Source organism: Mirounga angustirostris, unplaced genomic scaffold (assembly GCF_029215605.1).
Source record: "Mirounga angustirostris isolate CCGP_5_RB_7025 unplaced genomic scaffold, mMirAng1.0.hap1 SCAF_4, whole genome shotgun sequence".
NCBI lineage: Eukaryota > Metazoa > Chordata > Mammalia > Carnivora > Phocidae > Mirounga > Mirounga angustirostris.
Genome location: NW_026991712.1, coordinates 143,343,267 through 143,487,445, shown reverse-complemented (window position 1 = coordinate 143,487,445; position 144,179 = coordinate 143,343,267). Strand labels below are relative to the sequence as shown.

Here is a 144,179-nt window from a genome sequence, read left to right as displayed (position 1 = left end):
GAAATCTTACCATTTATAACAACCTGGATGGATCTAGAGAGTATAATGCTAAGCACAATAAGTCCAAGAAAGACAAATACCATATGATCTCACTCATATGTGGAATTAAAGAAACAAAACAAACCAGCAAAGGAAAAAGAAAAAAGAGAGAGAGAGAGAAACCAAGAAACAGACTCTTTTTTCAAAAAGGTTTTATTTATTCATTTGAGAGAGACAGAGAGAGCACAAGTAGGGAGAGAGGCAGAGGGAGAGGGAGAAGTAGACTCCCGGCTGAGCTGGGAGCCCAAAATAGGGCTCAATCCCAGGACCTGGAGATCATGACCTGAGCCAAAGGCAGACGCTTAACCAACTGAGCCTCCCAGGCACCCCAAGAAACAGACTCTTAACTATAGAGAATAAACCAATGGTTACCGGAGGGGAGGTGGGTAGGGGGATGGGGAAATAGGGGATGGGGATTAAAGAGTACACTTAGCATGAAAAGAAAAGAAATAAATAAAACGAAAAAAGGTCTAGAAGCATTTGGTTTATATTGAGATGGAAGTTGATATAATAATGATTATATGATTATATAAAAACAATAATTATATTAATAGTTGTTGCTATAATTTTTAACTGTTTTAACAATCCTCTTCCTGAAATATCTACAAGTTCCATCACTTATTAATTATGTGACTAACATGACAACCATTCCAAGTTGCCAAGGACTGAGAGTTTCCAAAGACAGGGGACTTGGCATGCTGAAATCAGAAAAGTCCAGGGCAAACCAGGACACTTGGTCCTCTTACCTTTGACAAGTCTCTTAACCTCTCTCAGCCCATTTTTTACATTTGTAATATGGTAGATAATAAGTCTGTATATGTAAAGACATACTCCCTGCATATTCCTTATACATAGTAAATTCATTACATTCTGGTGATATTCTTTTTGTTGTTGTTGTTGTTAAACTCCCAACCCCTGGTTGAAATAAACGTCATTCTTTCTGCTTTATAGATGAAGACACTGAACCCTCAGCAGGAAATGAGTCACTCATGGTGCACAAGTGCACGTGCACGCTTGTTCTTTGGGCTGTAGGGCCAGGCACTGCCCTCTGGCCTGCCCTGCCAGGGTCCTGCCAGCAAGAAGATGCTCTTGGGTTCAAGCCCCTCCCAGATCCCAGGGGGAAGTGTTTTCTTGTGGCATCCTGATGGTTTCCCGCTCTGTGATTCACACCTCCCAAGGGAAGCTAGCACATGTGCTCTTGTTCTCGCATCTATGGGAAATGACTCTTGCTATTGGATTTAGAAACCTGGGTGTGCGGGTAGTGACTTCTCTGAAAAACTTCTCCCAGAGAAATGGGCACTTTCCTTCAGGTAGTGATGAATTACATTTCCCCTGGAAGGAAGAGTCACCACCGGAGCTTAGAAAGCCCAAGTGCCTGGCAAAGGCCTTCCATCACAATCATTCCATTGCTCTCCCCAACAACCCACGAGGAGGCAGAACAGCCACCACCTCCTTCATTCCAGATAGGGAAGGTCAGGCCCAGGGGGTGAAGTGACTCCCCAAAACACCCCACCAGAGTTCTCTCAAAGTCAGATCCTCAGATGGCACCTCAGAAGTCACCTTCTGCTAGGGGGACCAGCCATCCTGATTTGCCTGAGATTGTCCCAGGTTGGGCAGTTAAAGTCACCAATTAAAAGGACACCCCCAGGCCTGGGCAAACCAGGATGGCTGGTCCACAGCTTCCCTGAGTGCCCCAAACGACCTCCCTTATCCTGTTAAGTAAATTTATATGCATCCTGTGCTTCCCTTTTGTAGCACTCATCGCAGCTGTAATTAAGCAATCAATTGGGAAATTTGTGATTTAATTTTGTCTTGTCCACTAGACTATAGCTTTAGGCAGGCATCGATCAAATCTGTACCCCTTGCTCCTAGTCCATTACATTATGCAGAATAGTCTCTCAATAGATCTTTCTCAAATAAATGAATGACTACCTGAATAAATGAATTAATTAATTAATTGCTCGGTAAATATTATGTAAGAATAACTAGTAACCACCCTTGCTCAGATTGGCATTTCCCAAAATGTCTTCCTTCCAGGAGTTGTTAAGAATAGTTACAAAAAATAATGGTTTCCTGGGTGAAATAAGCATCAGAATTCTAGGTTAAACCAAATTAATCAGGTTTTGTTATTTTTCAGTGACCTTTGCATTTACTGAGTGAAGTACATACTATGTTTTCCAAATAGTTTAACCATGAACCCTTTTAGCAAAGAGCATTCAGGGGACTTAGGCTCTACAGAGCCTCTTTTTAGAAATGCTGGACTAGATAACTAAGCATGAATACTTGCTGCCAACTCCAGTTCTAGTCTCCTCTGACGCTGCAGTTATTACTGTTGTCATTGACGACATTGTTGTTCCTTGCTCACCGTTAAGAGAAAGCAGAGGATAAGCCCCGCCTCTCTCACTAGGAGCTCTGACTCTCCAAACGCCCATACCTTCACCTACAAGGCAAACTAATACTTCATAAAAATAAATCACTATACCATGCTAGCTTGTTTCCCCAAAATACTGGTTAGGGTTACAAAGCTATTCCAGCTTTCTTTTCCCAAAGCTCCCATATCCACCCCCCACCCCCCCCCCACCCCCGCCAGTCACAAGCCCATGATCCCTACTGGATAATGGAAGGCAACTCTTTGGATATCCTGTTAGGATGCTGTTGAAAACATTTCTCTAGCTAAGAGCTGAGGGCTCAGTGCAAGGTAGCCAGATTCCTACGTGGTTTAGCAGTGTCCCTGGTCATTATCCACAAGTAATGACTGATCAGTCTCCTAGAGGCTGCTGAAGGAGAAAAATCAAAGAAGGGGTTTGCTTAGCTGTCATGAATACTAAAAAAAACAGTAGCAAGAGGGGAGATGGGGAGGAATACCACCTGCTCCTGAGGGGATGAAATAATGGTGCATTTCAAAGTACATTTAAAACTGTTTTGAGGGCACCTGGGTGGCTCAGTTGGTTGAGCGACTGCCTTCAGCTCAGGTCATGATCCTGGAGTCCTGGGATCGAGTCCCGCATCGGGCTCCCTGCTCGGCAGGGAGTCTGCTTCTCCCTCTGACCCTCCCCCCTCTCATATGCTCTCTCTCTCATTCTCTCTGTCTCAAATAAATAAATAAATAATAAAATCTTTAAATCTGTTTTGAAAAACATCAGCCAAAGACTGGGTACAAAGTTATTTGTTAAAATGAAAAATAAGTAGAGAGTTAATCTTTTCAATCTCAGAACAGGCATAAAGGTAGACTTTCCTGCTACATGCCAGTTCTATTCTTCATATATTCATGTATTAATTTATTCTTTCATTCAACAAATATTTATTGAAGACTGATTAGATGTTAGGCACTATGCTAGCCACGGGAGACACAATGGTCAAAAAAGGAACACCACCTCTGCCTTCACAGATCCCAGAGATTAGTGAAGGAGAGTGTAAATAATCAAATAAACAAACTGAGACAAGGGCCATAAAGAAAAAGAAAGATACGTGGTGCTAGTGACTAATGTATGACAGGGTGATATGACCTACTACAAGCAATCAGGGAAGGCTTTCTTGGGGAGGTGACATTTGGGCTGGGATCTAAAGAGTGAGCAAAAAGTTTCTCATTTAAACCTTGCAAGGTTTGGAAGATAGGAATTCTAATACCACATATCAGGATGATTTTGGCTGTGAGTAGCAGAAAACTCAACTGAAAAATGACAAGCAAAAGGAAATTTATCTTGAACAATATGTAAAGTGAAGGAAGCACACTTTCTGGGTTGCTCCATGAAGTGGCTTAACAACGTCATCCAGAACTAGGTTTTCCTATCTTTCTGCCCTGCCATCTTCCTCAGGGTTTGGGTTTGTCCTTTTGTACACCGTGCAGCCTCCTACAATGGCTATCCCAGCTCCAGGCATCACATGAGAGACATTTTGAGGCAGATTTGTGAGTGTTTCTTTCTCTGAGGCTCCTTTTCCATTGAAGAAATCCATTCCCAAAGCCCCCAGCAGACATCCCCCTCATGCTTCATGGGCCAGAATTTCATCCCATGCCCTTTCCTAAAACAGTTGCCGGCAAGAGGAAAGGAATTACCCCCATCAGCTCGACCAACATGAACCCACTGGACGCTTCAACTCCCTCCCTAGAAGTTTGTGCTTGCTTAACATCTGAACAAAAACGGGATTCTATTAGCAAAGTGGAAGACAGGAATTTTGCCCATAGTCAATTTTACAATTAGAAAATTGATATTGAAGAGTTAAACAACTTGTCTCACAATATTTTATATTGGAGCACAGGTAAACCTGATCCCAAATTCATGTTTTATTTTGTTTTTTTCCATCTTGAAGGACGCAGTGAGGACTAGACCAGATCCAGAGCAGGGGGAATAGGAGGTTTGATGCTGTGCCTAAGATGTGGGGCTGGTCCTGGTGTTGAGTCTGCAGGTGAAGGAGCCCCAATTATGGGAAGGGACGAGGCTGGGAACAGGAGGTCCATGCACATTTTAATGGGAGAAACTTGGGGACAAGAAACATGAACAGAAGAAACTACTATAATAGGGTCTCAGAAATGAGGCCAAGTCACAGCTATTAGAATGGAGGCACTAGCAGCCAAGCTAAGTGCCTGAGTAGAACCCTGTGTAATTGCCCCCTCTCAGTGCTGGACTGCACAGCTGCCTCAGCTGTGAGGACAAGAGGGTTAAAGGAGGAGGGAGCAGGGCAGGTCATGAGAACAGTTCAAAGGTAAACCATCCACACTTATACTAAAGTAAAAAGAAAGAGAATCCATCAAAAGAAATAGAAAGGAATGGTTAGGTGAAAAGAGAATAGGAATTATGTAGAAGGCAAAGCAAGACTTTCATAGGAAAGCAATAGTTAAATCAAGGTCTGGCATAAAGTACGAGTAAGAATACACTTGGATGTATCCATGCATGCATGAGTGAATAAATGACTGATTGAATGAATGATCAAATATAGGAAAAAGGCCAGACAAAATGAAAGATATATATATATATATATCTCAGAGGATGAATACGGGGGCTCTGAGTCTCCAGGGGTTGGGATCCAAAGAAGGAGATGGAAGGTCATTGAAGATGAATGGTAAATCTCAGCACTTGGCTCCTCTCGAACATAAACATCAGTGAGAATCAGGTTACTCCCCCACCCCTACTCCCATTTTCCAGATACAGCTGCAGAGGCAGGCTCTGCTGCCTTCCTGCCCTTTACAGAATGCAGATGAGCCCTGTGACAGACTGGCCAGGCTCCTTGGAGCAAAGCCTACATTTTTTCAAATGATACAACACCAAGCAGATGGAACCCACCGGGATGAGTTAGAATCAGGTAGAAGAGACCATCAAATACCAATTTCCTAAACTAAGGGATTATCTTGGAGGAGTCCTTGTGTTCCATCCTCGGATGGTTTTCGGTCACATGCCTGTCCTGAAATCGTAGGGATGCTAAGGTCAAAGACAAGGGACTTCACTTCTTCAAACATGCCCCCTTCATCTCTCAATCTCACGCTTTAGTTCATGCTGTCCTTTCCAAGTGAAATGTCTTCAGACCTCAAATTCATCTGTCTCCAAAAAAAGACAACTTCCTGAAGCCAGGCTGCCTTCTTACAGATCCCCTCACTTAAGGCAGTTGGTTTGTCCCACAACTGATCCCACTATATTTATATTTATTTGCTAATCTGCTTTCTCTCTAGCCCAAGATTATTTTCAGACAGAAATTATATCTATTTCTTATTTGTATCTGCAGTGACTTGCATAGCACTTGAATAAACTAAGTGCTCAAAGTAGGTGTATTGATTGAAATATATATGACTTATGAGCAGTAAGTAACAATGAATGACAGAATTAACAAATGAGGGATACGCAAACGAGTAAATGAGAGTGAGTGAAGGAATTAGTGAATAAAAAGTAAATGAGTGATTTCTGGTTCTAGTCAAGATGGAGAGTGCGCACCCTCTACTCTGCCCCACTCCTGGTGAAAGCAACTGAAACCCTAGACAGCAAGCATGGGGCAGCTGAGGACTCTGAAAAGTAAATGGTAGTAGGCAAATCTGCAAAGGAATGCCAAACTGGTGCTAAATTTCCTGTTGATTTTTCCACCAGTCTTGCCCTGCCCAGACTAAAAGGCAGTCCAAAATCTAGAACCATGCACTGGATGAACATAAAAGAAGCTCCTTCTAATTCTGGTTCAAAGAGTGGTTTCCCACAGAGGGTGCTAGAGCTTAATTCCTCTCCCCTCAAGGGTGGGCTGGCTTTAGTGACTCATTTCCAAAGAACAGACTATAGGAAGGGGAAAAAAAAAGTAATTTGACAGTGGAGGACTTTGGCAGACAGTACTGTAAGCAAGTGATCCAGGTTAACATAGGCAGTGATAAGTCAGGTAGGAGCCCTGTACCCCTGATATAATACCATGAGAAGGACCTTCACCTGTGCAACCCCAGTCTACCACCAGAAAACATCAGGCAAAGACAAACTGAGAGATATTTTACAAAGGACCTAGACTAGCACTCATTGAGGTCAGGAAAAACAAGGAAAGCCTGGGAAACTGTACAAATCAGAGAAGACCAAAGAGGCATGATCACTAAATGTAATGTGGGATCCTGAATTCGATCCCAGAACAGAAAACAGACACTAGTGGAGAAACCAGTAGATCCAAATAAAGTCTGTTAATTTGGTTAATAGTATTTACCAGTGTTAATTTCTTAGTTTTGACAAATGTACCATGGTACTGTATGAAGTTAATATGAAGGAAAGCTGAGTGAAGGATATATGAGTAATCTCTGAAAATCTAAAATTATCCCAAAATAAAAAGTACTTTTTTAATTAAAAACAAAGAAAAAAAAAAGACACCATACAAATACTAATCATAAGAAAGCTGGAGGGGATAGATTCCTATCAAAGTAGAAACATGGATAAGAAAAACTATCAGAGATAGAGATCATGATGATAAAAGGGGGAAATAAAAAACAAAAGATAGGGCACCTGGGTGGCTCAGATGGTTAAGCGTCTGCCTTCGGCTCAGGTCATGATCCCAGGGTCCTGGGATCGAGTCCTGCATCGGGCTCCCTGCTCCTTGGGAGCCTGCTTCTCCCTCTGCCTCTCTCTCTCTCTCTCTGTCTCTCATGAATAAATAAATAAAATCTTAAAAAAAAAAAGATAAACTAAAGTCTGGAAGAAAATATGTGCAACTCACATATCCAAAAAGGATTTCTACTCAGAACATATAAAGAAGTCTTAAACCTCAACAGCAAGGAAACAAATGCCCAATTAAAAAGTGAACAAAACATTGGGTCAGAGAAATGACTTTCTACCCCAAGGTTGAACCGTAAGGTAGACTATCAACTTTGGATGATTGTGATGTGTCAGTCTCGCTTCATTCATTGTAACAGACACACCTCTTTGGTGGGGGATGGTGATAAAAGGGCAGGCTGTGCATGTGTGGGGGCAGGGAGTATATGGGAAATCTCTAACTTCCTCTCAATTTTATTTTAAACCTAAAACTGCTCTAAAAAAATTTGAATCCATATATGGATTTGTATATATGTGTGTGTGTGTGTATGTATATATATATTTGAACATACACTTCACCAAAGAAGCTATGCATATGGCAAATAAGCACATGAAACATCATCAGCCTTTAGGAAAATGCAAATTAAAACCACAATGAGATACCACTACACCCCCATGAGCATGATATCCTAGTCTATTTGGACTGCTATAACAAAATTTATATATACTGAACAGCTCATAAACAACAAAAATTCACTTCTGACAGCTCTGGAGGCTGGAAGTTCAAGATCAGGGTACCATCATAGTTTGGATGAGGGCCCGCTTCCTAGTTGATAGCTGGCAACTTCCCTCTGTGTCCTTACATGATGGACAGAGACAAGGGGAGCTTTCTGGGGTCACTTTTATAAGGGCATTAATCTCATTCATGAGAACTGTGCTCTCATGACCTAACCATCTCTCAGAGATCCCACCTACTAATATCACATCAGGCATTAGGATTTCAACATATGAATTTGGAGGGACATAAACATACAGACCATAGCAGATGGCTCCATTTTTCTTAAAAATAAATGACAAAACCAGGTGTTGACAAGGACATAGAGCAACTGGAATTTTCACTGATTGCTGGTGGAAATGCAGAATAGTCTGGCTGCTCTGCAAAGCAGTCCACGGGTTTCTTACAAAGTGAAGCCTACAATTACCACATGATCCATGAGTGCTGCCCCCAGGTATTTGCAATGGAGAAATAAAAACATGCTCATCCAAAAACGTGCACATACATGTTATCACAACTCTATTCATCATTACCTAAGCCAGGAAAGGACGTGGAAAGGATACACAATCAGTGGTACAGCCATACAAGGGGATACTGCTCAGCAGCTAAAAACACACGACAGGGATGAATGTCAAAAACATTATGCCAAGTGCAAGAAAACAGTCTCTAAAGGCTACCTGCTGTATGATTCCCTGTATATGACATTCTGAAAAAGGCAAAACTGCAGTGATGGAAAACCCTGGGGTTAGAGGTGGGAGGAAGGCTTGACCACAAAGGGGCACGAGGGAGTTTCTGGAGGGAACTGCTCTGTGTTTGGATTGTGAAGTGTGGTTACATAAATCTATACATGTATTAAAACTCCTAGAACTGTAAACCCAGAAAAAGAAAGCCAGTTTGACTGTATGTAAACTTATATAATAGTAACAATAACAATAATAATAATAATAATAATAATAAATGTATTCATCTTTCCAAGTGTTTGCTCCCACTATCCCCTCTCGGAAAGGATTTTTTCCCCTCCTCTCAGCATATCTGAATCTACAGCCATTTCCACTAATCACCTAGAATCCCACCTCTCAAGATTCTTGTCTGTGTGCATCTCAGCTGTCCCTCGTGACCTGAGGCATGCTGCAGAAACTTTAGGAAGACCTGGTGCAGTAAGCCAGCCTGCAGCCAGCTCTTCTCACCTCCCCCCAGGTGGTTCTCCAGGATGACTGCATGTCAGTGTGGCAGCTTCCCTCATGTTCTGTTTCCATCAAGAAAGAGAAACCCACCAGAGCCTTACCAGGGTAAAAGGGTCTGGAGGATTGTGCTCAGAGGTCTCAGGGAACTTGAGGAAATCAAGCACAGCTAGTCCCCAGGGAAACTGAGGTGTGGCCGCCAGCCCACAGGACCTGCAGGTTTCTGCTTTCTTCCCTCTTTTTTCTGCCTGCACATCTGCTGGTACGGGTCCCCTCAATCCTCCAGCTGCGGGTCCACAGGACTGTTCCTGCTCTGGGGCCTACCACATACTGGCAGCAGTCTCTCTAAGTTTCCAACTCCAAACTTGGGGGAAATAAATCAGTTGGCTCTGCTCAACTTTTTAAGTCTGCCACACAATTCTGGGCTGGGGTGATGTGCCCACCTCTGGCTCAGGAAGCAGTCTGGTGAAATAGAACGGACCATGAGCTCCTCCTTCCAGAGCTGGTGGTGAGGGTAGGCACTTTGAAAAGTGCTCCTTGGGGGCGCCTGGGTGGCTCCGTCGTTAAACGTCTGCCTTCGGCTCAGGTCATGATCCCAGGGTCCTGGGATCGAGCCCGGCATCGGGCTCCCTGCTCGGCCTGAAGCCTGCTTCTCCCTCTCCCACTTGCCCTGCTTGTATTCCCTCTCACGCTGTCTCTCTCTCTCTCTCTGTCAATTAAATAAATAAATAAATAAAATCTTAAAAAAAAAAAGAAAAGAAAAGTGCCCCTTGAAGTCATTCACCATAATGTTGAAATATTGATAGACAACAGCCCGGTGGGCACAAGGTCAAAACCATGCATCCAGCTGCAGGGACAACTGCAGTGGTGGGGCAGCCAAGGAAGCCTCCGTATTAAGACACGGTGACCAGAAGCACCTTTCAGAAGAGCCAGAGCCAGAGGATTCAGGGAGGGTGAGCCCAGGAAGCCTGGGCAGGAGTCTTGGACCCAGACTCCGAGTTCACCTTGAGCAAAGGTGGCCACAGCAACACTGAGCAGCTTTGCTGACAGCTGAAGGGGCCAGCTAGGGGAGGGAGCAGGAGGGTGGATCTGTGAGGGGCAAGCAGGCGCCAGGGCCGGAAAGGAGAGGAAGCCAGAGTTTAAGGGGCACACCCCCCGCTTTCAGAGTGACAGCCTCCTCCTCCCCACGACCTCAGGACCCTCTGTTCTCACCCACATCTTGATGGAGAGGCTGCCGCCTTGTCACCTTGGGCACAGACCTTCCTGAGACTTCATGCTGCCTGCTCCCAGACACCACGATCTTCCAGACCCAGTCTGTGACTGTAAAGTGCCGTCCCCCTTTCTGGGGAAAGGAGATATCTTGTCACCCACTCTTCCTACCTTCAAATATTCGTTTGTTCTGTAAAACTCCAATTCCTCTCCTTCCCTACCACCTCACGATCTCTACAACATGATATCCAAAACTGATACAAAAAAAGAAGGATGAATGCTATTCTGTTTAATTCTTCATGAGTTTGCTAGGAAATCTCAGGTTGGTTATTCAAACATTCTATTCCCTCTTACCTGTCCTTCCTCAAAAAAAAAAAAAAAAAAGCCACATTATATCCCCTAATTTGATATCTGTCACCCAACAGAGAGCTGATTCCGAAGCTGCAAACAGGAGGGTGGGTGTGGGTGCCTCCTTCCTCCCTGCTCCACACCAGGAGTTGTGAGGTCAATCAAAGCAGAGGAATGTCCCCAAAGGGATGGCCCTTCTTTTTATATCAGAAGCCTACAGCATGGATTCTGGAGTCAAACAGTCTTGGGTAGGAGGACCCTGGCTCGGCCTCTGTTCGCTGCATTACTTTGGGAAGGTTAAATAACTTTTCTGTGCCTCGCATTTGTCTTCTGCAAAACAGGTATATGTATCTTTCTTGCTTCTGGGGAGATGAAATGACATAGGGCTGGAAAATATTCCACATTATGCTTAATACCTCTATTGTTCAATTTTCTTTCCTTCTCCTAATAAGGGCAACACTGTGAGAGGGTCGTATAGAGGAGAAAAACTGATTTCAAACAAAGATTGGGATCCTTGGGTCCCTAGTAATCAGATTAGGGAACTGAGCACAGAAAGGTTTAAAAAAGGCCACACAACTAGTAAACAGATCAGCTGGGATTAGAACCCAGTGTGGCTCTACAGTCTATGTTCATATCATAGTTTCTTCCTGATCCATCTGAGAATGAATGCTGGAAGTGGGAAGATAATTTAATAGGCTAGTAAAGAATCCAGAAGTACATTAATGATGGTCCAGAGCACTGCAGGCATGGCTGGGGATGGAGGAGTCTGAGGATGAGGAAAGAGGATGGGAGAAGGAGGGATCGATGGGGATTTATATTTCACAAGCCTGGGGCTGGTTTTTGGCATGTGTAATTTAGGGCCAGACAGCTAGGTTTGGAGAAAGATGTGATGCAAATGATCTTAAAAATATCCACTGAATCACCAAATGCTAAGTTCCTGCTATATATGAGCACCCCCCCCACACTCCTATTAGGCCATAAGTATGATTCAGAAGCACCTGAGCAGCTGATTTTTTCAATCCCAGCACTTAGACCTCACCACAGACAATTAAGTCACTATCTCTTGGGGTGAGGTTGTAGGCACTGTTATTTTTTTAAAAGCACCCCAGGTGATTCTGATATGCAGCCAGGATTGAGGCCACTGAAATTCATTACCTCATCTAATCCTCACGGCATCCCTCTGAGGTTCTATTATCATTGTCCCAGAGAGGCTCAGTAACAGCTAAGAAGGAGCAGAGCCAGGGTTCAAACTTTATGTAACTTCAAAGTCCATAGTTTTAGCTGCCATGTAAGCTCAGAGCTTAAGGAGGTTTGCAGGATTGCCACGTCCAATCCCCTCCCATTTTACAGAGGAGAAAACTGAGGTTCAGGGATGGAAAGTGAATTGCCAGAGGTCAGCCACACCCATGGCGTCGGAGTCCAGACTACCTGTGTCTCCGGACCCCTGGCCCAGAGCTCACTGTGCTCCCAGCCAGGACTCCTTCTGTTTTACACTGGGATATTGATCTAGAGAAGAGTAGCAAAGAGGGGGAAAAAAAACAAAAAACAAAAATGACCCGGTGCTGGGTCAGAGTGTCAGACGGCGCTCTCTCGCTCCCAGGACTGGAAAGACAGACGCTGCGTAATAGGCAGGTAACCAGGAAGGGAGCCCCACCAGGCCACCCTCACCCCACCACCTCTTCATGCCTGCACAACAGCTCCTGCTCAGTGACAGCCAAACCCCTTATTAAGCGGCCTGTGCCATCTTGTCTCCTGCCCTAGCTGAACTTACACCACTCAGGTTGTAGGGATTAGGGAAAAAAATCCCTCCACCCTGAGGCAGAACAGCAACAACACAGAAGCTGACTGGGAAGGCAGTTCATCGTGCTGGGTTGAAAAATAACGAAGGTGACATTTAGGGGGCTGCTCTGGCCTCCCTGTCACTGAGCCTCATCATTAATTTAACCATCTCTGTTACAGACAAACTTTCTAGTCAGCCTTGGAGGGATGAGGAAGAGGGCTTCTTGTCCTCTGTGGCCCATTAGAGATGTAGGGGGCTTCTCTCCCTCGGTCCCCTCAGTCACCTGAAATCTAGTCTCTGTCCAATTCCTGGCTCCAATGACATTTCTGCAGGAGAGCATAATTGGCTGCCGTTGATGAGGGGAGAAAAGACAAGATGTGCACAGGAAGGAGGGGTCTGCTAAACATCGATGTTCTGCCCAGCGGATAGATACCATTTATCAAATGCCCACAATGGACTGCTCACTCATTTGTACATCCATTCTTTCATTCAACAATTAACACAGGGGCCTCTTTTGTGCCAGGCACTGTGATAAGTGCTGAATACGCCGTGGTGAGCCGAACTGGGATGGTCCCTGCCTTCCTTACAGTTTGGTACTATGCCACCCAGTATGGTGGCCACTCGCCATGGGTGGCTACTTAAATTTAAACTGATCTTAATTAAATACAATGAAAAATTCAATTCCTCATTTCTATGAGCCACATTTCAAGTGCTCAATAGATACATGTGGCTAGCGGCTACCATAATGGAGAGACAGGAAACACTTCCACCATCACAGAAAGTTCTATTGGACAGCACTGGTTTAGTGGGACAGGGGGACACTTTGCATATCTTCCTGAATCTAGCCCTCATAGAACCTTTTGAGGTGGATGTTGGTTCCCTTATTTTAGAGAGGAGCGAACAGTGATCACCTGGTGAGCCGTCGAGCCAGGGATTGTTCTACTCTAAAACCTGTAAGTAAATGAGAGGAACCAGGATCAAAGCCGCAGGTAGAAAGGCAAAGTAGTTTAGAGCTATGCTTGCAGTGTGACCTATCAATGTTTAAATACTAATGTGGGCCAGTTGTTTCTTTAACGTCTCTGAGCCTTGGTTTATTCATCATGTGGGGATAATCATATGGTCTTCACTTCATATGCTGGTAGAGATAAGTGGGAGGATAGCGTAGGTGCACACATCCTTAGAATGGGATGACTGCTAAATATTCGGTAGCCACTGTTGTTTTGGATGAGGAAACTGAGCTCTAAACAAGAGAGGTAGCAACAGTGGTTTGGCATCAGAAACAGGCAATAAAATCAGAAATCATTTGTTTTAGAAAACTCAAGAAAGCAAAAATTAAAATCAGTGAGGAACAAAGAAAGTGGACCTAGGATTTTGAACATTTTATTATATATCTTTTTCTGTGTAACGAATTACCCAAAAACTCAGTGCCTTAAAACAACAAATATTATTATCTCCTAGTTTCTGAGGGTCATGAATTTGGAAGCACTTGAGCTGGGTGGTTCTGGCTCAGGATCTCTCTTTTTTTTTTTTTTAATATTTTATTTATTTGTTTGACAGAGAGAGACACAGCAAGAGAGGGAACACAAGCAGGGGGAGTGGGAGAGGGAGAAGCGGGCTTCCTGTGGAGCAGGGAGCCCAGTGTGGGGCTCGATCCCAAGACCCTGGGATCATGACCTGAGCCGAAGGCAGTCGCTTAACCGACTGAGCCACCCAGGTGCCCTGGCTCAGGATCTCTTATCAAGGTTACAGCCAAGCTATTGGCTGGGCTGCATTATCTGAAGGCTTGACTCAGGCGGGAGAATCAACTTGTAAAAAGACTTAATCACAAGGCTGTTGGCAGAAGGCCTTGGTTTCTCTCTGGCTATTGGCTGGTCATGTTGGATATTCGCCATATGGGCCTCTACACAAGCTTCCCTCAGTGTTCTTAAGACATGGAAGCTGTCTTTCTCCATGGCAATTACCCAAGGGGGAAAGATAGCAAATGAGAAAGAATCACAGTTTTGTTTTTTGTTTTTTTTTATAATACAATCTCACAAATGACATACCATCACTTCTCCCATATTCTAGCTTATTAAAATCAAGTCACTAGATCCAGCCCACACTGGACCAAGAGCTCCACATCTTAAAAAGTGAAATATCAGGGATGCCTGGGTGGCTCAGTCCTTAAGCATCTGCCTTCAGCTCAGGTCATGATCCCTGGGTCCTGGGATCGAACCCCGCATCGGGCTCCCTGCTCAGCCAGGAGCCTGCTTCTCCCTCTTCCACTCCCCCTGCTTGTGTTCCCTCTCTAGCTGTCTCTCTCTCTGTGTCAAATAAATAAATCTTAAAAAAAAGAGAGAGAGAAATATCAAAGAATTTGTGGACATACGTTAAAACTACCACAAGTATGAACTGGGCTGAGTGCCCAGAGCTCTCTTCAAGCAGAATGCATAGACGGATCAACCAGAGTTAAAGACACAAAATCTAGGAGAGGAAAAGATGGTGGAGGAGTAGGGGACCCTATTCCAACCAGTCCCCAGAATTGAGCTGGATATCTATCAGACCACTCTGAACACCCACAAAATCAGCCTGAGATGTAAGAAGATATATCTGGGGGTGCCTGGGTGGCTCAGTTGGTTAAGCAACTGCCTTCGGCTCAGGTCATGATCCTGGAGTCCCGGGATCGAGTCCCGCATCGGGCTCCCTGTTCAGCAGGGAGTCTGCTTCTCCCTCTGACCCTCCCCCATCTCAAGCTCTCTCTCTCTCTCTCATTCTCTCTCTCAAATAAATAAATAAATAAAAATCTTAAAAAAAAAAAAAAAGAAGATATATCTGGCTCTCTACAACAGAATATCGCAGGTGGTTGGTTTCGAGGTACGAAGCGGGGAGCCGTGATTCCACAGGCACATATCTGAAGATAAACGAAGGGAGAGGGAGTCATGGCGATCCTACACCACTGGTAAGCGATAGCCTCCTGCACTGGGGATGGGGCACAGACTCGCAGCAGACCGGTGGCAGTGGGAAAAGGACTTTAGGGCAGCCCCCCAGACTGAAACCCGGAGTGGCCAGCTGTTTGAGCGAACTAGGGGCAGCTGGCAGTTTTAGAAGCACAAAGGGCAGAGACGTGCCCCAACCTGGAGGCAAGGACTTGGAGCACTGCTAAGGGGCACACAACTGAGGACACTGCAGTTTTTAGCAGCATAGACAGAAATGGAGATAGTGTAGCCTGGAGAGCTCACTGAAGAACAAACTGTGATCTCTCTGTTCTGAGGTAGAGGGTTGGAAACGGTCTCTTTTGCTCTGACTCTTGGAAGAGACATGGAAAGCCACCAGGGAAAGTCACCAGAGAACAAAAGGCCCAAAAAACTGGTTTTCACTGAGTCCATCCTCCCCCACAGGGGACAGGGCAACTATGCCCAAAGAGGACTGCCTGAGTAACAGTGCAGCAGGCCCCTCCCCCAGAAGACAGGCTGGGAGAACAAGAGGCCGGCAACCCTAAGGTCCCTAGAAAACAGGTGCATCTTGCTTGGGTTGTGGTCAATAATTTGGACTCTGTACATTCCCTCAACCACTCTTCAACAGAATGACTAGGAGGAGGAACCCCCAAAATAGGAAAGACTCAGAGACTGTGACTTCTGCCACAGATTTACAAATGGATACAGATATAACCAAGATGTCGGAAACAGAATTCAGGGTAGCAGTTGTAAAGACAATAGCTAGAATAGAGAAATCGATTAATGGCAACATAGAGTCTCTAAGGGCAGAAATGAAAGCTGAACTGGCAGAACTTAAAAATGCTATCAATGAGATCCATTCTAATCTAGATAATCTAACAGCTAGGGTAAGCGAGGCAGAAGAAGGAATTAGTGATCTAGAAGGCCAATTGATAGAAAAGAAGGAAAAAGAGGAGGCCAGGGAGAAAAAAACTCAAAATACATGAAAATAGAATCAGAGAAATAAGTGACACCATGAAACATTCCAATGTCAGAATTATTGGGATCCTTGAGGGAGCAGAGAGAGAGAGAGGACTAGAAGACATATTTGAGCAAATCGGAGCTGAGAACTTCCCTAATCTGGGGAATGAAACAAACATTCATGTCCTAGAGGCAGAGAGGACCACTCCCAAGATCAAGGAAAACAGGCCAACACCCCGGCATGTAATAGTAAAACTCGCAAATCTTAGAACCAAGGAAACCATCTTAAGGGCAGTTAGGGGGAAGAGATTCCTTACATACAGAGGGAGGAACATCAGAATAACGTCAGACCTATCCACAGAGACCTGGCAAGCCAGAAAGGCCTGGCAAGACATATTCAGGGTACTAAACAAGAAGAACATACAGCCAAGAATACTTTTTACATCAAGGCTGTCATTTAGAATGGATAGAGAGATACAGAGCTTCCAGGACCGGCAGAAACTGAAAGAATATGTGACCACTAAGCCGGCCCTGCAAGAAATATTAAGGGGGGTTCTATAAAAGGAGAAAGTCCTCAAGAGTAATATAGAACAGAAATTACAGAGACAATCTATAGAAACAAGGACTTCACAGGCAACATGATGACAATTAATTCATATCTTTCAATAATCACTCTCAACGTAAACAGCCTAAATGCTCCCATAAAATGGCACAAGGTTGCAGATTGGATAAAAAGACAGGACCCATCCATATGCTGTCTACAAGAGACTCATTTTGAACCTGAAGATACATCCAGACTGAAAGTGAAGGGATGGAGATCCATCTTCCATGCCAACGGACCTCACAAGAAAGCTGGGGTAGCAATTCTTATATCAGACAAATTAGATTTTAAGCTAAAGGCTGTAGTTAGAGACACAGAAGGACACTATATCATTCTTAAAGGGTCTATCCAACAAGAAGATCTAACAATTGTAAATATCTATGCCCCCAACATGAGAGCAGCCATCTACATAAGCCAACTGTTAGCCAAAATAAAGAGTCATATTGATATTAATACGTTACTTGTAGGAGACCTCAATACTCCACTCTCAGCAACAGAAAGATCATCTAAGCAGAACATCAACAAAGAAACAAGAGCTTTGAATGACACACTCATTCAAAGGGACCAGATGGACCTCATAGATACATACAGAACATTCTACCCTAAAACAACAGAATACTCATTCTTCTCGAGCGCACATGGAACTTTCTCCAGAATAGACCACGTACTGGATCACAAATCAGGTCTCAACTGATACCAAAAGATTGAGATTATTCCCTGCATATTCTCAGAGCATAATGCTTTAAAACTGGAACTCAATCACAACAAAAAATTTGGCAGAAATTCAAACACTTGGAAGCTAAAGGCCACTCTGCTCAAGAATGTTTGAGTCAACCAGGAAATCAAAGAAGAACTTAAACAATTCATGGAAACCAGTGAGAATGAAAACACATTGGTCCACAACCTATGGGATACAGCAAAGGTGGTCCTAAGGGGGAAATACATAGCCATCCAAGCCTCACTCAACAAAACAGAAAAATCCCGAATTCACCAACTAACTTTACACCTTAAAGAACTAGAGAAAAAGCAACAAACGATGCCTAAGCCATGCATTAGAAGAGAAATAATTAAGATTAGAGCAGAGATCAATGCATTAGAAACTAGAAACACAGTAGATCAGATCAATGAAACTAGAAGCTGGTTCTTTGAAAGAATTAATAAAATCGATAAACCACTGGCCAGACTTATCCAAAAGAGAAAGGACCCAAATTAATAAAATTATGAATGAAAGGGAAGAGATCACAACTAACACCAAGGAAACAGAAACAATTATCAGAAATTATTATCAGCAACTATATGCCAATAAATTAAGCAACCTGGAAGAAATGGATGCCTTCCTGGAAACCTATAAACTACCAAGACTGAGACAGGAAGAAATTGACAACCTCAATAGACCAATAGCCAGTAACAAGATTGAAGCAGTGATCAAAAACCTCCCAAAAAACCAGAGTCCATGACCTGATGGATTCCCTGAGGAATTCTACCAAACATTCAAAGAAGAAATAATATCTATTCTCCTGAAGCTGTTCCAAAAAATAGAAAAAGAAGGAAAGCTTCCAGACTCATTCTATGAGGCCAGCATTACCTTAATCCCCAAACTGGGCAAAGACCCCATCAAAAAGGAGAATTTCAGACCGATATCCCTGATGAATATGGATTCCAAAATTCTCAACAAAATCCTAGCTAATAGGATCCAACAATACATTAAAAGGATTACCCACCACGACCAAGTGGGATTTATCCTCGGGATGCAAGGGTGGCTCAACATTTGCAAATCAATCAGTGTGATACAACACATTACTAAGAGGAGAGAGAAGAACCATATGGTCTTCTTAATTGATACAAAAAAAGCATTTGACAAAATACAGCATCCTTTCCTGATTAAAACTCTCCAGAGTATAGGGATAGAGGGAACATTCCTCAAATTCATAAAATCTACCTACAAAAAACCCACAGCAAATATCATCCTCAATGGGGAAAAGCTGAGAGCCTTTCCCTTGAGATCAGGAACGCGACAAGGATGCTCACTCTCACCATTATTATTCAACATAGTACTAGAAGTCTTAGCAACAGCAATCAGACAACAACAACAAAAAAGGTATTCAAATTGGCAAAGAAGTCAAACTCTCTTTTCGCAGACGACATGATACTTTATGTGGAAAACCCAAAAGACTCCACCCCCAAATTACTAGAACTCATACAGCAATTCAGTAATGTGGCAGGATACAAAATTAATGCACAGAAATCAGCTGCTTTCTTATACACTAACAATGCAACTGTAGAAAGAGAAATTAGAGAATCGACTCCATTTACAATAGCACCAAAAACCATAAGATACCTCGGAATAAACCTAACCAAAGAGGTAAAGGATCTATACTCTAGAAACTACAAAACACTCATGAACGAAATTGAAGAAGACACAAAAAGATGGAAAAACATACCATGCTCATGGATTGGAAGAATAAACATTGTTAAAATGTCTATGCTACCCAGAGCAACCTATACCTTCAATGCCATCCTGATCAAAATTCCAATGACATTTTTCAAAGTGCTGGAACAAACAATCCTAAAATTTGTATGGAATCAGAAAAGACCCCGAATCGCCAAGGAAATGTTGAAAAAGAAAAACAAAGCTGGAGGCATCACGTTGCCTGATTTCAAGCTATATTACAAAGCAGTGATCACCAAGATAGCATGGTACTAGCACAAAAACAGACACATAGACCATTGGAACAGAATAGAGAGCCCAGATATGGACCCTCAACTCTATGGTCAAATAATCTTTGACAAAGCAGGAAAAAATATGCAATGGAAAAACGACAGTCTCTTCAATAAATGGTGCTGGGAAAATTGGACAGCTATATACAGAAGAATGAAACTCGACCATTCTCTAATACCATACACAAAGATGAACTCAAAATGGATGAAAGACCTCAGTGTGAGACAGGAATCCATCAAAATCCTAGAGGAGAACATAGGCAGTAACCTCTTCGACATCAGCCACAGCAACTTCTTTCAAGGCATGTCTCCAAAGGCTAGTGAAGCAAAAGCCAAAATGAACTTTTGGGACTTCATCAAAATAAAAAGCTTCTGCACAGCAAAGGAAACAGTCAACAAAACAAAGAGGCAACCCACGGAATGGGAGAAGATTTTTGCAAATGACACTACAGACAAAGCGCTGATTTCCAAGATGTATAAAGAACTTCTCAAACTCAACACCCACAAAACAAACAATCAAGTAAAAAAAGGGGCAGAAGACATGAACAGACACTTCTCCAAAGAAGACATACAAATGGCTAACAGACACATGAAAAAAGTTTCATCATCATTAGCCATCAGGGAAATTTAAATCAAAACCACATTTAGATACCACCTTACACCAGTTAGAATGGCAAAAATTGACAAGGCAAGAAACAACAAATGTTGGAGAGGTTGTGGAGAAAGGGGAACCCTCTTACACTGTTGGTGGGAATGCAAGTTGGTACAGCCACTTTGGAAAACAGTGTGGAGGTTCCTCAAAAAATTAAAAATAGGGCTATCCTATGACCCAGCAATTGCACTACTGGGTATTTACCCCAAAGACACAGATGTAGTGAAAAGAAGGGCCATATGCACCCCAATGTTCATAGCAGCAATGTCCGCAATAGCCAAACTGTGGAAAGAGCCGAGATGCCCTTCAACAGATGAATGGATAAAGATGTGGTCCATATATACAATGGAATATTACTCAGCCATCAGAAAAGATGAATACCCAACTTTTACATCAACATGGATGGGACTGGAGGAGATTATGCTAAATGAAATAAGTCAAGCAGAGAGAGTCAATTATCATATGGTTTCACTTATTTGTGGAACATAAGGAATAGCATGGAGGACATTAGGAGAAGGAAGGGAAAAATGAAGGAGGGGAAATCGGAGGGGGAGACAAACCATGAGAGACTATGGACTCTGAGAAACAAACTGAGGGTTTTAGAGGGGAGGGTGGTGGGGAGATGGGTTAGCCCGGTCATGGGTATTAAGGAGGGCACATCCTGCATGGAGCACTGGGTGTTATATGAAAACAATTAATCATGGATCACTGCATCAAAAACTAATGATGTATTGTATGGTGACTAACATAACATAATAAAATAAAATGAAATGAAATAAAATAAAATAAAATAAGAAAAATTTTAAAAAAGGAAAAAAATTAAAAGTTCTAGTCATAAAAAAAAAAAAAGACAAAATCTACATACATAACCATCACTTTACCATCCAGGCGCCTGAGTCAGGTCTAGGAGGGTAGCAAAAGGCCTGACCTTATCAGATGAAGAAACTGGCATCAGTGGGAAATACCAGCAGTATATGTTTATGTGGGGCAGGGTAGGAAGGGCACATCATCTGTATTGTAATAGGATATGAACTTATTGTGCAGGCCTTTCTCCTAATTGAGGCATTGTGTTCATGGAAGAACCACCAGAAAGACCAACAAAGAAACACTTCCAAAATTGCACTGTTTTATTTCTGGCCAGAATATCTTCCCTGAATCCATCTCCTTTCTTTCACTTGGCCTCAGGTTGAGTAGCAGAGAAGGGGAAGGAAGGAATCAATATTCATTGAACATTTACCATACCTTTTTATTTATTTCTCATAATTATCCTATCAGATAAGTGTCAAAGATAGATTATTAAAATATGGTGCCCTCCCACTGGAGTATGTAGCTGTCCGTAGTTCTGAATCTCATTGTTCTCTAGCACAGTGGTCTCCAAAATGAGGTTGACCAACCCAGACAGCATACACAATGATTCATGGAAGCTTTAGGGGAAAAAATATATTAGCCCTCTATTTATATATTTAAATATAAAATAAGTAAAATATAAGGTTTACTAAGGTGTAATGTACAGATGGACACTGATGCTGTGATATCCTATTTGTTACCTATTCTCTGTGAGGGATCCTGAGGAAACTGTAAGTGTCTTACAATGCAGAAGGGCTACCTATGGAGTCCTCATTCAATTCTTGGTTTTCAGTATTTCATGGTTTATTTTAGTTGGCATATGCACATTTAAGTGGATTTATAGATTATGTTATCTGAAATACTAGAGCTAGGTGAAGATAATGAAAATCTTCTATACCAAATAGAGGTTCACTAGTTATCCCAAAGCTAAGTAGTTGAGGGAGTTGTCTAAAGTAAAGATGACATATGCAATTGTTTTTCAAAACGTCAAGAGTTTGCAACATTTTTGCAAACATTTTCTGTGATGAAACCAGCTATCAGTAGTCTCTTACAGCTTAGACAATGATTAAATTCAACCTCTGGTATAAATTAAACATTGGACTAGATCTTTGAATAACTATCTCAGAAAGTGTTAAACCAAGATTTTCAAAAGCATAATATTTTAGGGTGAGCAAACATTTTTGTCTCATTAATAAATTATTTTTAATTATTGTTTATTTTTATCTCATGCTTTTTTTTAAAAGCACCATCTTAGAAATCTCCATTTGTGTATGTCTCATGCATAAAGTACTAGTAGAGAAGTAACAATATAATTTGTGAACAAAGAGATATGCATACACTGGTATGATGCTCAAAATTTCCAAGGCCAATAGAGGCTCATGATCAAAAAAGATTAACCTAGAAACCAGTTGTTTCTCCTAAAGTGGCTGAGACCTGCACTCATTCTCTTGAAAGAATTCTAAATAAGAAAAAGACAAGGTGGGTGAGAAAGGAGAGACCAAGGATGGAAATACATCACAGATGGAGGCTTTGGAAGGCCAGGGCTCCTCAGGGATTGACAAAGAGAAAGCAAGATTTGTTCTTAAGTTGTTTTCACATAAGCACAATAACTAAGGACAAAACCACAAACAACTCTTGTTGAACTACTAAATAGCTAAAGAGTGACACAGAGGCAGGCAAGCATCGAGATGAGCAATGGTGGTCCTGTGGGAGCCCCAATAGAGTGCCCATGAAGAGAATGAAGTCTCTCTGCAGCTGAGTTATTCCAAAGAGCTCCTGGTTTTTCTGTTCTTATTTTCTATCCTGATGAGAAATGTACTGATTTCCATCCTGTCTCAGGGCAAATAGAACTTTGACATATAGTTCACAATTTACATAACTGATATCATATACTTCTACCGGCTGTATCATGTTTCTGACAATTATAAATACTGCTTTCCTCACTCGAAGGTGTTGTGGGGGCATCTGTGATCACTCTCCTGTGCCTTGATGCTCCAGTTACAGGTGCTATAGTTTCCACTGCAGTGGAAGTGAACTGCAGGGAAGTGCAGGGAAGTGAACCAAGACTCAGACAGGTATGTTACTTGCCCAAGGACACAAAAGGGGTAAATGGCAGAGGCAGGATTTGAACCCAGGTCAATCTTAGGAAGTACCTTAACTAAATTCTCTTCCATATCTTAGGTGTCTCCAGCCTGGATCCCCTCGATCCCAAGGCATCTCAATCAGTAGCAATGTTTGGGAGGTTCAGGGTACCCCAAACTATTTTCAAAACTTCAAAAGTCTCATAGAAATGGCATAAGGCAAGCTATTTCTTTTTTAAAAAAAAGATTTATTTATTTACTTATTTGAGGGGGGGAGAGGCAGAGGGAGAGAGAAGGTCAAGTAGACTCCATGCTGAACACAGAGACTGATGTGGGGCTCAATCCCATGACCCTGAGATCATGACCTGAGCCGCAACCAAGAGTCAGAGGCTTAACCAACTGAGCCACCCAGGCGCCCCGAGACAAGCTATTTCTTAATGACTATACTGAATAAAATCTTTTAAGGGTGGAGTCAGCAATGTATGAAAATCCTATATGTGGTCATTGGTGGTCAGAGCATGGGGAGTCATTGCTTTAGATTTTTTCCCAAAAGACAAATACCCTGTGCCAAGTCCCTTTAACTGCATACAGCACCTGACAGAGCCAGACTGCTTACCAAGTAGGTGACTTCAGTCTGTTCATATGACCTTACTGTGCTTCAGTTTCCTCCCTGTAAAATAGGAATGATGACAGACCTACCTCTTAGTATTACCATAAGAATTTTTAAAAATTGAAACACGCAAAGTACTTAGAACAAGGGCCTGACACACAGTAGGAAGTCAGTGACAGCTATTTTTGCTGTTTTGGCCTTGCTGTCCTCGTCTGTAGAATGGATTTATACCACCTTTCCCATAAGCTTATTGTGAAACTCAGATAAAATGGTACTCAAGTGCCTTACAAGCAAGAGCAGGCTCTGAAGATGGGAGCGTGTGCTGTAATTTTTACTCCTACGACTCACACATGAAACAAGTCTAAGAACAGCATATTCCAGCCAGGAAATTAAAAGCTTTGTTCCTTCGGAGTCAGAGTGTGCCCCTGTATAGATCAATGTTGCTGAAGTGAAGAGAAAGATTTAATTACCTCAAGCCTTAGTGCCTTCCCTGCTGAGAGCAAAGAGTGCCTGGTGAGAGGAGTGGCTGAATGTGGAGGTGACAGGCCAGCGTGTGGCACCCGGGGAACCCCGGACCACAACTTCTGGCTCTGTTCCTAGGGCCAGACAACCTGGAAAAGGCAGAGCTGGCCCCAAGGAGAAGGTGGGAGCCTGTGTCTTCTATGCTGTGATGGAATCTTCCTTGGGAGGAGTAGGCTACAGCTCCCTTCCTTGCCCTTCCACACATGTGTGTGTCTCCAAGTAAGTGCATGTGGAGCTGTGTTTGCACACACTGGTATCCACATGTGGAGGGGGATGTGCACCACAGACCCAGGCTCAGTGGCACATGGTGAACACTTGAGAGTCTTGTGCGTACCTGCACCTGTGCATCTGGGTATGCCTGTTGTGTATAAAACATGAGTGGGTTTGCACGTGGGCCCTTTGTCCCCAAGGGCACAAGTGCGTGTCTCTGTCTCTGCTCTTGGCCCACTGGACCCATCTGTGTAAGTCCCCAACTTCATAGGTATAAATGAGTCTGTACCTGCACTTGACATGTGTCTCAGGAGTGCCCAAGAATGTGAGACAGGGCAGACTGTGGAGCTGCCCATGGGACATCTGTGGAGCGCGCTCTGGGAGATTCTGGGTGGATGTCCCAAAGCTAGGAAGAAGCAAGTTTAGAAGAGAGAAACTGAGCTCACACCTGGAGGGGTCAAGGAAGTGTGGATACTAACTGAGAGGAGATGCAGAGCCTGGGCTGTGGGGAGGAGAGAACAGGGAAGAACACAATGCAGAAATAGGGAAGCAAAGCATCTGGCTAACAAAGCCATAGCCGCTGGTGGCAAAGACAGGAGAGCTGGTTTTTGTTTTTTGAAACAGAGTTGTCCTTAAAAATGGTGTCATCCCAGCTGCACCAGGCACATGCATAGAAGGTGTCAGCTTGAGTGATGTCATACATGCATGGAGTCTGTATTTGCACAGGGCTTTTCTAGAGCTTGACATATGATGGGATTGCATCTCAAGAATGTTGGCACTTAGTACCTACTGTGTACATGAGGTGTTTGGGAGGAATTAGAATGAAGTGGAATCGTGTTCTTATATTCTAAATGGAGGAATGAAACATGCAATGCAAAGAAAAAATGTAAGCAACATAAAAAAGGTGGGTAAGAATTCTAATTTCGAGATTTGTGTTCAAGTCTGAACTCTGCCTTTTACTAACTGTGTGGTCTTGAGAAAGTTATTTAACCTCTCTGAGTTCCATTTCCCTCATCAATAAGATGAGATGGTAACACCAACATCACTAGGTTGTTGTGAGAATTACAGGAAGTAATGTATATAAAGTCAACTAATGAACTATAAAGTATGAAGCAAATGTGGTAGATGTGGGCTTGGTCAGACAGGCTCCCTGGAGGAGGAAGGAGCTGACCAGGGGGATGAGCAAGGCTCACCCCTTCCCCAAGAGAGGATGTGGGCAATCCTAAATTCCCACACATTAGTAGGCTCCAAATACCTGCTCTTGCAAAACCTTAAATGTCAGGGCAGAAGAGTTCCTTAGAACACAGATAGAACCCCTCATGTTACACAGGCAGAAACAGACTCATAAGGGTTTATCCAGAAGTTTCTAAGAGAGCTAACATGCTGTGAGGCACTGTGCCATACTCCTGCACATGTTCTGAGCCCTGCTGATTGGCAGAGCTTCTGTTTGCTGACACAGCACCTTTTACAAATAAGAAAAGAGCCCTTCTCTGGGTAGGTGCAGCTCAATGATGCCCAGCTTAGCGAGCTGTCAGAAACTTTGTATGAATGCAAATTAGAACACTGTGCCTCCTTCAGGCAGACACAGTGACCCTGAGCACACTGCACGGCATCCAGAGCATGAGCAAGATGGCAGCCTCGCTCCCCTCTCAGGTAGACGCCCTGTGAGACCATGCAGGATGACCCTGTGTCTGAGCCTTGCGAGGGTTGGGACGAGGCAGCATGCCAAGCTCTGAAGATGCATCAGTGAACAGGACACTGCCCCCACCCCACAGGAACTCTCAGTTTAGTGGAGGAAATGACAGCAGTGAGGAAATTGCAACCAGTCATTGTGAAAAGCTCCACGGGAGAGGAGACTGCAGGATTAAAGGACCCCAAACCAAGCCTCAGGGTCAGGAGAAGCTTTGCAGAGACATGGACAAGGGGTTAAGGATAGAGTGAAGCTCCAGTGAGTCTGGCATTTGTAGGGGTACATAAAGGGTTTTTACATTTTGATGCATTGAAACAGCCTCTGAATCAAAATGGCTCCATTAAAATAATAATGGATAATGCTTATTAAGCATTCACCATGTATTTTAATTCATTCACTCCTATAACAATCCTACGAGGTAGGAAGTGCTATCATCCACATTTTCAGATGAGGAAACTGGGGGGTCAGGTACCCAGCCGGTAAGTGGCAGAGCTGGGGGCATGGCTCCAAGCTCCCTTCCTTACTACCTTACACCACCTCTGCTCAGATGTGTTTCCCCTGTTGCAACTCAGGAATAGGGACCAAAGGAGAGCCGGACTTTGGGATGAAAGACCTGGGGCGGCATGGTGGCCTCAAGGACGTGTCTCTTGGATGTCCAACTTCAGACAGTATAACTGACCAATGGTCCCACCAACTGCTCTCGGAAACTAGGCACCGCCTTTGCACCATGCTTGCCCCTGACCTCTCCCAGCCAGTGGCCGAGCCAGGGAGGGCCACTCATGCAGGGCCACTCCCGGAAGACTCAGCTCTCTCATGGGCAACTTTATCTCAAGGACTTCCAGGCAGCCTTGCCAAACCTAGCACTGTCTAAGACATTTCCTCCCAACCTTCCTTCCCCCTCTCCCTCACTCGGGGTCAGATCAGCATCACAGACTACAGCTCACACGGCCTTTCCTGGCCTCTCCCTCATTTTCTCTCACAGGTGGTTACCCTTCTGGACGTCTGCACATGTGATCCTGTCTCAGTTTCTGCTCTCTGCTTTTTCAGAGGACGTGGCCTCACACAGCTAGGGGTCTAAGTAGAAGCAAAGTGGGTGCCCAGGAAAGGTCCCTAAAGCCTAGGATCCTGAACCTGGAGGGCAGATGAGAGGGATACTCGGGGAGGATGCCCAAAGGGTTGTCACATAAAGCCCTGACACTTTATTTTCCCATCTTCAGACCTCAGAGAGGCTATTCTTTCCTAAAGGAACCATTTCCCTCCCCTGCCACACACCCTCTCTTGCCTTCACCTGGCTTTACCTGGGTCTCATCTGGAGGTCATTTTTTTCTATAAAGACTTGACACCTTCTCTGGGTGATGCACCACATCTTTGTTCTGCCACTGCCACCTGACCTTCCCTTATTATGCAACTCACCCCACAGCACTGGCAACCTGCTTATGGCAACCCGGACAACCTCTGTCTGCCCTGCTAGGTGGGGAGCTCTTTGAGGGCTGAGTCTGTGCTGTTTATCACTGTATTCTGGTGTCTGTCACAGCAGGACCTGCAAGGTAGGAGTGTTGGATGGAAGAGTGGCCTCCCAGCGGATAAACACGTCCTGCCTCCTGCAAAACAGACACCTGACCTGGATGCAGAGCCCCGCGGTGGACAACTGAGACCACCAAGACTTTTGTGTGAACCTGGCCCTGCTCACTGGCTGCTGGGTGGTTCTGGTTGCTCTCCACTTTGCCAAGCTTCCCAGTGTCTTTCTCTGTAGAGAGGGGTGATGATGCCCAACTCTCTGAGTGGGGAAGACCGAGAGTAAAACCCATTGCGCTGTTAATAAAGTGGCTGGTAGAGTAACAGGAAGTCAAGTATGTCAGCCCCTCCAGCCTGGCCCCAGAGGCACGTCACTGCAGATCCCATGCCACGTGCAGTGGGGCTCAGACCAGGGCTCAGTGCCTTCCCGGCCACGCGGAAGCCCTTGGTTATGTGTGCTCTGCCATCTCCTCCACCTGCCTGCCTTCTCTCTGGACAATCCTGTTTTCTCATCTCCCGATTATTAAACACACAATAATATACATACTGCTCCCCTGCTACTGTCACAGCCACTGGGGATTCCGAAATAAGGAGCTGAGCGTCTTCCTTCTTGGAGCTCGTGGTCCAGCAAGGGCTGGGAGAGGGAGAGAGTAGAATCAACACAAAAATAAGTAATTGCTGCTCAGGGCAGCACCAGCCACGAGAGATGAATCCCCAGCTGCTGGCAGGTGACAACACGGATCCCCAATTTTCCACAAAAGCCAGTTCCAAATCATTTTAATATTTTTTTTCAAAAGAGACCCTGGGTTGGGTGTGATTTAACATGTATTAATTTTTTATGGAATACTTCAAGCATATAAAAGGCATAAGTACAATGCACCACCATTTACCCACGATCCAGCTTAAAACAGGAAACCTGATTGCCTTCTCCTTTCTTTATCCCCAGTGGTCACCTCTCTCCTGAATTTGGTGCTTATCATTCCTTGTTGTGTCTTTTATACTTTTATTGCATGTGTGTGTATCTACAAACAAGGTATTACCTTGTTTCACACATTCACTTTTTTGCCTTCCAGTTATTTATTTCCATCCTTCTGCCTTTTTTCAAATGAAGTCCTCCTACACATTTTTAAAACTTTATATAAACATTACATACCGCATGTATCACTCTGCACCATTTTTTGGGTTTTGCTCAACATTATATTTTTGAGATGTTTCGGTGTTGATACCTGTATCTCTGAGACCTTGGTTTTCATTGATCTATAGTATTCCATTCCATGACAATATCGCCCCATTGATCCTGGCAGTAGACGGTGGGTTGAGGAAATAGAATTACTAAGTCTGTCCCTTAGAGTTCTCCAAGGAGCAGACACTGAGATGGGATCAGATGTGCAAGAGAGTCATTGGGGAAACATGTGAGTGATGAGGGGTGGGGTAGGTGGGAGTAGGGAGGGAGAGCCTTCAGACCACAGTGCAGGGGAGTAGGGAGGAAGGAGGATGGAATCAGAAGAGCTTCTGACTGTAGCACAGTTCTAAGAGGCTCAGCAAGGCCAACAGGAAATCCCTGAGCAAAAGTCTCCCATTCCAGGTACCTCACGGGAGGCAGGAGTGGCCCAGCTCAGCCCTAGCACCCCCGCTGTGCTCAGTCACCTGCTAGAGGCAGTCCAGGTTAAGCATCAGTGGTGGATCTGGAGGAGTGGCAGCAGGAGCATTGGTCTCCCATGATCCCCACAATGGGTTCTCTTAAAGAGGGGAGGGGTCTGAGTGGTGTCACACCTTCCATGACTGCCATACTGTAAACGAGCAGAGAGGAGGTAGATTCTTACTCTGTCTGGCAGACTTTCATTCATTCATTCATTCACTCATCCGCTACCTTTGGAAAAAAAGTGAGATGTTCGAGAAGGTCATCATAGAAGGGTCATTAATGATGGGTCCTGAGGGACAGTTTCAAACATCACTGCTGGAACTAGCAATCTTAGTAAGCACTTCCATGGATTTCTTGGTAATTACATGGAGCTCGGCTGCCAGGGATCTACAGTTAAGGTTACAAGAGGCTCTGTGCTAAGGTTCTAGAGTCAAACAGACCTGCATTTCATTCTCCTCTCTGCCACCTGGTCATTTATACAAGTCATTTCACTGCTATAGGTCTCACTCTTCTCATCCGTAAAATGAGGATAACCAGATCTACCTCACAGAATTGTTATGGGGACTAAAAGAGATGATATAAGCAAAGTGTTTGATACACATAGTAGGTGCTTTCAAAATCCTTAGTTCCTTCTCCTGTCCCTCTCGTCATTGTCAGAGATAATTTTTGGATGCAATATATTTTCTCAAACTGAGAAATGTTTAAAAACTTAGAACCCTAGCTCTGCAAACTCCAGATATCTATAGCAATCGGGGTGAATCGAAATGATGTCCACTGAACCTTCTTATTCATACCCATCACTCTTTCTAAAGCAGCATTTGTGATTAATCTCACTATAGGGCTAAATCGGTCCCAAGCGTTTCCAAGGCACTTGATAAAGAAGCTCTCTGATTTATAGCAAACACCATTATTGAGCGGTGGCAGAGAGAGGCCATTGGGGGATTTGTCTTGCTGGAAACTCTGTCCGTTGGAGCCATTTCTTCTATTTTCCTGGATAAGAGCTCAATTTATTTCAAAATAGATGAATGGGATCCTTTTTTTGCTCCCTTGGTGGGGTAGGAAGGAGAGAGAAGTTGCACAAATTTTAAAAATAAAGAATAATACTTAATATTTTAAATTTGGAAAGCTCTTTACAGCTTACACAGACATCAGGATTCAACAGAAGGCTAGGCACATAGTAGGTCCTCAATAAATGTTTGTGGAAGTTTATCATCATCTCCTTTAATCCGCACAGTGGCCCTGTGAAGTACACCGAGTCCATTCTTCCCATCTGGCAAAGAAGGAAGCTGAAGTTCCCAGCTAAGGAACGGCCCAGCTAGGACTCTGACACAGACCTAGACCTGAGCTTTACCAGCCACCACACCACGGCCCCCAGCAGTCCAGGAGCAGAGCTATTATGCCCATTCTCTATGCACAAATGCCTGAGACACTTGCTCAGAGTGAAAACCTGGTCAGCCACGGCTGCAACTTCTTTTTCACCTGGTCTTTGGGGGTTCATTTGGTTCTATTCCAGAACACATTTATGGAACATTTGCCTCTTAGAGTCCATCTTCCTTACTTTGTCTGCTCAGAGCCTGACTCTCTTCCCCAACGACGCTTATAGTCATCTTCACTTGCACATTTCCAGTGACACAGAACTCCCTACCCAGTGGAGCTGTCCACTATTGAGAGCTCTTCTTACTTGACTGGGCTAGTATATTGCCCTGGAATGTAATTCCCTGGACCTTAGTTGGACTTGGCTCCGGCAGAATAGTAGCAGTGAAAAGCTTAGGCTCAGGCAGACCTGGCTTAAAGCATAGCCATTCCACTTACTAACTCTGTGACATTGTTATTTAACTTGTAAAATGTATTATTTAACTCATAAAACGGAAAATGGAACCAGTAATGTTTTATCAGCTGGAATTCATTTGGGTGCAAGTAAGAAAATAATTAATAGTGGCATAAACAATAAAGACATTTAATTATCTCACTTCACAAAAAGTTTCAAGGGAGGCAGTGCCGGTGTTGGCTCAGCAACAAGGTGATATTAGGGTTCTTGGCTGGGATCTTCATGAGTCTCAGGTTCGTGAGAAGGCCACAGCAGCAACAAACATCATATCTTAACACAGTACTTGCAAAGCAGAAATGGAAGACACCAGTTACAAAAAAAAAAAGAGACTTCATGTGGCCTCTCTTACCAGGGAGGGAAATATTTGCCATCTCCAGAAAATATTACATGTTCCTTTGTTCCTCATTGACCAGATCTGGTCACATGCCTAACTCCTAGATCAATCACTGTCTTTGGGGGATAATGTTGCATTGATTGACTTAAATGATCATGATTTATCCCCTTGGGCAGGGCACAGCCACCTAAACAGAACAAAGTTTTGCTAGAAAGGTAGAGGAAGAACAGCTGTTGGCTGGGCAGCAACAGTATTGGAGTTGAGGGTAAAAGGGAAGAACATATGCAAAGTGTTTAGTAGAGTCTCTGACACGTTTTACTCTGTGTTAACTATAATTGCCTATTATTGTTATAAACATTAATAAAAGTATCCAACTTCTCTCTGACCATCTCCTTTCCCAGCTAGAACTTGAGTTCACTGTAAATTATGTTCTACCTTGATGGTCATGCTCCCTGGCAGAAAGGATAAAGGGATCATAATAGATAGAGCTGCCTTGTTGCACAACTATACTGGGTGTTATCGACATTGTTCTGTGGGTGGATGGCGCCCCCTGGAGGTGTGCGGTTTATATCTTGTGTGACTATTTGATTCAGTCCTAATAGGAGTAAAATAATTATTTCTGTGTCATTTGTCTTCACATACCATCTTCTCCCAGAAGTGGTCCCCCCTGTCCTTGGTATATTTGATCCCAACATAACCTTTAGTTTTATTAGTATTTTATTTAGTTTTTTTTTTTTAGTTTTAATTTTTAGCTTTTTTAGTTGCTTTATTTTTATCATAATTACTTTTTCTAAGTTTCACTTCGAAAATTAGCCTGATTCAACATCTTGTCAACATCTTGGGTAAAAGAGGCAGTTCCCTTCAAGGGAGAAAGTCAATGATCAGTCATAGTCATTGAACTTGACCCTGGGAGCTCTATCTGCCCTTCATATGTCAGTGGGGTCTAGGGTGAGGAGGGCTCTCTGGCTCTACTAGGACATTTGAAACAGTTCAAGGAGAGAGATCTCGCCAGCAGAGGGCCAAGAAACCACAGCAGGTAATGCTTCATTAATACCTAATGTTACCTTGAGTAGAAAACAAATGACTTTGTTGAAAAATACTCTTATATTTGACTCTTGACATTCTCTGCCTTACAGAAGAATCTCTTAATTTGAGGCCTGGCCTCAAAGAAATGAATTTCCTCTCAGATTTTGGCCCCAAACTTTCCTTTGTAAACCATCTTCAGAAGTAAGTGGACCATAAGCCACGAAGTTGAGAGGGAAAGAGAAATAGCAAGGAGGGATCAGTTACCAAGTGCCAAGCACCAACATGCCAAAATCCATTGCCTTCTCACACGTGTTCTGGGAGGCAAATACTATCAAATATTTGGTAGGAGTGAAATTAGTCCTGGGAGAGTGAAATAATTAATCTAACGACTATCTGGTTCGAAAGACATTTCTCTATATCACACTGTATTTTTGTGCACTGTATACCAACCAACCAGCCAAAGAGCCAATGTACCACCACCTAACACCTCCAGATGGCATCAATCTGGGGCCCAAAAGCTTGGAAGGGCTAGGTGGTCCAAACCGTCGTGTCTACATGAGGTCACTGAGGCTCCCTGGGCTCTGATTTCTTCATTCCTGTATACAGTGGGACAATCATAGCTACCTCACAGAATTGTTACAGGAATCAAATATGTCAAGTGCTTTGGGGGCCTGGTTTGTACAAGGCTTCAGCAATGAATGGTCACTCTTATTATTGCTCTGGCTACTGATCTTATTGTCTGTAACTTGATCTTGGTAAGCCCTAATGACCACATCTCCAGAACAATCCAACCCCAATGTCCTCTGCAGAGTAAGTTTGAGTGCTGCTAAGCAGGCCTCCCCAAGACTGGCTTGTCTTTGCAGCCTGCCTTTCCTTCACATTTGGACTCCTGACAGATTTCTGTGCTCTGGACGAGGCCGTTGAGTGGTAACTCTGCAATCTGTTCTGGCTGTTAAATAAACTTCTCCTGCTCCCAGACAAGCTGTCACATGTGTGTAAATACCACTTTATGCCTGGACTATGATTTCCAAGTCAAAGCTCCCACTGTATGGGTGGCTATTAGGGTCACTCCAGATCCAGAGCCCATGAATCACAGATAATAGGTTCAAACTGAGAGGTTGCTCTGGGAATTGACTGTGTGGCCTGAAGTAGGGATGATTAGCTATTGTACTTAGGCATGTTTATGACTACTCTGGGCATCTGAGGATCACCGTCTACATCACCATCATTAGAAGAGGTAACACTATGAAGGGACAATATGCAACTCATGCCCAGTACAACCGTTTACAGGGCCCATTTATAGCTGATAGTTGACTTAAGACTTTCTCAAAATGATCCCCAGAGATAGGGATTATTAGAATCATTTGCGAAGCAAACATGGGCCAGTTACTTTACCTCTCTGACTTCAGTTTCTTCATCTGTTAAGCGGGGTTGTTATGGGGAGTCAATAATAACAAGTTTGACAGTGAACTTCACAGTTTGGTTTCCCCTCAAAGCAGGCCCCGAGGCAGACACTAAGGTAGGGTAGGTGGGCACCAGGTCATTTGGCAGCGATCTCAGGGAAGCACATGCGAAGAAGTGGATGAAGAGAGAGGGAAGGGAGAGAAGCCTATAGAGTCTGCGTTAATGGGTGGGTTAAAGTTCTGGGCGATGGGGGAGCCCAGTCCCACCCACTGACAAACTGGACCACACCCTAGAATCATCCCAAAAGAATGAGACATTTACCCACTGACCCTGATCCCCTGGATGTGGGACACCCCAAAGGAGTTAAACCCCCTGTTCTTCTGGGGTACCCCTGCTGGTGACAGAAAAAAATCATGTGGTGCCACAGAAACCCCTGAGCAGATAAGGAAGCAGCCAGGTGAAAACGACACTGGAAAATACCCCTGCCCCCGCAGGTGAGCTCGGGTGGGCTGAGGGGACGGGGGTGGGGCCTCCCAGGTGGTCCTGACACACACTCTTGATGCACATACCTCCTACATGGTGGTAAATGGCTGAGCCCCAGGCATATATTTGGACCTCCCACCCACCCCCTGTGAATCCCCAACTGTTACTACCTCCATTTACCAGAGGAAGAAAATTGAGCCTTACAGAGTAAAGTGACTTACTCAGAATGAGCCAGCCCCAAATCCAGCTCTGTCTCACTGCAGATGCTGAGCTCTTAAGGGCAAGCCTAAGAAGAACATTAGCCTGCTCGATAGACCGGTAGACTGGAAGACTCGCACCGTGAGGAGTTTGCCTGACAACTTTGAGAGGCGATGCTAGTCACTATTCTATTCTTACACTGATCGAAGAGACCCATCTGGAGCAGTGCTTTGGATCAAGAGTAAGAAAGATGACTGCCACAGAGCTCTGGCCCCAGGTCACTCCCGGGCCAAGGGAGGGCTTGCCGTGCAATGCGGCTGGCGCATGATTTGTCTCCACGGCATTCCAGGGGCTTGCTCCATCACACAGCCAGTGAGGAAGGCAGGATCTGAAGCCCGTTCTTCAGACCTCAAATGGGGTTTCCTAAACTAGTTCCCTTGACAAGGAAGAGTTGGGTCTTTGTGATCAGCTCCGGTCAAAGCTAGTGACCCAAATGACTTTGGGTAGTCCTGGAGTCAAATAAGTCCATGATTTTGGAGGGGATAAGTGCTATGAAGATAAATAAAGCAGAGAATAGGGTCAGTGAGTGAGTGAAGGGTACAGAACTGGCAGGACTTTTCTGCACCTGCCATGGAGTGTTTGTGGGTGGCACTGCGGTTTATGGGACACTGGGAACTGTGAGGAGGTGATATAAACATACCGCCGGTACATGGGTGAGGCTTTCCCTTCAATAACTCCTATTGCTCACTTGTTTCTATTCATTCATATGTATTCATTTGTTCGTTCTTTCAGTCTTTGGACTTGAAGTCAGTGAGTACTTACTTTGTGCTGATTTGTGTTCCTGAGGACTGCTGGGCCCTTGTTATGAACCCCTTTCATTTAGCTGGCTGGCTCACTGCAGGTGTTGAGAGATGGTGTTGAGTTGGGGAGACCATGGAAAGTGTCAGGGATCATGGAACAGGAGAAAAGGTTTGGGCCCTAGAACAAAGGAAGACCCCAAATAAATGTTTCCCGCATTGCCCTGACAGTTGCTCTCATTTGCCGTGTGCCAGACAAAGCAAGTGAATGTCAGTAAAAGCTTGAGTATCACAAACCTAGTTGAATTCCTAGGCTATCTGTGTGACTTTGGCCAAGTTACATAGTCCTGTGAGCCTCCATTTCCCTGTCAATCGGGAAAATAACCCGTGCCTTGAGGAGGTGCTGTGAAGATTAAACAGAGAGACAGAGGATGTGGTATCTTGCCTTTATCAGGGCTCACCAAACATGAATTTCCATTCTCTCAGTCCATAATCTGGAGGATGGGCTGGCCGGGAAGAGGCTGATGTAAGCATCAGAAAGTAGAAATTGATGGAAACCAGATACACTCTCTAGACCAAGGTCATCATAGGATTAATAGAATAACTGGGATAAACACACACACACACACACACACTCATAAACCAGACTAAAACAAAACATGGAACAAATAGGCTTCCCTTCGTCTCACACATTTTCAATTCTGTATTGTACTAGATCAGGCAAATGGCCATCCTTTTGGAAATGACCTCTCCTAACTAATAATCTTACAGCCCAGACTAAGACAATGCTAGAATATAAGATCAGCAGGGGTATAGCAGTTTGGGTGCTGTACAAAGCATACACACATTACTATATTCAAAACCCATAATAATCCTGGGAAGTAATCAGGGCAGACGTTACTATCCCATGTCCCCCCCCACCCCAAAATAACACTAGTCATATTGCCCTTGATTCTCTCAAGATTACTATAGCATTAGAGGCATAGTTGTAGAAAAAAACAAATTCAACTTGTTTGTTTCTGTACAAAAACAATAATTACTTTAAAGAAATATATCCTTAAATATAGAACAACAGAACCTTTAAGTGGATCATTCATCATCCCTAGCCCACAAAAATATGGTTCTACTTTGATATATTGGTCAAAATTAATACATGTCAATTTTACTTTCTTTTATAGTCCAAAGAGAAAAACAAAGCAATCTGACTTTAGACCCATGTTGCCCAGGATGAGGTCCCAGGCTCCTCGTGGTCCACAAAGATGGTATTGGGCATCTGCCAGCTATGCTTAGTATTTGAAAGAGCCTAACTAAAAATTTTATATTTTCTCTCACATAATTAGGCCACCCCGACTAATTAAAATCACAAATTTTTCTTTTGGCTGGAATTTTGATAATATCAGAGATCACATGATGATCAGAGGTCCTGATTAGTCTTTGATGATATCACAGAAATTCTGAGACATGGAAGCAGGACCACACTGTGACTTCCGCCCCATGCCCAATGAACTCAACTTCTAAACAGCTAGCACAGCAAGAAGCCCTGGTCATGAGCCTGGACTCTCCACCTCTTCAAGACAGAACTCTGCTGTCAAAGTCCATGCACACAGTCAGGCCAAGTAAAAGGAGTCCTTGATGACTAAAAGGCTAGGAGTTACTGGCCTACCTTTGGAGGCTATTGGTTTCCTGACAGAAATTTGGGGGGTAACTGTGAAGGGGTATACACTGATAGGGCTCTTTCTAGTAATGGAAGTGTGAGATATTTCTCACCACAGATTAAGGAATTCTTGAGGCTCTAATAAAACACAATGTAAGATGATTAACAGGAATTTTATCCCTCATGTATATGAATATACTTAAAATATTTTTACCACCTGGCATCTTGCTTGGGTTCTGGTCAATAATTCCGACTCTTTACATTCCCTCAAAAACCTATCAACAGAATGACTAGGAAGAGGAGCGCCCAGAACAGAAAAGACTGAGATTATGACTTATGCTGCAGATTTACAAATGGATGCAGATATAACCAAGATGTCGGAGATGAAATTCAGGCTAGCAATTGTGAAGACAATGGCTAGAATGGAGAAATCAATTAATGGCAACATAGAGTCTCTAAGGGCAGAAATAAAAGGTGAATTGGCAGAACTTAAAAATGCTATCAATGAGATTCAATCCAATCTAGATAATCTAACAGCTAGGGTAACTGAGACAGAAGAGAGAATAAGCGATCTGGAAGACAGTATAATAGATAAAAAGGGAAAAGAGGAGGCCAGGGAAAAACAACTCAGAATCCATGAAAATAGAATCAGAGAAATAAGTGACACCATGAGGCGTTCCAATGTCAGAATCATTGGAATCCCGGAGGGAGTGGAGAGAGAGAGAGGGCTAGAAGATGTATTTGAGCAAATCGTAGCTGAGAACTTCCCTAATCTGGGGAATGAAACAAACATTCAAGTCCTAGAGGCAGAGAGGACCCCTCCTAAGATCAAGGAAAACAGGCCAACACCCCGGCATATAATAGTAAAACTTGCAAATCTTAGAACCAAGGAAACCATCTTAAGGGCAGTTAGGGGGAAGAGATTCCTTACGTACAGAGGGAGGAACATCAGAATAACGTCAGACCTATCCACAGAGACCTGGCAAGCCAGAAAGGCCTGGCAAGACATATTCAGGGTACTAAATGAGAAGAACATGCAGCCAAGAATACTTTATCCGGCAAGGCTTTCATTTAGAATGGATGGAGAGATGCAGAGCTTCCACGACCGGCAGAAGTTGAAAGAGTATGTGACCACTAAGCCGGCCCTGCAAGAAATATTAAGGGGGGTTCTATAAAAGGAGAAAGACCCCAAGAGTGATCTACAACAGAAATTTACAGGGACAATCTATAAAAACAACGTCTTCACAGGCAACATGATGACAATGAATTCATATCTTTCAATAATCACTCTCAACATGAATGGCCTAAACACTCCCATAAAACGGCACAGGGTTGCAGATTGGATAAAAAGACAGGACCCATCCATATGCTGTCTACAAGAGACTCATTTTGAACCTAAAGATACATCCAGACTGAAAGTGAAGGGATGGAGATCTATCTTCCATGCCAGCGGACCTCAAAAGAAAGCTGGGGTAGCAATTCTTATATCAGACAAATTAGATTTTAAACTAAAGTCTGTAATAAGAGACACAGAAGGACACTATATCATTCTTAAAGGGTCTATCCAACAAGAAGATCTAACAACTGTAAATATCTATGCTCCCAACATGGGAGCAGCCATACATATAAGCCAACTGTTAACCAAAATAAAGAGTCATATTGATAACAATACGTTAATTGTAGGAGACCTCAATACTCCACTCTCAGCAATGGACAGATCATCTAAGCAGAAAATCAACAAGGAAACAAGAGCTTTGAATGATACATTGGACCAGATGGACTTCATAGATATTTATAGAACATTCCACCCTAAAACAACAGAATTACTCATTCTTCTCGAGCGCACATGGAACTTTCTCCAGAATAGACCATATACTGGGTCACAAATCAGGTCTCAACCGATACCAGAAGATTGAGATTATTCCCTGCATATTCTCAGACCACAATGCTCTAAAACTGGAACTCAATCACAACAAAACATTTGGCAGAAATTCAAATACTTGGAAGCTAAAGACCACTCTGTTCAAGAATGTTTGAGTCAACCAAGAAATCAAAGAAGAACTTAAACAATTCATGGAAATCAATGAGAACGAAAACACATCGGTCCAAAACCTATGGGATTCTGCAAAGGCGGTCCTAAGGGGGAAATACCTAGCCATCCAAGCCTCACTCAAAAAAATAGAAAAATCCCGAATTCACCAACTAACTCTACACCTTAAAGAACTAGAGAAAAAGCAACAAATGACACCTAAGCCACACATTAGAAGAGAAATAATTAAAATTAGAGCAGAAATCAATGAATTAGAAACCAGAAACACAGTAGATCAGATCAACAAAACTAGAAGTTGTTCTTTGAAAGAATTAATAAGATTAATAAACCACTGGCCAGACTTATCCAAAAGAAGAAGAGAGAAATTAATAAAATTATGAATGAAAGGGGAGAGATCATACAACACCAAGGAAACAGAAACAATTATTAGAAATTATTATCAACAACTATATGCCAATAAACTGAGCAATCTGGATGAAATGGAGGCTTCCTTGAAACCTATAAGCTGCCAAGACTGAAACAGGAAGAAATTGACAACCTGAATAGGCCAATAACCAGTAACGAGATTGAAGCAGTGATCAAAAACCTCCCAAAAAACCAGACTCCAGGGCCTGATGGATTCCCTGGGGAATTCTGCCAAACATTCAAAGAAGAAATAATACCTATTCTACTGGAGCTGTTTCAAAAATAGAAACAGAAGGAAAACTTCCAAACTCATTCTATGAGGCCAGCATTACCTTAATCCCCAAACCGGGCAAAGACCCCATCAAAAAGGAGAATTTCAGACTGATATCCCTGATGAATATGGATTCTAAAATCCTCAACAAAATCCTAGCTAATAGGATCCAACAATACATTAAAAGGATCATCCACCACGACCAAGTGGGATTTATCCTCAGGATGCAAGGGTGGTTCAACATTCTCAAATCAATCAATGTGATAGAACACATTACTAAGAGGAGAGAGAAGAACCATATGGTCCTCTCAATTGATGCAGAAAAAGCATTTGACAAAATACATCCTTTCCTGATTAAAACTCTCCAGAGTATAGGGATAGAGGGAACATTCCTCAAGTTCATAAAATCCATCTATGAAAAACCCACAGCGAATATCATCCTCAATGCAGAAAAGCTGAGAGCCTTTCCCTTAAGATCAGGAACACGTCAAGGATGCCCACTCTCACCACTGTTGTTCAACATAGTACTAGAAGTCCTAGCAACAGCAATCAGACAACAAAAAGAAATAAAAGGTATTCAAATTGGCAAAGAAGAAGTCAAACTCTCTCTTTTCGCAGACGACATGATACTTTATGTGGAAAACCCAAAAGACTCCACCCCCAAATTACTAGAACTCATACAGCAATTCAGTAATGTGGCAGGATACAAAATTAATGCACAGAAATCAGCTGCTTTCTTATACACTAAAAATGCAACTGTAGAAAGAGAAATTAAAGAAATGATTCCATTTACAATAGCACCAAAAACCGTAAGATACCTCAGGATAAACCTAACCAAAGAAGTAAAGGATCTATACTCTAGGAACTACAAAACACTCATGAAAGAAATTGAAGAAGACACAAAAAGATGGAAAAATATTCCATGCTCATGGATCGGAAGAATAAACATTGTTAAAATGTCTATGCTACCCAGAGCAATCTATACCTTCAATGCCATCCTGATCAAAATTCCAATGACATTTTTCAAAGTGCTGGAACAAACAATCCTAAAATTTGTATGGAATCAGAAAAGACCCCGAATCGCCAAGGTGATGTTGAAAAAGAAAAACAAAGCTGGGGGCATCACGTTGCCCAATTTCAAACTATATTACAAAGCTATGATCACCAAGACAGCATGGTACTGGCACAAAAACAGACATATAGACCAATGGAACAGAATAGAGAACCCAGATATGGACCCTCAACTCTATGGTCAAATAATCTTTGACAAAGCAGGAAAAAACATGCAATGGAAAAAAGACAGTCTCTTCAATTAATGGTGCTGGGAAAATTGGACAGCCACATGCAGAAGAATGAAACTTGACCATTCTCTAACACCATTCACAAAGATAAACTCAAAGTGGATGAAAGACCTCAATGTGAGACAGGAATCCATCAAAATCCTAGAGGAGAACATAGGCAGTAACCTCTTGGACATCGGCCACAGCAACTTCTTTCAAGATACATCTCCAAAAGCTAGTGAAACAAAAGCCAAAATGAACTTTTGGGACTTCATCAAGATAAAAAGCTTCTGCACAGCAAAGGAAACAGTCAACAAAACAAAGAGGCAACCCACAGAATGGAAGAAGATATTTGCAAATGACACTACAGATAAAGGGCTGGTATCCAAAATCTATAAAGAACTTCTCAAACTCAACACTCAAAAAACAAATAATCAAGGCAAAAAGTGGGCAGAAGAGATGAATAGACACTTCTCTGAAGAAGACATACAAATGGCTAACAGACACATGAAAAATGTTCATCATCATCAGCCATCAGGGAAATCCAAATCAAAACCACACTGAGATACCACCTTACATCGGTTAGAATGGCAAAAATGGACAGGGAAAGAAACAACAAATGTTGGAGAGGTTGTGGAGAAAGGGGAACCCTCTTACACTGTCATTGGGAATGCAAGTTGGTACAGCCACTTTGGAAAACAGTGTGGAGTTTCCTCAAAAATTTAAAAATAGAGCTACCCTATGACCCAGCAATTGCACTACTGGGTATTTACCCCAAAGACACAGATGTAGTGAAAAGAAGGGCCATATGCACCCCAATGTTCATAGCAGCAATGTCCGCAATAGCCAAACTGTGGAAAGAGCCGAGATGCCCTTCAACAGATGAATGGATAAAGATGTGTTCCATATATACAATGGAATATTACTCAGCCATCAGAAAAGATGAATACCCAACTTTTACATCAACATGGATGGGACTGGAGGAGATTATGCTAAGTGAAATAAGTCAAGCAGAGAAAGTCAATTATCATATGGTTTCACTTATTTGTGGAATATAAGGAATAACATGGAGGACATTAGGAGAAGGAAGGGAAAAATGGGCGGGGGGAATTGGAGGGAGAGATGAACCATGAGAGACTATGGACTCTGAGAAACAAACAGGGTTCTAGAGGGGAGGGGGGAAGGGGGATTGGTTAGCCTGGTGATGGGTATTAAGGAGGGCATGTATTGAATGGAGCACCGGGTGTTATACGAACACAATGGATTGTGGATCACTACATCAAAAACTAATGATGTATTGTATGGTGACTAACATAACATGATAAAATTAAAAACTACAAAAAAAAATATTTTTACCACCTGTCATAGAGTATTAAAATGAATGCTATTAAGAGAAAGGAGGGTATTGGCCCCGCTGTTCAGAAGTGAGGGGTGAAGGGAGATGAGCAGTTTTCATCGCCACTTCCCTTATGAGATCTGCCAACTAAAGTGGCAGTAACTGGATGAAGAGCATAGACTTTGGAGTCAGAAAATGAGGGTTTGAATCTCATTTCTGCCATAATGAGCTCAGTAGTGCTGGGCACACAGTTGCTTAATTACCTCTGAGCTTCAGTTTCCAGATGAAAAATGAAGGTAATACCTCCTTCTCCAAAGAATGTGGTATTGCTGAAGGAGCCCGGGGTTACAACTCAGGAATGCCTTCCTTCTCATCCCAGTTCAGCCATTTACTTGAAGTGCATCCTTGGATAACTTCCCTAATCCCTCCAAGGCTTAGTCTTCTCTCCTGGCTGGTTTTGAGGATAAGGGATACTTCAGGTTGTAAATGATAAAGCCAATATAATGATGCAAATTCACTACCATATCAACATAGAACTTACGCTACATTGTTTTTGCTCAGGTTAAATATCATTTGGGACCAAATCTACAAAGAATTATCTTGTTTCTTTGCCTCCTGAAAGAGGATAAATGTAATAGGTTTTTATTCCAGCTACTTAGTAGAGTGTGTGGCTCTATGCTAGCCACTCTGTTTGAATGGTGTGGACTGTAACCATCCTCAGCTCCAGCCAGTGAGGATTATCCCATCCCCTGTGGTGCTTACCGGTGCAGTTAGCATTGGGGTTCTGTTTCAATAGTTGTGAGGTGAGCCACTCTTCCCAGCTGGATGTGAATGAAGCATGTAGCTCTGGCAGCTACTGGCAGCCATCTTGACACCAGTAGGGAAGAGTGAAGCCAGAGCTGAGAAAAATCACAGTGAAAAAGAATCACTGCTCTGATGATATCATGATCCTCTGGACTAAATCATGTCCAAAGCTAGTGTACTTCTGGGCTTTTTTGTTAGGGGGGGCAATAAATTTTCTTGAGTTTCAGGCTTGTGTTTTTGGGGTTTTTTTTTTCTGTTCTTGCAAGTAAAATAATCTTAAGAAATATATCACGTAACACTGAGTACGTTTCATTAACCCTCTAAACATCAGTTTCCTGGTCTATAATGGGGAGGGAGATGGGTAATAGAATACCTATCACATATAGGGCTGCAGTGAGGTTCAACAGTGCTTGAAAAATGCTTAGGACAGTGCTTGGCATAAAGTAAGCATTCAATAGACTGTGGCTATTTTTATTATGTTTGGAGCTCTACGCATTATGCTAAATGCTTTCAGTACGTCATTTGCCTTAATCATCATGTCAGCCTATGAGGTAAGATCTCTTATTCCCATTTTACAAATGAATAAATGAGGGTTAGAGAGCTGAAGTGACTTGCCCAGGGTCCCATGGCTACAAAGAGGCAGAGATTTCATAAAGTATCTTTCTTTCTTATTTTTCATTATCCTTTGACCAGATGATGTTGAGTGTATGGTATCAGTAAAATACTAATTGAATACCCATAATGTGCCAAAAATTATTAGGTACTAGAGACATAGCAGTAAATATACATATTCTCTTTGAGTTTAGTTTTAGAGGACGGTCCTACAACTACCCAGATTACAGGAGAGATTAGACTGAATTTGTGCCTTGTATTTATTGGCATCATGCTCCTAACCACTGAGCAACTAGCCAATGACACCCTAATCCTCTGGTGAAAAACCCTGACACTATGGTATGCAATTAAATGCAGAACTTAGGTCTCTTCTATATACAACTTAGAGCATACGTATACATATTACATTCCAACTGCTATTTAATTTCTCTTAAAACCCTGAGCTGAAATGTAACATTTCTTTTACATTTATTGATCTCATGGGTTAAAAAAATCTTTTTCATATGCGCTATAAAGGTATTCTCTCTATATTTTCTCTGCTCTAACATGTCAACTTGTATGTTTCCTAGGAAGTCTGAACAGTACAATTAGATGTGATAATGGGATGGAAGGAAAAATAGACTAGGGCTTCCACTACACTATTTTTTAGGAAATCTACAGGGAAATCTAATGGTGTGCTTTACTATTTACCCCTAGGTGACATTCTCCAAATGTCTTTACATGTTACGGAGTGCCTTTGATGGAACTGCTATCGCTAGGAGTGTGAACGACGACTAGGAGAACAGTTCGTCTGAACCTCCTCCTTACAAGTGTTGTCTTGTGTGCAGATAAGAAATTCCTCACCAGCAATCTCCAGTAAGCCTGAAAAATTTAAAGAGCCCCTGAAATTCTCTTAACAACTAGGTACATATTGTGTCTAAGGAAATGTGTCAGGACACATCCCAAATGAGAAGTCACGGGCTTTCAAAGGCAGGGGCAGAGGTTGTACTCTCCTAAACTGCCTCACCCAGGCTTTTCATGTAGTTTGCGAGAGAAGGGTCTGAGAGGAGGAAAGCCATCCTGCAGGTAAGTGATCCTGATTTTATTATTAGATTTTTACCTGTACTGAAGCCATACATGAGGAAACTAACATGCACCTGAGGATGGCGCTGGTTCCCTCTGATAGCTCAGCCTTAGATACCTTTGAGTTGTGGAGACGGACGGACATGCAGTCAGATCTAGGTTTGCTCTTTCTAGACGAGTGGCACTGGATGGACTACGTAACCACTCCAATCCGGGTTCTCACTGTGAAAGGAGACTGCTGCAACCTACTTCATGGGGTCTGGGAATAGACTGGCCCAACTCTGAATAGACACTCAATAGACGATCGTTTCTTTCCCCTTTAATTCTTAAGAAACTATGTAATATAATGTGTTTCAAGAAAAATGTCCCTCAACATCACTAGACTTCACCAGTTTGGAAGTACAAATAATTTTATACAAATAATACATTTTAGAAATGTATTTCCAGACTAATATAATACAGTAATGTCTGAGTACCACCAGAGATGTGCCTTGTGCTCCCTGACCCATCTTCTTCCAGCCTTTTGCTCATGTCTGCTGCCCAGGGAGATCCAGTTGGGGGCGACACCTTCTCTTGCCCCTCCTGGTGGTTCGTTCAATGAGAACAGGGTGGTTGCCTTCTCTGAGAACTCCGGAGATTCCCAAAGCATAGTATTGGGAAGGAGCCAAGATGACACAACTTTCTGTCAGGACTTCAGAACATCAGTGGCACACTGGGTCTGCAAGGAAAGGACCCTCTCTTACCATTTTGTTTCACACTTTGTCGCCTGGACCACGACGAGCACTACTTTTGCCTCCTACAAAAACAGCTTCTTTAGCTTCTCCCTACATATCCCTTTTTCCCTCAGAGTCCATAAGCAAGGAGCAGGAAATTCTCCATCCCACGGTCCCCTCTTCCACATAATCCTATCCCAGGGCAAATCAATTTCTGCAAACAGATGCTTCAGATTGTCAGCTTCCCAGTTCATCATAACCACCCAGACTCTGAACCCCAGTTTAGGCTCGGCTGGAACTCTCTCCACTCTCTCCACAGAATTACTGCACATTCCGATTTCTCATCCACTAGAGGTCTGCCTTCCAAATGAATAGCAAGTATGAGACAGAGTAAAATGTGTAATATAAATTTATTCTGTGACATTTTCCTCATTGAAGATACTTTAAAATAGATTAAAATACATCAATATTTCATGAAAATACCTAGAAGAATTTAGATAATACTTGTAATATACATGATTTGACCCTGAATATACATTTTTTTTATTTCAAACATCATTTTTTAAAAAATAACATAAAAATGGTAACGAATGCTGCATTCTTCATATATCCCATGTCTCATAAATTTTAATTCAACTGCCAGTTCTTTTCTCAACTATATATGTTAAGGGTATTTGCTTCTGTTGTTGAATGGTGAGAGTATCCATTTTCTGTTTCTCGGCAGTGATTTTTAGGTCTTCTTTCTCTGATTCTTCCAGGAAATGCTTCATGCTGAGTTTGAATAGTAATCGAGGGTCTGGTCCAGAAAGTGGTGGGCAATTACAGATCTCTCTAATTTTAAGAGCCTATAAATAAAGAATACAATATAATACAACATATATATTTATTTATAAACAAAATATATATACAAAATGTATTTATTTAAATTTATTTATACATTTAAATTTATTAAAATTATTCCAGTAATTCCTAATATGCTTTTTGTAAAACAATGAAATATAAGAATACATTCTCTATTTTTGGAATAAAAGGTATCTTAATTATAACACATGAAAGAGAACCATACAGAAATTCATGGTACATAGTTACTTTTTTTTTTTTTAAAGATTTTATTTATTTATTTGAGAGAGAGACTGAGAGAGAGCATGAGAGGGGGGAGGGTCGGGAGGGTCAGAGGGAGAAGCAGACTCCCTGCCGAGCAGGGAGCCCGATGCGGAACTCGATCCAGGGACTCCAGGATCATGACCTGAGCCGAAGGCAGTCGTCCAACCAACTGAGCCACCCAGGCGCCCCCATAGTTACATTTGCAATATTTGTTCACATAGCAACATATTTGAAACAAACAAATCTGCAGTGACTGTCCGATGTCCTATTGGGGATAAACAAGCTTTCTTAGAGGTGTCTCTATGATTTCAGTCAAATAAGGCCTGACTGTGAGAATACCCACCCAGATTTAAAAAGATTAAGACTCAGAAACAAAAACAAGAGCATACAGAAGTGTGAACATACTGAAAAAAGACACACGTGACTAGGGCAGTATGCGGGAGCACGGATGGTAATAACCCAGAAAAGTAAGCAAATCAAAACCATAATTTTTAATTCCAGGAAAAATAAAATGCTATAGGAAAAGTAATCACAGTCTACAACATGGGTCAGCTGTGACTGGTGTTTACAGTTTTAAAAGCACTGAATATTGATTTACCCCAAATCACAACTCAATACTGGGAAGAGGGAGAGTTGGATTATGTGTGTGTGCGCACAGGGTGTGCCAGTGATAAGGGGAACCTTAGTTTTCATCCTCTGCAGGGGAAAGTAAATTGGTAATGCCTAAAATTGAAAAGTTAGGAAGTAGCAATAGAAGTATGTTTGTTATGTAGCCACAGTGGGAAATACCAAAAGAATCATTTAAGAGAGCTGAAGATGGTTACCCTTAAAAAACTGAGGGCAGGGTAGGGGGACTGCTGCTTTAAATAAGTAGACTTGGAGACCCAGGTGATTCTTTAAAGTGGCTTACATAAATGACTTTAAGACACAAAAACTAAAATAGAAAATTTTTAAGGAAAAAACATTTATATCTAAGGAGGGGTTAAAAGAAAGATATTTAGGGGAGGGACCTAGTTTAATTTTTTATTTCTTCCCTTGACATGCATCACTATAATAAAGTTAGAAGTAAGTAAAAAGCAGGGAAGGAGACAGTCTTTGTGGGGATAGTAAAATTTTGGAAAGATTAGCCCAGCGAGGTCTCACTGATAAAATAATGATGGCGGTGGGAGGGGTTGCTGCTTGGAGGGGGGCCCAGGGAGGAGGGAAGGAGGCGGGGAGAGCTGAAGGACATGAAGGAAGAGGTCACATGGATACCTGGGAGAAGAGCATTCCAAGAAGCACCAGCAGGGAGTGCAAGGACCTGAGATGGAAGCACGCCTGGACTATTCTGGAACAGTGAGGAAGCTAGTGCAGCTGAAGCCAGGCGGGGGAAGGGCAGGAGCAGATTATGGAGGATCTCATGTGCCATGGTAAGGATTTTAGGTTTTACCATGAGTGGGCCTACCCCTGATATTTGTGGGGTCCATGGCAAGAATGTAATTGGAGGATCAGATACCAAGTGTTTAAATATCTAAAAGCGGTTAAGTCAAGCTAATAAACTACTATGAAAAATATGTTCTACTCCCGTACTTTGAGGAATACACATTCAAAATGACCCTGAACGCTGGGTCCAAAATTAGAATTCTTGAATTCTGCAATGTGTAAGGTTGCAGGAAGCCTGCCCACATCCTGCCACTGACCTGCTGTCCACTCCCTTCTCCTCCCATCCCTGGCTTAGCGGGCACTGTGAGGGGCCTTGTGTGCATGTATCCAAGGGAAGAGATCCACACAGGCCCCAGAAGCAGGTTCAAAGGTGTTTGGGCAAGGAATTCCATTATCCCAAATACCCAGAGTGCACTGGTAGGGGCACAGGTTCTTAGGAATATTCCTTCAAGTTCCACAAGAGAGGAAGGCATGCAGCCAGAGGCAAACCAGAAAAAGGTCTTCTAAATGGATGAGGCCATGGGAGGAGATTGGATCTAGGAACACTTGTGATTCTGAAGGAGGTTATGAGTTACCAAAATAACTAACAAGGAAAAAGCATTAAAGTGAAATTCTGTGGTGACAGGGCCTTATTTGATTTTCTTTGTATCTCACAATCATCCATTGAGCATTAAAAAAAATTTCATTAGGGGCGCCTGGGTGGCTCAGTCGTTAAGCGTCTGCCTTCGGCTCAGGTCGTGATCCCAGAGTCCTGGGATCGAGCCCCACGTCTGGCTTCCTGCTCTGCGGGGAGCCTGCTTCTCCCTCTCCCACTCCCCCTGCTTGTGTTCCCTCTCTCGCTGTGTCTCTCTGTCAAATAAATAAATAAAAAATCTAAAAAAAAAAAAAAAAAAATTTCATTAAAGTAAACTGAAAAATCAAGAAAATGTTTCACAACTATAGCACTGAAGTAAACAGAAAGTCAGAGCCTCAGCTAAATGGCACCCTACTGTCTGAACCCAGCTACCTTTGAGAGCGGAAGCTGCTATCAAGCTTTACACTGAGACACCCAGCACAGACTGAGACTGCCCTGGCAAAACAGGGACACACAGGCTACTCTTGCTCTAACTCCTTTACAGCCACGGTGATGTCCTTTTCCAAGGAGAAGCTGCTATGTGATGCCTACTATATCACATGCCTAAGACGTTCACTGGGGTCAGTAAAGGGGCAAGTGTGGAGTCCAGCACGTAACAGCGGGTACAACTGAGTGGAGCAAAGAGAAATGCAGGGCAGCAAACAAAGGGAAAAGCAGAATGCCATCGAATCTTTTATATTCAGCAAAAGCTCTTCTCTCTCCCCTAAGTTCTTTTTCAGTATTTTTACATTCAGCCAATATTTATAGAACACCACACTGAGTGAGGTGCTGGGCACACATCAGTCTGAATAAATAGTCATGATCCCTGCCCTCACACAATTTACTTTGCATTTCCCCATTATGGGGCATTTGAATTGTTTCCATCATTTTGTTTTATTTTATTTGGCTTTAATAAATTACCCTATAGGGGAGCCTGGGTGAATCAGTCTGTTAAACATCTGCCTGTGGCTCAGGTCATGATCTCAGGGTCCTGGGATCAAGCCCCATGTCAACTCTCTGCTCAACGGAAGCCTACTTCTCCCTCTCCCTCTGCCCCTTCCACCACTCCTCCTCTCTCTCTCCCTCTCAAATAAATTCTTTTTTTTTTTGAAAGATTTTATTTTATTTATTTGACAGAGAGAGACACAGCGAGAGAGGGAACACAAGCAGGGGTAGGGAGAAGCAGGCCTCCCGTGGAGCAGGGAGCCCAATGCGGGGCTTGATGCCAGGACTCTGGGATCACGACCTGAGCTGAAGGCAGACGCTTAACGACTGAGCCACCCAGGCGCCCCTAATTTTTAAAATTACCCTATGAAAATCTTTGCTTAAAGAAAAAATGTTATAACTTCCACTTGGATTTACTTGAAGTACACCCCCCAAAATAGAATGACCTAAACAGAGTATAATTTTAGTTTATATAGAACCAGACTGCTTTCTATCAGAAAGGCTTTACCAGCTTATAATGTCTTCAGCATATAGGCCTACCTAAGTTATTCATAATCAGTATAACATAAGATTTAATGATTTTTATCTAGATAACCGTATCATTTCAAACCTCAGAATCCTTAAGAATCATCAGCTACAGTTTACAGATTGAGCAAATCGAACCCCAGAAAGGTTGTGACTGGCAGGGAACAAAAAATTGCTTGGCAAACACTTACTGCAGCTTTATTCACAACTGCCAAAACTTGGAGCAACCAAATGTCCTTCAGTAGGTGAATGGATAAATAATCTGTGTTATATCTAGACAGTGGAATATTATTGAGTGCTAAGAAGAAATGATCTATCAAGCTATGAAAACACATGAAGGAAACTTAAATGCATATTTTTAAGCAAAAAAAAAATCTATCTAGAAAGGCTATATAGCATATGATTCCTACTATAAACATAACATTTTGGAAAAGGTAAACTGGAGATACTAAAAAGATCCATGGTTGTCGGGGCTAAGCAGGGAGAGAGGGACCAATAGGCAGAGTATTTTTAGGGCAATGAAACTACTCTGTGTGACACTGTAATGGTGAATACAAGTCATTATATTTGTCAAAACCCACAGAATATACACCAAGAGTGAAGCTAATATAAACTAGGGACTTTGGGTCATAAAGATGGGTCAGTGTAGGTTCATCTTTTGTAATAAATGGACCATTCTGGTGCAGGACTTTGACAGTGGGGGAAACTGAGCAGAGGCAAGGGGTATATATTTCTCCTGTACCCTCCATGAAATTTTGCTGTGAACCTAAAATTGCTCTTAAAAATAGTCTAATTAAAAAAAAAAATTAAGGGGGCATAGAAGCAAAAAGGCTTAGAAAAAAAGGGATTAGAACCCACTTCTGTTGTTTTTGTTTTTGATGCTTTTACATTACAATGCTTTTGTACTTTTTTTTGCACCACAGTTTGTTTCTTAAGTAAATCTTTTACTTAAAAAAATGTCCTCTTAAGATGTCTAAGCTATGCTTCATTGCTAGGAAAACTATATATTCTTCATAAAGTTTTTCTCTTAACATTTTTACATGTGATGTTTCTCTCCAACTATCTGTCAAAACAAAATTCTAGGGACGCCTGGGTGGCTCAGTCATTAAGCGTCTGCCTTCGGCTCAGGTCATGATCCCCATGATCCCAGGGTCCTGGGATGGAGTCCAGCATCAGGCTCCTTGCTCAGCAGGGAGCCTGCTTCTCCCTCTGCCTGCCGCTCCCCACTGCTTGTGCTCGCTCTCTCTCTCTGACAAATAAATAAAATATCTAAAAAAAATAAAATAGTCAATTTCTTTAAAAAAAAAATCTATTACAGACCATACACATTTCTATCAAATCTTCATCTATTCTGCATAGTAAGATTTTATCACATACGTTGGTAAATTTTTATTTTTTACTTTCCTTTCCACATTTATTTTATTACATTTCAGGGTGTCAACATCTTTTATTTTTATAAATTCAAATCTATTTTATTAAATGCACTTATTAGTGTATTATGCTAAGTGAAATAAGTCAACCAGAGAAAGACAATTATCATAAGGTTTCACTCATATGTGGAATATAAGACATAGGGCAGAGGATCATAGGGGAAGGGAGGGAAAACTGAATGGGAAGAAATCAGAGAGGGAGACAAACCATGAGAGACTCTTGACTCCAGGAAACAAACTGAGGGTTGCTGGAGGGGATGAGGGTGGGGGGATGGGGTAAATGGGTGATAGGCATTAAGGAGGGCATTTGATGTGATGAGCACTGGGTGTTACACACAACTAATGAATCACTGAACACTACATCAAAAACTAATGATGTATACTACATGTCGGTTATTGAATTTAAATTAAAAAAAGATGCTAACAAATGATACTTTTTAACCAGGTGAAAAAAAAATAAATGAAGTTATTAAATATCTCCTTAAAAGTGAGCAACATTTTCCCACTATACAACTAAAATATGCCTTTCCGTTGCCTTTATTTTGTTTTCTGCATTTAACTTTATGCACTACACATAACAGGTACTTAATAAATGCATACTGAATTTTAAAGAAACACCTATAGAACACAAGCTATGAATAAATCATTATGATAAATGTCATAGGGAAAACACTGAGTGAAGAGAATAGGAGAAAGCAAGAATGTACTCTTAATAGCAAAAACACACAGTTCCCAAGAGAGAATCCCAAGGAAGACCGGAGTTAAATATGGAATTGGCCAGCCTACAGATTCCTACTAGAAGTGAAAGAAACGAACATATACTGTTCACTTTCTATGTACCTTCAACTGTACCAGGTATTTTATTTATGTTATCTCTATTGGTGTTACGGTAGGAAGCAGCTCTGAAATTTTTAACCCAATGTTATTTTACTTCTCTTGCCTATAATGACCTATCATGCAATCATGTAATGAATATTCATTAAGCATCTCAGAAACTGTCACAGGCACTAGGGAGACAGCAGTGAACAAGGGCCTTACATTCTGCAAGGAGGAGACAGACAATAAACAAGTAGTAAACAAGATCGATTTAGTTAAGTACATGAAGAAACAAAACCGTAAACTTTGTTAGAGAACGAATGCACAGAAGAAGGGCTATTTGAGACTGGGGGAATCAAGGAAAGCCTCCGAAGGGAGATGGTGCTTGGGTAACAAGAGCTGAAGGAAGAATATTTCAGGCATAGAAGTCAGCAACTAGAGGAGCAGTGAGAAGGAAACAAGCTCAGTGTGAAATAACTGGACTCAAGGAAAACCTGGGGAAGAGGGACATGTGAAAAAGTTGGAGAAGGAAGCAGTGGCCAAATTACCTGACTTAAAGACAGCGGGAGTTTGGATTTTTATCCTGAATTCGAGAGATGCCACTAAAAGGTTTTACACAGGGAAACGACAATTAAAAGATCATTCCGGCTACTGTACTGCAAACAGGCTGTTGTTAGGGGATGAGGTGAAAAACAATAGGAAGATTAAAATATGAGATGACTGCAGTTAATCCAGGCGAGGGATGACGGTGGTGGTGAAGGGGCAGTAGACAAGATCTTCTTGTGGGTAGGATATAGAGAAGGAATCAAAAATGAGTCCTGAGTTCCTTCCTCTGTGTTAACAGCACTGCCTTTATTACGCTACCCATGTATCTGAAGATAATTTACTTGCTCCAAGTAAATAATTATTGTTACCTAGTACTGTACTGTTTGCTGGTTAATGACCCCAGTCTATAAATTCTTTTAAAAGTGGTATTTTTATCAATTTGTCAAAACAAAATGTTCACAAAATGCATCAGATAATTAACAATGTCCCTTTCTTTATTTTGAAGCTAGAGTTAATTATTCACTGAATAACTGTTCTTTAAACTTCCGAAAAATTCTCCGAAGTAAATCCCCATCAGGGCTAGGTGCTCTTTTCTTTGCTAATTTGTTATGACTCTGGGTTTGTGATACAGTTGTTTTTATTTATTTGATTTAATTATACCTTACCTCTTCAAAAATTAATTTGAGGAGGTACATTCTAGTTACAATTTCTACTTCTAGCTGTATCCACTTCGGCAGTTCTCTCTCACACACACACACAGGCATGCATACACTTTAATTACTTCTGATTTTGACCTGAGCCATTGACATCATCTACCTAAAAATAATATTCTCTCAAGTATTTTGGTTTTCCTGCATGTTAATTATCATAGCTCTTCTCCTGACCCTATTTACCTTTTACTCTTTGTCTAAATAAATGACTTGATAATTTTCACTTTGACAAAATTTCTGAAAAAAACCAACTCTTATAATTTTATTTCTGCTTAATTTTATGTTCCCTGTCTGGGGCACACTATGTGTATCAATTTTGTTTCTCTTTTTCTGTCTAACAGAGACATTTAAATTGGTAAAGTTTTTTTTTACATATAGGTTTGACAGCAATCCATGAAAATACAACTACAACCATTACAAATTTTTTTTTATTCTAAGGCAGCTCTTATTGTTATGGATTTCTTGTCTTATACATACAAGAATTTTATTTTAATTTTCATGTGGCTGCCCATACTTTAATTTTTGTTATATTAATTTTAATATATTATGTTCTGATAATTTGAACCATAACATTTTTATATTAAGTATACATATTTTTGTTCAAGTTAATGACCAATATTTTTCTGAAAGATGTATGTACATTTGGAAAAAAAATACATCTCTTTCTTAGCATTTAGTTTTTTGTGTCAGTTGAATCTTATTTATCGTACTTTCAACTCAATTCTTTATTAGTTCCTTACTTTATCTGTGGTTTTCTAAGAATAGCAGGGTGCAAGCTAGAATCACAATCATATATAAACAGAATAAACTACAAATTCTATCTAATTCTTGATCATCTGGATTCTGGAAGGAGAACTCCAGCTACTAAGTACTTTACTGATATATTGTTCTATGTGTTCCATGTGTTAAGGGATCTTCTATCTTCAAAGAAAGAAAAGTGGGTTTGGCTAGATAGCACACCAAAGTGTATTACTTCCACTGTTTTCTGTTTGTTTGTTTGTTTTATTTCTTTTACCCTAAACTCTTACACTTCTCCAAAATATAAAAGGTAAGATCTAAAGTCATTCTTACTCATATGCATCTTTATATTTTCTCTTTATACTTGGCAGCTTATAAAATCCTATCTCTGCAATGAAGATTAAACACTTGGCAAATTTAAATATCTAGGCATTGTCATTTCAGGGCATCTCAGGCATGATGCTCTGGGGTTCTAAAAAGCCATCTTGAGAAATGTTATCTAAATCAAACATGTTATAGAAACCACAGTCAAAGAAATTAAGACATAAATGAAGGTACTGGTGTTTTCTACTGTTCTATGTAGCTTGATTTCATGTTTTTTCAGTGTTCTTCCATTTTTCAGACTTTTTTTAGCTTTGGGTGTTTTAATTTGGCTGTGCTATGTTCCTTTATCTCCAGCATCAATGAGTCTTTGCTCTGGGGCATCAATTCTGTTCTTCACAGCCTCCACTGAAAGTTTTACAGCTTGTCTGCTGTATTCACAAGTTTAGCAATTTTCTGGAACGGATGTATCTTACATTTGTAAAGTCATTCTTTCTTCTTCTGTCACTTTCAATGTAGTTAAATCAGCCTTCTCATGCCAGCTTCAGGGGGCACCTAGGCTGTCCTCTCCAATGTAGGAAAGCTTTTAAATTATACCTGAGATTTGTTTTTTTTAGATTTTTTTACTCTTTGAAGCTTATCTTACTGGAAGAAAATGGGCATTTCAGAGGCTTTTTGTTGTTGTTATTGTTAGATTTAGTTTGGATGAAGGTCTTTGTGGTGTTATTAGTTAAGGACACTCATACACAAAATGTCTATTAAATACAATTACCTATGATCATCTTTCTTTTCAACTCTTATTAAAATCTTTCTGATTTTTTAAAAATCTCTCCCATCTACCTCTTACATCTACTCTTGCATAGGAGAAAAATGTGGCTGCAACATCTTTTCTTCCATTAGATCTAATTTGGCTGGTCTGAGTTCCTTCTTCACTGTTCTATATAGATTCCTCCTGAAGACGCACACACAGGTTAGCCTTTTGAGACAGAGGACAATGATAGTTCCCCTCAATCAAAGAAACTTCTCGGGTTGTTGAAAAACTGGATATTTATGGAGTGCTAAATCATTACCCTACAACCACTTGCTGGCCAGACGAGGGAAAACCATATCGACAAAGGAAGGGGCAGGCCATCACCATCCAAACCCCTGATCAAATGTGGCATCACTAAATGTGAGCAGCCAGATCAAGAGAATCCTGATGTAAAACAATATGAAGCATAGCTGCACTGCCTATAAAATATTCTTGCCAAAATTTAACTCCTGTTTACAGGTATACAGAGAAACAAGTGTTAAAAAAAAAGAGAGAGAGAGAGAGAGAGAGAGAGAGAGAGACCACAGGCCCAAAATAGACTCAATTGTGGTAAGCCCCACATCAGCAAACCAAGACTTAACAGCTAACCTAACTGCAGTTTCAACCTCTTCCAAAATGGAATCTCAAACCAGTAAATCTAGAATTTCCCAGTCAGCATTTAGTGAGGTAATCTGCCAGACAGACCCCTTCCGTCCCACAAAGAAAGATGAGGTAACTCCGCTTTCCTTGTCCCTGCCCCTTACTGCTTACCAAAGTCTCTCATTTTATTCAATTTTTTGGAGCTCCTTTCTATTGCTAGAAGGATGCTGCCCAATTCACAAACTGCTGAATAAAACCAATTTGGTCTTTAAATTTACTGTTGAATTTTGTTTTTTAACACAAATTAGATGATATCACAAAAAAGCAATCACATAAATCTAGAATGGGAGGCTAGATTTATTCAACAAGTCAACGGCATATTTAAAAACAAACAAAAACAAAGGGAGGGGCCACTGTTCTGAAGTCAAAGAGACAAGTGACAAAATAATCAAATGCAACACATGAATTTGATGGATCAGGATTTGAATAAACCAACAGTAAAACTATATTTTGAGACAGAAAAATCTGCATATGGACAGGATATTTATTTTTTTTTTTAAAGATTTTATTTATTTATTTGACAAGAGAGAGAGGCAGCGAGAGAGGGAACACAAGCAAGCGGAGTGTGAGAGGGAGAAGCAGGCCTCCCGCGGAGCAGGGAGCCCGACACGGGGCTCGATCCCAGGACCCCGGGGTTCACGACCCAAGCCGAAGGCAGACGCTTAACAACTGAGCCACCCAGGCGCCCCAGGATATTTATTTTTAATAAGGAATTACTATAAATTTTCTTAGGAATAATAGTATAACTGCGGATGAAAATGGTACTACTTTCTAAAATACATATTGGAGTAACTGGGGAGAAAGCTCTCATGTCTGGCATTTACATTAAAATTCTAATGGGAAAAAATAAGAGGAGATTCAAATGAAGCAAGTTACAAAACGGTTGATACTAATGAATGTGAGCGGAAAATGAGGATTCATTAAATTATTCAAATTATTCTCTATCTTTACATGTGTTTTTAAGATTTATAATAAAAAAATTCCTTTAAAGATGTTTTTTCTCTCTATTCTCCATTTTCCTGTCATTTCTGCATTTCTGTGACTTGATTCTTGATTTTATATCTATACCTTTAGTTCAAAATAATTCATGAAAGGTTTAAATGTTTTTCCTTGAAGGGGTACAGAAAAAGTCTCCCTAAAATGTGCCATTTTGGCACATGGACTATTTTGAGTTGAAGGCAATAAACCCCAGTGGGCTCAAGAGAAGATTTTGCTCCTCTCTTAACTACCTAGAAGAATATAAATTGGGGGGTCTTTCCCAGAATAAGAGTTATTACCAGAAATAAATTTTATCTGAGTGACCCATCTGTATGAAAGAGCAAACATCTCATTACCAAATATCTGCTCTTCTTCTTACTGCCCTGGTGAATTGCTCTCCTCCCCTTTGAAGCCCCAGGGCCTTATCCCATTCCTTAGCGCAGAATGGCATATATACTTCATTTTACCTGTCTTTGAATCTCTCGTGTATGTGGTGTTTCCATATGTACAAAATTAAATTTGTTTTTCTCCTGTTAATCTATCTCATGTCAATTTAATTTAGACCAGCCAGAAGAACCTTTGAAGGGTAGATAAAAATGTTTTCTTCCCAACATCCTGAAAAAATGAAACCAATCCCTTTATACCCCCCTTGAAGCTCTCTCCCTTAATTTCTATAGGCAAGCATACACTTAAAAAAAAAAAAAAAAAAAAAAAGCCTAGGATTTTAACTAACCTCAATCAAAAACTTATTTAACAGGAATGAATGAGAAATTTAACAGGAAATTTAACAGAAATGAATGAGAACAGCAGTTTGTTACTTTAAGAGAAAGAAAAGAAATACAATAAGGATAATGGCTATGTGGCTACTTACAAATAACAAAACAAAAACTTCTATTTATATATTAGCCTTACAGGATGATTTTAGTGTCTTTACTTGAAAGGCAAATGGATGACAATAGAAAATAAAAACAGAAGAAACTGTGAAAAACTTTGAAATGGGCAAAAAAGAACACTGGATATCCTATCAAGTGCATCCTTGAGTGTCACCTCTGCCTTTCAAGGCCTTAGAGCTGTTTTACAACTCCATAATCTGTAGAATACTAATAACAATGCAAATAAATACAAGTCTGCAGAAATGTAAGCGAACTGTCTGGTGGAATGCAAATTGATCATTGCCTCATGAATAGATCAGTTTTCCATCTGTCTGTAAAGTTGGTTCAGCATTCCTGATTGTCTATATACCTATGGTTCTGAAATTCTCCCGTCAGCTAGCTGTAACATATTACTGGCTCTCTCAGTAATAATAAGTTAAAGAAAATCTCAGATATTGTTCATCTTATATTTATGTAAGTCACGATTTTACCTTTAAAAATGTTTTCCAATTCATTTCCTTTCCTTTCATAATAAACTGCAATGGAAATTGGAATCGTTGACTAATTTTTGAAGTGGTCTAAAAAAGTTAATTATTTAACTAAAAATTTTAATAAATACAAAAAATTTAAAAATTAAGTTCACCTTGACACATGTCAATTTTCCTCTAGAATGATAAGATAAATAAGAAAAAGTTTTCAAATAAATTTTATAATCAACCACTCCTGACACAGGAGAACAATATATTATGAAATGGCTGTATTTATTCCCAATAACAACCAAAGTATTTATGAAACTGCTGGTACACATCAGGATTCTTCTAGGCACTTCCTATCAAGTAAAATAGCAATTACTTATTCATAAAAAATAAAACCACAGTAATTAGGTTTAAAAAAAGAAAAAAAAAAAAAACAGGAGAAAAAAATTAATGGCCAGAGAAGCTTCATAATTAGATTAAAAGCTTCCTTTGAAAGTAGAAACTAAGTCATTTCAAGAGAAAAAAAATCAACTCCATTTTTTAACACATTTTTCTAAAAATATCATACTTTTCTTTCCCCCTAAAAGCAATTTTTTCTAATGGCCCATTCACTTCAGCCTCAAGTAGATACACATCACATGCACCATAATATTTTTTTTAAAGTTTTAGACAATGTTACTGTCAGGCTTCCTGGCTTTATATGATTCAGAGGCCAATTCAATTACAGTAGCTGCTATGATATTTGCCTTTTCCTCAACACTCTCCATGTCAGACAAAATGAAATTCTGTAAAGTGAACAGTGTACGTTTGTGTACATGGCCAACAATGACATTTCACTTCAATGTTAAACACTCACATTTTCTACTCATGAGATGTATAATATTAATGATTTATGCATTTACTTTGTCCAATTATAAATGCATAAGAATGATTTACAAGATCTCAACCCCCAGATTCCTGAAAGTTTAAAGAATTCAAGATAAAATGAGATTAAAATGAATGCATTTACAGCCTGCCAGTATCTATAAAAACTGAATGCAGTAAATTTGAACACCAAGATTTAAAAAACAGTTTACAAATAAGGCTGACGTTGAAAGTCCTAAGAGTCATTAAAAAATAAATCCTATTCAAAATTATTATAATAACATAACCCTAAACAACAGTAAGGCCAAATGAAATGTTTTTCCTATACATTCTATCATTCCCCAACTCCTTCCCCCAACCAAGAAAAGGATGGCAGAGAGTGAGTCAGTGAGAGAAACAGAAAATAAAAAATTCAGTCTAAATGCTTCCGGTTGTAAAATAAATCTTTCAAGTAAATTTCTATCCTGGGTTATCAAACCATTTCCTTTATTCACATCTATTCATCCATATTTTATAACAATCTTTACAGAAAGAAAGTTAAATAAGGGATCTCTTTCAAGGACAACTTATGTTATACATAAATTTAAAATCTGAACAGTGTTAAGTATAATTTTAAAACTGTCATAAAATTAAACATCAACAGGTTGATTTAACATCTGTTCTTCAATTTTTCACCCAAGTTGTTATGGTAACCAAAATGCGTGGAATATTTGTTTCCTAAATTTAACTGATTATTTCAAGTAAATAAAATTATAGCATATCATCTCTTATTAACTACAAATATTATTAATACTATAACCCTATATTTATCATTTTTAAATGCTGGTAGATTACAGGATTATATTTACCTAGGTATTTATGCATGCTTTATCTCAGAATACACATTAAAAAATAGCAAAGGTGTAGTTTTTTCTAACTTGGGGGCATTTTCTTGATTTTAAAAGCAAGACAAAACAAGGAACTAGTCTATTTTGTGAACGACATACTATATTAAAATACTTCAAAATTATATGATTTTAGTGCTTTGTAGAGGAGCTATAGATCACATTCCCCCCAAACATAAGTCAACCCTGTTACTCCTCTAGTGCTCTACTCCAAACTTTCCACTGGTGTCCCATCCGTGACCAAAAGCCAAAGTCCTTACACTGGCTTCAAAACCTGCACTCTCCACTTTCCATTGCTTACCCCATCCAGCCACATTGGTCTCCTTGCTGTCCCTCAAATACACCAGGCTCACTCCGACCTCAATGCCTGGTACTTACTATTTCTTCTGCCTGGAAGGGTGTTCGCCTAGGAAGTCATACGGCTCATTCTTCCATTTATTTCATTCTTCCTTCAAATACCATCTTCTCAGTGAAACCTTCTCTGACTAACCCCATTTCAAACAGCTGTTCCAGGACCTTGACCACCTCTGCTCACATATTACCTACCCACTATGGAGTGGACTGTTCCCCCCTACCCCAGATTCTTATGTTGAAGCCTTAACCTCCAATGTGATGACAGTATTTGAAGATGGGGAGATGAGGTAATTTAGGTTTAGAAGAGGTTATGAGGGTGGAGCCCTCATGAAAGAATTAACAGGCCCTTATAAGAAAAGGCTAAGTCAGGTGTAGTATCTGTTCTTATCAGTTTAATAAGAAAAGGAAGAGACACCAACACACTCAACTCTCTCCACCAGGTGAGGACACAATGTTTTAGAAGACAGCCATCTGCAAGCCAGAAAGACCGCACCAGAAACTGAATCTGCCAGAAAATTACTGGACTTCTAGCCTTCAGAATTATGAAAAAATTAATTGCTATTGCTTAAGCCAGAACCTTGACCTTGGACTTCTACCCTTCAGAACTGTGAAAAAATAAATTTCTGTTGCTTAAGCCACACAGTCTCTGGTATTTTGCTACGGCAACCCAAGCTGACTAATACATTGTTCTTCCTTTATTTTCTTCATGTTAACACTCATTACTGACTAGTATACAATATATCAGTGATCTATTCTATACATTACTAATTAATGCTATTTATTGTCTGTCTCCCTTTACTGCATAAGCTTCATGAGGACAGGGATTTTTGTGTAATTTGTTCACAACACTTGTAACACCTATGGTCTGGCCTAACACATGATCAATAAATAATTGTTGAATGCACCAAGTATAGATTTAAAATATCTTAAATCTTGATATGCTATGGTAGGAAATAATAAATTTCTTTGATGATATTCAGGGAATCCAGTAAGAAATAAAAAATACACAATCTTCAGTAAGTTAATTTTTTAAAAAAAATCAAAATTATCAAGATTTATCATAGAACCAAAGAATCTTACTTTCCTGATTTTCTTGATCTTTTCTCCTCCTATAAATCTGATATACTACAGGCTCAATCTTCTTCCTACCAATTAAATATGTAAACTACTTTATACTGTTAACCTCTGTCCAGGATCTTTTTCTCTGTTTACTTCCTAAGTGAACTCATCTACTCTGCTTCAACTATCACCTTTTTCAGGTGACTCTGAAATCCTCATCTCTTGCCTAGATTTCTCTGTGTTCTGGTGCTGTATTCCCAACTACCTCTGAGATGTACATCAATTCAGGCATACTGTCAGGAGCTTTAGGTAGAATATAACATTGTATTCACGTAAATGGAGGAAAAAAAAAAACCTTAAATAAAATTTAACTACAACAACAACAAAAGTAGTCCTTAGTAGTAGTCTATAGACTCAGATAATTCTATATATTGCCTGAGGAATCACTTTGTTTCATTATAGAAATTAGAATGGTAGGGAATTCCAATCCCCCTCATGCTTATCACTACTTGACATTCTAATTAACAGTATACTCTTGCACTATCAGCTTCACTTCAACCACTGAATTATTCCCAATATTGTAGTGGAGTTTTATTGCTTTCAAATTGAATTTAATCACTTGGGGGCAAAATGTAAGAAATTACATGAGGTTTTCAAATTAAGTTTCTGAACTAGGATAGTTTATTTTTAGAAGGAAAAAAAAAAAAATCTCCCAGTGTTTTTCATCATTGGTTCCCAAATAACATATTTGTTTCTCCAACCACTTTTCCTCATACTCACTAATCAATTCATTATTATTTTAAAGACTTCTCTAAAGCACATTTTTTACAGAATATAGGTCAAGCTTCAGACGAAAGGTGGCAGAATTCATTATCCAGCTTAAGCAAGCCATATATTTTTAGAATTTCACTAAGGAAAAAATGCAAAGAAAGGAAATTCTAAAAGAAAACCATGTGGTTATTAGGAATTAAGAGATAGGCTAAACTTGCCAGGGCAGTAGAAGGCCCCTGGGTCGTAGGTATCACTGAGAAGACTCTCAGAGCCAGTGAGCTTCAGTACACATCAATTACTAACACAATATAATCCCAGTGCTATGTTGCCCTTTTAAGATGAATTATTACTATATATTATATCAAGTAAATTTCACTGTTATTTCTTTCTCAAATATTTTTTTCTTCAAATTAGGAGTATAAATGAAATATATTTAGGAAAGGTCTTAAGAACCCATGTCTGGCTATTCCCAATGCTCATAAAAGGTACAAAGTATGCCCAAGCTATGGACAAATTCTGTTATCATCCCTTTCAAAATATATCCAAAATCTGACCACTTCTCTCACTCTCTTCTGTCTCCATAATGTCTTACCAGGATTTTTGCAAGAGCCTCCTAAATAGCCTCCCTGATTCCACCCTTGCCCCACTACAGTCCACTCTCCACACAGGAGCCCCAGTGATCACTATAAAACACATGAGTCAGGTCAATTCACTCCTCTGCTGCTCACACCAGACCTGAGTGATGAGGAAACTAGCTTCCCTCATCACTTGAAATAAAAGACCTTACAGTGGTTTAGAAGACCCTTCATGGTCTGGTCCCCCTACATCTCAACCATTCTCCCCTCCTCCCTTACTCCATTCCACCTCCATGTCTTCCTGGCTATTCCCTGGACACATCAAACATACTCTCACTTTAGGTCCTGTGCACTGGCTACTTCCTCAGCCTAAAAGACTCCCTCCATATATTCACAGGATTTGCTCCAGGGCTTTTCCAGATTCTATTCAGTGAGGCTCTCCTTGACACATGAACACAGACTAGTAAACCTTCTCTGCTGCCCAGTCCTCTCTACTACCTTTAACCTGCTTTATATTTCCCCCTCATGCTTATCACTACTTGACATACTACATGTATGTTTGTTTGTTTATTATTTGAATTATCTAATTAAAATGTTAGCTCCAAAAAAGCAAAGACTGTTTTGTCCTTGCTCATTCCCCGGCAACAGAACACAGAACAGTAGATTAGAAATGAGTATCAACAAATACTGATCACATAAACGAATGAATGAATCTTGCGATTGTTTCTCATTCCAAACTAGATGCTGGCTATTATTCCTTCAAATTGCATACCACAACATTTTTACTTTTCTTGTAAGTCATATTCCCTGTTGTATTAAGAATCAATCTGTACTTATCTTAGCATGAAAGTATCAAGAACCGTGTCTTATTTCTCTTTGTACCCCTGTACTTACTAGCATCATTTCTTTAACAGGAACCCAATATATCTTAAGCTGAATTTGAAGTCATACTGAAAGATAACTTTTATAATACACCTGGATCCCTTTTTATCCTTTAGCAAACAGACCAATACCAATTCTTAAATTTCTAAAGAATAGTCTGCTTTTATAACCAATCAGCAAATTTAGTTCAAGTGAAATAGAAGAGAGATGTAGCCTGGCTTAGACATGCCTGACATCCATCTTGTACCAATGTCATAACTACAGAAAACATCTTGAATGAAGTCAAAAGATTTTCAAAAGATAGTAAAAACTACTTGAGAGAAAGCTGCTTCAACTTGATCCATTGAATTCTACCAAAAAAGAAAGAATGCCACACAGCACATGCTTTATAAACAAATAAATAACCAAAAAGCAAATACAAAGAGATTTTTTTTCTAAAACAAATTCCAGTATCACTATCGAAATTAATAATTAATTAACCCCAAAATTTTGCACAGTTCATTAACTGGTATTTTTAACAAGCTTTTTAACAAAGCTTAAATCACCAAGAAAAGACTAAATTATGATCAGTATGTATGAAAAATACATACTTTGAGTTTTAGACTTTTGCCAAATCATTTAAAATTAAAAGGTATGATTCTAAAAAGGTTAAACTTTCACCATCAAGAAAAGTCAACTAAACAGCAATTTATTCCCCAAGACTTGTGGACAAGCAGGATTTTTACTTTTCAGTCAAATCCTTTAAAAACCGAGAATCCATAATTACAGTGATCAAAATATTTGATAGGCTAGACTAGAACTCTCTTTTTCTAAGCACAAGAAGCAACTGCATTAAAAATAAATGATACAGTAAAAACAATGTCTTGCCTTATACAGCGTTAGCTCACCTGAGGTATGAGTCTATCCAAGTGCTCAGCTCGATTTCCATGAGAAGGGTGTGTGGATAACCATTCTGGCAACTTGGGATGGCCTTGGAGGCTATCTGCAAATTCCATCTGCTGCCAAAACACTGAACTGGCTCTGACATCCACACAAGCCTAAAATCAGAATTAAAAAAAAAAAAATGAGCTTAGTTAATGAGAACATTTTTTAAAATTTAAATCATTATGTTTTAAAACTATTTTCTATCATTATTTGCAAATGACATATCTGATAAAAGGCTAGTATCCAAAATGTAAAAAGAACTTATAAAACTCAACATCCAAAAAACAATCCAATTAAAAATGGGCAGAAGACATGAACAGAGATTTTTTTCTTCAAAGAATACATACAGACGGCCAACAGACATACGAAAAGATGCTCATCATCACATTATCAGGGAAATGCAAATCAAACCTACAATGAGATACCACCTCACACCTGTCAGAATGGCTAAAATCAAAAACACAAGAAACATCATGTACTGATGAAGATGTGGAGAAAAAGGAACCCTCGTGCACCACTGGTGGGAATGCAAAGTGGTGCAGCCACTGTGGAAAACTGTATGGAGGTTCCTCAAAGAGTTAAAAATAGAACTACCCTACAATCCTGCAATTGCACTACTGGGTATTTACCCAAAAAATACAAGAACACTAATTCAAAGGGATATATGCATTGCTATGTTTATAGCAGCATTATTTATAATAGCCAAGATATGGAAGCAGCCCAAGTGTCCATCAATGAATGGATAAAGAAGATGTGGTTTAATACACACACACACAATGGATTATTACTGAGCCATCAAAAAGAACAAAATCTTGCCATTTGCAGTGACATGGATGGAGCTAGACAGCATAATGCTAAGCGAAATAAGTCAGAGAAAGACACCATAGGATTTCATTCATGTGCAATTTAAGAACAAAACAAGGAAAGGGAAAAAAATAAGAGAAAGACAAACCAAGAAACAGACTCTTAACTATAGAGAACAAACTAATGATTGTCAGAGGTGAGGAGGGTGGGGGGAAGGGTGAAATAGGTGATGGGGTAAGGAGTCCACTTATCATGATGAGCACTGAGTGCTGTATGGAACTGTTGAATCACTAAATTGTACACCTGAAACCAGTAGAACTCTGTATGTTAACTAGAATAAAAATAAAAACAAAAAAAAAGCAAATGAAAAAGCAACAAGAAACAAAAAATAAAAGTGACTGCAATGAAAAAAAATATTTTCGGGTGCCTGGGTGGCTCAGTTGGTTAAGCGACTGCCTTCGGCTCAGGTCATGATCCTGGAGTCCCAGGATCGAGTCCCACATCGGGCTCCCTGCTTAGCAGGGGGTCTGCTTCTCCCTCTGCCCTCTTCCCTCTCGTGCTCTCTGTCTCTCATTCTCTCTCTCTCAAATAAATAAATAAAATCTTTAAAAAAAAATATTTTCTTGCATTTTAATAAAAGTAGAATGTGCTCATTGCTTTAAAAAAAACTCATACAATATGGTATTAGAGAAGCCCAAAACTCTCCCTATACAGCACTCACAGATAATCCCACTCCCAAAGATAACCCACTATTTTCAGTATGACAGGTAATAAGAACACGTATTGAGGACAAAAATCTGCCACACAAATTAATATTTTGTTTTCATAAAAATATGGATTTAAAATCTCATTATTAAATTGTACTACAGAAATTTTATTCTTAATCTATATCACTAGAATAATTATAAGACTTCAAATAAACTTAAAGAAATTATATTTTTGTTACATTTTTAATGTTCGTATCAATTTATCTACTTTTCCTCAGTGTGTGTGCTAAAGAACATACTTAAGCCACTCAAAATACCTTATAAAAGTATATCTTTTTTTAACAAATAGGATACATACGTCTTGTATACGTGTGTATAATTCCATTAGACAGTCATACACATATACTTATCTACATAAAGAGTATTTCTGGAAGGCAACTGAAGAAACTGTTAATAGTAGTAGCTACCCTAAAAGTATAAATGGGATGTTTGATGATGGAGAAAGAGGACTTTTATTTCTGAATTATATAAACTATATTATTTTTATAACTACTTCTAAATCCTATATAGAGTGATTAAGTAAATATTATTATAAGCATGTTCAATTTATTGACATTTCTAATTTTTTCTATGAGAAGTGATTGGATAAAAGTGATTATATTTCCCAACTAGTTTACTTTTGAGTAAGACAATTAAGAAAAAACTTACACCGTACTGACTAAAATGTGCTATCAAAGAGCCTTAATGTGCTTTCAGCCTTAAAGCAATGAGATTGTGACACACAAAAAGGCAAATAAACAATATCATGCTGACCTAGTCAACATCCATGCCACTCTTTAGCACACACCATTAAAATATTTTCAAATGCTGGAAAAGGAGAAGAAAAAGTAATTTGAAATCCAAGTAAATTTTATTCAATGCTTAAAACAATTATTTTTACTGTGGTAAAATACACATAACATAAAATTTGCCATCTTAACCATCTTTAAGTGTACAGTTCACTGGTATTAAATACATTCACATTGCTGTGCAGCCACTACCACCAACCATCCCCATAGTTCATTTCGTAAAACTGAAACTCTATACCTATTAAACAATTAATTCCCCATTCTCCTCTCACCCCTGTCCTGGGTGACCACCATCACAAATTCTGCCTTTATGATTCTAACTACTCTAAGTACCTCATACAAGTGAAATCATACAATATTTGTCTTCTTGTGACTGGTTTACTTCACTTAGCATAACATCCTCAAGGTTCATCCAGTATTATAGCATATTGCAGAATTTCCTTCCTTTTTAAGACTGAACAAAATCCCGTATGTCTACACATTTTGCTTATCCATTCATTGGTCAATGGACACTTGGGTGCTTTCACATTTTAGCTACTGTGAATAACGCTATGAACATGGGTATACAAATACCTTTCTGAGGCCCTGCTTTCAATTCTTTGAGGAATATATCCAGAAAGGAAGCTGCTGGGACATACGGTAACTGAATTTTTTTTTTTTTTTTTTGGTGAAACTACCGTACCATTTTCACAATGGCTTACCATTTACATTCCCACCAACAATGCACAAGAGTTCCAATTTCTTCATGTTTTCACCAACATTTGTTAATTTGTTATTTTGATAGTAGCCATCCTAATGAGTATGAGGTATTATCTCATTATAGCTTTGATTTGCATTATCTAATAATCAGTGATTTGAGCATCTTTTTGTGTGCTTAGTGGCATTGAGATATCTCCTTTGGAGAAATGTCTACTCAAGTCCTTTGTCCATTTTACAATCAGATCTTTTGTGTTATTGTTAGGCTTTAAAAGTCCTCTGTAGGGGCGCCTGGGTGGCTCAGTCATTAAGCGTCTGCCTTCGGCTCAGATCATGATCCCAGGGTCCCGGGATCGAGCCCCACATCAGGGTCCCTGCTCCGCAGGAAGCTGCTTCTCCCTCTCCCACTCCCCCTGCTTGGGTTCCCTCTCTTGCTGTGTCTCTGTCAAATAAATCTTAAAAAAAATAATAAATAAATAAAAGTCCTCTGTATTCTGGATATTGATTCCTTATCAGATATATGACTTGCAAATATTTTCTCCCATTCTGAGGGTTGTCTTTTTACTGTGGATGGTGTCTTTTGATGCAAAAACTTTTTTTTTTTAATTTTCATGAAGTCCAATTTGCCTAATTTTTTCTTTTGTTACCTGTATCTTTGGTGTCATATCCAAGATATCATGACCAAATCCAATGTTGTGAAGCTTTCGTCCTATGTATTTTTTCTAAGAGTCTTATTGTTTCAGGTCTTACACTTAGGTTCCCGATCCATTCTGAATTATTTTTTTGTATACGTATTATGTAAGGGTCCAATTTCATTCTTTTTCTGAATATCCAGTTTTCCAGCATCATTTGTTGAAAAGACTGTCCTTTGCCCAGTTTCCATCCTTGACAAAAATTATTTGACCATATATGTGAGGACTCATTTCTGGGCTCTCTATTCTGTATCTTTTTATTATGTTAATCACCATACATTACATCATTAGTTTTTGATGTAGTGTTCCATGATTCATTGTTTGTGCGTTAACACCCAGTGCTCCATGCAGTATGTGCCCCCTCTGTAATACCCATCACCAGGCTAACCCATCCCCCCACCCCCTTCCCCTCTAGAACCCTCAGTTGTTTCTCAGAGTCCATCATCTCTCATGGTTCATCTCCCCCTCCGATTATCCACCCTTCATTTTTCCCTTCCTACTATCTTTTTTTTTTCTTTTAACATATAATGTATTATTTGTTTCAGAGGTACAGGTCTGTGATTCAACAGTCTTAACACAATTCACAGCGCTCACCATAGCACATACCCTCCCCAATGTCTATCATCCAGCCACCCCATCCCTCCCACCCCCCGCCACTCCAGCAACCCTCAGTTTGTTTCCTGAGATTAAAAATTCCTCATATCATAGAGATCATATGATACATGTCTTTCTCTGATTGACTTATTTCGCTTAGCATAATACCCTCTAGTTCCATCCATATCGTTGCAAATGGCAAGATTCAGTTTTTTTGATGGCTGCATAATACTCCATTGTGTATTTATACCACATCTTCTTTATCCATTCATCTGTTGATGGACATCTTGGCTCTTTCCATAGTTCGGCTATTGTGGACATTGCTGCTATAAACACTGTGATACACGTACCCCTTCGGATCCCTACATTTGTATCTTTGGGGTAAATACCCAGTAGTGCAATTGCTGGGTCGTACAGTAGCTCTATTTTCAACTTTTTGAGGAACCTCCATACTGTTTTCCAGAGTGGCTGCCACCAGCTCACATTCCCACCAACCAGTGTAGGAAGGTTTCCCTTTCTCCGCATCCTCGCCAACATCTGTCATTTCCTGACTTGTTAACAAATCAAGTCTATATGCCTTTCATGCCAATACCACAGTTTTGATTACTGTAGCTGTGTAGCAAGTTTTGAAATCTGAAGTGTGAGTCTTCCAGTTTTATTCTTTTTCAAGACTGTTTTGGCTACTCTGGTCCTTTAAGATTGCGTATGAATTTTAGGTTTAGTTTTTCTATTTCTACCAAAAAAACAAACAAAAAAGTCACCAGGATTTTAATAGGGATTGTATGTAATCTATAGATCACTTTGGGTACTACTGACATTTTTAAAATATTAAGTTTTCCAGTCAGTGAACATAGGATCTTTCTATTTCTTTATGTCTTGTTTCAGCAATGAATTTTTAGTTATCACTGTGTAAGTCTTTCACCTCCTTGGTTAATTTCTAAATCTTTTATTCTTGCTGAGGTTATTGTAAATGGAATTGTTTTTATAATTTCCTTTTCAATGTTCATTGTGTATAGAAATGAATTTTTGAGTGTTGACACTGTATCCTGATACTTCACTGAATTAATTTAAGTTCAAACAGCCATTTTTCAAGTCTTTAGAGTTTCCTACATATAAGATCGTATCATCTGCAAACAAAGATAATTTTACTTCTGCCTCTCCAATGTGGATAACTATTACTTCTTTTTCTTGCTCTGACTACAAACTTCCAGTACTATGCTGAACAGAAGTGAAAGTGGGAATCCTTGCCTTGTCCCTGAACTTACAGAAAAAGCTTTCAGTCTTTTACCACTGAGTATGATGTTTGTTGTGGGTTTTTCATATATGGCTTTTATTATGTCGATGTAGCTTCCTTCCATTCCTATTTTATTTTAATCATGAAAGGGTGTTAAATATTCTCAAAAAAATTTTTTTACATCAATTGAAATGATCATGTGAGGTTGTTTTTCCCCCTTCCTTTTGTTAGGTGTGGCATATTACATTGATAAAGTTTTATATGCTGAACCATTCTTTCATTCCAGGAATAAATCTCCCTTGGTTATGGTGCATATCCTTTTAAAATGCTACTGAACTCTGTTTGCTAGTATTTTGTTGGGGATTTCTGCATCTATGTTTTTAAGGGATATTGGTCTATAGTTTGCTTCGAGTGTCTTTGTCTTTCTATCAGGGTTATGCTGACTTCAAAGAATGAGTTAGAAAATACTCACTCTTCTGGGAAAGTCTGAGAATTGATATTAACTCATCTTTACATGGTTGGTAGAATCTACCAGGGATGCTGTCAGACTTTATTCTTAGTTAGATATTGATTACTGATTCAATCTTGTTACTAGTTATAGGTCTATTCAAATTTTCCATTTCTTCATGATTTAGTACTGCTTAAGGTTTTGTGTTTCTAGGAATTTGTCCATTTCATCTAGATTGTCCAATGTTTGGCATGCAATTGTTCATAGTACTTTCTTCTAATCCTTTTATTCCTATAGAATCATTAGTAATCTCCACACTTTCATTTCTGATTTCAGTAATTTGAGTCTTCTTTACTTCTTAGTTCAGCTAGCTCAAGTTTTGGCAATTTTGTTGATCTTTTAAAAGAACAAATTTTGATTTTAATCGTTCTCCTCTAATTGTTTATCTAGTCTCTATTTCATTTATCTCTGCTCTAATCTTTACTACTTCCTTCATTTTACTAGTTTTGGGTGTAGTAATTTTTGTAATCCATTAATTTGCAAGTTAGGCTGTTCATCTGAAATCTTTGTTTTTTAATGTAAGTATTTATAGCTATAAATTTCATACTCAGCACTGCTTTCACTGCATCTCATAACTTTCTGTATGTTGTTTTTGTTTCCATCCATTTCTAGTCTTTATTAAATTCCTTGTAATTTCTTCTTTAATCCATTGGCTATTTAAAGTATACCGTTTTGGGGTGCCTGGCTGGCTTAGTCAGAAGAGCATGAGACTCTCGGGGCTATAGGTTTGAGCCCCACATTAGGTGTAGAGATTATTTAAAAAAAATAAAACTCTTAAAAAAATAAAAAATAAAGTATACTGTTTAATTTCCACTATTTTGTGAACTTTCCAGTTTTACTTGTGTTATTTATTTTTAACTTCATCCCACTGTGGTCAGAGAATATACACTGAATGATATATACCTTAATATACGAGAATTTGTGGCCTAACATATGGTCTATCCTAGAAAATGTCCCATATGCCCTTGAGAAGAATGTATACATTCTGTTGTTTTGGAATAGAGAATTCTGTAATATTCTCTTAGATCTATTGGTTTACTGCAGTCCTTTATTTCTTTATCTCCTATCTGGTTGTTCTATCCATTATTCTGGGTAAAGCTACTGAAGTCTCCAACTATTATTACAGAACTATCTATTTCTTCCTTCAGTCCTGTCAGTTTTTGCTTCATATATTTTGATAGTATGCAATTAGGTACATAAATCTTTATAAATGTTATGTCTTCTTGTTGTTTGAAACCTTTATTACCATATAATGCCATTTTTTGTCTCTTGTAATCTTTCTTAATAAAGGTCTATTTTGTCTGATATTAGTATAGCCATTCCTACTCTCTATTGGTTACTATTTGCATGGAATATCTTTTTTCATCCTACCACTCTCAACCTGCTTATGTCCTTGGGTCACAAATTAGTCTACTATAGACAGCATATAGTTGGGTCATGTATTTTTATCCATTCTAGCAATCTCTGTCTTTTAATTGGAAAGTTAATCCACTTATATTTAAAGTGATTAATGATATAGAGGGACTTACTTCTATGACTATGCTAATTGTTTTCTATATGCCCTCTACCTTTTTTGCCCTCATTTCCTACATTACTGTCTTCTTTGTTTAGTTGATTTTCTGTAGTGAAATGTTTTAAATTCTTTTCTCATTTCCTTGTGTGCATATTCTATAGCTATTTTCTCCGTAATTACTATGGGGATTACATTTAAAACTTAAGTTTATACCAGTTCAACTTCAGTAACATATAAAAACTCTGCTCCTTCACAGCTCTGTCCTCATTCTCTTCAGTCTCTAATGTAACAAAATTACATCTTGATACATTGTATAACCAAAAAATAATAATAAAAAAAATAATTCTTTTAAATGCATTAGTCTCCTAAATTACACAGAAAACAAGATTTGGAGTTACACACTAACCTTACAGTAATACTAGCTTTTATACTAAATAGTTGTTGTTTTTTTCTTTAAATATATTTCTTAAATTGTACAGAAACAAAAAAGTATAGTTACAAACAACTGTTACAATAATACTAGCTTTTGAAATTGTCCATATATTTACCTTTACTACGATCTTTATTTCTCCATAAAGCTTTGAGTTACCATCTCTTATCCATTCATTTCACCTGTGGGACTCCCTTGAGCATCTTTTGCAGAGCAGTTCTGGTGGTCATGAACTCCCTCAACTTTTGTTTAACTGAGAATGTCTTCATTTCTTCCTCACTTTCGAAAGAGTTTTGCTGGACATAGGATTCTTGGTGACAGTTTTATTATTTTATAGCACTCTCGATATAACAAACACTGTCTTCTGGACCACAACATTTCTGATGAGAAATCTGCTGATAATCTTAGTGCAGATCCCTTGAATGTGATGATTCACTTCTCTCTTGCTACTTCCAGGATTTGCTCTATATTTGGCTTTTTAAAGTTTGATTATAACATATTTCAGTGTGGGTCTCCCTGGTTCATCTTTCTTGAAGTTCACTGAGCTCCTTGGACATTTATATTTATGTATTTCCACAAATTTGGGAAGTTTTCAGCCATTATCTCTTCAAATATTCTCTCTGCCCCTTTCTCTCTTCTCCTTCTGGGACTCCCACATTGCATATGTTGGTCCTCTTGATCATGTCCCCCAGGTCTCTTAAATCCATCTTTTTTTTCTGTTCCTCAACTTTGGTAATTTCCATTGTCCTAAGTTAAGGTTCACTGATTCTTTCTCCTGCCTGTGAAATCTCCCTTTGAATCTGTCTAGATTTCTGTTGTATTTTTCAGCTCCAGAATTTCTTGTTAGTTTTTTGGGGGGGTTTCTATCGCTATACTGATATTTTCATTTTGTTCATAATCACTTTCTTGACTTACACTTTCCCTAACTTCTTTAAGCAACTTTAAAACAGTTCTTTTAAAGTCATTGTCTAGTATGTCTGCCATTAGATATTCTTAAGGAACAGTTTCTGCTAATTTTTTTCCTATGAATAGGCCATACTTTCCAGTTTCTTACATGCCTGTCCTTTTTAGTGAACAATGGGCATCTGCATCTAGTAATGTAACTCTGGATATCAGATTCTACCCCTTCTACAGAGTTTGCTTTTTTTGTTACTGTTTTGTTATTGGTTTTTTGTTTTTTTGTTTTTTACTATTGTGTTCTCTGTACCTAGGTTTAGCCTGAGACATAAATATAATGTCTCCTCAGCATTTTTCTGAGCATGTGCAGTCACTTTCTAATTTTTCCCAAATATGCAGTTTCAAAAGTCCTGGTCTTTAGTATCTGGCTCCCCTCATCAAAAAGTGAAGTGGGGAGGTGGTGGGAGAGGAATATTACCACATGTTTAAGTCCCCTGGAAGTCACTTCAGTCAGGGGGCCAGGGCTTGCTATAATAGGGAAAGGTACAAAACAATGGCTGACCACCTCTATGCACCTAATGATCAAAAGCAGTATTCAGTGACCAGAGCACAGATCGCTGATATTTGGAGGACAGGGACCTTTTTGTTCACCCTGTAGTCTATCTGGGGAGACAAATCCCTGGTGCTTCCTACTCCACCATCAGAATTGCAACATAATTCTTTAAGACCTCTGAGTACTCTAAATTAAAAAGAATCCAAGGTACTTTGCCCTATTGTACATATATAGACAGACATGTATACATGTTTATAAATAGGAATATATATTTAAGACAAACATATAAATATGTGACCCAAGTCTACACGTGTATATCTATATATGTGTAAGATACATATGTAACATATGAGTGAGCTTGTGTGCATATCCACACATAAAAAATTATCTGATACTGAATTCTAAACACACACAGAAATATGTCCTTCAATAGCAGATCAACATATTCATAATAATATAAATACAAGCTGAGACAAGCAAGATATTCTTCTAAGATAATTCATAAAAATATGAGTTGAAAGAATTTTAACTGAAATAAGTTACTATTTTAAAAAGCACAGCCCAGGGCGCCTGGGTGGCTCAGTTGGTTAAGCGACTGCCTTCGGCTCAGGTCATGATCCTGGAGTCCCGGGATCGAGTCCCGCATCGGGCTCCCTGCTCAGCAGGGAGTCTGCTTCTCCCTCTGACCTTCCTCCTTCTCATGCTCTCTGTCTCTCATTCTCTCTCTCTCAAATAAATAAATAAAATCTTAAGAAAAAAATAAAAAGCACAGCCCATATAGCAGCTCAAAAAAAAAAAAAAAAAACCTGAAAACTGTAAGATAAACATTTCAATAGACATTACAAATTCAGGAATTATCTACTATGAAGGATTCTGCTACTCATACCAAAACAATATCCAATATTTTTTCACATTAAAAGTGTTATCAAGGATGTCTGGGTGGCTCAGTCCATTAACCGTCCACCTCTTGATTGTGGCTCAGGTCATAATCTCAGAGTCATGAGATCAAGCCCCACGGCAGGCTCCACACTGAGCATGGAGCCCACTTAAGATTCTCTCTCTCCCTCTTCCTTTGCCCCTTCCTCTCCACTTGCATGCTCTCTCACTCTCTAAAATAAAATAAAAATAAATAAAAGTGTTAATTAAAAGTGAAATAAAGCACTTCCCTCTTCAATCTCTTAAAAACACAGAAGGCAATCTTTAAAGCAATATTTGATATGCAGAAATAGAAGAAAATAATTATCCCAGACTGAAAAATATTCCAAACTTAAAAGTATTCCAAAAGGACTGAATATATCTGCTTTAATAGTAAGATAAAGGTATTGAAATGTGTCTATAATTCTAAAACCCAATTCAGAGAGCCACTAATGTAAGATAACTTTGTTTTCAAAAGGAGTATTTTATTTCTATTTTTCTAATTTATGAAAAACAAATGACAGGGTATCAGTAAAATACTGGAATAAGCAGCACTGGACCCTTCTTTCACCATAAACACAATGACTTAACAATACACAGACAAATTCCCTTTCTGAGAAATCCAGAAACTAGCTCAGAGACTTCTGCACCTTGGGCAACTATGAAACCAGACACATCAAAGCCAGGAGGAAAATTTGGGACGGCCCCTTGCCATAATCCCTACCCTCAACACAGTGCCATACAACTGGAAGGAAACTTCAGTCCCAGCTTCTCCCTAGTGAGGGAAAGAACTGGACCATGTATCCAATATTCCAACTTTTCCAGGGCTGCCCAAGGAACTGGCTTCTGTCTTGTCCCAGAGCACTGACAAGATGCAGCACATGCTAGGCCTGGAGGATAGCACTCTGAACTAGCATACAAACAACTGCAATAGCCCCACCCCCAGCTCAACACAGAGTGAGTGGCAAAATTCCCCAGATCCGAGCTTCTCCTCCCTGGGGAGGAAAGAAAGTGAACCACATGTTTAACGTTCCAACATTATGGGAGATGCCCGAGAAACTGCCTACTATCTCACCTATTTCAGAACAATGATGGGACCTGGTATACATTATTTAATTTGGCGGGGGGGGAACAGAGAGAAAGAGATAGAGAATCCTTTTTTTTTTTTTTTGTAGTGTTCCATGATTCATTATTTGTGTGTAACACTCAGTGCTCCATGCAATAAGTGCCCTCCTTAATACCCATGTTTATCCATCTTTTTGTGTCTTCTTCAATTTCTTTCAGGAGTGTTCTGTAGTTCCTAGAGTATAGATCCTTTACCTCTTTGGTTAGGTCTATTCCAAGGTATCTTATGGTTTTTGGTGCTATTGTAAATGGAGTCGATTCTCTAATTTCTCTTTCTACTGTTAGTGTATAAGAAAGCAACTGATTTCTGTGCATTGATTTTGTAACTGCCACATTACTAAATTGCTCTATGAGTTCTAGTAATTTGGGGGTGGAGTCTTTTGGGTTTTCCACATAAAGTATCATGTCATCTGCAAAGAGAGAGAGTTTGACTTCTTCTTTGCCAATTGGAATACCTTTTATTTTTTTGTTGTCTGATTGCTGTTGCTAGGACTTCTAGTACTATGTTGAATAATAGTGGCGAGAGTGAGCATCCTTGTCATGTTCCTGATCTTAAGGGAAAGGCTCTCAGCTTTTCCCCATTGAGGATGATATTTGCTGTGGGTTTTTCATAGATGGATTTTATGAACTTGAGGAATGTTCCCTCTATCCCTATACTCTGAGGAGTTTTAATCAGGAAAGGATGCTGTATTTTGTCAAATGCTTTTTTTGCATCAATTGAGAGGACCATACGGTTCTTCTCTCTCCTCTTAGTAATGTGTTGTATCACACTGATTGATTTGCAAATGTTGAACCACCCTTGCATCTCGAGGATAAATCCCACTTGGTCGTGGTGGATAATCCTTTTAATGTATTGTTGGATCCTATTAGCTAGGATTTTGTTGAGAATTTTGGAATCCATATTCATCAGGAATATCAGTCTGAAATTCTCCTTTTTGATGGGGTCTTTGCCTGGTTTGGGGATTAAGGTTATGCTGGCCTCAAAGAATGAGTCTGGAAGCTTTCCTTCTGTTTCTATTTTTTGGAACAGCTTCAGGAGAATAGATATTATTTCTTCTTTGAATGTTTGTAGAATTCCCCAGGGGACCCATCAGGTCCTGGACTCTTGTTTTTTAGGAAGTTTTTGATCATCGCTTCAATCTCATTACTGGTTATTGGTCTATTGAGGTTGTCAATTTCTTCCTGTCTCAGTCTTGGTAGTTTATAGGTTTCCAGGAAGGCATCCATTTCTTCCACGTTGCTTAATTTATTGGCATATAGTTGCTGATAATAATTTCTAATAATTTTTCTATTTCCTTGGTGTTAGTTGTGATCTCTTCCCTTTCATTCATAATTTTATTAATTTGGGCCCACTCTTTTCTTTTGGATAAGTCTGGCCAGTGGTTTATAGATCTTAATTCTTTCAAGGAACCAGCTTCTACTTTCATTGATCTGCTCTACTGTATTTCTGGTTTCTAATTCATTGATCTCTGCTCTAATCTTAATTATTTCTCTTCTAATGCAGGGCTTAGGCATCATTTATTGCTTTTTCTCTAGTTCTTTAAGGTGTAAAGTTAGTTGGTGAATTCGGGATTTTTCTGTTTTGTTGAGTGAGGCTTGGATGGCTATGTATTTCCCCCTTAGGACTGCCTTTGCCGTATCCCATAGGTTGTGGACCAATGTGCTTTCATTCTCATTGGTTTCCATGAATTGTTTAAGTTCTTCTTTGATTTCCTGGTTGACTCAAACATTCTTGAGCAGAGTGGCCTTTAGCTTCCAAGTGTTTGAATTTCTGCCAAATTTTTTTCTTGTAATTGAGTTCCAGTTCTAAAGCATTATGCTCTCAGAATATGCAGGGAATAATCTCAATATTTTGGTATCGGTTGAGACCTGATTTGTGACCCAGTATGTAGTCTATTCTGAAGAAAGTTCCCTGTGCGCTCTAGAAGAATGAGTATTCTGTTTTAGGGTGGAATGTTCTGTATATATCTATGAGGTCCATCTGGTCCAGTGTGTCATTCAAATCTCTTGTTTCATCGTTGATTTTCTGCTTAGATGATCTGTCTATTGCTGAGAGTGGAGTATTGAGGTCTCCTGCAATTAACATATTATTATCAATATGACTTTATTTTGGTTAACAGTTGGCTTATATAGTTGACTGCTCCCATGTTAGGGGCGTAGATATTTACAATTGTTAGATCTTCTTGTTGGATAGACCCTTTAAGACTGATATAGTGTCCTTCTGTGTCTCTATCTACAGCTTAAAATCTAATTTGTCTGATATAAGAATTGCTACCCCAGCTTTCTTTTGAGGTCCGCTGACATGGAAGATGGATCTCCATCCCTTCACGTTTAGTGTGGATGTATCTTTAGGTTCAAAATGAGTCTCTTGTAGACAGCATATGTTTGGGTCCTGTCTTTTTATCCAATCTGCAACCTTGTGCCGTTTTATGGGAGCATTTAGGCTGTTCACGTTGAGAGTGATTATTGAAAGATATGACTTTGTCATCATGTTGCCTGTGAAGTCCTTGTTTCTATAGATTGTCTCTGTAATTTCTGTTCTATATCATTCTTGGGGTCTTTCTCCTTTTATAGAACCCCCTTAATATTTCTTGCAGGGCCGGCTTAGTGGTCACATATTCTTTCAGTTTCTGCCGGTCCTGGAAGCTCTGTATCTCTCCATCCATTCTAAATGAAAGCCTTGCTGGATAAAGTATTCTTGGCTGCATGTTCTTCTCGTTTAGTACCCTGAATATGTATTGCCAGCACTTTCTGGCTTGCCAGGTCTCTGTGGATAGTTCTGACATTATTCTGATGTTCCTCCCTCTGTACGTAAGGAATCTCTTCCCCTTAACTGCCCTTAAGATGGTTTCCTTGGTTCTAAGCTTTGTAAGTTTTACTATTACATGCCGGGGCATTGGTCTGTTCTCCTTGATCTTGGGAGGGGTCCTCTCTGCCTCTAGGACACGAATGTTTGTTTCATTCCCCAGATTAGGGAAGTTCTCAGACGATTTGCTCAAATATATCTTCTAGTCCTCTCTCTATCTGCCCCCTCAGGGATCCCAATAATTCTGACATTGGAATGTTTCAAGGCATCACTTATTTCTCTAATTCTGTTTTTATGGATTTTAAGCTGTTTCTTCCAGGCCTCCTCATGTTCCTTCTTTTGTAAGAGATAGAGAACCTTAAGCAGACTCCATGCACAGTGCAGAGCCCAACACAAGGCTTGATCTCACCACCCTGAGATCATGACCTGAGCCAAAATCAAGAGTTGGACGCCTAACTGAGTGAGCCACCCAGGATCCCCAAGGACCTGGCATACTTTAGATGTCTGGGTTCCACTAAGAACAAAGACAGGGGGCTGGACAGGCACAAAAGCTTGAGAGGTCCACAAAATCTCTGGCTGGGCTAATTGGTAAGGATCTTCTTCTGTACAAGGCCAGTCCACAAAGACTGGAAAAGGTGGTTGTTTTTTCAGTGTAAAGACACCAACTCAGAGTCAAGGAAAATGAATAGCCACGGAAAGAGGTCCCAAAGGAAAAACTTAAATCTCCAGAAACCGACCCTAATGAAACATATATATGATTTACCTGAGAGACTCAAAGTAACCCTCATGAAGGTAGTCACCCAGGTCAGAAGAAATACATAAACAAAGGTGAGAATAACAGAGATAGAAATATTTAAAAAAATACCAAACAGAAATCTTACAACTGAAAAATAAATGAACTGAAAATTTTACTACTAGAGGAGTTCAACAGCAGACTTAGATCCAGAAAGGATCAGTGAACTCAAAGACAAGTCACTGGAAATTATCCAGAAAAGTAAAAAAAAAAATAAAAGAGTGAAGAAAACTTAAGCATTTATAGAACACCATCCAGTAGACCAATATATGCATTACAGAAGTTCCAGAAAAGGAAAGAAAGAGAAAGGGGCAGAAAGTTTATTCAAAGAAATAATAGCTGAAAACTTCCCATTTTGGAGGAAGGAATTGGATATCCAGATCCAGGAAACCCATAGACGAACTGTAAAAGATGAACTCAAAGAAATCAATTATAAAAACACATTATAAGCAAATTTTTAAAAGTCAAAGACAAAGAATTTAAAAAAAAAAAAAGAAAGAAAAGTGAATCAATATGTACAAGGGCATCTCCATAAGAATATCAATGGTTTTCTCAGCAGACTCCTTGCAAGCCAGATGTGCATGGTACATTATATTCAATGTGCTGAAAGAAAAAAATTACAGACCAAGAATAATATATCAAAACTGTCCTTCATTTTTTACTTTCTCAGACAAACAAAATCTGAGGGATTTCACTGTCAATAGACCTGCCTTACATGAAACATTAAAGAGAACTCTTCAACATGAAGAAAAGAACTATAAACAGCAATATGAAAGCACTGAAAGTATAAAACTCACTGGTAAAGGTAAATATATGGACAAATACAGAACACTAATATTGTAATAGTAGTAGCTAAATCATTTTAATTCCAGTTTAAAGTCAGTAATATTAAAAGTAACTACAAGAATATGTTAGTGGATATAGAATATAAAAATTTGTAAACTGTGAAATCAATAACATAGTGTGGGGGAAATAAAGTGTAGAATTTTTGTATATAACTGAAGTTAAGTTATTATCAGCTTAAAACAGACTGCTAAAACTACAAAACATTTTAGTAAGTTCCATAGTAACCACAAAGAAAATACCTATATAAGATATACAAAAGAAAAAGGAATCAAAGCACGTTAATACGAAAAAATCACAAAATACAGTAATGGCACCAGAATAAAAGGACTAAAGAACTATAAGATAAAGAGAAAACAATTACAATAGCAACAGTAAGCTCTTTCCCTATCAATTTCTTTAAATGTAAATGCATTAAACTCCTCACTGAAAAGACAGAGTATCTGAAAGAATGAAAAAATAAGATCCAACTATATACAGTCTACCAGAGACTTATTTAGATTTAAGGACACAGATTGAAAGTGAAGAGCTAGAAAAAAAAATATTCTATGCAATTGGTAACCAAGAGAGCAGGGGTGACTATAATACTTCAATTAGACAAAACACACTTTAAGACAAAAACTGTCATAAAAGCAAAGGGACATTTTATAATGATAAAAGGATCAATAAACATGGAAAATATAATTATAAATATATATGCACCAATATCACAGCATCTAAATATATAAAGTAAACACTGAAAGAACTGAAGGGAGAAACAGACAACAATACGATAACAGTAGGAGACTACAAGACCCTACTTTAAATAATGCATAGAACTTCCAGACAGAAAAATCAAGATGCAAACAGTGGACTTTAACACTACATACCAAATTGATCTAATAGACATCTACAAAACATTCCAATCAACATTAGGAGAATACTCATTTTCTCAAGCACACATGGAAGATTCTTCAGGATAGATCACATTAGGTCACAAAACATGTATCTTTTCCAGCTACAATGAAGTGAAACCAGAATCCAATAGCTGAAGGAAAACTGCATCTTTACAAATAAGTGCAAATGAAACAACATACTCCCAAACAACCAATGGGTAAAATCAGAAATGAAAAGGTAAACTACAAAATATTTTGCGACAAACAAAAACAAAAATACAACATATTAAAACTTACACAATGCAGCAAAGGCAATATTAAAAGGGGAGTTTACATCAATAAACGTCTACATTAAAAAAGATCTTAAATAAACCCAACTTTACACCTCAAGGAACTTTAAAAAGAACAAAGTAAGTACAAAGTTAGCAGAAGGAAGGAAATAATAAGGATTATAGCAGAAATAAACAAAATAAAGAATAGAAAAGCAACAGAAAAATAAATCAATGAACTAATAAGAGCTTTTTGAAAGGATAAACTAAATTAACAAATCTTTAGCTACACTAAGAAAAAATGAGAAAAGACTCAAAATCAGAAATGAAAGAGGAGACATTACAACTAAAGTTACAAAAATGAACAGGATCGTAAGAGACCACTACAGTTATATGCCCCAAAATTGGATAACCTAGAAGAAATGGATAAATCCTAGAACATGCAATCTACTGAGACCAAATCATGAAGAAACAGAAAACATGACAAGACCTAAAACAAGAAAGGAGATTGAATTAGGAATAAAACATCTACCAAAAAAGAGAAGTCCAGAACCAGATGGCTTCACAAATAAATTCTACCAGACATTTAAAGAAGAATTAACACCAATTCTTGTCAAATTCACACAAAAAAGTTGACAAGGAGGGAACACTTCCAAAATCATTTTGCAAAGTCAGCATTATCCGGATACCAAAGCCATTCAAAGACACTAAGAAAACTACACACCCAATATCCTGAAAAACACAGATTCAAAATCCCTCAACAAAATACTAGCAAACCAAACCCAATAGCACACTGAAAGAATTGTACAACAGGGGGAGCCGGGGAGGGGGGGAATGGCAGAGTAGGAAGATCCTAAGATTATCTCCTGCCATGGATATATCAAGGCAACAAATACTGCAACTCACTGTGAAAATGACCTGAAGACTGGCAGAACAGATCTTCCACAGCTAATGACATAAAGAGAAGGCCACAACAAGAAGCAAAGGAGGGACTTAAACACCGTAGAGAACCAAATCTCTGGCACAGCAACCAGTCAAGAGGAGAAATAATAACAAATATGGAAGAGGAAGGGGATTAGGCCTAATACAGTGCACTTCCAGGCCTAAGGACCTGAACCAAGAAGACAAATCCCCATAATATCTGGCTTTGAAAATCAATGGGGCTTAACTCCAAGGGAGCCAGAAGGCTACAGGAAACCAAGTCTCTGTGCTTAAAAGGCCAACGCACTATATAGCTCAGTCAAGAGACCCAGCACAGAAGCACCAATTTGAAAAGTCTTTGTTAAACATGAAGGAGATTTATTGTCTAACTTTAGGATGTATGCAAGAGAGGCAGGAATCTGCAGATTTCTCTGGGAACAGAAGTGATGACAGGCTCCATTCTTCTTGCCCTCCTTTAGCCTAGCTAGCAGGATGCTTGCAGGAGCCACTTCTGACACTCTCCATCACCTTGCTAGCACCATTTGCCCCATTGCAGCATTTCCCTATAGACCCATCCCAGCAGGCACCACTCTGAAGTGGCACAAGCCCTTCCACACGGTATATAGCCAGGCCAGGAGCAGTGCCCCTCTAAAGTGACTCCTGTTTAGAGGAAGGTAGAAGCAAATGCCACCCTCCAGCATGCCTACAGTATCTACAGCTAGGTTTCTCAGCCAGCTGTGCCAGTGGCAAGCCCTGCCCACCAATGCACCCACAGCAAGCACAGCAGATAGCTAGGTTGAGGGCTGGCCTTATCCACCAGCATACCCACAGTGACTACAGCCAATCCTCAGCCAGCTGCACCAGCGGCAAGCCATGTCCACCAGTGTGTCCATAGTAGTTTCAGCCAGTCGTTGCTGAGAGGCAGGTTAAAGGCCAGCTCCAGCCACCAAGACATCCTCAGTACTCACAACCAAGCCACAACAGGAGAGTGCATACAGCTCACACAGGTGATACCCATGGAGCACCTGTTTCTGGCGACCAGGAGGGACTGAGCTACTCGGCACTACATGACATCTTTCACGTAACACTAATTTTAAGACCAAGAGACATAACTGACCTAGTTAATACACAGAAACAAACACAGAAAGTCAGACAAGATGAGAAGACAGAGGAATATGTTCCAAACAAAAGAACAAAACAAAACCCAAAAAAGAGTTATATGAAATGGAGATAAGTAATCTATCTTATATGATACAGTTCAAAGTAATGGTCATAAAGATATTCACCACACTTAAGAGAAAAATGGATAAATTCAGTGAGAACTTCAATGAAGAAATAGAAAATATAAAAAAGAGCCCAATCAGAACTGAAGCATACAATAACTGAAATGAAAAATACACTAGAAGGAATCAAAAGCAGATCAGAGGATGCAGAAGAACAGATCAGAGATCTGGAAGACGGGGTAATGGAAAGCAACCAAGCTGAACAGGAAAACGAAAAAATAATTTAAAAATGAAGATATGGCACAAAAAAAGACATATAGATCAATGGAAAATAAAGGAAAGCCCAGAAATAAACCTGTGTTTATATGGTCAATTAATCTATGACAAAGGGAGAAAAAATATACAATGGAAAAAAGATAGTCTCTTCAATAAATGGTGCTGAGAAAACTGGATAGCAAGATGCAAAAGAATGAAACTGTACCACTTTCTAATACCATACACAAAAGTAAACTCAAAATGGATTAAAGACCTAAATGTGAGACCTAAAAACATAAAAATCCTACAAGAGAACACAGGCAGTGATATAACATTGGCCACAGCAATATATTTCTAGGTATGTCTCCTAAGGCAAGGGAAACAAAAGCAAAAACTACTGGGACTACATTAACACAGAAAGCTTTTGTATAGAGGAGGATACCATTAACAAAACAAAAACTCAACCTACTGAATGGGAGAAGATATTTACAAATGATATACCTGATAAGGGGTTAATACCCAAAATATATAAAGAACCTATACAACTCAACACCAAAAAACCCCCAAACAATCCAATTAAAAAATGGGCAGAGGACATGAACAGACCTTTATCCAAAGAAGACATACAAATGGTCAACAAACACATGCAAAACTGCATCACTAAGCATCAGTGAAATACAAAAAGAAAGCACAATGACATATCACCGCACATCTTTAAGAAAGATGAAATAAATCAAGAAATAACAAGTGTTGGTGAAGATGTGGAGTAAAAGGAACCCTCATGCACTGCTGGTGGGAATGCAAATTGGTGCAGCCACTGTGGAAAACAGTATAAACGTTTCTCAAAAAATTAAAAATAGAAATACCATATTATCTAATAATTCTACTACTGGGTATTTATGCAAAGAAAACAAAAATGCTAATTTGAAAAGATATATGCACCCTATGTTTGCAGCCCAAGTGTCCATCGATAGATAAATGGATAAAGAAGATGTGGTATATATACACAATGGAATATTACACAGCCATAAGAAAGGATGAGACCTTGCTATTTGTGACAACCCGGAAAGGCCTAGAGGGTACCACGCTAAGTGAAAAAAGTCAGATTGAGAAAGACAAATACCATATAATTTCACTTAATGTGGAATCTAAAACAAATGAATAAATAGACAAAAAGCAGAATCAGATCTGCAAATACAGATAACAAACTGATGGTTGCTGGAGGGAAGTAGGTAGAGGAATAAACAACATGGGTGAAGGAGAATGAGGGATATAAGCTTCCAATTATGGAATGACTAAGTCACAGGAATAAAAGGCACAGCACATGAAATACAGTCAATGCTACTGTAAGAGCGCTGTATAATGACAGATTGTAGCTACATTTGTGGTGGGCATGGCATAACATATAGATATTGAATCACTATGTTGTACACCTAAAACTAATATAACATTGTGCATCAACTGTACTCAAATTAAAAAATTAAAAATTAAAATAAAAAGTTTTAAAATGAGGATAAGTTAAGGCACTTCTGGAACAACATCAAGCATACTAATATTTGCATTACAGGGGTCCCAGAAGGAGAAGAGAAGAGAGAAAGGGACAGAAAACTTGCTTGAAGATATAGCTAAAAACTTCCCTAAGCTAGGGAGGAAACATTCAGGTACAGGAAGCCAAGAGAGCCCCAAACAAGATGAACTCAAGGTGGTCCACCAAGACAAATAATAATTAAAATTAAAAGATAAAAAGAGAATCTTAAAAGCTTCAAAAGAAAAGCAAACAGTTACATACAAGGAAAACTCTATAAGGCTATGAAGTGATTATTCAGAAGAACTAGGCCAGAAGAAAGTAGTATTATATATTCAAAATGCTAAAAAGAAAATATCTACAACCAAGAATATTCTATTTGGCAAGGCTGTCATTTGAAATGAAGGAGTGATAAAGAGTTTCCCAGACAAACAGAAGTTCAGCACCACTAAAGATGCCTTGCAAAAAATATTGAATAGTCTTCTTTAAATGGAAAACAAAAGGCCACAACTAGAAGAAAGTTATGGAAGAAAAAAATTTTACTGGTAAAAATAAACATATACTCAATAAGCATACATCTATATGTTGCCTATAAGAAACTCACTTCAGGCCTAAAGACACATAAAGACTGACAGTAAAGGGATGGAAAAGATACTCCATGCAAAAGTAAGCAAAAAAAAAAAACTGGTTACCAATACTTATGTTAGACAAAACAGACTCTAAAACAGAGACTGTAATAAGAGACAAAGAAGGGCATTACATAATGATAAAGAGATAAGTCTAATAAGAGGATGTAACAGTTGTAAATATCTATGCACTCAACATAGGACATATAGAGTGGGGAAAAGGTAGTCTCTTCAACAAATGATGCTGGATGGCTACATGCAAAAGAATGAGACCGGACCACTTTCTTATGGCATATACAAAAATAAACTCAAAATGGATTAAAGACTTAAATATAAGACTTGAAACCATAAAACTCCTTCAAGAAAACATAGGCAGCAATCTCCTTGACATCAGCCTTAGCAATATTTTTCTGGATATGTCTCCTCCAAGGAAATCAAAGGCAAAAATAAACTATTGAGATGACATCAAACTGAAAAGCTTTTTCACAGTATAGGAAACCATCAACAAACTGAAAAGGTAACCTACTGAATGGAGAAGATATTTTCAAATGATATAACTGATAAGGGGTTAATATCCAAAGTACATGAAGAACTCATACAATGCAATAACAAAAAAAATCCAATTAACAAAAAAGCAGAGGACCTGAATAGCCATTTCTCCATAGAAGACATACAAATGGTCAACAGACACATGAAAAGATGCTCAACATCACTAATCATCAGGGAAATGCAAATCAAAACCCTATATCACCTCACACCAGTTAGATGGGTAGTATCAAAAAGACAAGAAATAAAACGTGTTGGCAAAGGTGTGAAGAAGAGGAAACCCTCGTGCACTGCTGGTGGCAATGTATACTGGTGCAACTACTATGAAAAACAGTATAAAGGTTCCTCAAAAAAATAAAAATAGAGATACCATATCACTCAGTAATTTCACTTCTGGGGATTTACTCAAAAAAAAAATGAAAACACTAATTCACAACAGACAAGATATAGAAGCAACTTAAATGTCCACCAACAGATGAATAAAGACGATATGGTATATATACACAGTAGAATATTACTCAACCATAAAAAGAATTAAATCTTGCCATTCATGGCAACATGGATGGACTTAGAGGGTGTTATGCTAAGCGAAATAAGTCAGACAGAGAAACACAAATACCATGATTTCACTTAATACAGAATCTACAAAACAAATGAACAAACAGCAACAAAAAAAACAGAAACAGACTCATAAATACACAGAACTGATGGTTGCCAGTGGGGAAGGATTGGAGGAATAGGAAAAATAGATGAATAGGTACAAAATTCCAGTTATAAATAAGTCACGAAGATGAAAAGTACAGCATAGGGAATATAGTCAATAATATTGTAATAACTGTATGGTGACAAATTATAATTACACTTATCACGATGAGCACTGTGTAATGTATACAATCGTTGAATTACTATGTTGTATGCCTGAAATTAACGTCGACTAAACTTCAGTTAAATTTTTTTAATTTTAAAAATAAATTATACTCAGCCTGAAAAAACAAATCACACAGTATGACTAAGATTTACTTCTAGGATGCAGGGCTGATTCACCATACAAAAATCAAGTAATGCAATACACTACGTTAAAACAAAATGAAGGATAAAAATTACATGAACACCTCAATAGATGCAGAAAAAACATCTGATAAACTTCAACACCTTTTCATTAAAAAAAAAAGTCAACAAACTAGGAATAGAAGGCAATTACTTTAACATAGTAAAAGCCATATATGAAAAAAACCCTAGCAAACACATACTCAATGGTGAAAAACAAAATTTTTCCTCTAAGATCAAGAACACTCTTGTCACTTCTATTCAACACAGTACCAGAACTAGCAAGAACAATTATGCAAAAAGAAAAAGTACACAAATCAGGAAAAAAAGTAAAATTATCTCAGTTTGCAGATGGCATGATCTTATATGTAGAAAACACATCTAAAGACGCCACAGAAGAAAACTGCTGGAATAAATGAATTCACCAAAGTTGCAAGTTACAAAATCAACATATAAAACATATAAACATAAAACATATAAACATATAAACATAAAACATATAAAACATCAGTTGTGTTTCTATACACTAATAACAAACTATCTGAAAATAATCCCACTTAGCATCAAAACAATAAAATACTTAGGAATAAATTTAACTAAAAGGATCAAAGACTTACATACTACAAACTATAAAACAATGATCAAAGAAATTAAAGAACATACAAATAAATTGAAAGATACCCTGTGCTCATGGATTGGAAGACTTAATGTTGTTAAAATCCCCATGGTACTCAAAGCAATCTACAGATACAATACAATTTCTACCAATAGCCCAAAGGCAATTTTTACAGGAATAGAAAAAACAATCCTAGGGGTGCCTGGGTGGCTCAGTTGGTTAAGTGGCTGCCTTTGGCTTGGGTCATGATCCCGCGGTCCTGGGATCGAGCCCCACACGTCAAGCTCCCTGCTCAGCGGGGAACCTGTTTCTCCCTCTCCCTCTACCACCCGCTCGTGCTCTCTCACTCTCTATCTCAAATATATAAAATCTTTAAAAAAAAAATTCTAAAATTCATAAAGAACCACAAAAGATCCCCAAAAAGCAAAATAATCTTAAGAAAGAAGAAGAAGAAAGGTAGAGGCATCATACTTCCTAATTTTAAAATATATTACAAAGCTACAATAATTAAAACAGAATGATACTGGCACAAAGACAGACATACAGACCATCTGAACGGGACAGAGCCCAGAAATAAACTTAAGCATATCCAGTCAAGTGATCTTTGACAAAAGTGCCAAAAAATATACAACGGGCAAAGGATAGTCGCTTCATTAAATGGTGTTGGGAAAACTGGATACCGACATGTCAAACAATGAAAGTGGACTCTCACTTTACACCACAGACAAAAATCAAATCAAAACGAATTAAAACCTTAAACATAGAACCTGAAACATGTGAAACTCCTCAAAGAAAACGGGGAAAAGCTTCCTGACACTGGTCTTGGCAATGATTTCTTGGAAATGACATCTAAAGCACAAGCAACAAAAGCAAAACCTGACACATGGGACTACATCAAACTGAAAAGCTTCTGCACAATAAAGCAAATAATTAACAGAGTGAAAAGGCAACATACAGGATGGGAGAAAACATGTGCATATCATACAACTAATAAGGGGTTTTTAATACAAAGAACTCTTACAACTCAACAATAAAAAAACAAAATGATTGAAATTGGGCAAAAAACTTAAACAGACAGTCCTCCAAAAACAACATACAAATGATCAATAGGTATATTTAGAAATCCTCAACGTCACTAACCACCAGGGTAAAGGAAATCAAAACCACAATGAGAGAACACCACACATCTGTCAGGATGGCTAGGATTTAATAAATAAATAAGTAAGTGTTGGTGAGAACACAGAGAAAAGTGGAACCCTGGTACACTGTCAGTGGGAATGTCAAATAGTACAGCCACTACAGAATACAGTATGTAGGTTTCTCAAAAAAACTAAAAACAGAACTATCATATGATCCAGCATTCCCACTTATGGGTACTTATATAAAAGAATTGAAAGCAGGATCTCAAAGAGATATCAGCACTCTTATGCTCACTGCAGCATTATTCATAACAACCAAGATGTGGGAACAATCTAAACGTCCATCAGTGGAAAAATGGATAAAGAAAAGTAGTATATACATACAATGAAATATTACTCAGTTTCTAATCCTGCCATATGCAACAATATGGATGAACTTTGAGGACATTACGCTAAGTGAAATAAACCTAGTCACAAAAGGACAAATACAGCATGATTCCACTTATGTGAGGCATTTAAAATAGTCAAACTCATATAAGCAGAGGGCATATGGTGGTTGCCAGGGGCTGGGAATAGGAAGATACGAAGTTGCTATTCAAAAGGTAGAAAGTTTGTTATACAAGATGAATAAATTCTAAAGATCTGCTGTACCACACCATGCCTATAGTTAATAGTACTGTATTATACACTTAAAAATATGTTAAGATGGTAGATCTCATGTTAAATATTCTTGCTACAATAAAAAAAAGATAAAATGATAATTATAGATCAAAACAAATATTTAGAAAATATTCAGCCCATCACAAGCCTAACTCACTTGCCTCAATACAAATTATGGCAGGGATGCCTGCATGGCTCAGTTGGTTGAGTGTCCAACTCTTGATTCTGGCTCAGGTCATGATCTCAGGGTCCTGAGACTGAGCCCTGTGTCAGGCTCTGCGTTTGGCATGGAGTCTGCTTGAGATTCTCTCCCTCTCCCTCTGCCCCTCCCCCTACTTGCATGCTCTCTTCTCCCTCTCTCTAAAATAAATAAAATCTTTAAAAAATAATTATGGCAAAGTAAGGAACTTGTGTTTACCAAGTGTCTGCAAGTACATTAAGAAAAGGTGGGATAATTTCTAGACAAGGTTTTCTTCTTAAAATAGAACTAGTAATGGTCAGAGTTGACCAGCGAAATATAAGAAAATATGTCTCAGTGAAATACATTGGTCCTGGAATACTTTTTGAGGCATTATACTGGGACAATGGGAAGAGCAAAAACAGAAAGACTGGGTTCAAAATACCACTTATTTTATTTAACTAATAATCACTTACATGGAACTAAATGCCAGGTATTGTTTAAGCGTATGACAAATATTAACTCACTGAGTCATCATAACAAACTTTTGAGGTAAGTACTATTATTACATTCATTTTACAGATCAGAGGAAGAAACCAAGGCCCACAGAAGTCAAGTAATTTGTTGAAAGTACCATAACTAGTATGTGACAGAGTCAGGATTTAAACACAAGTAGAATGGTTGAAATGTTTGTGACCTTGGGCCAATAACTTAGTCTCCAGGAGTCTCAAATTCATCTGTAAAAATGAAATGAAAGCAGGGGATCATTAGGATTAAATGTGATAACTCTTGTAAAGTAGTCAGTCCAGATCCAGAACACAGTGGATACTACTTCTACTCTTCCCTTCCCCTGGTGAGCAGCCAATATTGCAGGATGTTAGGTTTGGTAGTAAGTGATGATATCACAAATTTACAACTAAAGAAGGATTTAGTTTAATTCAGCCTATAATATCAACATGCATGAATATGCATTAAGGGACATATTAATTGAAAAACAATTTGCTACTATTCAATTAGAAACTCAGTGGGATATGATAGTCATAAGAGTACAATAGTAGAAGAGCTACTCTTATATTTGAACATTTTCCAACACCAAAACAATGCCAGAAAAAAAATGTATAAATAAATCCAGACCGAGTATATCCTACCTGTAGCCAAAATTTTCATTAAAAATGTAACAATAAAAGCATCTCTGAATTTTGCTTTCTATCCACCTAGACTCTCCAACAAAACTCCTGCCAGCCATAACCCTAAGCGGTAAAGTCTGACATTAGCAGTTCTGAGTCATTTTTCAGAATGCCATTAACAGCTTACACTTGTCTCAGTCCTTGTGACGTCCTCTCCTATATTTCACAAAGACAAGTGGTAGGGAAAATAGTCGTGAGAGATAATACTAGGACTATGGCAGAAGGGTAGTTGGACTCCTAGAGGTAGAAGAATACACTGAGGCTATTTTAAGATATGATTTAAAGGGACCAAACAGATTCTTAAAAATGGTCATCTTAGGGGCAGTGTGGCAGAAAACCAAAATTGTTCCTGGTGCATTAAGATATTACAGAAAGTTCCACTTCAGAAACAAATGCACTTTTATCATAGGAGGGAACTATGATAAAAGTGCATTTGTTTCTGAAGTGGAACTTCCTGTAAAATCTTAATGCACCAGGAACAGTTTTGGTGGAAGTCTTACTATCTGTGAGACCTTTGGCAGGTTACTTAGTTTCTCTATCCCTGAGTTTCATCTCTAAGATAAGGATAATAACAACACCTATACTTCACAGGGTTGTTATGAAAATTACAGAGTTAACCCATGCAAACAGACCAACGCCCTGCACACAGAGATGTTAGTTAACGTTACTGCCAGTGTTGTCAATGTCATCACCACTGTCACCATCATCTGCCAGGAAACCGGTTCTCCCAGTCTCTCACTTTCATACATTCATTTTCCCAATACCTCTGATGGCATCACTCACTAAAGCTCACTTTACTGTGGAACCAACATTTTCCAGTCAATACTTAAAAATTGCTCTTTTCCAACTGAATGTGACATAGTCTTGAGACGGTTTCAGCTAAACCAATTTCAATATCTGCCAACCCCTCCCATTAAAAACAAAACAAAACAAAAAACCCTCAACTTACCAAAACTATTTTATATGCCCTAACAAAGAGAAATAGGAAGACTTGCTTCATTTTGTAAATTCATTTCATTTTAAAGTTTTTTGCGTCTTTTGACTGATGTCAATCTTTTGATGTCAATCATGTCAGTTCATCAATCAGTACAACAACGTTTTAATAAACTTTCACATACAAATTTTTCCCTATCCTAAAGTTTTATCATAAGATTCAACATTTAGAGCTAAAAATCATTGCAACTAAAAAATGAACTGAATACACAAAAGCCTGTCTCATTTGTCTAGGTGATACAATGAGGTTCAAATAAGATGTAATATATGATGTATGCTTTATGAAAATTTACATTATAACACACCTAGTAAACGAGATGTTCTCTCCATTCACTGTTTTTTATTCTTAAATCACTAAGCAAAGCACCTAAGGTATTAACCCAAATAGAACACAAAAATAGTCAGCTTGCTATGACAAGGGCTGAGATTACCAACCTGGAAAACTCTGAGATCCTGACATGGGCTCTTCCTAACTAGGTGCATGCTATGGGACAAATCACTTTGGACCCTAATTTCCTTATCTGTAAAAGGAGAATGTAGATTAAATTATCTCCAACTTTCCTTCCTGCTCCAAAAGTCTATGATTTTAACTTATTATTTACAGAAATTTTAGAATTTTGATTTTATTTCTGTGATGAAAGTAGATTCTGTTTATTACCTATTTCCGTCACTAGATGGTGCTATCTGCATAGTTATTCAGGCTACTTGAAAAAACCTGGCAGCATCTCTCAACAGGAACACTTAAAACTTTGGGACTCTTCAGGCCATTATAGGGTATTTAAGATCTCTGTCCCCATCCCCCCCCCCACCGCATGACCATTAAAAACCAGCAATCTCTTCTACCCTAATCACTGTGACAATCACAATCATATACAGTGCCCTACTAAAAGGCTGCTCCTGCGTTAAAACCACTGAAACAAAATTAGTTTCCTTTTTCATATTTAAGAAACAGATACTAAAAAATAAAAATGATTTAGCTGTTAGTGAAACCAGTCATCTATATAAATGACTGTAAAGTGTCAAATTATCTTTACAGTGACAAATGAATACACAAACACACACACAAAATCAAATACTTAATTTGACTGTCAGCTGGTAACTGGACATCTAGTTATTATTCTGTGGTTAAGTCACACCTTAGTCCAACCCGTTTTTACCAACCCTATATTAGTCTTTCTGATAATTTATATAATGATAAACTAAATGTCTTATAAATGTAAAATTAAAACTATAAAAATATACAAAATAAACTCACACCCAATAACAAAGCACAACGAGAGAGCACTCTAAGTGAGGCAAGCTGCCTATTTTCAAAGAGGCCTCCTGAGTAACTTGATTTTAATGAATTTTCCATATCCTGTTTAGTCCTGGCCTTAAAATCTCACAAATCTAAAGGGACAGCATATGACCAATAGATCCATCTCACAGGAACAGTTCCCATTAACCAAGGTCACAAGATTGATGTAAAAGCAAAATATCAACTTATTAATGTGTGGCAATAACTATAACTGCCCAAACTACCAAGGGCACAGGGCATCTACGTCCTCAAGTCATCATGTTCTTTCTCTTTTAGCATGATACGAAGGAAGCCAAGTTATAATGAGAAGGTTGCCTAATAAGGACAGAATTAGGAATAAGATAATTGCATTCTGTGATTTGAATATTAAATGGCAAGAAGTCAAGAAAGTCTGATCCATCAATGTCTAAAAAGAGGATATAAGCCACAAGTAAGAATCAAGTATAGGACATGCAAAATTACCCTTTGAGGTAGGTACTATCATTATTCCCATTTTTCAGACTAGAAAAGAGACTTAGAAAGGTTAAGTAATTCGCTTACAATCACGGGAAAGAGACAAGAGGTCAAACACAGATCAGCCTGACTCTGGAGTCCCAGGTCCCAACCACTACGCCAGATAAGATATAAAATCCTCACAAATGCTAACAAGTCTCTTACCTTTCAGTTTTATCTCTTGACATTGGTGCCCTTGAACTCTACATTTTAGCACACTGAATTTTTAACTCCTGGACTAAGCAATCATTACTTTTGCCTTTGAACATGCTGTCCGCCATGCCAAAAACACCCCCATCAACATCTTCACCAGGATAATTACTACTTAGCTTTCAGATGTCTGCTGTAAATATCTTTTTCTCAGTCTAATCTCTAGGCCAAGTTCTCATCCCTGTTAATGTGACATTTCTGCTCTCCTTTTTCAGGGGATCCTGTATATCTCTATCACAATACTTTAAACTACAAAAATTGTTTATTGAATGTCTCTGCTTTTTACTCAAATTCTGACCTCCATAAAGATATTGTGTATCCCTACATCCTGAAGATGGTACATTCACATTAAATATACATTGAATTATTAAATGGAAATCAACATAATAGGTCAGAGAAGGGCTATGTATATCAATTTAAAGAGACCTAGGTCTCAAAGATGTCTTCTAATAGCATGTATTAACAAATATGAAAAAGAATGTGCCAATCAAAAGCAGAATCTGAAAAATTATGGCAAATGCTGGCCAGTGTCCACTTAAGTCTTCCCTTGAGAAAGTGAATATCCTAGCTGACTAGACCTAATTATTACTTATGGCAAAGTGGAGGGAAATATGATTGGAAGCAATGAAAGCTGTAATGAGGCTGACACAGAAGTTCAGGTAAAATGCTAATGGTAGAGATAGAAACATACTGAGATATATTTTATAGAAATAACTACTGACACTTGGTGAAAGATTCCATGTGAATGAGTAAGAAGGAAGTTCTAAGGAGGACTCCAGATTTTTTCCAAGAGCAATTGAATAGAAAGTGGTGTATTTATTGGGGAAAGGAAAACTAGAAGTAGATTTAGGGAAAAATCAAGGATATACTGAATATATTAGGCTTGAGATACTTGTGAAATAGAAAGAGGAAGTAACAGGCAGATACTTGTTTTTTTTGTTTTGTTTTTAATTTTTTGACTGTAGCTGAAACAAAGGCATACATTTAAATATAAGTGATTTAGAAGATTAGTGCTCCTAGGACTTTAACTGTATTAATTCTATAATATAGGTCCAATTACTATTCCTATCCTATAGATGAGGAGAACTGAGGTATAGAAAGGATAAAAACTCACCCAGGATCACAGAGCTAGTACTCTAGAGCTGGCAAAGCAGATTCTCAAACTTAGGCAGTCAAGTTCCTGAGCTCGCTCATTATCACTAAACTACATTGCTTCTTTGGCAGCTGATTGATACCCCGCACCATGGGGACTCCAGAAAGGTTCTGTATTTGATACTCAAGGTAAAAGGGCTGAGGTGTAAGATTCAAATAGAGAATTAAAGAGGAGTCTCCACAATGAATGGGATAACCCCATCTCCCTCTCCCTTTCTAACCCTTAAACAATAGCCAGTTTTATAGGATTCTTCTGCAAAGACACTTAAACAGCCACAGAGAAAGGGCCTATATATATTCCATATAGAAGTTCCCAAAGAGAGAGCTAGCTCACTGCCCTATCATCTTACAGTGGAGTCCACTATCCCAACCTAGGTATACAGAGCTTCTGAAAAGTATCTTAGTGCCTTCTTATAAAATATGGACAATCGTGAGTTACAAATTTGGGGATGTATATACTTCCATCCATGAGACTAACTGGTACTGGATTTGTCCTCCCACCACAAATAACCATGAAACTGGACAGACTACACGAGGCAAACATTTTCAGGTACTGGACAAAAGGCAAGATAAGACTGTGATTCTTGAGAGGAAGAGAAACACTGTAGTACTAGCGATCCCTGGATTTGCTCCTGCTCTCTGCCTGGAGGCAGTTTCCTGACCACAGTGTAAATGGGTAGAACCCAAGCAGAACATGGTAAGTTTGGCTAAGCTAAGGAGTTAGAAGATAAGACTTCAGGGCTGCAAGGAGTAGCTGGAATTTGTGGGTTAAGGTATTAGAAAGAAGCTCACCCCAGAAATTGGCAGAGTTTCCTTGGGGGTACCTTAAACTAGGTTTCATTAAAAATGTTTGCTCTACAAAAACAAAACAAAAAACAAAACACACATACACACACACAACTTTGTTAAGACAAGATGAGCCACAGATAAGGAATAAACATTTTCAAATCACATATCCAACACATGACTGTATCCAGAATATGTAAAAAACTATTGACTCCAAAGTCAATAGTAAGAAAACAGACAATTCTATTAGAATGTGGAGGGGAAAAAAACTGAACAATACTTAACCAAGAAGGAAATATAAATAACAAATAAGCACATAAAAACATTAGTCGGGTTATAAAAGATTAAATCTTCCATAACAAGAAATCAATCGTCTAAACCTAATGAGTCAAGAAATTAAAAAATAAACAGATTATGTGGAAATACAGAGGTAAACCGCTAAAGAAGTTAAGGTGACTTTCACTTCTGGGGTATAAGGCGACGGGGCAGTAAGGGCTGATATTTCCCAGTATGAGTTTACAATACTAAACAACAATGAAATGTGTAGCTAATCACACAAATATATACATATTTTTAAAGGGGAGTATGGTTAAGAGTGTCAAATGCTACTAAGAGAAAGAACAAGATAAAGGTAGAAAAGCATGTATGGGATATGACAACATGGAGACAACAAGTTGATCTTGAGAAATATAACTGTGGTAGAGGTTATGATAAGACCAGAAACAAAACCAGAGCAACAGACTTTGAAATCATACACACTTGGGTTTGAATCATGGTTTTACCCTTTTGTACCTGTAAGAAGGTAACTTAACTTATATGGGCTTCAGTTCCTTTATCAATAATGATACTAATCACTACTTCACAGAGTTACTAAAGGATTAGATCAGACAATACATATATCATACTAAGCACAGTACTAGAATATACTGTTAAATGACAGATAATGGTGTTATCATCTAAACAGATGATATCACAGAATAAATGATAGTATCAATATATTAACTGAGGTTCTAATAGTGTTCCTCCCTTTTGATAGGAAATAAATACCTGTACTCAGACATGGCATTTTTATATCCTAAGTGTTCCAGAGGTGCCTGGCTGACTCCGTCGGTTAAGTGTCTGCCTTCGCTCAGGTCATGATCTCAGAGTCCTGGGATCAAGCCCTGCATCAGGCTCCCTGCTCAGCAGGGAGTCTGCTTCTCCCTCTGTCTCCCCCTACTTGTGCTCATGCTCTCTAATAAATAAATAAAAATCTTAAAAAAAAAAAAAAAAAAAGAACATTATATCCTAAGTGCTCCATAGCAAAGATACTACCTTGATCACTATGCATTCAAGACTTAACATCTGTAGCAGTATCGTTTTCTCCTTTGAACCAAGTATGATATCACAACTGGCAAAAGGTCACCTCATCCACAACACAATAGTTAGATGTGCTTTAGAAAATGAAATGATAATTATATCTATCCAGATATACTCTCTTAAAAAATACATGGCTTGTAATATCAATATTTACTAATCTAATTTCATTCTACTTTCTTAAATAAAACAGAAAATTTAATATACCAAGCCACCCAAAAACATAAAACTAGCATTTGATCACTCAAAGTAGTAATTCCCAAACCTGCCTAGATAGCATAACTTGGAAGTTCCTAAACATATTCAGATTCAGGGTTTCATCATCTAGCTACTGATTCAGAATTTCCAAGTGTGGGGCCTAGAATATGTATTTTTAAACTCTACCCAGAAAAACATTTAAAAAAAGGCAATCTACAAAAGAAGAAATAAAATAGTCAATAAAAATGAAACAATATTCTCAACTTTACTACTAGACAGGAAAATGCATTTTTAAAAGCAATGAGATTCCATTTTTTGTCCAAATTAACAAAAACTAAAGATACTGAAAACAGTGCTGATGTAGGTATTTAAAAAAGGGTATTCTGATATGTCATTGGTTAAGATTTGCCATAACATTCTGTAATAACTGGGAGTATCCTTTAAAAATAAACATAGCAATGCCAGCAATCCCACCCTACTGCTATAAAAGTGCAAGGAACATAAGGATATGTGTATATGGATGCCAACTACAGAATTATTTGCAATTTAAACAATGACAAAAAACCCTGGAAATAACCCAAAAGTACGTGGATACATAATTAAATAAATTATTGACATTACAGAATATTAGGTAGCTATTAAAAAGACTAACTTAGAGACTTCCTCTTCTAGCAGTGACAGAGTAAATAATCACAGCAGAACAATGTTCCTATCAAACACAATTAGAAAATCTAATAGGTGAAGGGGATTAAGAGGTAAAAACTTTCAGTTATACAATAAATAAGTCATGGGGATATAATGTACAGCAGAGGGAATATAGCCAATAATATTGTAATAACTTTCATGACAGATGGTAAACACACTTATCATGGGGATTATTTTGTAACGTATAAAAATATTGAGTCAATATGATGTATACCTGAAACTAAAAGGATATTGTATGCCAATTATACTTCAATAAAAAAAATTAGAAAATCTGGATAAAATATAAATAATTTTGTTCAAAGGTACTGGAGAGTTACCGAGTCAGCCAAGACTAGAAAAGCCAAAATTCTAGGAAGAAGGAAAGCTCAAGGAGGTGAGTCTGATCTGTGTGTTGCTCTTGCTTTCAGTGAAATCTGTTAAATTCTAAGCACTGAAGAGCCAGAGGCTGAGAATACAAGCAGAACTCAAAAGAAATCCAAGCAGAAAGAGGTGACTAAGAAGAGTTTTCAGCTGTTTAGCAGGACTAGAGAGCCGAAACTTACAAGTCAGGCTTGATAAGGCAGCCAAATTTGAGAAGCTAAGATTTAAAAGCTAGGAGGGCAAAAACACCACCGGATGCCAGTTGACCAAGGCATCTTATCGATTCTTAAGCTGCACAGGGCACTTTTTTAAACAAAAAGTGGATGAAAACTGAAGAGAGATTTCAACAGTCTCATGGTGCTGGCAGGTCAAAAACCGCAGTTCAAAAACCACTACAGAGAAGGAACTTAGTAAATACTCCACACCTTCAGCACACTTCCCTGAACAGCAATACTCCTATGAATGAAGGTGAAGTAGAGGTAAATTGGAACTTATGAAGACCCAGCTCAGGCTCTGACTGACTGAAATAATCTGCTCTATCTAGTTGTCCTCCAGACTAAAGGGAGAATCCCCTATAATGGAAGAAACTATCATTCAGAGCCAATAGTACTGTTTATATGAAATGTCCAGAATTCAATCAAATATGAGCGAGCATACCAAGAAACAAGACCAAAGGTAAAAAACAGACAGTAGAAACAGACCCAGAGATAATGAAATTAGAGTTAAAAAACATAAATGTTTAAAAAACAATTATGATTAACATAATCAAGAACATATGAATAAAATTATAACAAAACAGAGAATTTCACCAGAGAACTGAAATTTAATAAGAGAATCAAATGGAAATTCTAGAATGGAAAAATACAATAACTAAAATTTAAGTCAAAGATGAGTTTAATGGCAGAATGGACACAGCTGAAAGTAAGATTAGTGAGCTACAAGACAGTGACAGAAAATACACATGCTGAAATGTGTGTTATCTGTGGGAAAGAACCACAAGACAGATCTGCTAAAACCATGAAAGAACCAATAGTCAAATTATTTTAATCTTAGGTATTGGCATATCCCAATAATCTGTACTATTCCAGGGTGTGACAGTCTAGGAGTGAATACAGTTTGAACTTATTCATGTTTAGAGGGTATGTGAAATTGAGAACTAGGCAGATCCATCTACTCAGACCCTAAACATGGCCCTAAAGTAAACTGCTTAAAGAAACTGGATCTCAAATATAGCTGGTGAATTTCTGAAGCATGTCCATATTCAAGTGGAATCAAAGAAGCCAAACTAAAGAACTGTGGACTGAGCAAAACTTCTTTTTAAAGATTCATTTAATTATTTTGAGAGAGAGTGCGTGAGCAGGGGGGAAAAGGTGGGGGGGGGGGAGGGCAGAGGGAGAGGGAGTGAGAATCTCAAGCAGACTCCCCACTGAGCCCTGCATGGGGCTTGATCCCACAACCCTGAGATCATGACCTGAGCTGAAGTCAAGACACAACTTTTTAAAAAAAGGGCTACCTTGAAGATTATGACTTAAACTTTAGAAGAACTAAGGTGATTGGCAGTAGAAGGAATCACAACATGTGAAACTCCTTAAATAAAACTGTATTAACTTTTCAATAAATAAATAAACAAAATACAGCTGTAGAATGCAGTATCTTTCAGACATTAAAAATATAGTAAAGGTAACAAACTGATGGTTGCCAGAGGAGATGGGCATAAAGGGGCAGCAAAATAGGTGAAGGAGCAGGAAATACAGGCTTCCAGTTATAGAATGAATAAGCCACAGGATGAAAGGTACAGCATATGGAACACAGTCAGTGTCACAGCACTGCATGGTGACAGACGGCAGCCACACTTACGGTGAGCGTAACATATGGAGTTGTCAAATCCCTGTTTTGTACACATGGAACTAATGTAATATTGTGTGTCAACTATACTTCAGTAAAAAAACACAAAATGCAAATATAGATTTATATGTAAATTTAAAAACTTTATACCAGTAATGTTGAGAATTTAAACAAAACATACGTTTCTAGATGTTCTAACTTATAAAAACTGACACAAAACTGGGGCGCCTGAGTGGCTCAGTTGGTTAAGCCTCCAACTCTCGATTTCAGGTCAGGTCATGATCTCAGGGTCAGGAGATCCAGCCCCACATCAGGCTCTGCGCTCAGCATGGACCTTGCTTCTTTCCCTCACTCCCTCTGCCTCTCCCCTCATTCATTCAGTCTCTTTCTCTCTATTAAAAAAAAAAAACCTGACCAAAAAACAGAAAAATGTGAATAGTTCTATATCTGTTAAAAAGACTGAATCCATAACGAAAGACCATCCCACAAAAAAATCTGTAGGCCCATATGGCTTTACCCATGAAATCTCCAAACATTTAAAAAATAAGTATCACTAATATTACACAAACTCTTCCAGAGAAAAGAAAAAAAAACAAAAAAACAAAACACTTCCCAACTCATTTTATGGGGCCAGCATAATCTTAATACCAAAACATGACAGGATATTACAAGAAAAGAAAAGTCCAAGCCGGTATCTCTTATGAAGCTAAGCTAAACGTTAGCAAACCAACTTCAGTAATATATTGAAAGGATAATGTAATTGATAAAATTGGGCTTATTTCAAAAATAACAAGTTGTCCGAATGTGTAAAATAAAAATCAATGTAGTTTGCCACATTAGCAGATTAAAGGAGAAAAATTATAGTCATCAAGACAAAAAAATGAATTTGATAAAATTTAAGTTACTCATAATTTTAAAGAAATCTCTTGGCATATTAGAAATAGAAGAGCAACTCTTCTAAAAAATCAGATAAAAAAAAAAAAAAAAAAAAAACCTTAGACACCAGAATGGTGAAATACTGAACACTCTCCCCCTAAGGTCATGAAGAAACAAAAGTGCTCTCCGCTCACCCTCAACATTGTACTGAAGGTTCTGCCCATTGCAATAACGTAAAAAAAAGAAAGTATATAGATTGGAAAGGAAGAACTAAAGCTGTCATTCACAGGCAACACAAATGTGTATAAATAAAATCTAAAACCATCTATACACTATTAGAATTAAGTGACTTTAGCAAGGTTGTTGGATACAAGTTCATTTATAAAAAACAAACTGCACTTCTATATATGATCATTTGAATGACACTTCACGATAACATCAAAAAAGTCAAACACTTAGCAGTACATTTAACAAAAGATGTGTAAGTCCTATACACACATACATACATACACACACACACACTTGAAAATAATACTGAAATTATAAGAATATCTAAATAAATGGACAAATAAATCACTCATGGGCTGGAAGACTCAATATTATTGACAGTAGTCAACTGTCCCCAATTCACACAATTTCAATCAAAATCTCAAGCATGTTTTTGTACAGGTGTGTAATTTGATAAGCTGATTCTGACATTTATATGGAAAGGAAAGGGACTAAGAATAGCCAAGTCAATCTTGCAGAACCACACTGGAGGACAGAAGATATCAGATATCATGGCTTACTACAAAGCTATACTGACAATGTGGCATTGGCTCAAAGACAGATAACAGGCCAACAGAATACAATAGAGAGTCCAGAAATAGACTTCTCTATAGGCTCCCACATTTATGACAAAAAGACACTGAAGTATAGGGGAGAAAAGATAACTCTTCAATAAACAGGGCTGAGGCTATTAGATATCCACATGGGAAAGAAATTATCTTAACCTCTTCCGTGTAGTATATTTTTATAAGGTAATAAAATCATAAGCTTCTTTAAAATAAAACAGTAACAATTTATTGAAATAGGCAAAGATTTCTTAACCAGAACACAAAACACACTTATATTAAAAGCGTAATTTCATAGACTGTAGTACACTGAAATTAGGAAACTGTGCCAATCTGTGGCCCACTATTTGGGAACCTCAATCTACAGTCAGATAATTCACTCAATTCTCATTATACAACATTCACATAACTACTTTTGCTTTTGTGAATGAGTAATATCTTCATTTATGAAATTAAATCTATAAAACTCATAATAAGAACTTCAAATAATAGTGATTTCTAATAGCTAGGACTTTTAATAACTACTGGAAACTCAACAAAGAATCAAGTACAATTTGAATTCAATGTACAAAGTGGCATTGTTTTTTACTCATTTTTAAAAATGCAGTTTTACTTCTAATATTAAATTCTACTAATAATGCTCAGTTATCACACATGATAAAAACAGCAGGCAGGCATGCAGTGCCCTGTAAAGGAGACATGAGCAAAAGCCAACTTAAATCATAGTAAAGGCTCAGAGCTGCTCTCTGTGGCTAGCCAAGGTCAGTCATTTGCTGCAACAAAAATAACCTCAAAGATACAAAGTAATAAGCCTGTTCTTCTGTTTATTTAAATTATAAAAATTCAGGTGGTTCATCTAGGATCATACAATAGAAATTTGTATGATCTACAATAGAACAAACCTTTCTCTGAGTGGGGAAAAACAATTATACATTATTTTACTAAAAAAAGCCCCCTTAGATCAGCAAAAAGAGGAGTAAAATAAAGATAGTATATCAGCTTCTAGAGTACACAAATTTAAAAAGGTATTAATGAAAAATTTCATACAGTCCAACTCTCATTCTCTGCTCATGCCACAGCTCATTAAGACAATGTACATTTATCTTTTACTGTGTGAAGGGCACTGTGTTTTCTCAACTACCAAGCATTTTACCTTTGCAGCAAGCTGTAGTCCAATTTTGTCAGCTTCAGCCTCCAATGTTCTACTGTATGGTCTATCAAACATATACTAAGAAGAAATAAGAAAGAGAAGTTCCATTAAGGATATTTATTTCACAGTAAAAGGAGTAACAAAGTGTGATTTTTAAAATTAATTTCATGGAGCATCTAGGATAAAGTTTTTATGCTCTCCATGATTAACATTTAAAGAACACCATGATGTAAAACACAAAGTGCAGCCTTTATTTCCTCCATCACAGATTAATATTTTAAAAACATGAAAAGAATATTAAAAATATTATGCCTACAGACTTCTGGACAGTCTGTAGTATCACATGGAGTACAGCAATCCCCCTTATCCATGGTTTCACTTTCCATGGTTTGAGTTACCCGCAGTCAGCAGGGGTCTGGAAGCAGATGGTCCTTCTAACACATGGTCAGGTCTATAGTACCCTAATGCTACACCACAACGCCTATGTCATTTACCTTACTTCATCCCATCACATAGGTATTTTAGCGTCTCACATCATCACAAGAAAGTGAGTACATACAATAAGACTTTGAGAGAGGCCACACTCACATAACTTTTTTTACAGTATGTTGTTATAATTGTTCTATTTTATTAGTTATTATTGTTAATCTCTTATTGTACTTAACTTACAAACTTCATCACAGATATGTATGTATAGGAAAAGGCATGGTATATATAGGATTTGATACTATCTGAGGCTTTAGGCCTATCCACTAGGGGTCTTGAATATATCCCACCCTCCCCCCACCCCATGGATAATGGGGGAGAAGTACTACTCTTCAAGTATCCCTCACTTTCCAAAAGTTTGCCTCACACTACTTTGCTTTTACAAAAGACTCAGTACCTTAGTACATTAGTACCTGTTTTCAGGTACCAAAAGAAATCCAAAGAGTATGTTTGCTTTTATGAAAAAAGCCTAAAAACCAAGTGACATAACACAAACTTTCAGAAAGCAGGGGATACCTGCACTTCTATTTTCCCAATTACAATCTCTACCTACTGTGTAGAGGATCCCCTAAGAAAGCTCGTTAAAGCAAGTTTTTAATATGGCCAAGGAACATTTTGATCTTGCAGTTTTAAAAGGCAATTGAAAAAATATAGCTAGATAATAACCACTGACACTACTAGAGAATTTATTTCAGTTAGAAAATTGACCATAGAGAATTTTCTTTCTTTGATAAATTATCTTAATTCCATCTTTCTTTTCTAAGTATTGATTAGTTAGGGAAATGAAATTTTCTTCCAACTTCAATAAAAAAATACAAATAGATATCGTAATTTTAACTTTTCTAATTACTTGTATTTATGTGAATGCTTTCCAGTTAAATTCTAATTTTCAGTAAGTACTAAAATTTATAGGAGGTGGATCAATAGACAGGACTTTTGAGAACAGAGTTATTAATAGAGGAAACACTTTTTCAGAGGTAGCTACATGTCAGTGATGTCTAGAAATAATATAATCAATCTGATCCACAGCACATGACTACTAGATATGACTTTCTTCCTTCTCGATCATGTCTTTTCTAGGTTGCTAAACATACTATATCGTGTCTTCACTCTCAATGAGCCATCTGCCAGGGTCCCTCAAGTCTCCTGATAGCATAACTGGTTGAAAACATTGGCTTTAAAAGGACAGAAATTTACACTCAAGTCCAAATGCTGACACTTATTAACTGTGAACCCTTGGCTAATTGTTTAACCCCTCTAAGCCCAGTAGCGTCATATGTAAGATGGAGTAGCAACAGCACCAACCTCCTAGGGTTATAGACAGGATAAAATGAGCAAATAATAATAGCTCCTATTTAATGAGTCCTTACTTTGTATTAGGTACTGTGCTAAATGCTTTATAATCACTGGTTCTCAACTGGATATGATTTTGTCCCCCAGGGACATTTGGAAATGTTTGGAGACTTTTTTTTTTTTTTTTGAGAGAGTGCACGCAGGTGGTATAGGGGCAGAGGGAGAGAATCTTAAGCAGGCTCCACACCCAGCACAGAGCCTGATGTGGGGCTCCATCTCACGACCCTGAGATCATGACCTGTGGTGAGATCATGACCTGAACCGATAGGGATCAAGAGTCGCACACTTAACCGACTGAGCCACCCAGGCACCCCTGGAGACATTTTTGATTGTCACCACTGTGGGGGAGGGAAGAGGGGGGTGAAAGTGCTACTGGCATCTAGTGGGTAGAGGTCAGATGTTTAGAGGCTAAACATCCTGCAATGCATGTGACAATTTCCCACAACAAAGAATTATCTAGTGCAAAATGTCAATAGTGCTTAGATCGAGGGATCCTACTTTAAAATGCATCATTAAACCCGTAATAGTTCTTTGAGTTAGCCAGTATTATGCCAATTTACAGATGAAGAAACAGACCTATAATTGGTGAAGTAATCTGCCCAAGTTCTATAGAATTTAGATCTAACAGAGCCTAAATTCAAATATAGGTCCATCTGTTCACAGCTGTATTCTTAACCCCTGTACATAATTAATCTACAGTGTTCATCCTAGCGCCTAACATATGGTAAGTACTCAATAAATCTTAGCTACTATAATTATTACGAATAGCTTTCAAAAACCGTACCTGGTAGCACTCTATGAGGGCTGCTACATTATACCCCAATCTTTTAAGATTACAAAAATAGGATTCCCCGATAGTTATGTAAAGGCCCTTGTTTCTTCTTTTCTCTGGCAAATGAATGTCAGCAATTCCCACTCCTTTATGACTTCACTATTAATATCCTCTCCTGCTCTCCAATCATAAGGAGCAAGGCTTTCTAGAGAAACACTTCCTCATCACCAAAATTACTGGGGGAGCCTTGATTTAGGGAAAAAGGGTTCAAAGAGAAGTAATCCCTACTTTATTTTTAGTTTAATTATTAAAGAATTATATGAAGTAGCAGGAGTCATCAAGTATTTCAAGGGAGAAACAGCCACAAGTTATCTTTCTTATGACAAAATCTTCAGATTACATTACAGAAAAAAGCTATGTACTGATAAATGGGGAAAAAACTAAATTAACTCCTTTGACTTCCCAGAATATCAGTAACAGAAATAAAATTCAAAATATGAAATCCTGTAACCTAAGTAATAACCATTCTCTTTTTTTTCCTTTTAAGAACCTTTATTTCAATATAAATGCAGCCAGACGATATGGTAACACTGAATAAAAGACTTAGTTATCCAATTTCAAAAGCAATTTGTCTCAAAGAATTTTACATTACATTTAAACAGCACCCAGATGGCACAATGATGGGTGCTCCACAAATCATTAAATAAACAAATAACAGATTGTTCCTGAATCACCACACCTCCCAGGACAAGAGGAATTATGTAAAGAAAGATGTAAAATAAAATAATTAATCATAGTTAACAAAGCAATTATCAAGATTGCAAGAACTACTTTCAGTAGTGCAATGTTTTGAACAAAATGAGGACCTCAGTAAATTCTACAACGATTATCATTATACATAAGTACTAAAATGAAAGTTAACAAACACCCAATAAGATTATCCTTTCAGTATTTTCCAGGTAATTTTAGTTTAACTGGGAGTAAGGAGATGAGGGTGGTGAAGCAGCTTCAGCAACACGGTGCCCACAGAAGTTTACAGGTTTTAAGAGTTCCCCATCAGAATGCAAATATTTGAGGAAAGGGAGAGTCATAATAAGTACACCAGTTACTATGAGAGACAAAACTGAAAAGTCTGAAGATAAAGTGATAGAAGGAAAGAAAGGATTTGTGACCATGTCTTCTCTCCTTAAGACCAATAAGTATGTTCCCCGCCCCCCACAATATTATGTTAGCCAGAAGTTGCCAAGCCCTGGTAACACATCTAACCCCCATCATTTAAAAGATGTAATATTTTCTAATTTGAATGCTCGTTATTAAGAATATCCCCTAAAGGGATGCCTGGGTGGTTCAATTGGTTAAGCCGCTGACTCTTGGTCTCGGCTCAGGTCATGGTCTCATGGGTAGTAAGGTCGAACCCTGATGGCTCCACACTCAGTGGGGAATCTGCTTTTCTCTCTCCCTCTCCTTCTGCCCCCTCACCCTGCTGATGCCTGCGTGCATGTGCATGTGTGCGTGTGCTCTCTCTCTAGAATAAATAAATCTTTACAAAAAAAAAAAAAAAGAATATCCCCTAGAAATGAGAAAACATAAGACACTAAAATTTAGTAGCTGTATTTCATGGTATGTGAAAACATCCCTGGTATCTATTACTTTACAGTAATATTTAAAATATCCTCATCACAGGCCATTACAAATTCAACTTACTGTCTCACACTTACCTCCTGCAGTTTAGACTGTATCCAGTGGCCCAAAAGTGCCAAACTATCTCGAGGGCAAATGGCCCAAATCATTATGAGAAAAATCAGACCTAGGAAATCCAATAAATGAACCAAGCTAGCCTTTTCTGCCTGAGAATAATCAAAATAATGAAAATTACATTTAATAAATTAAGAGTATATACCAAAAAAATTAAAAGACAGTATACACCTACATTTTCTAGTTCATCATGTGTAATCACATTAAATAATTTACATGTTTAACTGACCTTCACCAACTAAAATCATATTCTTTTTCTTCTGTGTGCTTTAATTCAATCCCTTGCTCACATACTTTCTTACGTGTATATACATTCACTCATTCATTTACTGAGCCACCTAACATCATTTAGACACAATGACAGGTTCATAGATATGAATGTATATTCTTACATGAATATGTAAGAATGTATGTTTATATTACCAAGCATAATAATCTTGTGAAATAGGTACAATTATCCCTATTTTATAATGAAACTAAGATGAGGAGAAGCTAAGAGTTGCCAAATTTCACAAAGCTATTAGTAAAAGGACAAGGAATCAAACCCAGGAAGTTTTAGTTTCTAATGTAGTCGTTAATTTTTAAAGTAAACAAATGTGCTTATTATGCTTATACCTTTGGACAGACTAAATACTACCTAACATATGAAAGAGTTAAAACACGGAAAATTCAGAAAAAGATGAGAAATTTATTTGAAATAAAAGTCTTTTGGACTTTATGACCTAACATATAAAGTATGATTCATTTATGCCAGTTTGCAATTTTATCACTCTGGTATTTCTCACTAGGAAGTCAACTTCTATGAAGTTTTTATATTTATTTGTAGCAGTAACCAATTTTACTTAAAGTAGTTGTTTTGAGTAGTAATTTCTAAATACAAGTTTAACACACCGGATTGTTCATTGTTCCCTACTAAAGCTGATTAATAAATGTTAATGTAATGCTGACACTGACAGTATAGGAATCATTACTTGAACGTATGAAACACGGCTGACAACTAAAAATAATCACACAGAACACTTCTCTTAACAATATAATCTGCACTCACAAAGCATTCTTTGCTTTATTATATGAACTGTGTGTCATGAAAAACAATTATGGAATTATTTTAGCACAAAAGAGTATGATTACAAATGATAAAGTCATTACTGAAGAGAAAATCCTTGTTATTATTTATTAAAGAATAAAATTGCTATTACAGAGTTTTAGAAAACTAAAAAATTTTTTAAAATATGTATTTGTGGAACAAAGAAAACATTAAAGGCTACATCAAATCAAAATGGAGACTGCTAAAAGAGAAAATACAGTACTGATAATGTGTAAGACCTCTACAAAAAAATATTAATAACTATTTTCAATTTTTAAGACTATTTTCTTTTTATATCTTATCTAATTAGCATTCCTGTGCTGACAGAGATGACAATATGCTGAATGAGGCACTGATCTAAAGGCCAGAAAAGTAAAGGCACAGAATATGAACATCTCTTAAATGCTAAAAATGACCAAAATTGATTTTGCAGTTATGAAGCCCTTTCTTGAAAGGCAATCTATTTCGATTGCTTAGATTTATTTTTGTATATATCTGTTCAAGGAAAATGTTTTTTATATTTTTCTGTAACTCAGAAGAAATGAAGGAGATAATTACTATTTGTGCTTCAGAAAAGCACAACTGTGGCCCACCTCAATTTATTAATACTTTAAGGAATAGACAGAATTTGAGATGACTTTTAGAGAGATTAATAACATTATCATTTCCATTTAATATTAGTATTACTTGCATTTCCAACATAGCATTTCACGATCCTTTCACTATTTACCTTCATGTTTTCAATTAGGAAATATACATCTTCCTAATTAATGTGGACAAGAGACATGCTTATTTTTAATGAATAAAAATAAATATATGAGTAAACAAATACATTAGTTTTTTGGATTCATACCAAGTCAAACAGATGTGTGTTCACAGGAATATAAATCAACCTGAATTGTATGATCCATTATAAAAAAGTGCTGCCAATAATCAGGTAACTGTGGTAAAAAGAAGCAGTGTTGGATTTGCAAACACAAGAACTTTGTTAAAGTCCCAATTTGCCAGTTGGCCACATTACTCATGTTACTTAGAGTCTTTTTAAACATGAGTTTCCTCATATAGAATCTAGGGATATTAAATACATACTTAATGAGGATGGTATTAAAATTATAATTGAGAAGGTATGTATTTAAAAGCTTAGCAAACTGTAAAATGGCAAGCTATCATTATTATTACTCTGCATTAATTATATATGGCATATCATTCCAGAGATTTTCAGAGATGCTCCAAGCCATCCTCTGGGAATGAATAAAAAAGCAAGAAAACTGATTTACCTACTTAAATAGTAATATCACTTTCATATAGGTAATTTTCTGAACAGGTTACAAATATGTTAATAATTATGGAAAGTTTAAAATCTAATTTGAAATAATTAGAGGTTGAGAATAATTACTTTTTAAACAAAAGAGACAGGTGATAACAGTATTTAAGAGAAATACTAATTATGCAGGTATCAAATACTAAGGACCATAAAAATTCTCACAATTAGCCAATCATATTTTTTCAAGTAACAGAATAAGTCAATTATTAAATTTAAAATTCCATCTTTTAAAGAAAAAGAAAACTGAAAAGATTCGGTTTTAAAAGATTTAACTTGCTAACTTCAAAGCAGTATTGCAAGAACTAAACATTCATTCTAGGTACTTACAGCATGCCCAAGTACTGCGTGTGCTATTTCATGGCCCAGAAGGAAGGAAAGTTGATGGATATCAGTCACACTATTTAAAAGCCCAGTGAAGATAAACACTTGTCCATTCTGCACCATAAAGAAAATAATGTAAGCAAGTGGAACACCTTAAAAAAAACAAGGACATTAAATTGAACAATTAAACATTAGGTGTGAGAACTTTCACTTACTGGAAGCACGAAGGCATTTACATCTGGAGAATCAACCATATGAATAATCCAATTGATCTCAGAGATCCCTGGGATATCTTTATTGCATTCAATCAAATGATTAACCACCTCTTTAACCATTAGGTATCGGGCATCCTTCTCAGTGAGCATATCATTTTTAAATTCCTCCATCCACTGAAAGATTAAAAAGTCATCTTTATTTTAAGAGAGTTGTAGCTCTACAAAATGTTTATGTTGCTTCATGAAAAGTTATATGGCAACTTATTGTGGAACATTTTAATTTTTAATTATGTAAAAATCTACATATACTAAACACTCAAATCCTTAAATTTGAATTACTCATGCCAAGGCACTGTGGCTTCTCACAAATGGAATGAATTCTAATAACTAAGATTTTTCATATAAATTGGTTGAAATAAAGCTTTCATCTTTTCTATTAGCCTATAAACAAATAGAACGCTTAAATATGATTTCTACTTTCCTAAATATTTTGGAAAACAAAACATTGCCTAGGGAACAAAGATTTCACATAAGAAGTACAATACAAAATTACTTTCATACCGCACTGAAAAAACATCCTATACTTAATGGGAAAAAAAAAAAAAAACTTCTACCAAAAAAAAGACACTTCATTAATTTTAAAGTTTTATTCACACAGAATCAAAGGAAATTACTGAAATTTTAGAACTAATGGGCATGTCACTTTCTCTACACTATGTTGAGTAAGACTAGCCACCATATGAAGACACTTTTCTGGAGCTATATTCATGAGAAACCCTTTCAAGTGTAGGAAAATTAAAGATGTTCTGAAAATATTAATTTCCCTAAAATGTGTAACTCCTTTCACATATGGATCAAGAAGTTTATAACCTTCCCTGAGATGTTTTTATAGAATTCGAATCTGAAATAGTCTTTAATATCAATAGCATTTTTTAAAAAACACAAGTCACCAATGTAAACTGAAACAAAAAACATTATTATATTAACCCTTCTGAAGTAGATGAAACAAGCAAAATTATATATAATAATAGCACTTTATAATATCTCTATAAGAACATATCCTTGAATTTTTGTATCAAGCAGGTTATTACATTTGTACGTTAAAAAATAAAAAGTATATGAAGATATAATTTTTTAAAGCTTCTAAGTGATATGAATGGTAGAAGCAATACTAATTTAACCCTAGGCCTGCCTCAATCTTTCCAGAACATTTTCCTCAAACTTGCTTCAGACAAGACTATCCTAAAAAACACCTCTAATCTCTGTATAAATTCTACTAGAAGACATGCATCTTATCTTTACTAGGAACAACATTTTTAGTGAAAAAACATTATTTCTTTTTTAATGGTAACTTGCCACCGACAAACTCAGAAGCTTAACTGAAATAAAAAGATGTAAAGATTTAGCCATGCCAAAACTGTCAAGTGAGACTATGAGACTTTAATTCAACAAATACTAACAGCATATACTATATGTGTGCTAAGAACTGGAAAAAGAGAATCTGTCCTCAAAAAACTCGCTAGTGGGATAAAATGCTTAACTTACTTTGTACTTGCTAAGGAGTTAAGGCTTCTGAACTCCAACTTTATTTTGCATTCAAAAAATATAATAAATTGCCAAAAATGATGTTTTAGGAAAAAAAAACCTATTCTACATTACTTCCAAGGTACAAAATTCTATTACATACCTACTTATCCAAAAAAATATATTACTAAGCACTAATTTGTACACTGTGCTAGTACTTAAGATAAAATGATAAAACAGGGTCTGTGTTCCCATAGAGCTTAGGCTAACAAAGGAGACAGATCAGCAAATAAATAATTATGCAAATAATTATGTTACCCTCATGATAAGTGATTTAAAGGAAGAATACAGTATGCAAAGAGAAAATAAAAGTAGGCGATCTGACCCCAATAGAGCCAAGCACTGGACACAAATACAAATGAGCTCATTCATAATTTAGCCTGTATGAAGGATACCCCCTAGAGCCTAATGTAGCCAACCTACCTAACCCAGCCTGGATAATCAAGGAAGGCTTTCCTGAGAAAGTGACATTTAAGGTGACATGTGATGAGCAGGAGTTAGCTGGGTGAATGAGAAGAAAAACAACGTAGGCAGGAGGAATACTAAGTATGAAAAGTTTGAGGCCTTTTGAGAAAATGTTAATTTTCTATCAAAGACTAACATAAAAAAGTAGTGCATCTTTCATACTTAAAAAACTCTCCTGCTTTGAGTATTATATTAAGCAATCTAATTATAAACAATTCTTACTACTTACTGCTTCATATTCCAGTTCTGATAAAAGTCTGAAATGTTCTTTCCCCAATAATAGTAGCCTGCTCCTTCCTGTGACAGGACTCACTTCCAGGTGAGTAAAATAAAACACTACAAAGAGCAATCCAAAACTACTGAAACAAAGGAGTAACTTCCATTTATTCTTTCTTAAACTTTCTTTAAATAGTTCCTTCTTGTTAGGAGGAAGTGCCTGCCACCATTTCCTTATGCCCCTAGAGCAAAAAGAGAATTCAAAGTTCTGACAATAGTATCAGCACATATCACCAAAACTTAATCTCATGCTAGGATTTTATGTCATCAAACACTTGAATTTTTGTGATATATTTCTCTGTATAGATGAATTTTTTCAATTTATAAAATTCTTAGCTAAAAGAAAAAGGAATCCGTTATACAGAACTATAGTTAAAAATTCTAATGTTCATTTAAATTTTCTTCTTCGGTTATTTTAAAGGTGAACACTAAATGAGTAGCTATTTTACACAACTTCCATTAATTAACATTTATTGACTACTTACCACATGCAAACTACTATTCTAATTGTTATACATGTCATCTCATTTAACCTTCACAATAACCCCATTACAGAAGAGAAAACTGAGACAAAGAGAAGTGAAGCAACTTGCCCAAGGTTGCAGAAGTGATAAGGGAAAACCAGGCAAGGAAGAAAGTGTGATCCCAGAGTCTGAGCACTTAACCACTTAGTAGGGACAAACTGGCCCAATAAACATCTGAGGGGATTACAGTACAATAATCTATACCTTTAACCACGATCCTCCCCACCACTCATCAGTCTTCTGGCACAATCTGCCAGGACTTTAGCAAGGTACAAAGGTAACTACCTCAGCGTTGATTTTAGAAGTAAATATTGCTCACCAGCAAAAAGTCCACTATCCCCTCAAGAACATGACAAAGGAGAGGTAATAAGAACATAAACACCGTAAATAAGGAAATGAGAGACTGTATGGTTAACACACGAGGAGGTCTACTTTCTACCAGGCAACAATACTCTTTGCTGGTTATTGGGGTTCACAGACATTTTTGAGAAGCAATGTTTTCAACACTGGGACAAAATTTTTCCTTGTAAGTTCATCTGTGAAATCACAACAAAAATTTAAGATACATACATCATTCTCTTGATACAATTCATCTTATAAAACAACTTCAAGTTATCTTAATTTTATTAAGTGACACACCTAAAATGCCTCAAAGTGTTTCAACCTGAAGAAACTTAGGCCAGACTTATTTCCTATTTAAAACTTTATATGACTTATTATTCTTTGCTTAAAAGTATGATGAAACCATGAAAGAAAATGTTAAGTTGTTAAAATAGTAATAAAAACAAAAAGTTAAAAATAATGATTAAAGGGGCGCCTGGGTGGCTCAGTCGTTAAGCGTCTGCCTTCGGCTCAGGTCATGATCTCAGGGTCCTGGAATCGAGCCCCGCATAGGGCTCCCTGCTCAGAGGGAAGCCTGCTTCTCCCTCTCCCACTCCCCCTGCTTGTGTTCCCTCTCTCGCTGTGTCTCTCTCTGTCAAAATAAATAAATCTTTAAAAAATAATAATAATGATGATTAAAAAGGATGAAAAAGCCATTGGCCTAAGAACCTGGGCTGAGCTGTGACAAAGATTCTCTCTCTTCCACCAGACTCTACTCAGGCTTTTTTCAACTAGGCCTCACCTTTAGACTTCTGTATTTCTCTCTTTGTTGTCCAGTTTCAGCAAGAATCCTGCTAAATCAGTTTACCCAAAATCCCCCATCCTCCATATCTGATCACCCTCAGTATCTGATCAGGTTCCTCATCATTCACCAGCCCCCAAATGATATCTGACCACCCTTACCTGCCTTCAGCAAGAAGCCTAGTAGGGTCAGGTTAGGGAGAATCCCCCCCTTACTCCTAATGTTTCCTCTTAGTAATTTTCCATCCACCAAACCTCACCCTGCTCCTTGGCTATAAATTCCCGCTTGCCCATGCTGTATTCAAAATTAACTCTGGTTCTATACTTAGGTCTCTCTTCCCCTACTGCAAAAGTCCTGCATACAATCTGTATTTACTGCTTTAACTATTGTCTAGCTCTGGTTTTCTCTGACAGCCGTTACTTACATCAAGAGTTAACACAGCCGTATTTTTTTCTGGGTGCCAATGTCAAATCATAAGGAACACAATACATTAGAGAGTACAAGTTCTCAACTTCTGATAGGAAGAAAATTGGTTTGGTTAGTATGGGAGTCGGAGGGCTAAAAGGGCCTTCACAGTCATCAAAGGTAAGAAAGCTTTATGAGGAGACAATGCCTAACTTTACCTTTCTTCAATAAATGGAGCAAATAAGAGAAAACAAGATTATTTATGGGGAAAGGTTTAAATTAAATATAAGGTACTATTTAGCTGTAAAAACATAATTATTATGATGGACTACCCAAGAGAAAATAACAAAGATGTGTTGTAAATAGAATAATTAATAAATACCAGTTAAGCATTAACTTGGCTAGGAATGAGCCCATTCTTAAATAAGTGAAGCTCTTCAGTTTCATGACCCATTGCCTCAGATTCCATAACTAAACACATTTGTAAGTACTGCTCTTACACACAAGCTATGACCAACATTTCTCATTCTTGCAATCATAAACATTCTTGCAATCATTTAAAGATACTTTAAAAAGTATCTATATAATTTTTTAAAGATCATATTTTTATACTATAATATGCAGTAAATTGGGGCACCTGGGTGGCTCAGTCGGTTAATGATTCAAGTCTTGATTTCGGCTCAGGTCATGATCTCAGGATTGTGAGGCTCACAGATCTCAGGCTCCATGCTCAGTATGGAGTGTACTTAGGATTCTCTCCCTTTCCCTCTGCCCCTCCCCCTGCGCTGGCTGTGTGTGTGTGTGTGTGTGTGTGTCTCTCTCTCTCAATAAGTAAATAAATAAATAAAATCTTAAAAAAATAATATGCAGTAAATCATTTCAAGATTACTAAACCATTAACAAAACCGGGTAGACCTAAAATCAAAAAAAGAAAAAAAAAAAAAAAAAAAAAAAAACGGGTAGACCCAACTGTTTAGAAACTTGATTTTGAGCTAAATATGGGTGGGAAATCTAACAAGTTTTCATTAAAAGTATAATTTTATAAATACCTTTTAATATAAAAGTTTATTTTTTTTAAAAGCTTTTTACCTGCCTACAATGATTGCAAATAGTTTCTGCACTGGTTTAAGAATTATCAACAAGAGAGGAACCGGAGCAGCTTGAAACCGAGGAGAAGTGTGGAAACTCCTGATATCTCTTTCATGAAGACAGTTTAGAGGATGCAATAGTGAAAGGGCAGGAACTCCTGTAACTTCTTTTATCAGTAGCTGTCTTGAAAAAGAGTCATTCCACACAGTACATTTTGGGGTAACCATCCCAATTTCCTTACATCTCGTGCTCAAGAGGCATCCTGGTCTTTTGTTACTAAAAGTCTTATAGAAATAAAAATGTTGAGCAAGAAAAGTCAACCTATCACACTGATTTACTCCCAGACCCTGATACTTGTTAACTATATGATTAATTTGTCCTTGAAGACAGTCTGGTGAGGTTACAGCTAGTGTGTTACACTTTCTCCAGTTGGCCAACATATGAAATCGGAAGAAAACACAGTTTCTAGTAGGAGACTGCAGTCCATAGATGAAATTCATCTTTCTTCTCCTTGATTATCTGGAACACACAAAAAAATAAGTCATAAATATCCCTGGAAAATACTTATTTACAAAATTGGGAACATAACACTTAAGAAAAAGGTGTGTCAATCGTTCTTCCCTTGACATATCTCAGACTGAATTACCTTAGGTTTCTACCACCACCCCCACAGCAATGCCCCCCAGCAATACAAACCAAACAGCTTTTACTCACTTTTTTTTTTTTTTTTTCTTTACTCTACAACACATACTTTAGAAACTTGGATTTTTTCTTCTTTTCACTTTTTAGTTTTAGTTGGGGGAAATCTTTTTATTTTAACAGCTACATTACTGGGGAATAAGAAATGGATTAAGCAAAAATAACAGTAGGTTTTAGCAACTGGCAGTAAGTAAGGGGAAAAGCATGTAATGGAATAGTAAAATCTAAGTTTCAAAATCTCTTTTTTAAAATACAAATCTGATCCTTTCAAATATAATCCTCGTACTACTGATTTGGGTCAAGATGGAATAAGAGGAACCAGACTTATCCTCCCACTGAAAACAACTGAAAAAAAAAAAAAAACAACAGAATAAATGAAACAATGGTCTCAACACACTGGACGTTAGGCAATGAAGACCAGTGACCCATGAGAGATGGGAAACAAATGTGATGAGCCCTACAATTGCCCCAGCTTCCTGCCTGAACAGTTTCTAGGCCACTATGTAGAGAGGGGAAACCTAGCACAGCCCAGCAATGTTCCTAAATTGAAGAGATGAAGCTGGGAGCTCAAGCAGGCCACAGTAATTAGACCCCACAGAGCAGAGTACAAGAGAAGACAGAACTGTACAGAGAAAGAATTCCAGAAGGTGTTACATACGGAACTCTGTCTGGTGTACTCAGATGAGTTCTAAACTGGGCACTCCCATGAGGGAAGTCCCTAGAGATGGGAAAGAATCACCTGACAGTATTAAGGAGCAATATTCAGGGCTCATGGAGGGCAGAGTAGAGTATCTATTCCTACCCTTCAAAGTGGAAAACCTTTGAATTCATGGGACATTGGGTAGACTACTCAGAAGGGTTTTGCCTCATTAGAGAAAAATTAGTCCTAGACTAAAAGCTACTTTGGCCCTACCCAGCAAAGATTAAAAGCAAGACCCCCCCCCCCCCAAAAAAGATCAAACTGTTTCTAAGGAATTTAACCACATTCTAGAAAAAAGCTCAAAAACAGTTATAAGAATATAAAAATATACACCATTTAATAAGGTATAATTTATAATTAAAAATTACCAGGCAGCAAAGAAGCAGGATATGTGAACCATAATCAGGAAAAATATTAATAAAAACTCACTTCTAAATAACATGAATGACAGCATTGACAGATAAGGATATTAAATAGTTATTACAACTATATACCAAGTGTTTAAGAACTTAAAGGAAAATCTGCGAATGTTATGTAGAGACATGGAATATGTTTTTTTAAAAAAGACCTATACTGAACATCTAAACAAGAAAAGTACAAAGTCTTCGATGAAAATCACACTGGATAACGGCAGATTAGATATTGTAACAGTGAAATAAAGACCTATAAACCCGGGCGCCTGGGTGGCTCAGCTGGTTAAGTGACTGCCTTCGGCTCAGGTCATGATCCTGGAGTCCCTGGATCGAGTCCCGCATCAGGCTCCCTGCTCAGCAGGGAGTCTGCTTCTCCCTCTGACCCTCCCCCCTCTCATGTGCTCTCTCTCATTCTCTCTCTCTCAAATAAATAAATAAAATCTTAAAAAAAAAAAAAAAAAGACCTATAAACCTGACATATCAATAGAAACCAAGAAAACCAAAATAAAAAACCAAGGGAAAAAAAAAAGGCATCAGAGAGGTGTAGGATAACTCAAATGGCCTAAAATATGTACAACTGGAGTCCCCGAAAAGAGGGGAGGGATGGCAGACCAAAAAAAAAAAAAAAAAAAAAAACCTTGAAAAAATAATGGCCATTTTCCAAATTTCATGAAAACTGTAATCCCACAAATCCAACAAATTTAAAAAACCACACACACAGTAAACACAAAGGAAACTTATTTCAAGACATATCCTAATCAAATTTCTTAAAACTAGTGGAAGAGAAAATCTTAAATTTGATATCTTTGATGAAATGGACCAATTCCTTGAAAAACACGAACTACCAAAGCTAACTCAGAAAGAAATGGATATATCTGAAGAGCCCTATATCTGTTCTTTTAATTGAACTTGTAGTTAAAAACCTTCCCGCAAAGAAAGCTCCCAGCTCAAATAGCTTCACTGGGCAATTCTATCAAACATTTAAGGAAGAATTAATAATAATTCTATTCAAACTCTCCAGAAAATTGAAAAGAAATTAATAGTTTGCATTTTATTCCATAAGATCTGCATTACTGATACTAAAGCCAGAAAAAAAAAATTACAAGACTACAGAGTAATATCTCTCATAAACATAGATACAAAACAATATTTTAGAAAATCGAATTCAACAATATATAAAAAGACTACATCATGACCAGCTGAGATGTGTCCCAGGAATGTAAGGTTGAGTAAAAATTCATAATTAATGTAATCCACCCTATTTACTGAAAAAGAAACACCACATGATCATCCTGATACAGAAAAAGCATTTGATAAAATCCCACATCCAACCCTGATAAAAAACTCTCAGTAAGCTAGGACATCTATAGAAAACTATAACCAACATCATATTTATTGGTGAAAGACCATACTTTCCTCCTAAGATCAGGACTGAGGCAAGGATGCTCGCTCTCACCACTTAAATTCAATACTGTACTGGAGATCCTAGTCAACACAATAGAATGAATAAATGCCTAACTAAATAAATGGCATCCAGACAAGAAACATAGAAGCTAAATGGTCTTCATGCGTACATAACATGATCATCTATTTTAAAAACCCAAATATATCACAATGAGTTTAGTTAGGTGGCAGGATACAAAAGCAATATACAAAAGCAATTTTATCTCTATATACTATCAAGTGATAGAAACCAGACCCTACTCCCTCCAAAAAAGTTCATACTCTATGATTCCAGCTCTATAATATAAACTGTAGAAAATGCAAAATAATTTATAGTTACAGAGAGATCAATGGTTGCCTGAGGATGGGAAGGTAAAGATCAGGAAAGGGATTATAAAGTTTTGGAGATAATGAATATGTTCACTATTTTGATTGTGGTGTTAGTTTCATAGGTGTACACACGTCAAAACTTAGCTTAAATAGGTACAATTTATTTTATAGCAATTATACATTAATTAAGCTATTTTTCAAAAAATAATAAAGAGAGACAACAATAAAATGCAATGTGTGAACTCTGATTAGATCTTAGTTTGAAAAAAAAAAAAAAAACCAGCTTCAGAAGACAACTGGGACTCTTGGGGGAATTTGCATATGGATTTGCTTTCAGGTTATTTTAGGTAAGTACTGCTTATTAAATGATAATGATGTGGTTATGTAGGGGAATATCTTATACCTGAGTACTTGCTTAAGTATCTCCTTATGATGAATAAAACTCACTTTCAAATTACATAATACACACACAAGACATAAAGCCAATGCAGTAAAATATTAACAATCATATCTAAATCATAGTTATATATGTGTTCATTAAAAATTTTTTCAATTTTTCTGCTTCAAAATCTTAATAAAAGTTGGAGGAAAGTATGTAAATCTAACTCAAACTAGACTAATACAATACTATCTAGAAAGATGCTTCAGAACATCAGTTTTTTAAAAAATTAAAAAAATAAAAGAACATCAGCTTTAATGAACTGTATTACCTATTTATCAAACTATTTGAAAGTCACTCAAAATTTTTATATACTTATATATTCCACCCTTGCATTATTAACATATAATATTAATATATGTTAACATTATATATAATGTTATAAATAAAGGGCATGCTAAGTAAACATTAACTCCAAGTTAACCTTTCAGAATTACTATCCATTTTAAATCAGAGTCCAGACTTGATACATAATAATCTGATGTAATTAACAAGATACTTTCTAGGTTTTTGGGGTTTTTTTTGAACCAAGCTGAAAGTAGTAAAATAACTGAAGCCTAGAAATCATTTCAAATTAGTATCTGAGTAGCTACTAAGGTTCTTCATTGGCTAGGTGGCTTGAGAGTTACAGATGCAGCATAAAATCCAGTCCCTGCCCTCATGGATATTACCGAGTTAAGGGGGAAAATGTATCTAAGTAAGACTATTAAGGGATAATAGAATACAGTTCCTCATTAAGTGTTACGCACTATATGAATTCTTAAAAAAGAAAGGATATCCATGAGTAGCAGAAGAGTTCAAGGCAACTATTATTTTTTATGCCATTGGGGCAGATGCAGAAAAAAATTGTTTCGAACGGGAAAGTATACTTAAGGTTTAAAAATAGGTCATTTGCTAGAAGTCAAACTGCAAAAACAACACAAACCCACATTCTTAGATCCTTTACCATAGGAGATAAGCTTCAGACACTCAACCCGATCACACTCCCTTTATAAGGGCATCCTACAGCCTCAACTTAAGGGACAGGCACAGACTGTCAATCTTTCCCAGTGACCTCTGTCACTGGCCACAGAGCTAGGAGTGGATATCTGATACAGAAAAGACTTTTGGTGAGGCAGTGTCAGGCAAAAGAATAAGGGCAGTATAAACTGGAGTTATAGTTGGTGCTATGGCAACACAAAGCAATATGCAAGCAAGAACTGCAAACAAAAACCTTTGCAAAAGAAGTGGATCAACAGAAAGGACAATGGAATCAATGTGTGGAAAGTAAAAGATCATGAAGCCTCAGGGAGAGAAAAAGAGAGAGGGGGCAAGATTCATACCCTCCTGGTTCCCAAGAGTCCACACTGTACTTCCTAAATGTGACTGAGCTTCATAAGCTTTTACTTTCTTCCTAAAACAATTCCCTCTCTTCAAAGGGGTTCTGTATCTTGTAAATAAATGATCTCTGACTTAAGAAGTTACACAGTATAAAACAGTTATACCTTTCATATACAAGCTGGTAACATTTTAATATTACACGTGTTGCTTATTAGAATTAGCTAAGGGCTCCTTCTAGACTTTGCAAAGCCAAATTCCCAATTTTCAACACTGCATCAGTTCCAGTTAATCAGTTCTGGATAATCTCTGCAGTGACTTTACATGTCAATTTTGCCTCCTTAATATCTCAATCTAGCCTTTCCCGGGCTCTGTGGCCTTAAGGTTGTTGATTACTATATGCCCTCCAATCTCTCCATATTAAACCACCAACTCCTACCCCTCCAGTTCATTCCCACCCCCATCAAACTAGAACTAGAGCAATCTTCCTAAAATGCAAATCAGACAACAGAATCCTACTCCCAAACTCCCATAAAGTCCTACATTGCTAAATACTATGCAGCCATTTTAAAAAATGGAGATTTGTGTAATGACAAAGAGACACACGAATCTTAAAAATAACAACAAATGCTACTTGCAAAAATTTGGTAGATCAGGAATGGCAAACTCAGATGTGTAAACCAGCGCTGCAGGACAGAAATTTCTGCAATGATGGAAATGTGTCTGCGTTGTCCAATATGCTAGCTCCTACCTATGGCTGCTGAGCACTTGAAATGTGGCTGGTGTGACTGAGAAAAAGAATTCTTAATGAACTTAATTTTAGTTAATTTGAAACAAAATGGCCATAGATGACTAGTGGCTACTAGTGCAAGTTTGTAGGGTCCAGGCAAAGCCATACTGGTGTAAATGCAGATTCATGCCCATCTAAAGAAGGCGCAACAAGTGTAATGGAACTTGAGCTTAGTGTTACCACAGTTCAATATTTTCAAGACAGAAATTCAAACTTTATGTGAAAGTTATCAGTTTTAAAATGCTGGTAACAAACTTAAAAAAAACTTAACCACCTTGGCCAAACAAACCTACACAAGACCCCAATCAGTTTTTTACCTCTGAATGATGTTATTCATTCATTAAATATTTAATGAGTGCCTCCTACATGCCATACCACATACCACTCTGGACTCTGGAGATACCACAGAAAATAAAGCAGACAAAAATCTCTGCCCAATTTGCAAAAATAGTAATGCTGAAATATGCTAGTACATATAAATATAAATAAATCTAAACCAAAACGTAGCAAACTATTCATTATCATTATTTTGAGTGGCAGAATGGTGGATGTAAAGGATTTAGTATTTTCATCTCATGTATTTCTATGCTGTTTAAATTTTTACAGGATGTATTATTACTCTTGTAAGCCCCAAAGTCTATAAAGGCAACTATTTTTGTAATTTCCAATGGTTTCCATGGGCTTCCATAAACTCCTCCATAGAGAAGACCAGGCCTCTCACAATGCCACCTCCCACTATTTCTCCAGGCACCTTCCCCCAGCTCTCCTTCACCCATTCCCAAGTTCCAGACCCACTGATTTACTGCTAACCTTCAGAAAAGCTCTCACCTCTATTTCTACGCACATCTATTACACTGCTTAGCTCTGTGATTACGGCAAGCAAACTCTTGCTCATTTCTCATGACTTACGTGAAATCTTTAAAAAATATTCTGACAGAGGTATAAGCAAAAGCCCCAAACATTACATGAACATAACTAAAAACGTTACCATTTGTACTGCTGACAATCAAGTGTCATTTAGAACAGAAATAGTGCCTGAAATTTTACAATCCCTGGTTTATCCTTAAGAAAAGGTAAAGAACTGGTGAAGAAATCTATTTATACATTTCCAAAGAGCAACACTAGACTACACAGAGCCTAAGAAGTTACATACCTGTAACTTCTTACAGGATGGGGGATTTTGGGTAAACTGATTTAGCAGGATTCTTGCTGAAACTGGACAACAAAGTCAGAATCAGGACTGACACATCCTCTTCGAAGAACTGTAGCAGGTCAACAAACATAGCTGGCAAACTTCTAAGATTACTAAATTAATGATGTGAGAAAATTAAACAGTTTGGATTGTTAGCCTCTAAGAACATTTCAGAGCCTTAATTCTTTAAGTACCATCTCAGAATGAGCAAATACAGCACTCACTGGCACTCAACAGCTGAAGCCTGGAAGACCGTTTTAACAACTCTGCTGAAAATGACTATTTCTTCTCTAGTTTCTATGGAAACAGCTGTCAGACTGGCAAAAATAGAACGTGTACTTTAAAATAATCATTCAAGCAAAGTACACCCATGATGGAAGACTTTAAAAAAAATAAAATAAAATAAATAAATTGGAAGGCAACAGACTTGGTCCTTAAGCTTCCAAATGTCAGCCTGCACCCCTTCGCCAGGGCTGAGATGATGGATATAAAGCTACATCATTTTCGCGAGGGTTACACAGCACTGATTGTGGAGTCACGATAGTTGATCAATCCCTGAATTCCAAATGAGCTATTTTCTTCGCCCCGGACTAAAATTTCTCGTGGAGGACTGCACGGCACAATAGAACTGTTGCTCCGCTTTACACAGGCAAGTGACATTATTTGAAGAGTATTAAAAAGTGGTATTTGTAGACAAGTTTATAAAGAAATTATCACAACTCCCGAGCACTGTTTAGGCAGGAAATGTTCAGTTCTTCATGGCAGGGTTTAGGTAGGAAACTTTTATGTTCTCTACCTTGAGAGTGAGGAGGTAAGAGAGGGACTGCCTCTCGAGTTGCTTTAGGCGGCAAGAGGCGGTTTTCCACAGGTGAAGGTGTCGATGTGAGGCACACCATCCTGCGTTAATGATACTACTTTAAAAAAAAAAAAAAGCCGCTAAAGAGAAGAAAAGGCTGAGCGGAGAGGCAGGGAACCCGGGAACCCGGAAACCACAACCACCTGCAACGAGCACCTCCCCGGGGGGGGGGGGGGGGGGGGCAGGGGCCCCTGGGTTCCCTGCAATTCACGCCGGGAGGGCAGGGAGGGCTGAGGCTCGACTCTCCCGTACCCCTTTTCCACTCGCCCCTATGCCCCGACGCCAGACGCCAGCCCTCCCCACTCCCGCCCGGACGCCCCTTCGTCCCTGCCCCCCAGGCTCCGCCACCCCAACCTCCCTCGCAGTGCTCGCGAGCCCCGCCCCTCATCCCGGCGCCCCTCGAAGTCCTCTCTCCCCAACTCCCGCACTCTGCCCCCGCCCCTGGGCCCGGCCCAACTCATAAAAGAAGGGCAAAGGCGTCCCCCAAAGGACAGACCCTAGCAGTGGCGAAAACGTAGAGGACTCCTCCGACCGGACCTTTGCGCAAGCGCATACCCCACCACATAAGCCCCGCCTCCTCACTTCCTGCCCTGTGTCCGGGCCCGGGCGCCTTTTGCTCCGCCCACAGCGGGCAGTCGCCACACCCGCCCAGAATCGTCCTCACCGCGGGCCGCTGCCCGGGACCGCACGGTGGCGCTCTCACGCCCCCGCGTGGCGGGAGGAGGGACGTGGCTGCGGGCTGGACTCTTGGCACGTCTTCACTTATGTCCTTGGAACCTGATTTGGGACCTCTGAAGAATGATCCAGGCAAGGCTGTGACGGCTCAAGATTCTAAGGCAGTGCTGGCCAAAGGCAAAGAGACTCGAGGGCTGCCAAAGGACTAAGGTTTCTTGGTTTTGAAGTTGCACTGATAGAAGTAGACTTTGCAGTGAGAGAATTCTCTGCTTTCACATGACTTCTGGAACGGCACATTTTAAGAAAAATGAAGTACAACCTGAAGCATCTGGAAGTTAGTTGAAAATAGCTAGCTACAAAACAATGTATCTAGTACGTATCGTTTATGGCACCAAAAAATACTTATCCAGCACCAAGTGCATCTAGGCGCCAGGGATACAGCAGTCAATAAGATAAAGACATGACTTTCACAGAGCTTGTATCACAGTGAGGAAATCTAGGCAGTAAGCAAGCAAACAAGTAAATAAACACGGTATCAAGATAGTGGTATGATTCTATATTAGTTTGTTAGATTTATATTCTATGCACGATGAAAAACATCTTAAAAGATGTAAATGCTAGAAACAATTTTAGAGGATTATAAGCTTTTACAAGATGATAAGCAATATTTTCTTTTGCCTTGCTTATTTGTGTTTTCTAATTTGCCTTTTACTTTGAAGGAACTATTCTGGCAGATCCCTGACCACTGGTTCCCTAAAAACTGAAGTGGCTGGTCCCTGAATCTTCATGGGTTTATCTGAATTGCATGTGTCTTCCCAAGTGTTGCAATGTACTAGCTATCTCCTGCTCAGCATGCCTCATGAGCATGCTGCTATCAATATAACAGATAGGGTGGGGTTCTCTGGGATGTCCAGGTGATCCAGATCCTTTTGGACTGTGTTATGAGAGCTCACCAAGATGGTACAATGACTATCACCAGGCCCACTACATGGTTAAATCCACAGTCTATAAACCGTTCTCCTGGTTTCTGAAGCAGCCAGACTGGCAAATTAAAGGGAGAAATGACAGGGACAACTACTCTGTATCCTTTAAGTCTTTAATGGTGGCATTAATCTCTACCATCATCACCTATCCCCTTGGGTGAAATATTGGTTTTGATTTATTATCTCATCTTGGTAGGGAAGGGACAGTTTTAGTGGCTTTTACTTGATCTTCCCCACCATGAGAACTCAAGGCCAAAGACCTAATGTGGAGCTTGTTCTCAATATACAGTCCCAGTGATACACTCAGAGACTGAGGAAAGACCAACGGATGGGTCTATGCTCCCATGGACTCATTGTAAGCTGGATATTATCCAGGAATCTGCTTACCACCATTAAGTCCCCACTCTTACAGCGGGACCATGATAACACTTTGGGTTTCTGGGTAACAAGATCCTTTCAGACCCTGCAAAATTTCTGGCTGTTTCTCTTTCCCCAACATAGAGTTAGCTGTGAAAAGGGTCACAGGCCATAGAGTAATCATTGTGGTAAATATTTGTTTCAGTGTTGCAGGGTCCTTCCTAAGGACCCACCCACCTCTTCAGTCGATGGGTTCTGTGGTCTTGGTCTGAAGATTGACTCAGAATCTGAGAACTGAGCAAGAAGCATGACTTTTTTATTAGGGCAACCACCCTCAGACTCCTGCTCCCCCATTCTTGCCTTCTTCTGGTTCTAGATATTAAGCAGCACCCTGCTGGCTGCCCATCTCCTTTTCCCCTAGGGACACCTTGTACTATTAAATACCTTCACAGCCCCTGAGGATCAGGTTCCCTGTTTGGCCTCTCTTGCCAACTATTCGAGTAATTACAGTCCCCAGGCTTCTGGTGGTTAAAGTCACCACCTGGCTTCTGTGGCTCCAGGATCCTGGCATTACCAATGGTATTATTACCAACCCCAGCCCTGTGATTGCTTCTCTTCCCATCATCCTGGTCTGCAGAAGAGAGCCCCCTCTGAACTTTTAAGTGATGCTGGTACTTCTCTCATTTCCCATTGCCATTGTGTATTGTCTATCCCTTGGGCCTCCTGCGGAGCATAACCCTCCGTCTGGTCTTCTGGCTCCACAAGAAATCCTTCCAGCAAACCCACTTCTCTCGGGACCTTCTTTTCTTCCTCAACAGTCTGCTAGGTCAATTCAGCTGCCTTCCTTCCTGGAGACTTCCCTTGGCTGAGATTGATATAACCTGCCTCATCCAAGAATATGCCTTCTCCCCAGGAACAGCATGCATCCAATGACTGATTAATTTAGGAGATACAAAGGCCTGGTCCCTGTGCCTAAATTGAGGACAACCCTGCAAGGCCACCCCAGCTCTAGGGCTCTCCATAGGATTGGCTGAGAAGCACCACTTCTCCCTCTGCCCAGTCCTCTGTCCCTTACTTATGGGTGTTGTCCCTGAGGACCCCTCCACCACACCCCAACAACCCTGCACAGAGACTTATCTCAAAGTCTGTTTCCAGGGAACCCCACCCAAGGTAACTCAGTTTTCTCCAGAGGTAGAAGCTGCCTAGATACCGAAAGACTTTCGTCTACACCTCCCAGAGGAAGTACCAGAAACTGAATCCTAAGTTAAAGGGAGGGTAATTCTGAAGAATTGTGAGGTTCAGCTTGTTTTAAAACCAGGTGTAGACAGTAGCTGAACAGACAACACAACTCTCTGCTGATCTCGATTCAGGTTGAGAGCCAGGCAAGGTGGCCACGGGATTTGATAAGGGTCACACATTTGGTAGGCTGCAATGAACGGGCGGTACCTTGACTGAAGGGAACTTTCATTTTTCTTGAACATGTGCCAGGCCTGATTGTTCCAAATGTTGGAACAGATCAGTTCTGAGTCTGAAATGACCCCAGTACAGACAACTGCAGAATCTTCTACTTCAACAAAAACTAGTTCAGCATTTTCTTCATCCACAGGCTTGACTGACTTTACTTCTTCTGGCACCCCAGCCTTTCTTCCCACAGAACATGAACAGGCATGCCTTTAATTTTTTTCCTTTTTTTTTTTTGGCTTGAAGAGAGTAGTCACACCAAGTTCTAGTGTGTTATTTTCATCAGTTGCCACCTGGATTGTTAGGCTCCAGCTTGCTGAGTGGTCTCCCGGCCTTGGTCTCATGCCTCTTGTCTAAAAAGCAGCCACCTGGCCCCAGGTCCTGAAGCTGGGGGCCAAGATGATGCAATATGGGTCAGCAACGGCAAGCCAGGCCCGAGAGGAAGCCCATCACTTTGACACATCCTTTGCTCGTTCCCCAGAGATGAATTCTCCAGGGATTTCAGTTGAGCACTTTTTTCTAAGAGTCAGCACAAACTATTATTCCTTTATTGCAAAAGTAAACTATTAATGCCAAGAAAAATAAAACAAAAGAGAGAAAAATACCCTTAACCCACTACCCACAGATAATTAATCACTGTCAACACTCTGATATGCAACCTTCTTGAAATGCAAGATTAAAATGACTTTAAATATTTTAAACTTTGATAGGATGGAAGATTTCTCACTGTCCTTTTAATGTGTATTCCTTTGATTCCTCAACGATGTAAACATTTTTCCATGCTTATATGCTGTTCGGATTTCTTCTTTGGCAAATATCCTGTCCATGCCCTTAACCCATTTTTCTATCAAATATGCCTTTGCATTTTATTGTCTTGTGAAAGCACTTTATATATTTAAGAATTTTCTGTCATTTATGTAATAAACATTTCCCCTGGTTGGCATTTGTCTTTCAATTTCATTAATTCATGTATGCAGATACACAAACTCTAAAAAATTTTAATAGAAACAAATCTATCCATCTTTTCATCATGGTTTCTGCCTTTAAGATTGTATTTATAGTCTATCTCAAGCCCAACATTATATATTTACCAATATTTTCTTCTGGTATTTAGTGACTTGGTTCTTTGTTCTTTCTTTATCAGGCATTTATTTCAGTACAAGGTCAGACAGAAAAAATATAACCTAAAATATTTTCTGAATGATCAGGCTAGTGGACACGTGCAGGTGTTGTGCCCATGGGAAGGACCACCAAGGCAACTGCTGTCCCAACAGTTTATTGAATTGCCCATCTTTTCCTGACTGACTTGAAACGTCACTTTGGTATAAACTAAATTCTCTGCTTCTGGAGTTTTCTCTTTTGTTCCTTTGTCTGTTCTAGCGCTAGTACATGATGCTAACGTTCTAACTTTACAATATAGATTTCATTTTCAAATACTTTCTGGCTCTTCTTAATATGTTTTAACTTCAGGACGAATTTTGGAAGACTTTTTCAAGTCCTCCCCACCCAAAAATGCACAGAGATATTAATTTTGTTATTGCTGTTTTTAAACTTAGATTAATTTTGAGGAATGTTATACTTCTACAAGGTTGACTCTATCAATCCAAGAAACTTGACATGTGTCTCCATTTAGCCAGGTCTTCTTTTATGTCCCTCCATAAAGTTTTACAGTTTTCTTATATGGGTCAAAGCAGTATATTTTTTAAAGAACTATAAACTTTGACTTCATAGGATTACAGAATCTCGGAACTGGAAGGGACTGAAAAACCATCTTGTCACCCCACCCAGTCTGTTGCTGAGCCCACCTCTCAAACAACCAAAGATATAGAGGTATTTCTGTGTTTGTTTTAACATGATGACATCATACTATATGTATGTTCTGTGACTACGGTTTATCACTTAAACAACAGGTCTTGTAAAAAGTTCTGTATCAGTGCATATAAATCAACTTAATCCATTTTGATCACTGCATGGTGTTCTATGAAGATGATATTGCATCATTTAATTTATCATGCCCCTGTCCCTGGACATTTAAGCTATTTCTGTCATTTTGCTGTTACAAATAACTCAGCTTCCAGCCTTGAACCCTAAGTAAAATCAAAGTCCCCAAAATTCTAGAGCACAAGACCAGTGCCTGCAAAGCACCCCCTCCTCAAAATCACCACTAGGTGGCACAATGCCTGTTCAAAAAGAGTCTGACTTTCCAGTGTCCTTCAATTCTGTTCAATAAACATTGAACATGCATTATATAGTAGGCACTGGAATTTTTTATACACTAATTTCAATAAAATAAACAAGTTCATTAATTCTAAAACACTTATGGAGTGCACACTACGTGCCTGGCACAGTGTAGGTCTGAGAAGTCCAGGGAAAATTAACAATCCCCTGCCGCTCTAAACTCCAGCAATTCCCAAAATAAAACAGGAGTCATTACAACATGGTACCCACTGATTTCTAAGCCCTAGATGAGTCCACACGGTAGACCAAGAGACCAGGAGAGCAGATTCTCAAATAATTTGGACAATCACTTAAATGTGTCATGAGATCTCCATGCTTATGTCCCCAGGCTCTTGTACAAGCCATTTTCTCTGTATGAGATGCTGTCTAAATTGGTGTTCCTTCAGAGGGATAACCTGAGACAAGGATTCAAATGCAAGTCATTCACTGGGAGGTGATCCCAGGAAGCAACAGTTGGGAAGTAGGGAAGTGAGACAGGGAAGGAAAGGAAGCCAATAAATGATGCATTAACAAACTAGTTACAAATGGGGGCAGATGGAGTGGAGTCCCTCTGATGAATGTGGGACCATGTAACACACAGCTCAGAGTTTCCAAACTGAAGGCTGAAGTTGCTGGTCTATTTATCCACTAATTGGTCATTGGTTGAGGGCTGTCCTGGAGATGATTAATTCTCTAGCACTTCCAGCCTCCTTCATGTGCTCCTGGGAGCCCAGAAAAAGCCTCAAGCAAAGGGATTCAGATGCTGGCAGTTGCCAGTTGGACCCGCATGTGCAGAAATATGAGCCAGACACAAATATGCCGGGAGATATGAATGGGCACTGGTGGCATCTGCTAAGAATGCCTTTTCTACTGTCACCTGGCTGATTTATTCTTCAAAACACAGGGCAGAAATCACCCACGCGGGCAAGTCTTGCTTCTAGAACTTCCTGAAGCAGATCTTCCCTAAGCTGATACCCACCTCCACCTCAGATTTCATCAGTTCTCCCTGATGGATGTTGTCAGAGCCCAGTACTCCCTCACTATAACGATGTGGAAATGGGGTTTGGAGTCCACGGCCATGAAAGAATTCTTGAGACGTCTTTGGTGCAAAAAGGTGGTTTTTTTAAAGCACAGGGACAGAACCTGTGGGTAGAAAGAGCTGCACTGGGGTCATGAATGGCCAATTATATACAAGTTGGAAGAGGGTTGGGGATAGCGTAAGTCTCTAAGAAATTTTGGAAGCAAGGTTTCCAGGACCTCGAAGGGGCTAGCTATTGTTGGGAAAGGTTATTTATTACCATCTAATAAAACTTTAGTCATGAGACCCTTCAGATGTGTATCACTGGGCCATGCGCTTGGGGGATGATTGCTAACATATATCCTGGGGGAGGTAGAGATAAAGGAAATTTCCAAAGGAATTTTTATATGTGAAACTAGAGTCACAGGGTCCTAGGGTGGGGAGGAGGATCAGGATAATGTTAAGCTATGATTGCCTTTTGCCCTTAGCAAAGGGTCAACATTGAGACAGCTGAGCTCTGGGAGGAAGTTCACTCTACCTGTTTCAAAGGTTTGTCAGTGGGCTGTAGGCAGGAAGGAAATGTAATTTTTTATTTTGCCTCTGTTTCCCACATCAGTAACACTTGCACCACACTATTGCAACTACCTTTTTAATTGATCATCCAATCCCAACACCACTGATGCATTGACATGTAAGATCTTTGAGGGCAGAAATTGTTTATTGCTCTATTCCTGTTTCTAGCATAGTGATGCAACATAGCAAATGGCTAATGTCTATTCACTCATAATTTTGAATCTTCATTTGGTTTTCAAAAGTATAGTAAAATAGGGCACCTGGGTGGCTCAGTTGGTTGGGCAACTGCCTTCGGTTCAGGTCATGATCCTGGAGTCCCAGGATCGAGTCCCGCATCAGGCTCCCTGCTCAGCAGGGAGTCTGCTTCTCCCTCTGAATCTTCCCCCTCTCATGTGCTCTCTCTCTCTCTCAAATAAATAAATAAAATCTTTAAAAAAAAAGTATAGTAAAATAAACGATGACCAAGTGTAAGTGTTTTTGTGTAGCTACTAGATAGTTGTAATATGTGCTGATTAATTTTTAGTATAAAAGCTAGTAATTGTTTTTACTTATGATTTCTTAATGAAATAATAATTTTTTAAAACTCCCCATGCTGATCAAAGAGAATAATTTGAAGAGGATAATTATACTCACGAAGGATGAAAATTACTACTTTAATAGTATTTAGGGGTCTGATTAGACTAAATAAAGGAAGAACCCAGTTCGCCAGGTCTTTAAGCATTTCCTGAAGATCTGGATTAAAGTCTAAATAATATATCACCATGAACTGTTCTTTTAAATAATTTTTGGGATTTTTTCCTTATTATTAAAATAAATTATAATCATTATGGAAAATTTGGGAAATACATAAAAGCATAGTTGGAGACAACAGAAAGCCCTATTCTCCCCATCAATAAATCTTTGCATTTTATTTCTGTGTGCATCCATAAGAAGATACCAGCTCAGATCCCTGCTCTCCCCACAGGGATGCTCCTGCTCTTTCTCATCTTACGCTCCTATGGGGTTCCTGATTTCACTTCTCATGGTTGTTCCCTTTTTATCTCACAGAAACAAAGACATGCCTTTTCCTTGATTTCTACACCAACAACACTGCCCATATGGCACACTAGCGTAGCCAACTTATACTAAAAATTTGGGGGTCAAGGCAAGGAGGAAATTCACATCACAGGTCCATATACATCATTCATTCATTCAGCAGAAAGAGCCTTTTAAAAAATGGAATATTAAGGGGAGCCTGGGTGGCTCAGTCACTTAAGCACCCAACTCTTGATTTTGGCTCAGGTCATGATCTCAGGGTTGTTAAGATCGAGCCCACATAGGGCTCCGTGCTGGGTGTGGAACCTGCTTAAGATTATCCCTCTCCCTCTGCTCCCCCCTTCTCCTTCTCTTCAAAAAAAAAAAAAAATTGGAATATTAGAATTCCTTTCTCAGTCAAGTCCCACACTAGGGGTCTGAACTGGATTGAACAGTACCCTCCCCCCAAATCCATGTCCACCTGGAACCTGTAAATGTGACCATATTTGGAAATAAGGTCTTTGCAGATATAGTCAAGTTAAGACAAGGTTTTACTAGATTAACATGGGTCCTAATCCAATGACTCTTGCCTTCTAAGAAGAGGGAAATTTGGACACAGACACACACTGAAGAAGGACCACCTTCGGAAGGAGGCCAAGATTGAAATTATGCTGCCATGGGCCAGGGAAGACCAAGGACTGCTTCACAACCACCACAAGCCAGAGGATGCAAAGGATGCTTCCCCAGAGCCTTCAGGGAAAACGTGGCCCTGCTGACACCTTGACCCTCAAAGGCTAACCTCCAGAACTGTGAGAAATTGCTTTCTGTTATTTTCAGCCACCAAATTTGTGGTGCTTGATCATGGCAGCTCCAGGAAACTAATAGAGGCTCCAACCCCTGCTAAGTGATCCTTCCTTTCCCTCACCCCCCAGCTTCCACCCAAAAAATTCCCTCTCAAAGCAATTCAGGTTCTTTTGCCCTCCCCCAAGCAAGGGGCCCTTCCTCTGCATATGCAAAGGCTCATTCTCAGCTTCACCAAACAGGGAGGCGGGAGGTGGCCTAGGAGGGTTTCCCTTTCTGCTGCCTTGGCAGGCTGCTCAGAGAAAGCTGAGTGTGGCGAAGACGGCATCCTATCCTGATAAAAATTATACCTTTCTGCTTGAAGATTTAAAAAAAAAAAGAAGAAGAAGAAGAGAGAAAGAGGGGAAAGAACGCAGATATGGTCAGCTTAGATGTAAGACAGCAAATGGTGCATTTAAAGTAACAAATGTGTTCCCATTTTTCTTTTTTAAAATGGAGTGGGATCATTCTATAGTTTTGTTATTCTCCCCCTGCCCCTTATTAGAAAGTCCTCAAAAATTATACTTACACAGATCCACAATCCCTTATTTATACAAGTCCAAATTGTTCCAAAAACCAAAAGCTGTTTGGAAAGTTTGGTGCCAGCTCATTTGGCAGCAAAGCTGACCTGAAGTGGCCTAGGGCTATTTTTGGTTTATTTATACAAATTAGTGTGACTATAAATAAGTTTCATGGCAGAAACCTGGACGTGTGGACCGTGCTGCCACAGACCCTCCTGAGGGGGCTAAATAACATGCACCAAATTATCCTTCTAAAATTCCAAAATTCTGGTTTTTGAAACACTCCCTCAAGGAGTTGTGGACCTGTATTTAGGTTCCTTTCAGCGTTTTGCTATTATAAAATTGCTGCAGGGAACACATCTTATACGTGAACCTTTGTGCGCATCACTGTTTTATTTCCTTAACATAAATTCTTTGACGTGGAATTAGGAGAGCAAAGAAAATAAACACTTCTAAGGTCCTTGGTGGATGTTGTCAACTTGTTTTCCGGAAAGGTTATACCAATGAACACCCCCCTCATCAGCACTGAATAATACCAGTTGTACTAATTTCACAGAGGAGAATTTTTGCCCCACTTTGCTTTGAACAGCTGTAATTACTGGTGATGTTAGATATATTTTTGAAAAATGTTTATTATCAGGGCATCTGGCTGGCCCAGTCAGAGGAGCATGCAACTCTTGATCTTGGGGTCGTGAGTTCAAGCCCCCTGTGGGTATGGAGATTTAAATAAATAAAACTTTAAAAAAGATATTTATTATCATTTCTAGGTCCTCTTCTGGAGTCATCTATTTGTGACCTTTGTCCATTTTCTACTGACCTCAGGACCACCTCGTAAGGTTGTTCTGTGTATGAGCTGCACCAAGATCAAGGGTGTACAGTGGCCAAAATCAAGTCTGACTCCAATCATCTACCTGTTGACCCTCAACTGAGGAGGGGCACATTTTTCTTCTTACAAAGCTACCTCATGCCTGTGAACTTGGCAAGCCTGCACTGCAAGACTGGGTCCAACTACGTGGGGTGCCTTTTTCTAATTTATCTGCCCAGAGGGGGGCGCCCTTTCTAATTTGTGCCAAGGTACCTAACTAAGGCCTTGATTAGAGCATTGTTTTTCTAATCAATTTGTCTGTTCTTTATATAGTAAAGCTATTAATTTTTTGCATATCATTTCCTGCTGTATTTTCCTTGCTTATTGTTTTGTGTTTGTTCCACTCATAAATTATTTAAATGCGTTCCACATTGCTTTTCATTAACAAAATCTTCATGGAGTTCTTTTTTTTTTTTTTTTAAAGATTTTATTTATTTATTTGAGAGGGAGAGAGGGAGAGACAGCACAAGAGGGAAGAGGACAGAGGGAGAAGCAGACCCCTTGCCGAGCAGGGAGCCCGATGCGGGACTTGATCCCGGGACTCCAGGATCATGACATGAGCCGAAGGCAGTCGCTTAACTGACTGAGCCACCCAGGCGCCCTTCATGGAGTTCTAAGTGGCTTTCTTTCTCTTCCTTTTGCTTCTGAATATTATTTTGAGTGGAGAGATATGAGTAGAAGCATATGAGATTTACCTCCTTAAATGGTTAACCCCAGTTGTCAAAGGGACACATTTGGCTCTGTTTAAACTCCCAGGCCAGAGCTAGCCATGTGGGGAGACATCTATATCTACCTCATCTATCCAGCCATTTAATCAGCATTAATTATCGAGCACCTGCTATTTCCAGGAACTGTGCTAGACTTCGAAAATGCAGAGGTGAATAAAAAGAAACAGCCCCTTCCTTCATGAGCTTGCACTGGACACTGTATTCAAGTTTAATGTAGCTATTAACAATAGCTGACATTTATGAGCGCTCACAGTGTACCAGGCCCTGGTCTAAGCGCACATGTGGACTAGCACATTTACCTACCTCACCAGCTCTTTGAGGAGGTAGGTATACTATTGTCCCTATTTTATAAGTAAGGAAACTGAGATGAGAAGGTTAAATAACCGGGTCCAAGGTCACACACTGACAAGTAGCTTTGCCAGACAGCCACCTGCCTTCCCACAGCACTCACAGATTAGTCACTTGAGCTGCCTACGCCAACCCTCCCCTTGTTCCCAGACGGTTGCCCCCAACCAACAGGCAGTAGGTGGACAGTAATCATAAATGGCAGACATTCGAGTCTCTCTTAATCTGAGGCTTTGCTCCTACCAACACTCTCCTCTCGATCTGGTCAGTGGCCCTCAACTTCTGACTTGGTCTTGTCTCCTGGTACCAATCTGGGCTTGTCCTTCTGGCTCCATCCCTAGGTTTGACCCTTCCTGGTTTCCTTCTACAATTCCTTCTCCTCTTTCTGCCCCTGGAGTGCAGGAGCCTTTTGAGGCACAGTGTTAGTTCTCTTCCCTTTTCAGTCTTTTACCTTTTCCTAGGCAATCGCATCCCCGTTCGTGGTTTTGAAGTACCACCTATATTCCAGTGCCTTTCAAAACCCGTATGCCAGTGCCTCCCAAATTCCCATATCCAGCCCATAAAACACCAGACATCTATATCCAACTCCTAGCTGAATCCAACATGTTTGAAAACCATAATCATTATTTCACTCTTACCAAAGATGTTCTCAACTTCTGTGTTCTCTGCCACAGGGAACGAATGGTACCACCAACAGGTTTTGAAAGCCAAACACCTAGGAACCATTCTTGACACCTCCCTCCTCCTTACCACCCCCATGTTGAATCCATCCCCAAGTCCTATTGATTTTGTATCCTAAGTATCCCTCCAATACACCCACTTCTCTCCATCACCACCACTATCCTATACACCTGCTCTCAGTCCAAACTACTTTATCTCTCACCTGAGGTTCTTCTTCTTCTGGTCTTCTACTGTTTCCTTACCTCTACTCTTGCTCCTTTTTACTCTGTTCTTCATACTCCAGCCAGTGATCTTTTTAGAACACAATACGATTATGTCATTCCCTGAAAAATATGATAGCTTTTCAATGATTTCCCTATGCTCTTGTCTGGTGTGGGGTTGAAGCTGTGTTATCAGGGAGGAGGGGGGTCCCTTGTTCTTCACACAAAGGTCCTCACCAGCCCCTATCCCAATCCCTGCATGGTGGGGTTAAGTCCAACTAGAAAGGATGCCTCTTTATGCTTGTCTGCACAGAGGACATGCCCTTTGCAAATTTGCACAGAGGACCTTTGCACATGCCATTCTCCCTCACCAAAATGCTTCTCTTCCAATAACATCTATTCATACCTTGCATCTCAGATTTAGTGTCAATTCCTTAAGGATGTGACTCCTGCTAAGATTAGGTCAGAATTCTATATATGCTCGCCTGGGGCTAACAAGGAACTGAGAGTCATATACTACTAAGGAGACCAAGTCACATCCAGTGTGGGAGCCCTGAGTGCATAAGGCTTCTGAGGGTTAGAATGAACTAGCTAAGGGATTCCTGCCCCTGTCCTTCCAAGGAGACACAATACAATAGGTGGGCAAGCTGAGCTGCCTGCTCTGAAACCACCGGTTAGTGTGTTCCAACCGTCACTCTGGATCATTGCTCTTTCCCTTTTCACCCACCTTAGTTTGGCCTCCTGGCACACGGTGGACTTGAGAATTTCCCCTGAAACTGAGGACATAGGGCTGTGGTACCTGGAGCTGCAGCTCTCCCGCATTCAGTGTACCCCTTATCCATTCTCACCGCCCCCCCCGACAATTCCTTCCTGAAGTTTGTCATAAAAAAAAGCAACCAAGAAGCCTCTGGTGGTATTTAGCAATGACAGAGAATGGTTTCAGGAGGGAAATGATGGCTGAAAGAGGCCCACCAGGATTCTCTATCGGTTGTAAAAGAAATCCGTTAAGTTCCCAAACAGTCCTTTGAGGGATTCTATCTAGGTCCCGGAGAATCTGCCTCCCCACTTGCGTCTTCACTACTTGGAACATGGGTCTTTACTCTGCAGTGTCACAGAGTGTAGGGGTAAAAGCACAGACTCGGAGGGGGGTGGCCCTGGGTTTAATTTCAGCTGTCCTCTTTACTAGCCATGGGATTTCTGGCAAGTCGTTTATTTTTGCTTTAGTTTCCTCATCAGTAAAACTAGAACAGCAAAACATATTTCATGTTATGGGGTTGTTGTGAAATAAATGAGACAATGAAGATAAAGCTCGTCGGACAGTGTTTGGCATGTCCTGTGTCAGAGGGCTGGCTGAGGACAAAGAGCAGGCTGACACCCTGCAACCTCCCCCCACCTCCCACTCCTGGGTGGGATGTGTGATATTCTTCCAGGAAACTCCCAACTGTCTTAATGTCAACGCCTTCCTAGAGGGAAAAACCACCTGAACTTGCCAATGGCAAGGCCTCTGGTATCTTGTAGGTTCTCTTTAACATATGAAAATCCTTTTGAAAACCTCCCTTTTCCTTACCTCCACAACCCCTCAACCAGCCACCCCTCACAACCCTGGTGCAGCAGCTCTTTCTGCCCATGGGCCCTGTCCCCGTGCTTTAATAAAACCACCATTTTGCACCAAAGACCTCTCAAGAATTCTTTCTTGGTCATCGGCTCCGGACTCCACCCCACCGAACCTCACCTATATTCTAAAACCCCATCAGTTGGTATCCTTTCAAGTCAAAACAAAATAACCAGAGCTTATTACTTGCCAGGCACCCTGGATGACCCAGTGTGGGTTACAGGATTAATTTCCCCAAGAATCTGTTTTGCCCCCTTGGAAGGGCTTTGTTCAAAAAGGGACAGAGGAGAGGGCCATGGGAGAAAGAGCTCCTCTGTAAATAAACATGAAAATGCACCCTGCCTTACAATTCTCCAGAGGCAGGATGGTATGTTGGTTGAGAGCATGGATTTGGTAGACTGAATAATGCCCCCTGCCACCAAAGAGGCCCACTCCTAATCTCCAGAATTTGTGAATATGTTACATTATATGGTAAAAAGGGCTTTGCAGATGTGATTAAGGTTAGAGCCCTAGAGATGGGATAATCTTGTGGGGCATTCTGTGGGTAGAGTCAGCCTGATCACGAGTCCTCGTGAGTGGGAAACCTTGCCCAGCTGCGGCCAGAAAGAGATGAGACAGTGGAAAGACAGTCAGAAGGATGCCTTGTGAGGACTTAGCAGGCCATCGCTGGCTGCAAAGATGAAGGATGGGACTATGAGCTAAGGAAAGCGCTAGAACCCAGGACAGCGCTTAGTGTACACCCAGTAAGAAAGCAGAGATCTTGGATCCCCAGCAGAAAAGGAAGTGAATTCTGCCAACAACCTGAATAAAAAGGAAATAAAATTTCCCCCGGCACTCCCAGACAGGAACACAGTCCTGCAGGCTTCTTGATTTTAGGCCTAGTGAGATTTGTATTGATCTTCTGACCTAGAGAATAGTAAGATAATGAATGTGGGTCATTATAATAAATGAGTAAAAACTAATATAGTCTGGCTTGCAAATTTACAAATTATAGGAGGCAGTATAGGACAGTGGTTATGAGCATGGATTTGAGGGCCAATTTGCCAGATGCACCACTTATTAGATTGTGGCCAGAGGCAAGTAAGTTAACTGTTACTGTCTTAATTTTTTCATCAGTTACAAGAATAATAATATAGACACTCAAACTGGTTAGACTAAAAAAGTATGCTAACATAAAGTAAAAGACTATTACACAGACCTAATAATAATGTAATTTCAAAAGAAAGACATTTATTTCTCACACCATAATGAAGGTGTCCCACTTGGTGTGGGCAGCTGTCTTATACAAACCAGGTGGGCCATGCCTCTGCCTTTGAAATAGGTGGCTTCCAAGGTTGCTCTAGTCCCCTTAATAACAGAAATCTGGGGACAGAAATGTCCCCTTAAGAAAGTTCAGTGGAAGTGCTATTCACATTGCTGGAGAGAGCTTAACAATTACTAATTATTTTTCCCCTGATTCTTGGGGGCTTTGCTGTCATTCTAACAAGAGTGATCATTTACAAAATACTCAGTTTTTTCATATCTTCCATAGTAATTTTTTGTATAGATTTTATTTATTCATTTGTCAAAGAGAGAAAGAGAGAGAGCACAAGTAGGGGGAAGGGCAGAGGGAGAGGGAGAAGCAGGCTCCCTGCCAAGCAAGGAGCCTGATGCGAGGCTCGATCCCAGGACCCTGGGATCATGACTCGAGCCGAAGGCAGACGCTTAACCGACTGAGCCACCCAGGCATCCTTTTTTTTTTTTTTTTTTTGAAGTAAACTCTACCCTCAACATGGGGCTCGAACTCACGACCCCAAGATCAAGAGCTGTGTGTTCCAGTGACTGAGCCTGCCAGGCTCCCCTCTTCTAATGTAATCTTTAAAATCAAGCATATTAGGTAAGACTCTACCTATCTTACAAATAAGAAAACAGGAGTCGGAAAGACCAGGTAGCTTCAAAGCCCATACACTTTACATTTAAACAAAGTATCTCTCCCTTAAATTTAAGCGATATTAAAAAGCTAAGGACAACACAACACAATTTAAGAGTAGAAATGATCAAGGAAAAAACTAAAAACAAGCAGGAGACTAACTAGGGAGACAAGCAGAACAAACATTAGACAAGATAGGAATCAGGGCATTGGCTCTCTAGAGTAATGCAGCCACTCTCTGCCTGACTCGGGTAAATTCATTCTCCTTTCTGGGCCTCCATTTCTTCATTGGCAAAATGGAGTCACAGACTCCATGATCCTTTTTCCACCTCTGACATTCTGTGATTCTATTTGGAAAACAGTGAAGCCAAAAATGTGTAAGCAGGGGGAAATGATGTGATTTTTTTTTTTTAATTGCTCCACTTAAGGAAATAGCAAGAGTGGAAGAAAGCCCCAGTGACCGAAACAAGGAAATCAGATGAGCCTCCCACGGGGCTCAGAAGACAAGCTGTGACCTGCTTGGTGAGCCACACCAGCTCCTCACATTCCTTCCAAGGGCAGTCCCAGGCCTGTGCACAAGGCAGTGAATGGGAGTTCTAGGGGAAATCCTGGAGGTAGAGGCTAAGCCCCTGGAGAGCTAGTTCTGGATAATCCTGCCCTCAGCCGATGCAAGCTTGGTTTCAAAACACAAGTGTGAAGAGTTCTTCCTTGGAGGAAGTGACTAAGAAAGGTGGAAAGGTGTTTCAACCTGCTTGGTGCATGGAATAGCAACCTGGACTAGGAAGCCAAAGACAAAGATTCTAAACCCTGGCTTTGGCACGTGGAGGTTGTGTGATCCTAAGTTACCCCATCTCTTTGGACCTCAGTTTTCTGACATATGAAATGGATACGATTTCTAAGAGAGGAGGAAATTTAAGATACCCTGACCTCTAAGTGCCCAGATCATTTCAGGTACTTTTATCAGTTACTTCATTTAACCTTTGCATTGATGAAACAGATTTTTAAGTTTCACTCAACAGATGGGGAAACTGCGCAGAGGTAGGCGACTTATTTGCCTAGGGGAGCAGGATTTGAACTCAGGTTTGTCATCACTTGGGTTATTTCCAGTAAGCCAATGTCTCAAAGATGATAGGTGTAAAAAACTGCTTTTGGGAATTATTAAGTGTGATAAAGTGCAAAGACTCTTAGTCCCGAATTAATGCAGGAATTTAGAAATTATCTAGAAGTGATACTCTATGAAGAAACAGGCTTTTTCAGGGCTTTTCCCATTGCTCAGGTGCCCACTCAATCCTTAATCTGTTTATTTTGTAGGCAGTCAAGTGACAGTTTTTTGAAGTGACTCTTGAAACAATGGCAGCCTGTGGTCGTGAAAAGAATCCTGGACTAGGGAATGTGAGACTGTCTAGTTCCAGCTGTGCCACAGGAACATTTGTCTTGAGAAATCACACTCGCCTGTGCCTTCTGTAAAATGAGGGGCTGGGTTAGAGGTGATGGCCAAGGTCCCTTTAGCTAAGGTACTTAGGGACTCAGGAGAGCTGACTGAGAGAGTGGAGTCTCACACTTTTACAGCTCCCATTCTGGCCTTGGGCACTTGTACTCTGGGAAGGCCAGCCTACACCCACCCTCTCCCCTCCATAAGCCCCATCTGAACCAGAGAGGACTCTGGGGGATGGGGGAGCGGCTAAAGGGAGTGTCACCCTAGCAGGAGTGCTTATATACTTAGGGATCCACCCCAAGCGGGGAAGGCCAGCTGAAAGCCACCTCCCTGGTTCTTAACTGGTGTTTCAGCCTATGAGGGGTAGGCATAAACCAGAGTAGGAGTGGAAGGAGGAACAAGAGATGGATTCCAGGGGAGGGAACTGAAGTCCTGCATTTAGATATTTACCATCAGGTGTACCAACCACTCCCTCCTTTGTGCACACCCATTGTTGCACCAGTTTCCCAGTAACTGCTGAAACTTGTTTACCTGTAGGCTACTCAACAGTGACCTTCTAACACACTCCACATAAATGAACGAGAAAAAGTGAAAATGAGGAAAGAAGGATGAAGGAGACAGGTTGCCAGTTTTATACTTGATCTTAGTTAGCCAAGAGCCGGCAAGTGACAGGTTGCCAGTTTTTACAGCTAATAGGAAGTAGAAGTTTTTAAAGCATATTACCTGTGAAATTTTAGGAAAACAACTTGGGTGCGTGCTGTCCTCCCAACACACGCCAGGGCATAGCGCCCACTACAGACTTGCTGTAACTACATGAGAAAGTCCTTTAACCTGTCTGGGGAGCCACGATGCTTTGACATGAAGTAAATCACCAGGGGCTACATGGGAATAATACCACCACTTCCAAGTAGGGCTACGAGTCAAAGGAGATACCCCTCCTAAAACAAAGGTAGTGCTTTTTTTCCTCCTCTGGAGATTCTTTAGAGAACCTAAAGCTGGTCCCCCGTTCCCTACAACAGCCGCTAGCTCTAGCCTCCTCCCCCCAGACCCACCCTCCTGCACTCTGGGGGAAGTTTCCAAACAATCTTATTTAGAAAGACCAGTACTTTTACCAGCCTGTATAAGGTATCTCAGGAAACAGCGGAGTGGCAAAATGAAATGCCTGCTCCTGCAAGGAAAAAAAAAAAGTGTTAGAATTTGGAATAAGAAATCGGAATCGTGGGAAATGAGAGGAAACCCAAGTGATACAAATCTGAAGCGAGTTTTCACAAACTCCACCTTTTGGTCGGTGCCTTCTCCATATTTTATTAAATTCGTGTTTTAAAAAAAAAATCACAGCAGCATTATCAAAGACAAAATATGTACAAACATTTTACAAAAGAAACATTACTAATATCAGCTATAATAAGGGCAGGCTGAAGAACAGACGCTGAGTTTCTGGGGCACAGTCTGCCCGCGAACAAAGATACCTCCAATGTGTTCATGTAGCTGAAACAGGCTTCTTTCCCGGTGACAAGCGTATGCGGTTGGTAATACAGCAAATGCGGAGAATACGCGGCCTGAGGTGGCGAACTCCTCTTCTCACCAGCAAGGCCAGGATGTATGTGGAGCTAATCAAATATCTTAACCCAAGACGGTAAAAAGCGCTGTCTCCCCTCCTCCCCCATCTAAGCGCATGTAAGCCTTTTCAACGCCGACGATGTC

General features: G+C 39.1%; 2 protein-coding genes across 12 annotated transcripts in view; both read right to left on the bottom strand.

Annotated features, from left to right (window-relative positions):
* Positions 1-45,937: 45,937 nt before the first annotated feature.
* On the bottom strand, positions 45,938-125,724 carry OMA1 (OMA1 zinc metallopeptidase). Of its 11 annotated transcripts, none has more exons than XM_045897597.3 (11): positions 125,538-125,637; positions 124,982-125,096; positions 124,147-124,298; positions 116,863-117,381; positions 113,675-113,903; positions 111,397-111,570; positions 111,188-111,295; positions 108,413-108,541; positions 104,087-104,161; positions 64,769-64,918; positions 45,938-46,391 (listed from the first exon to the last, which is right to left on the bottom strand). In XM_045897597.3, the coding sequence occupies exons 4-11, from the start codon at positions 117,360-117,362 to the stop codon at positions 46,179-46,181; spliced, it is 1,578 nt and encodes a 525-aa protein (XP_045753553.1). In that variant the 5' UTR covers positions 117,363-117,381; positions 124,147-124,298; positions 124,982-125,096; positions 125,538-125,637; the 3' UTR covers positions 45,938-46,178. The 11 variants fall into 11 exon arrangements, with proteins under 11 accessions (XP_045753553.1, XP_054368827.1, XP_045753552.1 ...); XM_054512852.2 differs by having other exon boundaries at positions 124,147-124,208; XM_045897596.3 differs by having other exon boundaries at positions 124,982-125,099; positions 125,538-125,604.
* An 18,061-nt stretch (positions 125,725-143,785) lies between these two features.
* The window catches only part of TACSTD2 (tumor associated calcium signal transducer 2), a 1,842-nt gene continuing 1,448 nt past the window's right edge, over positions 143,786-144,179 (bottom strand). The window contains exon 1 of the mRNA XM_045895410.3: positions 143,786-144,179. This exon is cut by the window's right edge and continues 1,448 nt beyond it. The gene's annotated coding sequence lies outside the window, so the exon portion shown is untranslated.

Bases quoted from the DNA above. Each gene is read 5' to 3' on its own strand.
- OMA1 (XM_045897601.1), bottom strand. From the start codon at position 117,362: ATGAATTTCATCTATGGACTGCAGTCTCCTACTAGAAACTGTGTTTTC. The intron at 111,571-113,674 runs GTAAGTAGTAAG...TTAATCTTTCAG, and splicing joins CAGAACTGGAATATGAAGCA to TGGATGGAGGAATTTAAAAA. The intron at 108,542-111,187 runs GTAAGTACCTAG...GATTATTCTCAG, and splicing joins ACGCAGTACTTGGGCATGCT to GCAGAAAAGGCTAGCTTGGT.